The 134,471-nt window shown below is 35.0% G+C and overlaps 19 protein-coding genes and 2 pseudogenes across 28 annotated transcripts; 11 read left to right on the top strand and 10 right to left on the bottom strand.

The window, feature by feature from the left end:
* The first annotated feature begins 19,499 nt into the window (after nt 1–19,499).
* On the top strand, nt 19,500–20,948 carry LOC125215593 (profilin-4). Its single transcript, XM_048117052.2, has 3 exons — nt 19,500–19,670; nt 20,351–20,488; nt 20,707–20,948. The coding sequence occupies exons 1-3, from the start codon at nt 19,548–19,550 to the stop codon at nt 20,839–20,841; spliced, it is 396 nt and encodes a 131-aa protein (XP_047973009.1). The 5' UTR covers nt 19,500–19,547; the 3' UTR covers nt 20,842–20,948.
* A 1,217-nt stretch (nt 20,949–22,165) lies between these two features.
* Nucleotides 22,166–27,414, top strand: LOC125214784 (uncharacterized). Of its 4 annotated transcripts, none has more exons than XM_089068166.1 (10): nt 22,166–22,237; nt 22,990–23,126; nt 23,698–23,829; nt 23,922–23,972; nt 24,314–24,410; nt 24,926–24,972; nt 25,691–25,907; nt 26,661–26,790; nt 26,999–27,041; nt 27,188–27,414. In XM_089068166.1, the coding sequence occupies exons 1-10, from the start codon at nt 22,195–22,197 to the stop codon at nt 27,269–27,271; spliced, it is 981 nt and encodes a 326-aa protein (XP_088924292.1). In that variant the 5' UTR covers nt 22,166–22,194; the 3' UTR covers nt 27,272–27,414. The 4 variants fall into 4 exon arrangements, with proteins under 4 accessions (XP_088924292.1, XP_088924290.1, XP_088924289.1 ...); XM_089068164.1 differs by having other exon boundaries at nt 22,190–22,237; nt 22,927–23,126; XM_089068163.1 differs by having other exon boundaries at nt 22,194–22,237; nt 22,924–23,126.
* Nucleotides 27,415–27,511: 97 nt separating this feature from the next.
* Nucleotides 27,512–32,694, bottom strand: LOC125209072 (clathrin interactor EPSIN 1-like). Of its 2 annotated transcripts, none has more exons than XM_089068161.1 (11): nt 32,480–32,694; nt 32,328–32,379; nt 31,336–31,415; nt 31,141–31,219; nt 30,911–30,994; nt 30,632–30,777; nt 30,327–30,527; nt 29,737–29,852; nt 28,737–28,930; nt 28,184–28,568; nt 27,512–27,957 (listed from the first exon to the last, which is right to left on the bottom strand). In XM_089068161.1, exons 1-11 carry the CDS (start codon nt 32,518–32,520, stop codon nt 27,737–27,739), a joined length of 1,599 nt encoding a protein of 532 aa, XP_088924287.1. In that variant the 5' UTR covers nt 32,521–32,694; the 3' UTR covers nt 27,512–27,736. The 2 variants fall into 2 exon arrangements, with proteins under 2 accessions (XP_088924287.1, XP_088924288.1); XM_089068162.1 differs by having other exon boundaries at nt 28,737–28,927; nt 32,480–32,693.
* Nucleotides 32,695–33,671: 977 nt separating this feature from the next.
* LOC125215690 (vacuolar protein sorting-associated protein 32 homolog 1-like) lies at nt 33,672–36,786 on the top strand. The gene is made up of 8 exons (XM_089067049.1): nt 33,672–33,818; nt 33,929–34,056; nt 34,702–34,801; nt 35,136–35,221; nt 35,311–35,402; nt 35,911–36,025; nt 36,093–36,276; nt 36,574–36,786. The coding sequence occupies exons 2-7, from the start codon at nt 33,985–33,987 to the stop codon at nt 36,270–36,272; spliced, it is 645 nt and encodes a 214-aa protein (XP_088923175.1). The 5' UTR covers nt 33,672–33,818; nt 33,929–33,984; the 3' UTR covers nt 36,273–36,276; nt 36,574–36,786.
* Nucleotides 36,787–40,770: 3,984 nt separating this feature from the next.
* LOC125214782 (zinc finger CCCH domain-containing protein 20 pseudogene) lies at nt 40,771–42,273 on the bottom strand (annotated as a pseudogene).
* Nucleotides 42,274–49,582: 7,309 nt separating this feature from the next.
* Nucleotides 49,583–54,038, bottom strand: LOC125214797 (protein EARLY FLOWERING 3-like). 2 transcript variants are annotated; one of them, XM_048115955.2, is made up of 5 exons: nt 53,865–54,038; nt 53,287–53,611; nt 52,205–52,962; nt 50,747–50,831; nt 49,583–50,655 (listed from the first exon to the last, which is right to left on the bottom strand). In XM_048115955.2, the coding sequence occupies exons 2-5, from the start codon at nt 53,497–53,499 to the stop codon at nt 49,705–49,707; spliced, it is 2,007 nt and encodes a 668-aa protein (XP_047971912.1). In that variant the 5' UTR covers nt 53,500–53,611; nt 53,865–54,038; the 3' UTR covers nt 49,583–49,704. The 2 variants fall into 2 exon arrangements, with proteins under 2 accessions (XP_047971912.1, XP_047971914.1); XM_048115957.2 differs by having other exon boundaries at nt 50,747–50,798; nt 53,865–54,036.
* A 2,023-nt stretch (nt 54,039–56,061) lies between these two features.
* On the top strand, nt 56,062–58,363 carry LOC125214799 (uncharacterized). Its single transcript, XM_048115959.2, has 4 exons — nt 56,062–56,281; nt 56,715–56,822; nt 57,186–57,353; nt 58,019–58,363. The coding sequence occupies exons 1-4, from the start codon at nt 56,180–56,182 to the stop codon at nt 58,139–58,141; spliced, it is 501 nt and encodes a 166-aa protein (XP_047971916.2). The 5' UTR covers nt 56,062–56,179; the 3' UTR covers nt 58,142–58,363.
* A 619-nt stretch (nt 58,364–58,982) lies between these two features.
* On the top strand, nt 58,983–63,034 carry LOC125214798 (glycosyltransferase BC10-like). The gene is made up of 2 exons (XM_048115958.2): nt 58,983–61,328; nt 62,266–63,034. Exons 1-2 carry the CDS (start codon nt 60,825–60,827, stop codon nt 62,905–62,907), a joined length of 1,146 nt encoding a protein of 381 aa, XP_047971915.2. The 5' UTR covers nt 58,983–60,824; the 3' UTR covers nt 62,908–63,034.
* A 3,579-nt stretch (nt 63,035–66,613) lies between these two features.
* LOC125214937 (uncharacterized) lies at nt 66,614–71,227 on the bottom strand. Its single transcript, XM_048116175.2, has 7 exons — nt 71,082–71,227; nt 70,586–70,794; nt 70,414–70,502; nt 69,418–69,768; nt 68,103–68,478; nt 66,905–66,982; nt 66,614–66,821 (listed from the first exon to the last, which is right to left on the bottom strand). The coding sequence occupies exons 4-7, from the start codon at nt 69,747–69,749 to the stop codon at nt 66,771–66,773; spliced, it is 837 nt and encodes a 278-aa protein (XP_047972132.2). The 5' UTR covers nt 69,750–69,768; nt 70,414–70,502; nt 70,586–70,794; nt 71,082–71,227; the 3' UTR covers nt 66,614–66,770.
* A 758-nt stretch (nt 71,228–71,985) lies between these two features.
* On the bottom strand, nt 71,986–75,779 carry LOC125214180 (vacuolar-processing enzyme-like). Its single transcript, XM_048115084.2, has 9 exons — nt 75,507–75,779; nt 74,122–74,286; nt 73,883–74,039; nt 73,654–73,739; nt 73,374–73,573; nt 73,142–73,190; nt 72,853–73,062; nt 72,533–72,739; nt 71,986–72,431 (listed from the first exon to the last, which is right to left on the bottom strand). The coding sequence occupies exons 1-9, from the start codon at nt 75,723–75,725 to the stop codon at nt 72,249–72,251; spliced, it is 1,476 nt and encodes a 491-aa protein (XP_047971041.1). The 5' UTR covers nt 75,726–75,779; the 3' UTR covers nt 71,986–72,248.
* Nucleotides 75,780–79,486: 3,707 nt separating this feature from the next.
* LOC125211372 (phosphorylated adapter RNA export-like protein) lies at nt 79,487–82,931 on the top strand. Of its 2 annotated transcripts, none has more exons than XM_048111125.2 (5): nt 79,487–79,581; nt 80,350–80,616; nt 80,824–80,929; nt 82,082–82,225; nt 82,413–82,931. In XM_048111125.2, the coding sequence occupies exons 2-5, from the start codon at nt 80,354–80,356 to the stop codon at nt 82,686–82,688; spliced, it is 789 nt and encodes a 262-aa protein (XP_047967082.2). In that variant the 5' UTR covers nt 79,487–79,581; nt 80,350–80,353; the 3' UTR covers nt 82,689–82,931. The 2 variants fall into 2 exon arrangements, with proteins under 2 accessions (XP_047967082.2, XP_047967081.2); XM_048111124.2 differs by having other exon boundaries at nt 79,522–79,581; nt 80,347–80,616.
* Nucleotides 82,932–83,184: 253 nt separating this feature from the next.
* LOC125199272 (putative protein phosphatase 2C 72) lies at nt 83,185–85,396 on the bottom strand. The gene is made up of 5 exons (XM_048097345.2): nt 85,223–85,396; nt 84,270–84,533; nt 83,959–84,073; nt 83,616–83,839; nt 83,185–83,513 (listed from the first exon to the last, which is right to left on the bottom strand). The coding sequence occupies exons 1-5, from the start codon at nt 85,394–85,396 to the stop codon at nt 83,334–83,336; spliced, it is 957 nt and encodes a 318-aa protein (XP_047953302.2). The 3' UTR covers nt 83,185–83,333.
* Nucleotides 85,397–87,781: 2,385 nt separating this feature from the next.
* Nucleotides 87,782–90,439, bottom strand: LOC125199280 (uncharacterized; annotated as a pseudogene). The gene is made up of 3 exons (XR_016136905.1): nt 90,123–90,439; nt 89,063–89,221; nt 87,782–88,859 (listed from the first exon to the last, which is right to left on the bottom strand). The product of XR_016136905.1 is annotated as an uncharacterized LOC125199280 (transcript).
* A 1,632-nt stretch (nt 90,440–92,071) lies between these two features.
* On the top strand, nt 92,072–94,677 carry LOC125199266 (PITH domain protein (DUF1000)). Its single transcript, XM_048097339.2, has 9 exons — nt 92,072–92,229; nt 92,481–92,561; nt 92,888–92,937; nt 93,243–93,320; nt 93,501–93,558; nt 93,633–93,682; nt 93,817–93,931; nt 94,008–94,069; nt 94,338–94,677. Exons 1-9 carry the CDS (start codon nt 92,146–92,148, stop codon nt 94,378–94,380), a joined length of 621 nt encoding a protein of 206 aa, XP_047953296.2. The 5' UTR covers nt 92,072–92,145; the 3' UTR covers nt 94,381–94,677.
* An 886-nt stretch (nt 94,678–95,563) lies between these two features.
* LOC125213784 (serine hydroxymethyltransferase 3, chloroplastic-like) lies at nt 95,564–99,312 on the top strand. Its single transcript, XM_048114520.2, has 11 exons — nt 95,564–95,718; nt 96,374–96,631; nt 96,841–97,036; nt 97,129–97,303; nt 97,396–97,626; nt 97,728–97,850; nt 97,999–98,103; nt 98,212–98,298; nt 98,396–98,503; nt 98,682–98,754; nt 98,860–99,312. Exons 2-11 carry the CDS (start codon nt 96,415–96,417, stop codon nt 99,132–99,134), a joined length of 1,590 nt encoding a protein of 529 aa, XP_047970477.1. The 5' UTR covers nt 95,564–95,718; nt 96,374–96,414; the 3' UTR covers nt 99,135–99,312.
* Nucleotides 99,313–99,378: 66 nt separating this feature from the next.
* Nucleotides 99,379–102,438, bottom strand: CHX28 (cation/hydrogen exchanger 28). Its single transcript, XM_048097341.2, has 4 exons — nt 102,111–102,438; nt 100,995–101,990; nt 100,242–100,832; nt 99,379–100,084 (listed from the first exon to the last, which is right to left on the bottom strand). The coding sequence occupies exons 1-4, from the start codon at nt 102,291–102,293 to the stop codon at nt 99,473–99,475; spliced, it is 2,382 nt and encodes a 793-aa protein (XP_047953298.2). The 5' UTR covers nt 102,294–102,438; the 3' UTR covers nt 99,379–99,472.
* Nucleotides 102,439–103,058: 620 nt separating this feature from the next.
* Nucleotides 103,059–106,293, top strand: LOC125199264 (ferrochelatase 1). Its single transcript, XM_048097337.2, has 9 exons — nt 103,059–103,297; nt 103,695–104,004; nt 104,082–104,225; nt 104,330–104,431; nt 104,545–104,648; nt 104,744–104,870; nt 104,978–105,130; nt 105,281–105,381; nt 105,703–106,293. The coding sequence occupies exons 1-9, from the start codon at nt 103,233–103,235 to the stop codon at nt 106,019–106,021; spliced, it is 1,425 nt and encodes a 474-aa protein (XP_047953294.2). The 5' UTR covers nt 103,059–103,232; the 3' UTR covers nt 106,022–106,293.
* Nucleotides 106,294–106,622: 329 nt separating this feature from the next.
* Nucleotides 106,623–110,741, bottom strand: LOC125199268 (uncharacterized). Its single transcript, XM_048097340.2, has 6 exons — nt 110,352–110,741; nt 109,623–109,909; nt 109,328–109,420; nt 109,182–109,253; nt 108,944–109,060; nt 106,623–107,757 (listed from the first exon to the last, which is right to left on the bottom strand). Exons 1-6 carry the CDS (start codon nt 110,638–110,640, stop codon nt 106,831–106,833), a joined length of 1,785 nt encoding a protein of 594 aa, XP_047953297.2. The 5' UTR covers nt 110,641–110,741; the 3' UTR covers nt 106,623–106,830.
* A 2,180-nt stretch (nt 110,742–112,921) lies between these two features.
* LOC125199263 (uncharacterized) lies at nt 112,922–118,547 on the top strand. Of its 2 annotated transcripts, XM_089069460.1 has the most exons (6): nt 113,729–113,856; nt 115,312–116,105; nt 117,008–117,060; nt 117,227–117,390; nt 117,508–117,659; nt 117,923–118,547. In XM_089069460.1, exons 2-6 carry the CDS (start codon nt 115,334–115,336, stop codon nt 118,348–118,350), a joined length of 1,569 nt encoding a protein of 522 aa, XP_088925586.1. In that variant the 5' UTR covers nt 113,729–113,856; nt 115,312–115,333; the 3' UTR covers nt 118,351–118,547. The 2 variants fall into 2 exon arrangements, with proteins under 2 accessions (XP_047953293.2, XP_088925586.1); XM_048097336.2 differs by lacking the exon at nt 115,312–116,105 and having other exon boundaries at nt 112,922–113,856.
* Nucleotides 118,548–123,810: 5,263 nt separating this feature from the next.
* LOC125211535 (protein NDL2-like) lies at nt 123,811–127,331 on the top strand. Of its 2 annotated transcripts, none has more exons than XM_048111371.2 (11): nt 123,811–124,006; nt 124,845–124,944; nt 125,363–125,460; nt 125,574–125,671; nt 125,760–125,820; nt 125,903–125,989; nt 126,108–126,185; nt 126,282–126,338; nt 126,427–126,482; nt 126,564–126,699; nt 126,792–127,331. In XM_048111371.2, exons 1-11 carry the CDS (start codon nt 123,947–123,949, stop codon nt 127,011–127,013), a joined length of 1,053 nt encoding a protein of 350 aa, XP_047967328.1. In that variant the 5' UTR covers nt 123,811–123,946; the 3' UTR covers nt 127,014–127,331. The 2 variants fall into 2 exon arrangements, with proteins under 2 accessions (XP_047967328.1, XP_047967329.1); XM_048111372.2 differs by having other exon boundaries at nt 123,812–124,006; nt 125,583–125,671.
* A 213-nt stretch (nt 127,332–127,544) lies between these two features.
* LOC125213044 (homeobox protein ATH1-like) lies at nt 127,545–130,593 on the bottom strand. The gene is made up of 5 exons (XM_048113394.2): nt 129,860–130,593; nt 128,556–129,347; nt 128,136–128,491; nt 127,998–128,058; nt 127,545–127,910 (listed from the first exon to the last, which is right to left on the bottom strand). The coding sequence occupies exons 2-5, from the start codon at nt 129,324–129,326 to the stop codon at nt 127,746–127,748; spliced, it is 1,353 nt and encodes a 450-aa protein (XP_047969351.2). The 5' UTR covers nt 129,327–129,347; nt 129,860–130,593; the 3' UTR covers nt 127,545–127,745.
* Between the last annotated feature and the right edge of the window lie 3,878 nt (nt 130,594–134,471).

The raw sequence follows: 134,471 nt of genomic DNA, 5'->3' as shown, positions 1-134,471 counted from the left end.
AATTAAAGAGGTGGAGATAAAAGGGGAAATCTATACATATATAAAAGGCGAGTTTTAGTCTTAATACTGAATATTTATTAGTTTTGGGGCATAAATTTAAATATGTATAAGTTTTGGAATTTTGAGTAGTTATTATGATAGGTTTAATGCCTATGATTTTATTCAACAATATAAATGTAGATAGGGGTGTCAAAATGGATATCGAATATCGGGTATCCAAACCTGAAATATCGGGTAATTGAATATCCGATATCCGATTTTTCGGATTTCGGGATCGGGTTCGGGTATAAGATTTTTGGATTATCGGGTTACCCGATATCCGATCGGGTATACCCAAATTACCCCATTTTTTTAAATTTTTTTTATTAATTTAATAAATTAAATATTTATTCTTTTATTTAAAAAAATTAAATAATTAAATATACTCTCAAAATCCTTCACTTTTAAGTCACATTTAGGATTAATGTTTGAATTGTGATGTTTATTATGGATGAATAATGGATATTATAACTTATGAATTTTTAATTTTCTTAAAAAAAATTTAAAAAAATACAAAATCGGGATTGGGTACCTGATTTATCGGGACTGGATACCTGAGTCAGGTATTTGGGTATCCGAAATTATTTTCGGATCGGGTATCGATATTAGATTTTGGGAAATTCGGGATCGGATACCCGAAATTTTATACCCGATTTGACAGGCCTAAATGTAAACGTAGAATTAATATATTCAAATATGGTAGTCATAATTTTGTAACTGCTTTCTACACCCTAATAAATTAAAATTACTGCCAAAACTTTAAGTTATTATAATGATGGTAAGCAAAGTGTCAGTTACTACCCACCCGCGAAAATTGTATAAGCAAATTTCTATGCTATAGTTTTAAACGTACATTACAACTTCTCACAAAATGTCAGTTACAACTTTCTAACATATAAATCTTTAATATTTTTAATGTGGAGCCTTGAAGCCTAAACCCAATCATGCTATAATTTAATCCATTTATAATAGCTTCTTTTTACTTTTTGCTTTAAATAGGTATCATGTGTTACCTTATAATTCACATCCTCACTGCCTCCTCCCATCACATCACGAAATCTCGGCAAAAAAAGTATATTTTCCGATAAGCTATTACTCTTTGCCAATGATAGTGTATTTATTTGAGTATATAGTAAGCGTTCTTTTGGTGTGACTAATATGTTCCTAACATTGTAATCTTACCAGAAAAAAATTGGAGTCATGGAATTCACATTCCTACATGATCTAAAGCATAGCAATAACTAAATCAGTCAACAGAGACCGGTGTGCACGTATTTTCTATGATCGTAAGTTATGTGTTTCGTTACTTATTAAGTTTTTTTTTATTTATCTAAAACCATTAATTTTTACTATATTCTTTTTCTATGCAGACCAATAGGATTCAAGGAACATGTCTCGGCACCTTACCAATTAAGCTTCGTGATCAAATTCGGGAGGGATAATTATTTCTATTTTCAATTTTTTGTGAGAAAAAATAGAGCCATACTCCTATTAACAAAATTATCATACCTCGGCAAGGTAGTTCGATCAGTCTTATACAATGTGCACATGTCAACATATTCTCAACCTTAATTTGTCAAATTTTTTAACATATTCTTTACACACCATGTAGAATCACTCCCTGCAATGGCAATCTACAGTTTCAAATTTGCCAATAATTCAATACGACCATTCCTATGGACACAAACCCAACAAATTTCATTCAAAGAGAAACAATTTTATTCAAAAAGGATGGGCTTTTTTGATTATTGATCACTTAATTGTACTTTTTCCATATAAATTCAAGCCATAGTTTATTAGTATTATTGTTTTGGACTATAATATTAGTATAATTACTTTAATGTATTGATAATAGCTTTTTTTACATATAATTTGTGGAATAATTATTTCATATTGATGTTTAAAACATTATTAATTTGTGGAAAATACTACTGATGAAACTAAAATAAAGTTTACAAATTAAATGTAATATTAATAAGTAAATTTTTATAAAAGTGTGCGTCACTTTGTATTTTTATTTTACAAGTTAAGGGTTTAGGGTTTAGACACTGGCGGACACACATAATGATGGGGGAGGGCTTAAGCCCTTCCCAATTTTTTTTTTTAATTTTTAGTTGTAAAATCTTATAATGTTTTTTAATAATTTGTGTGAATTAATGTGTAAAAGCCCCTATCAAAATAGAAAAGTATAAGAAAATTATTATTCCATACAAAATTTGAATATATAGCCTCTACCCTAACAAATTTCTGCGTCCACCACTGGGTTTAGATGAAACTAAAATAAAGTTTACAAATTAAATTTAATATTAATAAGTAAATTTTTATAAAAATATGCGTCACTATGTATTTTTATTTTACAAGTTAAAATAGTACATCTCTTTGTACATATATCTTCCAAAACTTATAAATGAAGTATTATATATTTTCTTAATTATATGTTGTTGATGTGTGTGTACATTTTTTGTAATAGATGTGTAAAAGATTTTAATTAATATTTATTATGCATAATAATTTGATACTATACTCCCATGTTCCATAAAAGATGTCATATTTATGGGACGGCATGGAATTTTACAGAGTTTTGTTTTGTGTGTGAAATGAAAAAGGAAAATATAATTTTTATTTTAATGTGATAGAAAACTTTTTCTAAAAATAAAATATGACATAAATAGGAAAGGAAGAAAATATAATATGTCGTGCATAGCACGGGGGAGATACTAGTTTTATTAATGGACTACATTTTGACTAAGTGGTGTTTGCAAAAATACAATAAAAGCCATTTATATAGGCTGATAAAAGTAAGAAAATACCTATCTAATTACAAAAAAATTTTCCAATTTCAACACAATCGATACTACTACAGTTTAGTTTATTTTATTGAAGTGTCTTTTTTCAATAAGCAAATTATCACTCATTTTTTGTTTTTAAATTTTTAAAATAAGAATACGATTTAATTTGCTACCCTATATATTAGTCAAATCAAATTTCATTAATAAGAATTGAATAATCGGCTAATCTTGAAAAAATAATGTTATGCAAGGTTAACTCAATTTTTCAATAAGATCTGACCCTTAATAATAGAAATATTTGAAATGACACAAGTTTTGATACAAAATTGGTAATTTAAGAGATAAAAAAACAAGGGTGAAATAAGAAATTTTTAAATTGAAAAAATTATAGATTTGAAAGAAAAATCAACACTACGGTCAATTTTTATTGGAATTCAGCAATAATTCAATTGGAAAATCCTATCTTCATAAAAAATATACGGCATTTTTATGGTCCGTGAAATTTGTCAAACTATTATTTTAGGTCCGCGAACTTTAAAAATATCATTTGATGTCAGTTAACTACGAATTACTGATACTAATTAAAGTAATTTTTTACTATTTCTAAGTTTTTACGAAAGAAAATTGTCCTAAACTTAGCACATGCTCATATCTTTTATAAATATATTTACTACTATATACTTTTTACTAAATTTCTAAATTTAATATGACCTTCAATATCATTTAATTTTGTGATAGGCAAGAAAAGTTCATTCTTCAACTTTTTATAATTAAAGAATTTAAAATATTTTTGAGATTTCAATACTCGTAAAAATTAATGTCACAGTCAATATACACTAGTGATACTTGAATATTAATATATTGTTTTATTATTAAAAAACTATATTAAAAATTTTATTTAATTTTTATTTACAATTTATAATTGACGGAATTACCCTTAAGGCATTGAGGGTATTTTCATCCGAAAAACTTGGGAATAGTAAAAAAGTACCGATTGATATTAACTTGTAGTTGACAGACCTCAAATGATATTTTCAAATTCACAGACCTAAAATATAGTTTGACAAAGTTTGCATACCATAAAAAATGTTCCCTCTAAAAAATCTACGATAATATGATCTAGGAAAGAATTTATATAATATGATCTACGAACTAATCTACATAATTCAATCTATGAAATAAAAGTTCTATATATATAGTTTTTTACTTTAAAATTTGGTCGATATAATATGATCTACAAAATATTTACTTTTAATTATTTGATTTATACTTTATATAATTGTCATTAAATTCATACTTTTGAAATAAGTTATGATCACTTAAATAATTTTTGAAATTGAAATATAAATTCAAATTACTCCGTATATTTTATTTTTCGCAATTGTGTTACATAACACATACTCCTATAGATTACTCTCTTTAATTTTCAAGTACATTCGGATATTTCTAAGATCTGTTTGTTTGTCATGGAAAATAATATTTTAGAGATTATAATGTTATCGGAATATGATTATAGCGAGCATGAATTACCTTAAATTCAACATGAGGTTCTTATACTCGCCTATAAATATTTGAATAAACTCAAAGAAAAATCACAAGCTTATTGAGAATTAATATCAAAGTAAAAATCTAAATTTTTTGCATTGATTTAAGTTGTTTACGAAGCAGAAAATGACGTGGCAGATATATTTAGGCGATTTAATGATTGAATCGGGTGGGAGTAAAATGACATCAGCAGCTATCTTCAACCACGAGGGTGTCATTCGGGCTAAAAGCGCCAATTTCCCCAAGGTTCGACATCTTATCTCTCTAATTCTACTTCATCTTCTTAGTTGTCTGTTGATAGAAAATGAAAAATCATAAGAAGTGGATTTGTTTGATTGATTGACATTTAAGGTTTTATCGGAAAGAGGTCTATATATATAGTATCAGTATTATTTTATTTTATAAGGTAAATTGGCAAAAAAAATTATACATTTTGATCATTCTGATTCACAATTTAAAAATAGTTGGAAGATACATTTTTTAAAGAATTTTCCTATGAATTTAATTTGTCTCGAATTGTATCTAACGTTACATTCAAAGATTCTAAGAGCATCCCCATCCGTGCTCTTAAATAAAAGCATGGAGATGGGCCCGGGCCCACTTTTACTCATTGTCCTTATGTAAGAGCACAACACCCACATCCATGCTCTTCCGCAAGGTCAAGCTCAAGGGTCCAACCATTTTATTATTCAATTTAAATACTTTAATTACTAAAAACATTTCTACAATATAAAAAATATATTAAAATATAAAAAATATATAATTAAATCCTAAAGTATTAAAATTACCTAATTAAAATCCTAAAAAATAAAAATACATAATTAAAATCTAAAAAAAATACATAAAGAAAACGAATATAATTTATTGGGAAGTGGGAAATATTTTTTTTATTTAAAAATGATTTTTTTAATTAATTTTGAATTTAAAAAGAAAAAGAAAAAATCAAATTTGCCAACGGCTATACCTTTGGCCAATCGCAGTCCGCCACGTAAGCCTGCTCAGCGGCACGTTCGTGCTCTTATTTAAGAGAGTGTCGTGCCTCTGGCACGGACGCACAACTTTCAGCTGCGGACACTCTAAAAGGATGAAATTGTCAGTTAATTTTATCATTTGTTCTCAGTACAATTAATAAATAACTCAACTACGCCGTCAATTTTGAAACACATGCACTCCAATCCCCGAATTAATAACATTTACATATAGGATACCATATTTTTAGTTATGGGAATACTGAGAAAGTTATTAAAATTCATTATCTTTACAACTGAAATTTGAAAACCCTAGGATAGACTATGATTTTACTAAATTTCCTGATTTTTCAGGTATTTAAATGACATATTTTTTTGATTCGAATTACTTTGGAAGGTGTGAAATTATGCAATGATTGTCTGTTTGATTTATTGAATTAAATTTATTTTAAAGTTGAATCATGCAACGGTCTTTTGTTTGATTTATGGAATTAAATTCAGTTTAAAGTTAAAGAAATAGTTGAAATCGTGGAAGCATTTGAGTCACCAAGAAAACTTGTTCGAAAAGATCTACGCATTGGTGGCACTAGGTATGAAGTTACACAAGTGGAAGAAGAACATGTAATAAACGGGAAAAAGGTAATACTATTATTTTTTTATATTATTGCAATTTTCCATCAAATACAATTGCATCTCTCGTTCCTTCATAGCTGAGACACTTTTTTTGCATGGAAGTTAAGAAAGAGATATTCAAAATAGTTAATTAGTGGATAAAGTAATTGAAAAAAAAAAAAAGTAGAGAGGATGAGAGAGGAAAGAAAAAGTGAGTTAATCATACCTTATATAAAAATGGCTCAACTATAATGAAACTTCTCAAAATAGAAAAATGACTCAATTATAAAGGAACAGATTGAGCATAATTTTCAATCGTTATGATTTATAGCCATATTGTCCATTCAGCATTCCGGTCAATTTTTATTCTTGTAATAGGAATATGATTTTCTTTTTAAGGGCACCGGTGGAATCGTGGTGAAGAAGACGATTACGGCACTGCTGGTCGGGATATACAACGAGCCGATGACGGGGACGGCATGCAATGGGATAGTTAAGACGGTCGGTGCTTGTCTCATTGCACAAGATCTCTAATTTCTTAATAAACGCTCATTTTTGACAAACCTATATTATTTCTCTTTGTTTTATTGATGTGTGACAAACAATGAAAATTTTATGGAGTATATTATTGTATGTTCGAGGAAGAAACTTAACCACAGTGATCGATACTATACATTTTAGTTTATTTTATTGAAGTGTCTTTTTTCGATTACAAATTATTATTCAGTTCTTTTTAAAAAAAAATTAATATAATAATATGATTTGCTATCCTATTAGTCAAATCAAATTTCATTAATAAGAATTGGAATAAAAAATAATTTTAGAGATTATTTTGTACTATTAAAATAAATCCGAAGAAAATTCTCAAGCTCATTAAGAAAAATCAAAGTAAAAATCTAAATTTTCAGCTTTGATTTAGATTGTTTTCGATGAGGAAAACGTGGATGCAGTCATCTTGAATCCAATGGAGTTCAACTTGCTCTTGGGTTCTTCATCTTGTCTCTGATCTAACTCTATTTCATCTTTGTAGTTTTCTGCCGATCAAAAATGAAAATCATGAGAAATGGCCTTGTTTTTGAATTTTGGTCAAATTCAAATTCATCCCGCAATTTTCCGAATTTTAACATTCGTCAGTTTTTCCACCTAGTATTTATTTTGTGTGAAATTATACTTACTGTCTGTTAATTTATTATTTTTCTTGATATATATATTTAACAAACAACTCAACCGTACCATTAGTTTGAAATATCATTTACCTCAAAAAATCAACAATACAGTATTCCATTATTTATAGGATATTACAATATTTTGTTATGGGAATATTGAGAAAGTTAATAAAGTTCAAGGACATACGATAATTTCACTATTGTTCATGATTTTTTTTCGATAATTTGGCACGTTATTTACAGGTTATCGTGTGATTTAAATAGATTATTTCCATATAGGAGTATCATTTTATTATGTTAATGTGTTCATATTATGTCTTGATTTGAATTACTTTGGAAGGTGTGGAATTATGTTTGTTTGATTTATGGAATTAATTCAGTTTAAAGTTAAAGAAATAGATGAAATCATGGAAAAGTTTAAGAAACTAGCAAAACTTGCTAAAAAAGGCTATATGGTTATACAAGGAGAACAAAGAGATATAATAAGAGGAATGAGGGTAATATTTTTTTTATCCATTTTAATGAAGGCTTTTAATTTCTAATAACGCTCATTTTTACGCACTACATTATTTTTCTTTGTTTGAATGGTGTGTTACAAGTAATTTGAATATTATTTTGATAACGCGATCATGTTAAGTTTCTTGGTCAGTTAAGTTGATAATTTGTTATGCTAGTTTTTTCTCTTTTATCTTTCATTTTTATTGATTCAAGATTAGGTTTTTACAAAAATTTATTAGGTGTTGTTGTTCTTAAAGATTTTATAAATAACGATAAATTTCGGCCGACCCCACTCAACCCCACCTCCCTCCGCCGCAGGTTTAAAGTTAAAGAAATAGTTGAAATCATGAAAGCGTTTGAGAAACCAGAAAAACTTGTTCGAAAAGGCCTACACATTGGTGGCACTAAGTATAAAGTTACACAAGTAGAGCAAGAAGATGTAATAAACGGAGAAAAGGTAATACTATTATTTTTTTATACTATCGCAATTTTTCATTAAATATAATCGCATTTCTCATAAATGTAAAATACATGTAATACTCTCATTTACAGTTGAGAACTTCATTTGCACGTATGTTAAAAAATTATGTTCAACAAAGTTAGTAGAAAAAAAAAAAGTAGAGAGGATGAGGAAGGAAAAAAAGAAATGAGTTAATCATACCTTATATAGATGACTCAGTTATAAGGGAACTTCTTGAAATAAAAAAAAAATGACTCAACTATAAAGAAACAGATAAAGTATAATTTTCCATCATTATGATTTATCCATATTGTCCATTCAGCATTCCGGTCAATTTTTATTTTTGTAATATGATTTTCTTTTAAGTTTAGTATTCTCCAAAGTATTATTCTATTTGTTAGGGCACCGATGGAATCGTAGTGAAGAAGACGAATCAGACGTTGCAGGTCGGGATATACGACGAGCCGATGACGCTGGAACTGTGCAATAACGTTAAGACTGTCGCCTTTTATCTCATTGCACAAAACTACTAATTTCAAAATAAACGCTTTTTGTTTTGTTTTATTGGTGTGTGACAAACAATGATATTGTATGTACGAGGAAGAAACTTAACCAAAGTAAATGATACAAGTAAATTTTAGTTTATTTTATTGAAGCATCTTTTTTCGATAGCAAATTATTTTTCATTTTTTATTTGTAAAATTTTAAAATAAGAATAAGATTTGCAAAACTATTACTCAAATCAAATTTCATTAATAAGAATTGAATAATCGGCTAATCTTGAAAAAATAATTATATGCAAGGTTAACTCAATTTTTCAGTGTCGATCCACAGGGATGTGAAAGATCGTTTACACTTCAAAGGTACAAATTCTCACGTTGGAAAATTCGCATAAAACCTAAAGATCATGATTTTGTTCTAAGGTTGCAATAAATACCAGATTTTTTACACTTTTAAAGGTTGCAACTAATACCAATTTTTTAGCAAAGTTGTTGGTATTTCCCGTTCCAAAAACATGGGAAGAGTAAAAAAGTACTCTCTTCTTTTCATAATAGATGTCACACTTTCTTTTTTAGTTTGTTCCACAAAAGATATTATATTTTCTTTTTTTAGAAAAAGTTCCCTCTTACATTAATATAAATAAAGGGGAGCATTAGGGTCCTATTGCCCCCTTAGTGTCTATTTCCTTCTTAGTATCAACCATTAAATTGATGGAATTGATGGACTAGATTAAAAGGAAATATCTGATCCTGTGTTGCATTATTTGTGCTAATCTGTGCATTATGAGGGTATAAGAGTAAAAGCCTGATGGCTGGAGCGCGTTTCAAAACGGAAGGTCCGATAATTAAGCGGAATTTTCATAAACCTTTCGTCTACTCACTCTCTCTCTCTCTCATTCAATCCAATCCACCCACGATCAACACAATTCTTGACCATTCTCTCTCATTCTAAACCGCCGAAACTCTAGCCGCCGCTCCATTCGTAGAAAAAGCAACGCCAAAAACGATTCACAGCCATGAAGTAGCGATTTTCAGTCGATTCTCAACGCTGCACCAGTTGATTCTGTCCATTATTGCAACAAGGTGGATTTTTGAAATTTCGATTCAGGGTATTTAAAACATCTAAGCTTCGATTTGGTCATTTAGGAGACCACATAGTCTTTGATTCACCGTTTCTAGCTTCGATTGAGTTCGTTGATGCAATAATGCAAAAAAATTTAGGTCAATTTTTCAGGAAAATAAGAAAATTGTAATCAATTGAACTAGGGTTCTGTCCAGTATTGAAGTTTTTTAGTCTATTTGGTACATGTTTGAATTTTACGCTTGAAACCATTAGGATTTTTTAGATGGTACTGGAAATTGACGATTTTGTGTTTAGTTTGTTGTCGATTCTATCCATTATTGATGGTTTGGTTGATTATTTAGTTATTTCTTGGTTTTTGGTCGATTTAGATTAAGGGTTGTAATCTGAAGCGATTGTCTCATTAGAATTGATGCATTATTTATGCTAATCTGTGCATTATGATTGGTTTACTGTCTACAGTAACACCAATATTAATTTCATATTAGGCATTATTAGGTTGATATTATGCATTACACATTAATGCATTATTGGTCTGATTTATTGCATTATATAATGAGAGAGATACATGACTGACTCTATGTTACATTATTGGTCTGATTTATTGCATTATATTAACATCGTTTGTGCATCATTTGTTGTGTACATTTTATGGATTGGTATGCATAACTGTTTGTTGGTGTAGTGGATGTTATATAATGTTCTCCATTATTTGATGGAATGTAAACATTACTGTATGAAGTTTTGTGCATTATGTTGTTAGTGACCTTTGGTTCCTGCATTACACAATACACTACTGATACATCTCTGTTTCCTATTCTGGACAACATCTTAGCAGCGTCAGCTTGATTTTGACGAAGCGGTTGACGATGTTATTCCAAGCGAGTGAAGTTTGCAAGGACTCTGCTCACCTGCACACATAATACCAGAGGGGGTGTCAACCAGACACGTGCGACTAGGCTTTGGAGAGAGAGGCCGAAGAATTTCAACTTTGAACGGTGGGTCTTTTTTTGGGATTGGAACTGGTTTTTTTTTGTTTTGATAACTTAATGTTGAAAGTGAAAATATCAGACTTGTTGGTTAGCTAGTTGTGAACAATTTCAAGTTTTATGAACTTGTGCAAATCCAGCTTCATTTTTCGTATTAGCTGATTATAGAATTATCTTAAACCCTATAATGGATAAAAATTATTGTATAATGTAAAGTCTGACATTAATAATGTAGTATACGAACAAAATAATGTATAAAATTTTATCTAGTATTTAAATTAATCAATATAACTTGACCGACGAATAACCAACATAATTGCTATAAGTTAACTAGTAATGTATAAAATGTAAATAATAATGTGTATAATTTAATGAATAATTCTCATTACAGTATTACTCGCACTTTATCGTATGTAATGGAATCAATAGTGCTCTTAACAGTACTTATCACGTTCACTAAATTATGTGTTTCGTTTAATATGATGTACAATTGTACTAATAATAATGGACAAAATCATATTAATAATGTACTATATGTTAGGAATAATGTAACTGATCTCATAATCGGGTATAGATACTATATTGCGTAAAACAATGTTATTGTAGCAAATAATGCAAAAAAAAAAACAAATAATGCATTGTTATTGTGCGAATAATGTACCAAAATGTACGAATGATGAGAATCAGATAATGGATTAACAAATTCTTGAGAAGGACGACATCAATTTCTACCAAAATTTATACCAAAAATCTTGAGAAGGACGACATCAATTCTTGAGAAGCACGACTAATACAATAACTTTCCACCAAAATTTATCAATAAAAAAAAAAACGACGTCTTCAATTGAAAAATGACAACATCAATTTCTGGAGAAGGTCTTCAATGGAGAAAAAAACGGTGTTCAATTCCCCCAATTTCAACATCTCCATATCCGATCTCAACATCTTCCATTATAGAAGTAATTACGGGTACAGAAGAAATTACCGGTACTCTCGAAAAAAATATAATTTCAACGAGAATTAAAAACAATGCAAATTTCGCAAAATATTTTAGAAGCAGAAATTTCTTCAATGGAGAATGATGGGAGAATAATCATGAAAGAGAAGAAATAATTCTGTAATCTTTTGAATAAAACCGCTGGAATATTTTGTGATGGAGAGAATCATGGACTTTCCATAACCGACGTAAATGTGTATCCCCTAAACGCCCTTTTCTATTTTTTTAATGAATAAAAAGGATTAAATCATGCCCTATTTTCGGCCCTTAGATCTTGAAAATTGATGGTGGTGATTGAGAAGGAAAAAGAACAAAAGATGCAAAAAGGATGTGAATACATCCCTATAAATATATTATTATCTCTTTCCACTTAACATATAAAACAACACCTCCTAAAATCACGTGTCAATCCCCAAGTGTGACATCTACTATGGGACGGAGGGAGTACTTTGATTGATATTAACTCGTAGTTGACGGACTTCAAATTATACTTTTAAAATTTACGAACCTAAAATGATAGGTTGACAAAGTCCGAATACCATAAAATATGTTCCCTCTAAAAAATTTATATAATTTGATCTACGAACTAATCTACGTAATTTAATCTATGAGATAATCTAGGAATAGTTCTATATAGATTTTTTTTTTACTTTATAATTTGGTAGATATAATATGATCTACAAAATACTTACTTTTGATTATTTGATTTACGAAATAATTTATATAATTGTCATTAAATTCATACTTTTGAAATAAGTTATGATCACTTAAATAATGTAGGAAAAATTGAAATATAAATTCATATAATCCGTATATTTTATTTTTCGCAATTGTCTTACAAAAGACATATTTTATATTACTTTCATAATTTTCAAGTACACTCGATATTTTTAAGATATGTTTGTTTGTCACTTAATTTGGTGATAGGCAAGAAAAGTTCATTCTTCAACTTTTTATAATAAAGAATTTAAAATATTTTTGAGATATTGATACTCGTAAAAATTAATGTTACAGTCAATAGACATTAGTTATACTTGAATATTAATATATTATTTTATTATTAAAAAATGTATTAAAATATTTATTTAATTTTTAATTACAGATAGTAATTGATGGAATTGCCCTTAAGGAATTGAGGGTATTTTTGTTCGGAAAACATGGGAATAGTAAAAAAGTACCGATTGATATAACTCATAGCTGACACACCTCAAATGATATTTTTCAAAGTTCAAGAACCTAAAATATAGTTTGACAAAGTTCGCAAACCATAAAAAATATTCCCTCTAAAAAATCTACGATAAAATTTATAATTTGATCTAGGAAAGAATTTATATAGTTTGATCTACGAACTAATCTACATAATTTAATCTATGAAATAAGAGTTCTACACATATAGTTTTTTACTTTATAATTTGGTCGATATAATATGATCTACAAAATATTTACTTTTTATTATTTGATTTATGATATAATTTATATAATTGTCATTAATTTCATACTTTTGAAATAAGGTATGATCACTTAAATAATTTTTGAAATTGAAATCTAAAATCATATTTTTTTTATTTTTGCAATTGTCTTGTATAACACATATTTTAGATCACTTTCATAATTTGATATTTCTAAAATTTGTTTGTCTGTCATAGAAATAATATTTTAGAGATTATAATGTTATCGGAATATGATTATAGCGAACATGAATTGCCTTAAATTCGACATGCATGAGTTTCTTATACTCGCCTATAAATATTTGAATAAACTCAACGGAAAATCACAAGCTTATTGAGAATTAATACCTAAGTAAAAATCTAAATTTTTTGTGTTTGGTTTTTGTATTGTTTTCGAAGCCGAAAATGCCGTGGGAGATATGTGTACACGAATTCTTAATGGCTGAAAAGGATGGGAAAAAAATGACTTCAGCAGCTATCTTCGACCACGAGGGTGTCGTTCTGGCTAAAAGCGCCAATTTCCCCAAAGTTCGACATCTTATCTCTCTAATTCTACTTTATCTTCTTAGTTGCCTGTTGATAGAAAATGAAAAATCGTAAGAAATGGATTTGTTTGATTGATTGACATTTAAGGTTTTATTGGAAAGGGGTCTATAAAGTATTAGTATTATTTTATTTTATAAGGTAAATTGGCTAAAAAAATTTATAAATTTTGATCAAATTCTAATTCACAATTTAAAAATAGTTGGAAGATACATTTTTTTAAAGAATTTTCCTATGAATTTAATTTGTCTCGAATGGTATCTAATGTTACATTCAAAGATTATAAGAGGGTGAAATTGTCAGTTAATTTTATCATTTTTCCCAATATAGTTAACAAATAGCTTAATTACGCCATCAATTTTGAAACACATGCACTCCAATCCCCGAATTAATAACACATAGTATTACACGTAGGATACCATATTTTTTGTTATGGGAATACTGAGAAAGTTATTAAAATTCATCGTCTTTACAGCTGAAATTTGAAAATCCTAGGATAGACTATAATTTTACTAAATTTCTTGATTTTCAAGTTATTTAAATGGCATATTTTCTTTATTTGAATTACTTTGGAAGGAAGGTGTGAAATTATGCAATGATTGTTTGTTTGATTTATTGAATTAAATATATTTTAAAGTTGAATCATGCAACGATCTTTTGTTTGATTTATGTAATTAAATTCAGTATAAAATAAAAGAAATAGTTGATATCATGAATGCGTTTGAGAATCCACAACAACTTGTTCGAAATGACCTACGCATTGGTGACACTAAGTATGAAGTTACACAAGTGGAACAAGAACATGTAATAAACGGAAAAAAGGTAATACTATTATTTTTTTATTATTATCGCAATTTTCCATCAAATACAACCGCATCTCTCTTTCCTTCATAGATGAGATACTTCTTTTTGCATGGAGGTTAAGAAAGGGATTTTCAATAAAGTTAGTAGATAAAGTAACAGGAAAAAAAAGTAGAGAGAATGAGAGAGGAAAGAAAAAGTGAGTTAATAGTACCTTATATAGAAATGACTCAACTATAAAGAAACTTCGCAAAATAAAAAAAAATGATTTAACTATAAAGGAACGGATGAAGTAAAATTTTCCATCGTTATGATTTAGCCATATTGTCCATTCAGCATTCCGGTCAATTTTTATTTTTGTAATAGGAATATGATTTCCATTTTAAGTTTAGTTTTCTCCAATTAAAGTATTTTTCTACTATTTGTTAGGGCACCGGTGGAATTTGTGTGAAGAAGACGATTACGGCACTGCTGGTCGGGATATACAACGAGCCGATGACGGGGACGGCGTGCAATGGGATAGTTAAGAGTGTCGCTGCTTTTCTCATTCCACGGAACCTCTAATTTCTAAATAAACGCTCATTTTCGTCAAACTACATTATTTCTCTTTGTTTTATTGATGTGTGACAAACAATGAAAATTTTATGGAGTGTATTATTGTGTGTTCGAGGAAGGAATTTAACCACAGTGATCGATACTATACATTTTAGTTTATTTTATTGAAGTGTCTTTTTCTATTACAAATTATTATTCATTTTTTATTTGTAAAATTTTTAAATAACAATACGATTTGCTATCCTATTAGTCAAATCAAATTTCATTAATAAGAATTGAATAAAAAACAATTTTAGAGATTATTTTGTACTATTTAAATAAATCCGAAGAAATTTCTCAAGCTCATTGAGAAAAATCAACGTAAAAATCTAAATTTTCAGCTTTGATTTAGATTGTTTTTGACGAGGGAGGTGGATGCAGTCATCTTGAATCCAATGGAGTTCAACTGACTCTTAGGTTCTTCATCATCTTATCACTGATCTAACTCTATTTCATCTTTGTAGTTTTCTGTTGATCGAAAATGATAATCATGAGAAAGGGATTTTGGTCAAATTCCAATTCATCCTGCAATTTTCCGAATTTTAGCATTTCTCAGTTTTTCCACCTAATATTTATTTCTTGTGAAATTGTACTTATTGTCTGTTAATTTTATTATTTGTCTTGATATATATTTTTCTTGAAACAGCATTTACCTCAAAAAGTATTCCATTATTTACAGGATATTAGAACATTTTGTTATGGGAATATTGAGAAAGTTAATAAAATTCATGGTGTTTACTGCTGAATTTTTAAAATTCAAGCAATGTTCATGGTTTTTTTCCGATAATTTGGCACGTTAGTTACAGGTTATCATGTAATTTAAATAGATTATTTCCATATAGGAGTATTATTTTATTCTTAATGTGTTCATATTATGTCTTGATTTGAATTACTTTGGAAGGTGTGGAATTATGCAATGATTGTTTGTTTGAGATACTAGAGAGAACTGCCAATTTACTCATTAATGAAGGCTTTTAATTTCTAATAACGCTCATGTTTTACGCACTACATTATTTTGATAATGCGATCATAATAAGTTTCTTGGTCATTTAAGTTGATAATTTGTCATGCTAGTAGTTTTTCCCCTTTTATCTTTCGTTTTTATTGATTCAAGATTAGGTTTTTACAAAAATTTATTAGGTTTTGTTGTTCTTAAAGATTTTATAAGTAATGATAAACTTATCTATAGGACATCGCACCTTGTTACTAAATTGGATGATTTCGATATAAGACTATTATTTTATTGGGATATTAGTCTCTGAAATAATTAACTTCCAACATATCATGCTATTTCTCACAAATTTTAAAATCATTCTTAAATATGACAATCTTTTTAAACGGTGGCAATTTCCTTGCCAAGTCGATTTCTATACAAAAAAAATTTATGGGAATAATGAGAAAGTTATTAAAATTCATTATCTTTACAATAGAAATTTGAAAATCCTTGGATAGACTATAATTTTAGTAAATTTCCTGATTTTTCAGGTTATTTAAATGGCATATTTTCTTGATTTGAATTATTTTAGAAGGTGGGAAATTATGCTATGATTGTCTGTTTGATTTATTGAACTAAATTTATTTTAAAGTTGAATCATGCATGCAACGATCTTTTGTTTGATTTATGGAATTAAATTCAGTTTAAAGATAAAGAAATAGTTTAAAATCATGAAGGCGTTTGAGAAACCAGAAAAACTTGTTAAAAAAGGCTTGCCTACACATTGGTGGCACTAAGTATGAAGTTACACAAGTGGAAGAAGAACATGTAATAAACGGAAAAAAGGTAATACTATTATTTTTTTTATATTATCGCAATTTTACATCAAATACAATTGCATCTCTCATTCCTAGGGCTGGAGAAAAATATCGAAATACCGGCCTTATCGTACTAAAAAAATACCGAATTTTTGGTATACCGTGACTTTTGGTACGGTATGATACCTTACCGGAATCTTTCGGTAAGGTAACGGTATGAATTTTCAAATACCGCGGTATACCGCTGCATACCGAAATTTGGTATATACCGTAAATTAAGGTATATTCCATAAACTAAGGTATATACCACAAAAATATAAACACAATTATATAGAAAATATATTTTATATATTTTTAAATTATAAAATCTATTGTGAAATATAAATATAATTATGAATAAATTATATTTAATTTATTTTTAAAATTATAAAATATAAATAATATTCTAAATACTCTAATTTTCTATTTTAATTGATGTTGAAAGTCAGGTATACCGCAAAAGTAAGGTATACCGAACTTCGGTACGGTATATACCGAAAATGAGGTATGATATCGGTATGGAAATTCGTCATACCGAAAATAAGGTATACTGAAGTTCGGTATACCAAAAACTTTGGTAAGGTAAAGGTATGACTTTTTCGCATACCGCATTTACGGTAAGGTATACGGTATGATGGTTTCGATAAGATATACCTTAGCTACCCACCCCTACTCATTCCTTCATTGTTGAGACACTTTTTTTGCACGTAGGTTAAGAAATGGATTTTCAATAAAGTTAGTAGATAGTGGAAAATGAAAAAGGTAGAGAGATGAAGAGAGGAAAAAGTAAGAGAGAGTAAAGTAGATGAGGAAAAATGTGTTGACTTTTACTAAAAAATAAAATGACTCTACTACTACGGAATGTATCAAAATGGCAAAATGACTATATTACTATGTAACGGATCGAGGGAGTATTTGTTAGGGCACCGGTGGAATCGTGGTGAAGAAGACGAGTATGACACTGCTGGTCGGGATATACGACGAGCCGATGACTCTAACGTCGTGCAATGAGATAGTTAAGAGGGTCGCCTCTTATATCAACTAGTGCAGAAGACTACTAATTTCTAAATAAATGCTCATTTTTGACAAACTACATTATTTTCTCTGTCTTATTGGTGTGTGACAAACAATGATAAATTTATGGAGTATATTACTTTATGTGCGAGGAAGAAACTTAACCAAAGTGATCGATACTACTACTACATTTTAGTTTATTTTATTGAAGTGTCTTTTTTATCGATAGCGAATTATTACTCATTTTCTATTTGTAAATTTTTAAAATAAGAATACGATTTGCTATCCTATATATTTGTCAAATTAAATTTCATTAATAAGAATTGAATAATGGGCTTGAAATATAATTATATGCAAGGTTAACTCAATTTTTCAATAAGTACTCAATTTTCCCTAAAAATAAAAATATTTGAAACGATACGAATTTTGATACAAAATTGATAAAAGAAGAGAGGTAAATAGAAAAATGTGTTAATAAAAAATGGGTCGCACTCACACCTATTAAAGAGAAATTAAGAAATTTCCTAAAAATAAAAATTTCTACTTTTAGGGGATGAATTTTTTTAGAATATGAAAAATTAAAAATTAAAATTAGGCCACAACTCAAATAATATAGTAGTAATACATTATAAATTCTTTTCAATCCGCTAAAATTATAAATTTAATCTATATAAATACGAAATTTACTACGAAATTTAATCTATATTTTGTATGAAGTCATATAAAATATACTACGAAATTTATAATCTCATCTACCAAATAATTTACATAATTTGATCTACAAAATAATCTATATAACTTGATATGCGAAACACTTTTTATTAACTTCTTATTAGTCTCATATTTTTTCAAAACGAATAAGTTTTAAAATTTTCATTATTGTCGTTAAAAATCAAACTAATAACACAAAATCATGATATCGGATACATCATTTTAATCCATATCCAAAATAGAATGATTATTTTTCCAAAAACAATACTGTCATAGTACTATCTTTTAATTTTACAATTCAATTTTAATAATTATAAAGATTAACACTAAATTAACGAAAAATTGTGATTTAAGTAACAAAATGGGTTCCAATTATTCCCTCCGTCCCCGATTAAGAGTCACACTTTTCCATTTTGGTCTGTCCTCAATTAAGAGTCGCACTTCATTTTTACCATAAATAGTAAGTAGGTCCCACATTTCACTAACTCAATTCACTCACATTTTATTATAAAACCAATATAAAAAAAATGGGTTTCACATTCCACTAACTTTTTCAATCAACTTTTCTTTACATTTCTTAAAATTCGTGCCCGGTCAAAGTGTGACTCTTAATCGGGGACGGAGGGAGTATATTATTCGATAGGAAAATTGCATATAGAATAAATTAAAATAAATAAATACGGAGTATAAGCAAAAGCAAAGTTCTCTCCTCCTAATGATGATGTCAACTTTAAATTTATTTTAGATACCACTTTAATTTTGGAGTATTATCCCATTTAGGAATGTAGTGGGAATAATTTGTAAATGTAAGGCTGTCACGCTATGAAGAAGCAGTATGGCAGCAACCAATTCTAAAAAAGCATCAACAACTGTGGCGCCACGAATCAGCTTAAACTCCACGCGACTTTCCTAAACTCCCTATAAATATTTAAGGAAAATTGCAAGCTCATTACAGCAAGAGCAAAATCAAAATAATTTTTTTTTTTTTTTTCGAAGCAGAGATGTCGTGGCAGAGCTATGTTGACGATCACTTGATGTGTGAGATCGACGGGAATCATCTCACTTCGGCGGCTATCATCGGCCACGACGGCGTCGTTTGGGCTCAAAGCGCCACTTTCCCTCAGGTTTTTTCTAGATTTATTTGATGTTGTTACTTGAAAAATGAAAATAGTGAGAAATGGATTTATTTAATTGATTGACATCTTGACTTGTTGGGAAGTAGTAGTGAGTGTTTGTGGATTGAATAAGTGGTGATTCGAACTCGCGACCTATCAATGAGAAGTCGGGATAGTTATAGCTAGAGTTATAGATCGGTTCTCGATAATTTTGGATTCTTTGTTAACACGTGTATTGATGTAAAATTAGTAAAATAAGATACCGTCACCAAAAAAAAAATTAATCAACACAAATTTATATGTAAATTTTGTAAAATTAAAGATTTGAAGAGAAAAATAGTTATTTTTGTTAGCTTAGAGGGTGAAACTACTAACAACTCTAGGTGAGGACTAATTTTGTAGGCAGATCAAAATAAGAAAAACAATAGTATAAATTGTAATAGGAAAATATATATTTCATTTTATTTTTAGGGGCATTTGTTAGATATGTGTATAATAATGAGAAATGGATGATTTAGAAATGGATGCTGATTTGGTTGATTGAAATTTTGACTTATGTGAAGTAAGGATGTGAGGATTAAAATGGATGATAGAAACCTAACAATCTAAAGTATCAAAATTTCTAAAGAGAAATTGACATAGGAGTATTATTTTATTTAAATTATTTTCTATGATGGAATTAATTGCAGTTTAAAGTAGAAGAAATAGCTGCAATCATGGAAGATTTTGAAGAACCAGGAAAACTTGCTCCAACAGGACTACACATTGGTGGCATTAAATATATGGTTATACAAGGAGAACCAGGAGCTGTAATAAGAGGAAAGAAGGTAATCTTTTTTACTATTGTCAATCAAAATATCACCATCTCTCTTATAAATATAGAATACTCCATGTGTATATAATTAATATATATAGACAACATATGTTACATTAATTAGATGAACACTTTGACAAAAATCTCTCAACAATGATGCACTACTACTTATGATAAATGTATATGTTTTTGGTTTAGTTTTCTTTAAACTACTATATTCCTATTGGTTAGGGTGCTGGTGGAATCACGGTGAAGAAGACGAATCAGGCGTTGCTGATCGGGATATATGACGAGCCGATGACGCCGGGGCAGTGCAATGTGGTGGTTGAGAGGATCGGCGATTATCTCATCGAACAGGGCCTCTAAGTTCTAAATTACTCTGATTTTCGACATGCTACATTATTTTTCTCTGTTTCATTGGTGTGTTACAAGTACTTCGAATATTATTTTATCCCGGGATCCTGTTGAGGATTTGTTGTGTTGGTTTTTCCCTTACATTTATTGGTTCAAAATGATTATACATGTGAAAATATTATAATCCTTGATACTGGACTTATATATGGTATATCACAAAATCTTTCATTTACAAGTCATTCATATTTACCTATGAATCGTAAAATCGAATTATAGATACATACAATTAATAAACAAATTATACTCATTTTAGTGTTAAACACACAAATGACAAAATTTGAAAAAATATTCAAAATCTAAATCACTATTTTCACTAATCACTAAGATCTCATTTGAAATTCAGTGAACTAAATCACATCCATTGCCAACAACAACATCATTGATTAATATTAGAATAGAAAAATAGAATGTAATTACATTTTATTTTCCTATTCTAATAATTCAACTACGACCAGAAATATAAAGTAAAAAATAAATAAACAAATTCATCCCTATTTACTCAAATTTAGAAGTTTCTAGAATCTAGCAACAGGGTTACAGCGTAGAGAAAAAGATTACCGCGGTTTAAAGAGAGACGATTATATTTTCTGTTGCAATATGTTGTTACAGCTGCAGTAAAATAGTAACTTAATAACGGCTTCAGAGAGAGAAACGGTTTTATTACTCGTAAAGAGAGAGATTACCGCGGTTTTACTCTTTCCTCTCTCTGCAGTAATGGGTCAGGCCCATTATGATAAGCCCAAGAATAGTTTTATTATAAGGCCCATTATATTATTATTTTCATTTTACTAATGTATATACAATTGTGCAACCTTATTTAAAATATACAAAAAACTAAAGAAATAATAAAATAAAAGTTAATAAATTATTCATATGAGAACCATTAAGTCAGTGAAAGGGTTTCCCTACTGAAGGAAATAATATAGCAATAATTTTGAAAGTTAGAGCTACCAAACACTAAATAGTAAATGCATCCATTTTAATAATCAGTAGGCTACTTCTAAAGTGAATTAAACTATAAAATGAGCTGAAAAATTATGATATTCAAAAAATAAAATAAATACTACGTCCAATAAAAATATCAGAAATCAGATACGACTCTAATTTTATTTCTTGGGTCATATATTTCTTTGATTGGGTTTTAAAAATATACTTTTTAAATCCATCAAAACAATTTTAATGAACACCATATTATAAAGCGTTATATTATGAACTGTACAGAACCGGACGCAAGGTACCGTAGGCGATATAAAGTGTGTTTATATAAATTGAGCTGAATCCATATGGAATCTCCAAACTACTGACATGGCGTCCCTAGCCAAGACCCACACTCCTCTCCCGGACTCAGGTGAATTTCCTTTTTCCAATTTTTCCAGATAATATTTGTGTTTAATTTGAATTGATCCTCGTAGTTAATTTTTACATGCATTTGCATTGATTTCACCGGTTGTTTATCGCTTGTATGAAATCGGTGATATCTGATTAATGCGCTGAATTTGTGGAGCTAATGGCGAAGTTCAGTTCATTTTTCATTAAAATATTTAGGCGTTTTATTTGATCGGGAGAAGTGATGTTTAGTCGTATTGATTAGAGGTTTTAGTGCGTTTGGATCATTTGAGCTTCTGCTTCTCGTAATCACCATGGATTGTTGTTGACGACCGATGATTTTGTGGAATTTGGATTAGGCGTTGTTAATAGAAGCGGAAGTGTTGCGTGGCTGTTGGAAGGAATTGAAATTATTGAAAATATTACTATTTCATAATATAGAGCGGGTTGCTCATTTATTGGAAGAGTAGAAGCATAAATGTTTGATCCGATATAAAATAATGATGTTGTTGAAGAGCAGAAGCTCGGTTGTATTTTGTGTGGTCTTTTGGATTTATGTTCGATCCATTAATTGCTATCTTAGTTTGAAATAGTAGGAGGTAAGAGTTTGACGAGATAGTGGCTTGTTTTTTGTAAATGCGTAACATGCTGCCAATATGAGCAAGTTATTCCAGCAAAAACTTCTAAATCACCTGATTTTCTTTTTAGAAGTGCCTCCGCTCTCATTTTTAACAGCTGACAAAGTCTTAGACAATGAAGCATGTTTGCCTTCAGTTCCTATCCATATTGTTACCAAGGCATCTCAGCTTCCGGAAGAATTCCTGAACCCTTCACCTGAGAAAGAAGTGGTCATAGGCTTCGATTGTGAGGGGGCAGATCTTTGTCGGCAGGGGACGCTTTGTATCATGCAGGTTCTTGCTTTAATCTTTTAAAAGTGATGTGTTTATAGTTGAAAAAAAAAAAGAATACATCTGACTCTTAATAGGTAATTTCCATAATACTTTGATCCTTTGTCAACTGAACAGTAAATTTATATGCGCGAGTGACATTTCCTGATTTCAACCTAGTTAATACATGTGATCTAGTCATAGAACTAGTTTAATTGATGCATGCTGGTTTTCTTCTCATTTTATTCTGTTAACTAGCTGTAAATACTTTGAAAGGAAAGAAAAGATAAGCAAAACCTTTGACTAAGTGATCATACCACGTCGTTGGTTCATGCTTCTGAAAGCAATGCAAATTTAACACTGGTTTTTAAATGATTACGGCTTGACTATTGGGATCCTTGATCTGCCTTCTAAACAAATAAAGGACTCTAATTTTTTTAAGCTAGTTTCTTATACTGATATAGTAATAATGTCAAGAGGTTTTTCTTGACATCTTAGGAAATGCTGTTGTTAGAGAAACTTTATTCTCTATGCTATTTCGCTGCCAGAGCTTGCAAGTGAGGCTTATGTAATCTAATAGAATTTAATTATGCAGCTCGCTTTTCCAAATGCAATATACCTTGTTGATGCCATTCAGGGTGAAGAGTCACTTGTGCAAGCCTGTAAGCCTGCACTTGAGTCTAGTTACATCACAAAAGTTATCCATGACTGCAAACGAGATAGTGAGGTCTCTTGGTGATTGCATTTGTCACTCCCTTACATCTTCATGTACCCCAAAATATTACATAATTCTTTCATATGTCCTTCCATATGTTGCAGGCTTTATACTTTCAGTTCGGCATTAAGTTGCATAATGTTGTGGACACCCAGGTATGCACTTCCCTTTGTTGTTGATATCAGAAAACTAATTGATATGATGTCGATAATGACGATTATCGCCCTTCTATTTCTTAAGTAGCTATATTGGTTTCATTACATCTCAGCTTCTTGGAGTCAATATCCACTGAAAAATCTTGATGATGTGTGTCTGTTTACATGCTTGCATGGGCAGCATTCTTCTTGCAAGCGAATTGAATTGAAAAGCAGTGTCACGTTATCATAGCAATTGTGCTTTGTTCGCTGCCTTATATAACTTATGTAATTCTGTAGTCCTTCTTTCGATTGCTAGATTTCAATGACCAACCTATTCTTATCCTTTTATTCACAAGCAGATTGCATATTCTTTGATTAAGGAGCAAGAAGGGCAGAAAAGACTGCAAGATGACCACATATCATTTGTTCGCCTGCTTGCTGACCCCCAATATGGAGGTAATTGATTTGTTCTACACTGTTTATCATTTTACACTTTCTGAACTGGAATATATTAGGTGTGAATCACCTGTTGCAAAATTTAGTCAGGTATTTGTTCTGTGAAAATATGTTGTGTAATCATTTTAAAGAAAAACTTTAATACTCCACTTCATTAGTTCATTATCACTATTTATGAATGAGGTGAATAAGATAAGTTATGTGTATATCTTCTAAGAATGCATTCAAAAAAGATAAACTGGATGATATTAGTAATTTATGATGAAACCAGAGTAGCCATTAAATATCAAATCTCCCTTTCCAATTTTGGTTCCTGTTAGTTGGGTTAAATTTTTTCAATCCGATCTGTATAAGCTTCATCTTGTTTTTCTTAATATTCATACAGCATGCCTTTATCTATTTCTTCATGCTATATTTGAGCTGGTTTTAGCTAGCTATTTTTGGACCTTTTATTGAGTGCCATTTATCTTTCTTTTTGTATATTGTTTAATGTTAATGAGACGAATTTGACACAGGCATATCATATGTTGAGAAGGAAGAAGTTCGTGTTTTCTTGAGGCAGGTTCGTTTTTTTTTCATTTTTTCTTCTGGTAGTGCTTGTTTTTTACTCCCTTCGTCCCACTTTAGGAGTCCCATTTGAGTTCAGCACGGGTTTTAAGAAATGTAAAGGAAAGTTGGTGAAAAAAGATAATCGAATGTGGGTCCTACTTTTATACAGTATATTAGTTTTATAATAAAATGTGAGTGGAAAAAGGTTAGGGGAATGTGTGACCTATTACCATTTATGAAATATTCCAACCGGGACTCCTAAAGTGGGACACCTAAAAATGGTCAACCGGGACTGCTAAAGTGGGACGAAGGGAGTAGTATATAGTTGATTAACTTAAAATGGAACTAAAAAATGCTGTTCATGTATCTGCATTACATTTAATTGGCTGAGTTGGTGGTATATCACATGCATCTGAAAATCCTTTGCACTAAAGTATAAAACTACTTTACCAAGCATATATAGAGCTCCACCTAATGCATTTATTTATCTTTTTTTTTTTTGTTTGATGCAGAGTGCCAATGGTGGTTTCTTTTTATTTCCAAAATATGCACTTCATTGCACTACCTGAAAATCTTCAGAACTACAGCTTATAACTTTTGCCTTATAGTCTTTGCATTTACCCAACTTCCGCTGGTTTTACACTTAAATATTTGAAAATTCTCCCTCTGCAGTAGTTCAATGTAAAGCTTTTGTCGGTAGCCAGATTCTTGATAGCTTGTTTTTATTCCAGGATCCCAAGTTCTGGGCGCATCGGCCATTGTCTGAATTAATGGTCCGTGCAGCAGCAGATGATGTTCGCTTTCTTCTGTTTATCTACCATAAGATGGTGGAGAAGTTAACTGAGAGGTCCTTGTGGTTTCTTGCTGTTCGTGGTGCACTTTATTGCCGCTGTTTCTGCATCAACAATAATAATTTTGCAGATTGGCCAGCACTGCCTACTGTTCCAGGTTTATATCATCTGATACCATGGAAGCTTCTTTTTCTTTATCTCAAACAGTTATAGATGGGTTGATAACCTTTATGCTATAACCGATTAACCAAAAACTGTTTGACATAAACCGTATGCTATAGCCATGTTTGTGCTTTCCTAAGGCTCATTGTTAGGAAAAGTATCAATTTTGAAGAATAATAAACGCTGTCACATAGAAAATGCAAATTACAATTTCTGGAGGTTTGAAAATGCAAATTACAATTCACAGAGGTTCTTCAATGAATGTACCTTTTATTATCTCTGGCAATTGAGCACTCATAATACCAGAAGAGATCTTAGTATATACTATTCTCCGATATGAATAATACTAGGTGAACTCAGAACTGGTCGCGTATCACAATACATATCATGGGCCTGTGACATGATCGTGTTGATTATAAGTAAATACTTATCACTTGTCTTTCATACTGCTGGTGTGCCACAATAATTTGTTGCTATAATATTCCAGTGCGATTGGGTTACCTTATGATGGTTGAGTAACAATTTTTTGCTGCATTGCTTTAGGTCTTGAAGTCGAAATGTCATTTTAAGTTGAGTCATAAGTGAGCAGCATGGCGTGTAACTTTAGGTCAAAATTGCTCATGTAGCTGGTGATAGATTTTTGAATTTGTGTTTGTTTGATGATGATCTGGCCAAATAATTATAAAATATGTGTATATATGAGAAGACACTTGTATATGATCTTATACTTGCTTCTTCAATACTGCAGCGACTCTGGTTGCTGGTAACCAAGCTCCAGAAGAAGAAACACTATCTGTTCTTGATGTTCCACCAGGAAAGATGGGATTCGTAATCGGGAGACGAGGAGCTAATATATTGGCAATAAAGGAAGGATGCAGGTATTTCCTTTGAGACAAGTTATAACACTTCCTGTTCTATTTGTGACGGCGTCAAATGCTTAGCACTGGATTGCATATATGCTCGCTTTAATGCTTTTGGAAAACATACTAGTGAAATAAAAAACTCTCCTGTTAACATAAACGCTTACGTCTCTTGTTCTGTTGAAACTTTGGAACATTTTAACCGTTATGATGCACGTATTTGCAGTGCTGAAATCATCTTCGGAAGCGACAAGGGTCCTCCAGACAAGGTTAGTTTTTCACTTACCATAACTGGAAATGCTATCTTGCAACTTGCCAATTAGCTTACACCTCTTTTTTCTCTTTGTTTCTTTACTGAGGAGCAATCTTTTATGTTGTGAGGTCACATGGTGCTCGTTGTTCGGTTTTGGTGCAGATCTTCATAATTGGCCCAGTTAGGCAGGTGAGAAAAGCAGAAGCGATGATAAGGGGTAAACTGCAAACGCACTACTACCACTAGAGCTCAGTACTAATCCATGTAAGGATCATATGCTTGTGAAAAATATTGACATAATGTGAATCTAGTCACATCTACGATGGTTTGTGGTACCTCCCTGTGGTTCTTAACTTCTCAAACTCATACATATTATTCTTCTGCATTAATCCTTCAAGTCATATATGGTAGATAATCATTTCTATCATTGATAGATGCATGCTTTGTAGTTGCCTGGGCAAATTTCAGAAAAGAGAGTGCTAGTGGTTTGAGAGAGAGAAATCTGCTAAATACAGCATGTGTTTTCTCTTAAAATTTTTATAATACAGCATGTAGCAACACACAACAACAATATGGGCAACCAGAACACTAAAAATCGGGCACTATCGCCTCCATGAAGCTTTGCCCTTGCCAAAAAACTTATAGTTGATGAAATTCTTCAAGCGAAAAATGTAGCAAACAGATAGCAGGGAGTTGCGTATGAAAAATAACTCATTTCTGGAAACTTCCGAATTGGCTGTGTTGGCTGCTGCTTAGGCTTGAGAAGAAGTCATCATTTGTGGATGTCGATGTGGGCCCAGATTTACCGAGCATAGGTCCCCCACCCATTGGTCTGCCCATGTAAAATGAAGGCAAACCTCCCATGTCTTTCTCTTGTGATGGATCACTCAACCCACCAACGATGCCGACACCTGCTAGGTTAACCTTTGTAGCTGCAATACAAACAACACCATCAATAACTAATCACATGAATTTCCAAATTCTGCATTTTTCAATTAATTCGGGTCGAGTATACAAAACAAAAAATCAGCTATATGCCTATATATATACAGAATCCAGAAGTCAAGAGTGAAACGGTCATCACTTAGTTCAAGTATATATTATCGGGAGTTTGATATAGAAACTCTAAATTCAATTGTGTCGTAAAGTAGTACTTACGTGCAGTTATATTTAGGTCAATTAATCCACGGCTCAGCGAATCTGCCCATATTCCGGATTTGACTTGAAATTCTTTCTTGGGTGGAGGAGCATAGGTTTCAGGAGAAGCTCCATTCGTGTTTCCATTGCTTCCTTGACTAGAAGAACTCTGGTTAGATACAACTGGTGAAGGATCTGTATGAGAGGAGAATGCACCGAAAGGGTCAGAGCCATCAAAATTGTTCATTGGAACATTAGCGAATGGATCGGAAATGTTGCTCGTTCCATCAGATTTTGAAACTCTGCTGTCAATATGGGAAGCTGGAGCAGGAGCAGCGAAAAAATCCATTGGTGCAGAAATAGCAGGAGTAGGGGCTGGTGGAGAGGCAAATAGATCAACATCAAACTGCAGAAAGGCCCAGAACAAGGTTAATCAGCTTGGTGACGATTTTAGCATTTTCAAGATTAGAAAAATGCAATAAATAGTGTAATCCATGTAAAACTGTGACAAGTGAACCCTGAGCAAAATTACAAAGGCGCATTGCCCTTCGCTGACATGATATGATAGCTTTACCTGAGGGTTTTTCTCTGCAGCTGGTTGAGGAGTGGCTGATACAAAAGCAGCATCAGCAAATAAATCAACCTCCGATGGAACATTGTCTAATGAAGTAGGCTTATCTGTTGAAACAGATACCGGGGCATCCAAGAAGTCACCAATAAGATCTTGCCCGAAAAGATCAACTTGTTGGCTTCCAGAAGACGGTTCTGCTAAACAGCAAACAACACTTATAAATAATAGACTTACGTGTAATACCTGTACTAGAAACATCATAACTTTCTCAAGGCAGGCGAAATAAGTCATGCATAGCCAAAATGAAATTTCAGACAACTCTCATAGAAACTAAGCAGTGAGAGAGGAAACACTCGGGGGTTCAAACTTAAACAACAGTAGCACTGAGAAGTTACAAGTGCCGAAGTGTGAACAGAAATATCTATCCAGCCCATGTATTAAGTCTTCTGCCACGCTTTACCAATTACATTCGGTGCTATTCTGTGATTAATAAAATCATAGTATATTGTTATGCTATTAATTTTATGTCTACTTCATATAATTTAATTAAATTAGATTTATCTTTTTATATTCTGTTAAATCCCTTACAAAAAAGATTTAAATCAGACAACCATCGAGAATTTTATTAAAATTAAAGAAGTGGTAATATTTACACGTAATAAGTTTTATAGTAAGCGACTAAGTTATTTCATCTCACCAAAGAGGTCAGATGAGCTGTCCCACCAAAATGGTGATAAAAAACCGGGCTGACCATTTTATCATGTGCTCTTACCATCTAAAGTTCTGACTAAGTTAGCTTAGTATCTTAGTGATATATTCAATAAATATTTCCAAGTAACTAAGTTTAGTATCAGAACTCTAGAGGCTAGCGAGTGAGCAAACATATAAGTTCAGTTCCATGTTCAAGTCAAAATGGGGCAGAAGTATTATTTCCAAATAAACAGCATCAACCTCCATTATCAAAACTCTCATCCAGAGACGGGCTTAAAGCAATATTACTTACTAGCACCTGCCGTCCCTCGGGGATCAAAATCATCAAAATCTTCATCATATGTGTTTGAAGATGTATTTTGTGAAGAAGCTGAAACATATTCATCTGGCTTGCTGGCTTGAGCCGTGCTGTAAAACATTCAAGCAAAATGAGCAGTGACTAAATTTCAAACTTAAAGCAATCCAAAGTCCAAAACTCAATATACGAAGGAGTTTGTGCCAAAATACCATCTTTGGGTGTATCAATTTTAATATCCTTTAATTGAAGAGGGAAAATGCAAATATAACAATTAATTGAAAAGTTATTGAAAAACCTTGCATTCTCCAGGAATCAGACATTTAAAAAACTATTTTGGCAGAGTTGTAAATTGGCTAAACTGTGCTAAGGGGCAAAAGTACATTCACAAAACAAAAAAGGAAAGTTTCTGTAAGTACATCAGCTAACAATCCATATATTAGGACAAACATAATAAATAATGGCAGAATCATTTGTAGGTTACTTAAAAACAAGAAAAGCTATGATATTGTTTAGATGTTGAAAACCATAAGAAAAAAAGGAGAAGTGTGAGATAACTTGCACAGCTATATATAAACAACACAAACCTGCCATTACGAGATGACTTTTTTTTCGAATTAGTGATTGTTTCATATTTATCTTCACCATATTCGTCCTTATAGCCAACATTAAATGATTCTTTATCTTTTGTGTTACCAAAACCTCCATATCGATCACTATTAGAGCTAGAGCTGAATGACGCTGCACCCGATTTGAATGTTATTCCAGATGACGAAAGTCCAACATACCTAGAAAGCAATGAAAAAGTTCATGCATCACCAAAAAACAGCAGGATTGGGAAAACAATATAGAAGCAATAAAACAAGAAATTAGACCTCAATCATAAACTTACTTATCACGATTTGCAGCAGCTTTATTCCTAACTTCCTGCATTTTGTCCTTATTATTCAGAAGAGCCACAATAGTTTCTGCTTTTTTTCTCACGTTGATCCCGACATCCTTTCCACTTGGCTCCACATACTCAAAACTGGCCAGAGACTGGAACGTAAAACGAAGTGAGGAATAAAAGAATCATATAGAGATACAACTTAAAACATCTATCAGCCAATAGCCTTCTAGATGTTTTGGTATGTGCACAAGAGTTGGTGAATACTGAGCTGAAGATACATACAGATATCTTAAAAGTATGTTCTATTATGTCATCAACAGCACGCTCGGATCCATGTCCCACCAGATACTCTATGACGGTCAACGACTAGCACAGGAAAATTAAGAAGTTAATCCTCAATATATTTCAAAGCAAATAAGTACGAAGTGAAAAGTCCACATAACAAAGTAAAAGAAAAGAGCAAATATAAGATGCTTATTTATTTTGGCCTGGACAGAATTTGATGTTGGTACCTTGTAGACCAAACGCCAATTCTTGCCGGTCTCGGTCAATCTTGTCCATAGGACATTCATTACCATCTGACATTCGGTGCTGCACAACGTGCCAACAGATGAGAGGAATGAAAGCAAATGGGTGAGGAAATTTAAAGCAAAGAATAAAAATAGCCAACTTCTGGAAATTTTGTGAATGAAAATAATAGAAAATACAATTTTTTTGTTGCTTGTGCAATTTCCGCCAACACTGTGCCATGAGGACCCCAAGGTTCATCATCCGTAGCATCCAGAACCTAAAATAAAAGGGCAAGTCAATAAGAATCCATGACTCCTGATTTCAAAAAATCACTAGTGATTGGCAGCAAAAGGATGCAGGTTCAATAGTTATTAATTTTAATATAGTATTAACTTGTCACTACATGTATAAATGATTGTACTGAAATTCAAATTGTAATGATGAATGCCATGTTTCAGGTGAGCAAGGAGTTCTTTAACTGAATGGGAAACTGGTTATTCTAAAGGCACATTTTGCAAGTGAATATCATCTAAAGAAACTCTTAATATCCAAATATATGTGCCACACTAATAATTCAATATACATTCTTAGGCCCCTTAGAATTACAATTTACACATGGTCCAAAAAAATAGCATGAAGTTGTACATTATTTGCTTTCTCAGTATTCAGATCTTGACACCACGTTCACCAAACAATAAAAAAAATACTACTTCGATTTTATAACAAAACAACAGCATCAACCAAGCAACATAAATTCTAAGGGGGAAAAACTGTTAACACTAACAAATCCTGCTTATGATATCATCAGAATAACCTCAATATATCTGAAGAGTGAACTAGTTTTAATATCCAATATGTTTAGTATCAGATGACCAAAAGAGTCCTTGCTTTCTCAGCATTCAACTCGTGACCGCATTTACAAATACAAAACTACTCCTACTAATCTGATCAAGCGAGCAGCACAATTTTTAGGTGATTAACTATGATCCTACAGAAACACCGCTCACTCATTCAGTTTCTAGCAGCTTAAAACATCAATACTCAATTGATCAGCTATTCAATCGACTAAATCAGCTGAATTCACCAATTTAATTAACTGATCCGATACGGATACATCCTAAAACACAATTAACCAACGAAATTGAGCTCAGGAAACGGCGGAAATCACTTGAACAACTATTAGCGTTACCTTTTGCTCCATCTCTGGAACCTTCAACACCTTCAGATTCACCTCCCTCTTTCTGCATTGGAACGCAAACAAATTGACTGATGCATCCTTCTACAGCATAACTTCACTAAATACTTGATTGAATCGTAATATCGAGAAATGAAACCACATACATTTCACGGACAGTTTGATCAAAAACCTTCATGAAATCCATGGCTGGATCTGCTGGAATACGATATGTACAGATCGAATTCTTCAATTCGACGAGATCTGTGTATTGAACAGATCGATTGAACTAATTTGCCAATCGACAAAGTGACAGCACCGGCTCAGTGAAAAAGAAGATGAAGAAATTTGATGAGGTGTGAATTTATACTATATTTTCCGAGTGTTGAATAAACTTTTTGCCGTTTAATGTCGGGAAGATTTTTTTTATGGTTGCATTTAAAAACAATATCTTTTAATATATTTATTTTTCCAAATGGCTCTTTTTTTAAAACATCTAAATATTTAAATTTTTAGATTTTGTGATTTTTTTTCTCCTGCAAACAACGTCGATCAAATTAAAATTGAGAATTTTCTAAGATTTTTTTATTTAATGATTTTTTATATTTTTTTTTCAAACTCTAAAAATACACAAAATTTGAGATTTTTTTTCTTCAATTAAATAGTACTCTTGTTTTATGGATTGGTTTTACTTCTTTTATTTTAAATAGTGTTATTATTGATTTAATTTTTATAGACACATTTTTTGAATCACATGGGACTAAGAATAATATCTAGAATGATTAACCAATATAAGATGTTTGTAAGTTTTATCTCTCAACCTGCATTTGATTACAGTAATGGTTATTTTCTTTTCTATAATGTGAATTACTAATGCTTGATTTGAAATTTGACACGATTATTATTTGTGAAAACTTGTTATCAAATTTCACAAACCTATAGTAATAGTATTACTTAATTTGGAGGTCCAAATTAATAATATCTTGTATAATTAAGAGCATATTAAGTAGTAAGAATTTACAAAAATTTGATTATTTTTAAAAAATACATTCAAATTTCAAACAAAGTGTTGGGCATTAAATGATTTTAAAGAAATATAGTACTATATAATTTGAAAAAAATTACTAGAAAAACTCGAAAGCTCATATACTTGCAAACAAAAATCTTTATTCTATTTAAGACGATATTGTATCTATAATTTTTTTAAAAAAGTCTCTTAATTAATATCGAGAGACCAAATTAAAATATGATTAAACTACAAGGACCAAAACGCAAACGGCCCAAAATATTATCTGGCTCCAAATTCAATTGGTCTGTCACATTCACAAAGTCACAGCCCGTCACATTAGTCCCCGACCTCAATCAGATTGCAAAAGGGGGTGGGGTTTCTTCCAATCAACGATTTCCATCAAATTCCTACAATTTTTTTTCTCGTTTATAAAAAATTGATCTTTTAATTTTCCAAGAAGTAATCCTGGTTGATTTCCACATCGGTTGAATCCGCAGGTCAGTGATGTCTATGATTAAAGATGTTTCACAGGTTAATTCGTTGGATTTTTGAAGCATATGATTAACAATTGCCGATCAAATTGATGGAGCCTTTGATTTTGTTGCAGGGTTTAAAGATTCAATTCTGTTCCATATTTCTCCAGCTGGTATTAAATCGTCGACGATGTTTACTAGAATTTTTGGAAAGCCTAAGCAAGAGACGAATGCTCTGGCAACGTTAGATAAGTTAAATGAGGTGTGTTTATGGTTATGTTGTTTATTTTTCAATTTGGAATTATTGTAGAAACATGATCTGTCTATCTCTGGATTGTATGGGAATTTTTTCTTCTTTTTCTGTTTTCAATTTTATTTGTGTTAGTAAATGTTTAGAATATGACAGCTTTGGCATTTGTATTGAATATCAGAGTATGATTATATTGATTATTTCGCCAATTTTCAGTTTTGATGATATTTAGTTATCTCTAAACTGAATTCAGAATGTGATTCTTGTAGTGAGCATTGTTTATTTTAGATTGGCATGTAAACAGAATACCAGAACAATGAGAACATGCTATGTGAAATTATATTTGAATCGGTATGTATGGCTTTTGGTGATTGCATTATCGCGTGCTTCACACATCTTGATTATGAATATCTTGGAGCTGGATTATTTGGCTTACGACTCCTTTCTTGTTTCATTCTATGTGGTTTAGGTGATGTCGATAAGTGATGACTGAATGGAAGACCTATCTTACGCCTATGTTTCGTATTCTATATTCTTTATTACTACTATTTGTTGTGTATTTATCGGATTATGCTCCGTTAAATCTTTATCAAGACTTGTGTATTCGTATTATCATATTCTGTTCTGTATATTCGTTGAAAGCTGAATTGTGTGCAGACTCTTGAGATGCTGGAGAAAAAAGAGAAAGTTCTCTTGAAGAAGGCTGCCGCTGAAGTTGAAAGGGCCAAGGAATTCACTCGAGCTAAAAATAAAAGGGGTATGGTGTGATAGTAGTAACTTTGGACTCAAATCATTGAGCTCGAGTTTTTTATTGTTTCTTGGAACTTCAGTAGAAAATAATTTCTTTATTTTATCGTTATCGCTCATCATAAATTTCTGAGGAAAAATGTTGAAACCTATATAGATTATGGTCTAATAGAGCGATCGTTTTGTTTTCCTTTCTTCGAACAAGCAATTTACTTTCAGATATTTTTCGTCAAGGAGTATGGTGTGGTTTGTTTGGATCTGTGCTTTTAAACTTGTTAATTAAATTTATTAAACTGAAATAATAATACCTTAATAATGAAGTTCATCTGCCAATCTGTTTGTAGCTGCAATACAATGTTTGAAGAGAAAAAGGCTTTATGAACAACAAATTGAACAGCTCGGAAATTTCCAGTTGCGAATTCATGATCAGGTGATCTTCATGTATCAGTGATGCTGCTTACCTTGAATGATTCTATCTTACGCGGCCTTTCTGAACTTGTACCTGTTTTTTGTTTCTAGATGATAATGCTAGAGGGAGCAAAAGCTACCACAGAAACTGTAGATGCTTTGAGAACAGGAGCAGCTGCAATGAAGGCTATGCAGAAGGCAACGTAAGTTATGCTGATGCATATATTGCTAAAAATATGTAGAATTGATTATGAACTGGCAAATGTAAAGTTTTGAGCGCTTAACAAATTTGGTTACCCCGGTCCACTCAAACTAAAGCCTATACAACACCTAACTTGTAAGAGAGAGGCACCAAGAAAGCACCAAGAAAAAAAAACGAAAAGATAAACTATAGTTTTGATTGGAGATAAAAGAAGGCTTTATGCTGAATGCTTCAGATCATCCAACTTTATGTTATCCTTCTAAATAGTGATTTTGCATTGTCTTTTAGAGGCCAAACTAAACTTTACAATGGACATGTAAAATATTATACTATCTTTCTGTATAACACACGTATATTCATGTTTGGATGAGGAGAAAAAGTGGTTTGTTATGCATGCTGAGGAAACAGATTCCTGCTATATATCATTGCACATTTTCACGTGATGCCTATGTTACATTGAGATGTGGATTATGTTTACTCATATTTTCTACTGAATTCTTCTGGTGTAGCAATATTGATGACGTGGACAAGACAATGGATGAAATCAACGAGCAGACTGAAAACATGAAACAAATTCAAGAAGCTCTGTCAGCGCCTATGGGCGCAGCTGCTGATTTTGATGAGGTACACTGTAGTTTTTGACAATTTGTTTGTTCCAAGTGAGCATTTCTTAACCTTTTCCTTCCACTAGGATGAACTGGAGGCAGAGCTCGAAGAACTCGAAGGAGCTGAGCTGGAAGAACAGCTCTTGCAACCTGCAACAACAGCTCCTGCTGCACCTGTTCGAGTGCCTGCAGGAAGGCAACCGGCGAGGAAGGTTGAAGACGATGATGATGAGCTGGCCGAATTGCAGAGAGAGATGGCCCTTTAAGGAGGTCATTTTTCTAACCTATGCTTACCATTGTCAATTCTATCACTGTGATTAATACTATCTTGTTTATCTGTCAAACTTCACACCCAATCTATATATGCAACAATCTACTTTTGAGCTCCCTCCTTCTACAGACTACAGCTTCTGCTGCCTATCGATCAATATTGATAATGTCGTGTATCTATTAATAATCGATGTCTGAAGTGCTCCTCCTTATCACAAGTTTATGTTGGTTTTTCTGCTTGATTTCTGTTAAATTTTCGTTTCTTGACTATTGTTATTTTGTGGCTGTGGCTTGCAGATTTGAACTCATGAATCCTGAGAAACTGTAATATACTTGCTGTATAATGGAGAGTCGTAGCTTCTTCAGCTGCTGTGTCCATATTTTCAGATCAAATTTCGTTGTGCATTTCTTTATTTGGAAAGAAAACTGTATAGTTTTCTTTATTTATGACACTAGATTTTGTATGGAATGCCTTTTTTTTCCTCCTATTTACTTGACTATTTGAATTCACATCACATTCTCATTTTCTGTCATATATAGTTTACTTATTTTAAATTAAAGATGTTCACACACACATGTAACTCTTAACCCCTTTAATTTATTTCATTTTTTTATGAACTTAACCAATGATTTTATGCTATTGAACAAGTTGAGGATATTATTAACAAATCGTTTTCACAAATAAATTAGGGCTTGTAAACTTAAAATGCATTGGGCCCAATATCAATACTATTTTTCTTGGTGTTCAAAAGGGCCTAGCTAGTGCTGTTATTATTTAATTATTTTCTGATTTTCTAGAAACTTAATCACTCAAGTCAAATAGAAACCTAAATCACTATGGATACAATTATGGAGGCCAAAACATGCTTGGAGACCCCACTTAGTTTTTTGGTGGTGCTGAATTTTCAGTATTAAATTGGTTATCAACTGTGACAATAAATTACTCCACTATTTTGTCATTGACTTTGCGAAAAAGGTAATGTTTTGCAGATCTAAATCCATAATTTTACAAATAAATTCTCAAATTAATCCAAAATTACATATGAATATTATTATTCCCACCATTTGTTGTTATTTTTTGAGATGTCCAAATGTATTATTTTAGTTTTTTGGTAAAAATCAACATTGTTTTCTCTCTGTTACTAAATTTTCTAATTTATTCTCTTTATTTTTGTTATGTTTAACTAATTAAACACTTTTTTTAACTGTGCCGGAAAAAAGTTTCACTAAACAAGACACAAGGGAGTAAAGCTAGGAGAAATAATTTAACTAAATATTGTAATTTAAATAACTAGATTATCTTTTTAATTTATTATTTCATGTTACTTTATTGCTTAAAACAAGGGTCTGTCGTTTATCCAATTGAATACGCTGTGTTGCTAATAATGAAGCTAAATAGCTAGCTAGTTATGTGGTAAACATTAAACAGGAGACGGCGGCTATTGCTATGTGCCTAATTATATTATAACTCTCTTCTTTACTTTATTGGGATTGAGAAAAGATTGAAAATTATAAGAGTCCCTTTTTAAAATTGACAACCATGAAATCGAAATGTGACTTAAAACATTATTCAAGAATCCACTTTCCAAACAAAAATTGATAACATAATGGGTAAATTGCCAACAAAATCTATAAAATTTGGTCAGTTTTGTTTTGCAATTTTAAAAATTAGCAAGAAAATTCATGAAATTTGAACTTATAGTTAATTATCCTATTGCGAAAATTTAGGTGAAATTGAATTTGAGATGAAATTCAAAAGTTTATTTATATAAAATAACATAATTTGGTTGAAAAACATGAACAATACATTATGCATAGATGATCATATTTTTTAATAGATGATCGTGATTTTTCAGATCAAACCTTAAGTTGTGGAGCATACTGGAATTTGACAAAATTTTATTAATTTTCAAATAATTCGTTTATTTCAAAACTCAATATTCAACTGAATGGAAAAGAATAACTATTGAGGTTTAGATATTTTGTCTAGCAGATTTTAAAATCATCATCTGAAATTGTTAGGTCCCAAAGAAATGACATAAAAATAAAATAACAGAAACTAACAAAGAAAATAGGTGGATACTATGCTGTATTTTAGTCACATTTTATTAAAGTCAACAGTATGTGTAACATGATAACACAAAATCTAATCTCGAATTCTATCATTTATTCGCATTTTTGGCATGTAGTTATATTTGTTTGATCAATTGTACCAATTTTTATTGTTTCTATTGATACAATCAAGAATGTCAATTTTGAAGAGAGAAAACCAAGAGGGATAGGACCAGTGGAGGTGACTGCTGTGGGCCCCAATCATGATCTATTAGAAATATCAAATTATGTCAAATTATTTGGCAATTCCTATTTAAATAGTACCATATCTTAACATAAACATAAATACGTTGTTTTTTCATAGTAATATTTTTTTTGTCGCATTTAAAAGTGTGTTTATATTTTGTTTGTGAGCTAGATTTATGTGCATAGGAATTCAATAGTATGGGGTCTGATTGGGAGAAAAAGATTTGTACATTCTTAACTAAAGGTCCATAATTCAAATTATGATTTTGGGTATAAAATAGTTTGAAATTCAGCAGAAGATTGAAACTCCAACCCCAATGGCCCTCCACATCCCCAACCCGATATTACTGCGAGGGGTGTTCAATCATGGTATGCAATGACCCGTTAAGGGGTAGGGTCGTAACTCACTGTCTTGCCAGACGCCCACCTCCCAAGGCCTCGCATTTGTGCCTGAGAGGTGTTGCAACTTTACGGCAGTAGTGATAATAGATCCTTGGCTATTATTACAAATCTATCTCTCAGAACCAACTATGCTCCAACTATACTGTCTTACGAGCTAAAATAGTTTAAAATCTTTAAATAAATTGCTATATTTGTTTGAGATGCATACAAATCATAAAATGAATTAGTAATTTGGATCATTCATCATTGGTGAATACCATAATCTTGAAGCAAAAGAAAATAGACTATATGCTGGTACCATTTTAATTTCGATTTTATATTAAAAAATTGCGTTGTCGAGAAAAATACATCTTTTGTGACATTGATTTATATAGTAAGGTTTATTCTATCACATAAATGTTTCTCATTTTTATTAAGAAAGCAACTTTTCATTTTAGTTATATTGGGGCAGTGAAAGCCCTAAAATAAGGAGTTTTTACACACATTTTCAAAAAAAAAAACAGCCCACTAAATAGATGAGTGTAAAATGTTGCTGCTTTTAAGGTGATTTTCTTGTCACTTACTAGGAGTAAATAGTAACCCCTCATTAAATAGAAAAAACTAGTTTCCTTTTTAAATAGGAGTATTTTTTTAATAGGGTTTCCCCATTTTTAAGGGAAGTTGGTATTCAAAATTCGTCGCCTTTTCGTGAAAAACCAGTGGCGATCACATCTTTTGTTCATTTCTTTTTATATATTATCTTAAGTGGGGCTTAAGATAGACATGAAATTGGCACCAATCAAAATATTTGTCATGGAATTTTAAACATTAATGATAAATTAGTAGTAGTAATTAAAAAACAAGTGTGTGCCCACTAGAATTTTTTCCTTTAAAAATCTAAACATAAAGCTCTAGTAGTAGTAAAATTTGAGATTAAGATCTTTAGCGTTTATATCTTATCTTAATTATATTTTAATTAAAAAGAAAATCAATAAGTTTTTTAATTCTCTATCTACTCCTATAATGCTATAACTAATAACCACTCCTACAATAATTGAAATTATCAATCTATTAATAAGAGGAAAAACGTGTAACCAATTAAGCTTTTTTTCATTTTCTTTTACTTTGCTTATGAATTGATATTTAGCAAACTATAGACTATAACGACATTACACCTATAAAAGAAAAAAGTGAAGCGATAACACCGTAAACCTATAAGCAAGACGTGGATATGGTCACACGATTTAATTAATGGAGTAGTACTTTATAATATCTATATATTTATTGACAATTAAGTACCTTTTCTTTAATTAGGAGTTATTTAGTCAAAGGATAAGATCGTGATTTGATTCCATATATTTATTGGTTCAAGTCCACGTCGTTGTCTATATTACTTAGTCCTGCTTAGATAAGTACTCTTAATAATTATCAATAAGTAGTATTACAACGCCACTATTTTTTTATAGTTATTTGTGGGGTTTGGTTTCGATCCAAATAGAAAATATTTTTTGTATATCATAGCTTTCCATTGCAAGTTGCAACAATGTTAAAAGTTCTAAAAAACTTAGTATTGTGATTCTATAATTCTAAACAGAAAATATTTTCTTCAATTTTTAGTAATTGGATTCAATTAATTGGAAGAAGTATCTCATCTCTATCTTCATAATCTAGAATTATAATTATAATTATTACACAATCCATTTTAAAACTCTCTAAACAAATAAAATTTCATCTATCATTATATTAAGCAATAAAATCTATAATCTAAAATCATTCTACAACAATATCACATACATAATGAATTTTTCAACGATCTAATAAGAAATACTACACCATATTTGAATTTTGAAGCATCCAAAATAATCGGCAGCCTCCATAGAAAACCTCAAATCTGTATATACAAAATTACAAAATTTGCGATTGCAATTTTCCCCATATATCACTTCAGCCCCCTAAAAACCAAATAAATCCAAATTAACCACAAAATAAACATCTTAATCAACACTTAACCTATTCAGTCGACCCGACCCGAAACCCATATTCACATTCAATGAGTCAGAAAAAAGCATATTTACAGCCGGAAAACTTAGACCCATACTACGATAAAGGCTGCACGACCCGAATCATAACCCGACCCGACACCGATGTTCACTTGCACAGCTCCGAAACCCACCCGATATCAGGCACCGAACCCGCCGGATCTCCATCCCCGACCCGATTCAACGAGTTCTCCTTACCCAGCTTCGAATAGATCCTCTCGCGGAGCGCCCGACCCGATTCGACCCGCTCCATCGCCGGCTCCTCCTCGCACGAACTCTCCCACAGATCAAACGCGTTTATCCCGGGTCGGGTCACAGCCCGGATAGGAGTTGCAGGAAGACTCCGGAATCCGGGTCGGATCTTTGGCGACCCGTACCCGCCGCCCCAAGACGGCGGGCTCATGCTCAATCCCATCCCCAAATTCATCCCCATTCCCATCCCGAGCCCTAATTTCATCTTATTATTGATCTGCATACCGCGAATCGACTCGGTGAGCTGACTCAACGGCGACTGCGGCGGCGACGCCGCCACCGGAGACGTCGGCGGCGAGTACCGCGGCGAGGATCCGATCGGCACGGCCCGCGGCGATTCGTCGGCGGCGGCGTACGGCAGGATCCTGAGCTGCTCCGGCATGTGCGCGAAGAAGCAGACGCGGCGGCGGCAGTGCGTCCCGTCCTTGCACGGCTGCGTGCGGTAGCGCGCCGGGTGGAGCCAGCACTCGAACACGCCGTGCGCGTGCTCGCACGCGTCGCCCCGCCTGCACGCGCCGCGGCGGAAGTCGGGGCACGCGCTGCCGGAGTAGTGGTGCAGGCGCGGATCCCGGCGCCGCGCCTTCTCCCCGGGGTGCGCGAACGGGCACTCCGTCCAGTCGTGCGACCGCGCCCTCGCGCACCGCTTCACCTTGAACTCGTACATCCGGAACTCGTCGCACGAGTACGCATCCACCGGAATGTCGAAATCGTCGTCGTCCGCCGCCGCCGCAGCGAAATCCTCCTTGTTGGAAGGGAGGTAGCGCTGCAGCGCGGCTAGAGCGACGTCGTATTGAGAGACGTCGGCGTGGATGGCCGGAGAGTGAATGTGGGGCGTCGGATTCGGATCGTCGAGGTAGGGATCCCAATTAGGGATTTGGACGGTCGGATTTGAGCGCGGTGGATCGCTGATCATCATCATCATCATTCTGTTGAGGGAGGAGTGAAGGAGTAGCTCAGTCTCTGGAGTGGCGCTGTCATGATTTCCATGGATTTGCATGCCAAGATCCTATATATACTGCTTTGTTAACCGTGGTTAGGGCTTGCTTAACCGCGGTTGGGGTTTCTGTTAACTGTGGGTTAAGTTAACTAGTGGAGTACTACTAACAAGTGGATCTCTTTTTTGGGAGTTCAAAGGAAAAAGTATAAAAGAAAATGGAAATATTGATAAATAAGATTACTTAATATTGGATGCTGGTTTTTGACTGGGAGTTTTGGATCTCTGTGGGTCCGTGGGTCCGTGTATTTTTAATAGGACCAACTTAATCCAAACAAGCGATTTTAATAGTTTTCAAATAAATCTTAATGGTGGTTGTTTACTCTCCTCCTATTGTCACTTTTATCGTGGCATAAGTTTTAATAAATGTAAAAAAAAGTGTGGAATGTGAGACTCATCTATAGTGTCCGCGCGTGTTTTGCTAGATTAATCACTTTAATAATTACTCGAATTACTTTCCTATAGTATATAATTCTTCTCGAATTTGCAACATGCGGTTCAGATATCCTTCAATCGGCATCTCTCTCTTTCCTTGAATCTGGTCACCTGCCTAGTTCCTGAACCCCTGGCTCGTGTGGGTCACCGTCAACTTTATTCCAATCGTCTATCGTCTAGTGTTATCCCGCTGTATGTTCTAGATAAATGAGTTTATAATTTTGTATTTTTGGATATTTTTATAGTATAATTTTAATTTTTTGGTGTAGATTGAATTTTTATGATTAACTAGAACTTTTATATTCGATTTTTGTTAAAATTTTGAATTTATTCTATTATTGAAATTCAATTTGTAATACACTAAATACACAATTTCATCCGAGTGTGCCAAGGTCCGAGAGGTAACATTTTCTATCAATTCAGTTCTAATAAATTGTAATATTACTAGTAATGAATAACTAAAATTTTTATATTCGAAAAAGATTATGGCACGAATATGACTGGATCAAATGGAGTTTGATATTAGTGGTCTAAAAGACTAAAACCAAGTGCGTTCTTTCTAGAGGCGTTAATTAATTAATCCACTGCAAATAGATATGAAAAAAATAGGGTTAGGAGTTAGGACAAACTAAAACTAGCTTAAATAATTCAACTTTACTTTTCGAAATCAACCAAACAAATTAATTATTGATCATTGTTATTGGTTGATGCTTTAATGGAATAGGCGTTAAGTTGCAAAACTGAAAAAGATGATTCTTTATCTTATCTCAGGTTGATCGAAACGTTACGATATTTATAAAATTAGTATGCAAGTTAGATTGCGAGAAAAAATAAATCAATAAAAGTATAGATAAAAATATAGATTCGTGTTAAAATGACAACTCCTCTTATAGTGACACCGTGACACTATTTATACAACAATATTATAAACGCTACACAGCAATATTGCTGGCAGTCTTTTTAACTTTTTTTTTGCCACATGGCAGCTTATTATTATTCAACGTGTACAAATGATTGGCTAGGAATGGTGGTATGATATTATTTTAAGAGTTGATGACACCCTAACATGCCCCTAAAAATATATACTACCATAAAATTAAAAATAAATAAATTGGTTGATTTTTTATTATAATTGGACGAGTGGAGTAGTATTTCTGTTTTGTATCCCAAGACTATTCAAAAAATAAAAAGTATTACTCCTCCTCCGTCTCACAATAAGAGTCACTCTTATAGTAAGCATGAATTTGAAGAAAAGAACTAAAGAATAGTGGATTGAAAAAATTAATTGAATACGAGATTTACTTTTTTATATTGATTTTATAATAAAATGTGAGTGAAATGAATTAGTGAAATGTATAATTTAATATTTTATGATAAAAAGTGAAATGTGATTCTTATTGTGGGATTGTAGGGGTATTATTTTGTTTAAAATTAATAATAATATATTATAGGGAAATTGGTCTCTAAAAGCATGAACTTTGCCCAAAATTTGGTATTTCCCATGAACTTTGAAATTGGTATATAATATCACGAACTTTGCATTTTGTTTGGTATTTTCCACGGCATGTTTATTACTATATTTGACTAACTTATGAGGCTTTTATCATACTTGACACAATTAAATCAACGTGGTTTTCAACGTGACTTTTTATGCTACATGCTATGAACTTAAAAAGTGGTTTCAAATATTATAAAACATATCACGATGGTCTATGTTAAATAAGATTTTGATGAAAATATCTTATTTGAGTGAGTTTGGGAAATACCAAATGCAAAGTTCGTGATATTATATACCAATTTCAAAGTTCATGGGAAATACCAAATTTTAGGCAAAGTTCATGATTTTAGAGACCAATTTCCCTATATTATATGCATGTCATCGTAAATTTTTACCATAAAATAACAAAAAACAAATCAAAATTCCCAATTTTTTTACTAATTTTATGAACATATCAACATAAAATACACTGACTATTGATAGTTGAATAAATCTGCGTTTCAATAGTCCATAACGTTTTCCTCAAGTTACTGCGGCTGCAGTGGCACCTGGCCTGCTACGATAATTGCTGGGTCACTGGGTCCCACCTGAACCCTGTTCGTTGGACGGAGACCAATCAGATTTAACTTTGACCTCAATAGTCGTCACAGTCCGTGATATTATCTTTTTTCCCGCCTCAACTCTGATATATTTGGCGTTTTCTAATAGAGAAAAAGTGACTCTCAACACACGTAGGTGTCATCGTCCGCTGCCACGTGGAATTATTTGAATTGAATCTTTGAAATTGATCATGAATTAACTATAGTTAAATGTAAAATTGTTACAAAATGGGCTGCTTGCTAGACTTGGTCTACTGAATCTTTCAAAGGAATAGAAAAAATTAGAAACTATCTTTTCTAAACTGTAATCAAACTAATTTTTTAAAGTATTTTGGATCATGATATTGACTTTTTTTAATCATAACAACTTACTTAATTTTGTTTAATAAATTAAAGATTTTCTAAATGAAAAAAATGGAAATGAATGTAATAAAACTTAAGCCTTTTACTTAAAATATTACTCACCCAATCCTCCAAAAATTAACATCAGTTTTTTTTTTCCAATTAATTTGCATACTTACATTATACTATTTTTTTTATACTTTTCTGATATTTCATTAATTTATTTCATTTATTTTACGCAATATTTTTTAAAATCAGTGCCAATTATCGAGGGATAGGGGAGTATCACTTGACTAACTCTTTAAACACCATTTTCTTAATTTTCATCATTCATGTGCATCATCACATAACTAAAAAAAATTATTTTCTCTGTTTCACTATAGTTGAAGCGGAACTTTTGGGCACGGAATCTAAGAAAGTGATATTGATTGTGTTAGATAAATAGATAAAAAAAACTAAGAGAGAGAAAAGGTAGAGAGAATAAAGTAGAGAGAATAAAATAAGAGAGTGTGAAGTAAGAAAGAGAAAAAAAAAATTACTATATATGAAAATGACTCAACTATGAAAAAACTTTTCAAAATAAAAAAAATATATATATATAGTGAAATGAAGGGAGTACATCTTAATCCAAAGGCAATTGAAAACGCACTGAGAATTAATTGATGCCTTAAATATAGACGTTGGTCACCCCAACTACACACAAAATAAGAATGAATGAACTATACCCTACTAATTTTATGGATCTCAAGTGCAGGTTTTTGTACAAAATTGTACTCCTACTTGCCGACGGTATAATTAACTCAATTGTGATCATTATCATATGTATCTTAGTTCGTGTATAATATTCTCTCTATCCTTAAAAATTTATCACTTATTTCTATTTTCATCCTTCTCTAAAATTTATCACTTTTCATTTTTATTATTTTTGGCAGTGGACTCCACATTCCACTAACTCATTCATACTCACATTTTATTATAAAACTAATATATAAAAGTAGGGCTCATATATAACTAACTTTTTCAACCCACTTTCTATCATTTCATAAAACCCATGCCGAATCAAATAGTGATAAATTATGGGAATGGAGGGAGTACTATATTTATACTATTGTCTTTTTTCATTATAAGATATATGAATGAAATTCTATCCGTTTCATAGTAGATGTTACACTTTTTTTAGTTTGTTCCATTAAAGATATCACATTTTATTTTATTTTTAAATTCTCTCTCACATTAATATAAATATAATATATTTTTTTATATAATACACAAAAAATATTTCTTGAAATATTGTGTCATTATCTAAGTATATCATCTATTATGGAATGAAAGGAATACTAGTAGTAGTACTATATCAACTTTCTTCTACTTGTTCAAAATATCAAAAACTATTGCACCTTCCTTTGTCCTAGAAATAATACTCTCACCGTTCTATAATAAATGTCACATTTTTATGTTTATTTTATCCCATAAAAGATGTCGTATTTTAAAAAAAAAAAAATCTCTCTCATATTAATATAAATATACAATTTTATCTCTCCGCCTAACATACAAATTGACATCTTTTAAAATTCCGTGTCATTTTCTAAGTGTGTCATTTACTATGAGACGAAAGGAGTATAGATTTTTTTCAGTGCCACTATAGTTGATGTAGTTTTTTGTCCATGGGATTTTAGAAAGCTGTGCTATATGATTTAAAGAAATAAAATCGAATATTATATATTTTAAATTAACCGTGTTGTTTTTTATTAAATGAAAATAATATAAGAGATATTGATATTTAATATTATACAAATTTATTTTTTCATATAAATTTTAAATTTGGCATATAATATTACTTCTTTAATAGAGTAGTGGTTAAATCTTTCTATCGGAAATGAAATTCAGAAACATCCAAATGAGATGGATAATCATAACTAGATTGTAGAGATTTTGTAATCACATCACTATATGGTAGCATTATTGTGATCTGAAGGCGTATGAGATATAGTCGGATTTTATTGCCTATGAAAAGTTCAAGAACTATTTAAATTTATAATCCAAAGAACTATTTAAATTTATAATCCAAAGTGAGATAAATAACTAAAAAAGTTTGAACTACATCAGCTTTTGGGTGCCACGTGGATACTTTCCAAAATTTAGATAGCCATGTAAGCAGCCGACGTGGCAATAATTTGGAGCCATGCCGGCGGCACACTAGCAAAATATCAGAATTTATCCAAACGAAAATCCTGTCTGCAAAATCGAGGAGATAATATGTCCGGTCGGAACAAGGGGGCATATGCAAGGCACGTGAGGCGTATCACAGCCAATGCGTGGCGTACACGTGTTGGGTGGCGTGTTGGCAATTGAAAGCGATGAGTGAATGCGTGGCGTTTAGTTTTCGGATATGGATTGATTTTGTCCCTCTCTTTCTCTCTCTTCATTTTGGGTTCGTGATTTTGACTATCCCTCTCTCGCTCTACATTTTTGGGTTGGATTTTTTGCTTAGCGTCTAATTCTTCCACGTATTCAAATCTTATCCAAATTGTACGGAACTCAACTACTTGCACTTGAATCGTGTGGTGCCTATCCATCGCCATGGAGTAGGACATTTTGATAACAGTAAATTTTAAGTTAAATCGCTTTTCTTAGGCACTATATTTATTTTTTTAATAAAATATTTGTAGAATAAATCAATTAATTAGCAATCAAATATTGAATAGGCTGAAAAGTAAAATGCAGAAAATAAAATTGAAGAACTATTGAAGGCTATATTGTGATTAATTTTGAATTGTTGTTTGAGATACATTCCAAATCTCTATTTATAGGACTCTAGATATAAATATACCTAGGAACTATATTCATTGAAACTCTAAATTGTACTCCCTCCGTCTCGACTTTTCTGTCCCCTTTTTATAAAAATGATAAAAAATAGTTAAAGTGGAGAAATGGTAAAATAAGAGAGACAATAATGCAGATAAGACTATTCTCTATATTATTCTTTCTCTTAATTTACCATTTCTCATCTTTAACTATTTTTTATCATTTTTATAAAAAGAGGGCAGAAAAGTCAATGGGACTGCTAAAGCGGGACAGAGAGAGTAAATGTTATTCTCTTTCCAACATACTTGGGACTCACTTGTTTTCTTTCCAACATACCTGAGATATACATATTCACTTTCCGAGAGAATATTCTAAAATGATGGAGTACTAATATAGACGAAAATAGTACTCTCTCCATTCCAATTAAGTTGCGTCATTTCAATTTTTTTAATAGAAAAACGAAATATCCAATTACTCCTACTTTATTTCATTATCTACTTTACTCTATCTTTATTTTTCTACTTTATTCTTCTTTCCTATTTTTTAACACAATTTTTTAATTTCCATACCTAAGGGTTATATTTAACTTAGTTGAGACGAAATGAGTAATATTTAGGGAGTAATATTTTGTTGTTAAATATGGATTGAATCCGTTTGATATTTTATAATTTCATAAACAGTCAAAACTATGCGATTATTCAATATTCAAAATATGAATAATGGTGTGAATTTCTTAAAAAAAATACTAGTGCACCCTTACCCTAGTCCAGAAAGTATAATGTTGACATTGTAGAGTTATTAAATGTGTCTTGACTAAATTTTCAGTTCAGTTACGCTTTTCTTTCATTGAAATACAATAATTTACTTCGAGCTAAGTAATTACAAACTCAATAACAATAATCATACGCTTGATTCACCTTATAGGCTATGTGTGCCTTACAAAATGCATTTAGCATTTCGTTATCAAGAGAATATAACTGAAGAAAAGTCAATTGAAAGAAAAGTACTACGAAAATTTGAAAAACTCTTCATAGATACTATAGTCGAATTAAAAAAAAAAAGTGAAGCTAAAATCATAATCCCTCCGTTCTATAGTAATTGAGTCATTTCGCCATTTTGGTACGTTTCATAGTAATAGAGTTATTTTTCTTTTTCATTTCGCCATTTTGGTACGTTTCATAGTAATAGAGTTATTTTTCTTTTTAGTAAAACTCAGTACATTTTTCCACACCTAGTATCGCTTACTTACTTTTTTCTCTTTGTATCTTTCTACCTATTTCATTTTCCACTTTATTCTCCTTTAATTAACTCACCTAACACATTTTTTCTTAATCTCTATGCCAAAAAAAAACATCTTCATTAATATGGAACGGAGGAGGTAAATACTCCTATACCTTTCTATTTGATTCGTGCTACTGAACCATGTAATCTTTTGTTTCACTGGTACTCTCAATAGAATATAATTAATTAAAAATTAGCAGCCAAACTTGAAATTATCTAATTAGAGGGTAAATACCTTTTGTATGAGAAATATTAATAAAATTAAACTGTTTTTTACATTCTTTTATTAAGTTAATCTTATCCAAAATCCGTAGGACATTTGATGCAATGAATTTTGGTCACGAGTTAAAAGAAGAAATCAAAGGCTAGAGCACAAATAAAATGGTAGTAGCATAATACTTCTATATACACACACATAGGCAGATGTATATATTTTCAACAATTTGCGGATATTAACCGTTATGAAATAAAGTTACAAAAAGATTGCTATTTGCTAAGCAAATTTCACACTGAATCATACTGCATTCTTTCTTCTTGAATGGACCGGAAAATTCTTGCAGCAGATTCAGAAGCCGATATACCATTGCGTGGCACAACCTTGATCACCCGGGGCGCGCGAACCCGAGGGGTCGGCTTAGCCAGAGACGACTTAGGGAGGACTGGAAGGATGTTTGTTCCACCCACACTGCTATTCACCTTATTACTACTCGGCCGTCTCTCACTCGGGCTGCTTGAACTGCTCCCTTGCACTTCAAGCCCCTCAGCTGCACGTCGGTCCAGCCCGTTTGGAACGGGTCCTCCCTGAGTCTGAGTTGGCATGGTGGAGGCAGATTCCCGGGACGAGAAATGACCGGGCACAGAATGGGGATTCACTTGCTCCATGGATGAAACAGGGAAGGTTGGCGCGCTCATCATTGGCATGCCATAAGGGAAGTAGCCATGAGGTGCATATGCAGGGAATGGAGGAAACGGGTATTGCGACATTGGTGTGGGGACTCCAAATATCGGAGCTAAGAAGTTGGTTGTTGCCGGATTTGGCATAGGAGGGCCGGGGCCCCCACAGCCTTGGCCAGGAAATCCAGGTGCTGGATACGGCTTGTATACCAGTCCTTCTGAAGGAGACATCACAGGAATCAACCACTGGTGCCCCTCCGGATGATTAAAAGCAGGCGTTCGAGCATTGCTATGGTCATTGGTTGTGATGGCTGGAGGTGATGGAGGGATGTTAGCAGACGGCCCGCAGCTGGAATTTGGTCTCTCAAGAGTGTTTTCAGCAGAGCGTTCATTCTTGTGACTTGGATTATCTGAGTTGCCTTTTTCGTCTGAAGCATTTGAAACCGCATTCATGGTAGAATCCAGAGGCCGTTTCTTGCCTAGTATCGGTTTTATAGGTTTGTCGAAGATAACCGAGTCCTCGACCAAAAGATTTGGCAATGCAGCAATCATTTTCTGAACCTGATTTAGGATAGTGTAAAGCCATTCTTAGATACTAAAGCACTCATAGAATGTAAACATTTCAAACTGCTTGATTCAAACATAGTCTTACCTTTATCAATCTATGCAACTCAAATAATTGAACTGCAAAAACTCTTTGCTGACTGAAAATAGGATAGATATTAGTCAGAAATATCCTGCGAAAAGGTAACAAAGTAACGAAGCTTAGCATAAGTAGTACTCCTTATCACATTGCTAAGTTCATTCAAGTCCCAACTTGTCTCACCTCTTAAAATCGTGAAAGTTGATCAACGACGAGAAAAATACAACAAAAGTAGCACCGGGATGTAATGTAAGTACTCACAGAAAACCCATGAAAGTAAATATAGAACCAAATGTGATGCGAAACACTATATGTGGTGATGCATAGGGACACGATCTTACCTTAAGTTTTTGAACTTTTATACATGAGATATTCTAATAGTATTCAGTAAGTGAATGTCACAAAGCCATGGCCCAGAATTTCTCGATGGAATTGAGAGAAGAGTAGCAATTTTTCAACAGTAACTCATGCAATAGAAAAAATTCGAACACTTGTTATTCTGATGACAAAAGACCAAGATTAATCCAGAAGTGTTTCCAGTCTTGATGTCAAACCAGCAAGGCATCTGCAGTTAGTCATCTAAGCTCCTCCAGCAATATTTAGAATAATAACAGAAACCAGAACAGACAAGAAGGAATGGACCATGGCTGATGGACTCACCTCAAATCAAATGATATATATGCACCCACCATGCCTATGCAAAATGTCATGCGCTCTCTGAATACATCAAAGGTGGCTGAAGAACTAAATTTCCTCATTATAAGGTATTAATGTTCTGCACCAAAGCCACCCACCATTTAACCATGCATACAAAACAACTACTAGAAAAAAACATCCTCGGTGCTACACAATACTCTTAACAATTAATTAATACATAAACCAACATTGATTAAAGCAGGAGAGCTTCGACCCACAGGGCATCCCACATTGTAGAATTCTCCATTGACGCTATGCATCCTTTCAGAATTCGCATAATGCTGGAGCAAATCTCAAAGGATGTTCACATTTTAATACATACCATTCCTCTGAGCCATTTATAGAACCATAAATGAAACAAAATGACTCAACTACATCAAAAACTTCACAACTAGACACTGGATAATCATCACAAAATCATGGAAACCTTTGAAAAAATTGTATATACAGCAATCAAACACAAGTTCATATGGATCTTTGCTGGTCACTGAAAAATCATGGGATAAATCATGCAGATGCATCTGAATAATTTTAAAATGCTTATGGAATGCTAAAGTCTCCTATTGATCATTGGCTAGGATTTGAGAATAACCAATAACTAGGAGTAGTTATTATAAAACTAACATGGCTGAGTTTATTAAATTCAGCTGCTTAATAGCTTCACCGTGATTAACTTTCTGATAGATCTCGTAACCTCATACTCCAATATTTCCAGCTAACATAAAATTGCCAATCAAAAGCGAAAGTAACACAGTCAGCATGATAACTTACTTCATGATAGCTCTTCTTGCTTTCCAGAAATGTTTCTGGCCTAATTTACCTACAGCATCCTCAGGTGTTATATCCAGAGCAGATTCTGTATCCAAAATGGATGATTCCGAAAGACTGTCACCCCTCTCCAAGCTCCCAGTTTGTGGAGGCCTACAAGACTCATCTTCATGAGACCCCGTGTCATCACTAAGATCACAGATGATATTATCATCTCCTAACAGTGAAGCTTCCTCGAAATCAGATGAATTTGTTTTTGCTGCCTCTGCCGCATTAGCACCCATAGCATCAGTGTTCTGACTAGCACTGTAAAGTTGTGACTCAGCACAAAGCTCTTGCTGTCCACTATCATCAATCCTTAATCTAGTTCCTGGTTCATGACTAATAGACGAGACAGTTTGCTTCTGGCCAGCCACAGACTCATTTGAATTGTCTCCCTTCTTGCTTCCCTCTTCTTGTCCAGCACTATGCTCAAACATGCCTGTTCCTTTGGTCTTTTGGAACTTCAAAGCAGTATGCAAATAAGGAGGATTGGAGGGTGAAAACTTCTCCGGGCATATGTCATTGCTATACTTATCATATGCTGCAGGTACGGGCTGGATGAAAACAGGGACCACATAGTCATCTTCGTCAATTTTCTTTCTTTGCTCCACTTGTACCAATGGAGTGCTTAATTCAGAATGCTGGCTGTATTGCATCTGAGATGGGTGTACAGGTTGTAGCTGCCGAGCAAAAAACATACCCCTCTCATTTCGACCACCCTGCGTGCAAAAAGTGATAGAAGCAATCAGAGCCAAAACTTTCGACAGTAGTTTAGCAAAGCATAAAATGCATCATTGACACCCTCCAAGGCTACAAACATCAAAATATAGTTCTCTGAGATCTGAGAACTCTTGAATACTTACATATACCTTTTCCAAAGTAACTAACACTTGAGAGCTTAAACCATGCTAATGAACTAGCAACATATTCAAAATCAACTAAATGTTGAAAAAGTTACAACATCTCTAGATTAGATCTTATCAGGTGAAACTAATTCGACAAACGGAGCACGTTAGCAGAACATTTAGTTTCTCAAAAGTCACCTGGCTCGGCGGAGACACCAAACTGGCTGTGTTATCACTTGGGTTACGGGTCAGCACGTTATGGCGGAATCTCTGTGAAGGGATGCTAAGTTGCTCATACAAGGCCATCTTATTCCTCGGTGGTGCTCGTGGCCCTCCCTTCTCAGTATCATTTACATGAAGCCTAGGAAACATAGGCCCCATAACCTTCTCCCCATCATTCCCTCTCTTCATCCTCTCTCAGTACAAATATAGATATGTATCTAGCTTCTTCTCCTTGTAATTCCGAAACAGCAAAGGCCTAACTATCCAACTTCTCAAATCAAAACAGTTCCACACAAATCACCTGAAATCCATAACTCCAAGTCAACGAAATACTATCAATTCAATCTCTATGTAAAAATCCAAATTAAAACTTTCTCAACACCATTTCACACAAAGCACAGCACCAACAATCAAGTAACAACCGTGCTCATATCATTAACACCGCAAATTTTGCAATCAACCAAATTATTCTTCCACATCGAACAATCAAGCAGAACAACAAACGGAAAAGTCAATGCAAAACTCATAAAAATAAATCCGAGAAAGAAGATTACCTCTGCAGCAGCTGAACTCAATGAACGATGTGGCGAAGAGCAGAAAAAATTAAGGAAAAATTAGGGAAAAATAGCAAATCTAAGACGATTTGGGGGAAGAAGTGTGGAGAGAGAGAGAAAAAGTGCAAAAGTGCAGCTTATGTGGACCCAATTTCGGATTGGACCAGAAAAGCACCTAGAACCATCCAAACAAGGTGTGATTATTTAAATCCCTAATTAATCGCATTTAACAAGATTATTGTCTAAAGAGGAAGACCTTTGGATTGAGTGGAATATTAACCATAAATCCATAATTTGGAATCGAATAATCTCTACTCCCAGCAAAACATTTCTTTTTTTTTACGACTGAATGTTTATTTAGTAGTACTATATAAATGCAGGGATATATAATAAGAGAAAGTAATTTAAGTATAAAAAGTCATGTTTCTATTTTTTATAATATATAGTGGAGTATTATTTAATTTTCATATTATATGAGTCATTTCTTTTGATAATAAGATTTTAAAATTATGGTTAAGTATAAAAAGAATATAAGTGAAAGAGAGAAAAAAAAATATTATTTTAAATATTTAGTTTAAATAAAATGAAATACGTCTAAAATAACATAGAAAGGAATAATGGAATATCATTTAAATAAAACAACTAAAAAGAAAAAAAAAATGTTTTACTTCTGATTGTTAAAGAATATAGTAGTGTCTTTATTGGATTTAGCAATCATATTTTTTGGGAGTTTCATTTTTGGCTGTTTAACTTTTGGGGTTGCAGTAAAAAAATATTTTTTTTCTTGATTGAATTGATCAGATTAAGTGTGGCTATAAATAAATAAAGCAATTTTTAAAATACAATTATTATGATAATGACATGATTAAGAAAACTTTGTGGCAATGAACAAAGAGTGCGTGACGTGGAGCTTGACAAACATCTGTTTTTTGATTGGTTGTCTGTGATGTGGGTAAATCTCGAATAGTGGGGCAGATCTTCTAAGATAAGGGGATAATGTATCATGACCACATACATCATGCTTATGCATGTAATTGTGTATGTGTGTATAGCTTTATGAGCCCAACCCAACTTGCAAATGGGCCATGTAATGGCATCTACCTAATTCGACCATTTTCATTAAATTCATTAACATCTGTTAACAATAAATATAGCTGTATAAAATAATCCTATTTGGAATTTTTTTTATGAATGTATACCTTATCTTTTTGGTTAATTAAGATGAGATTATATGATGTTGATACAATACGATTGAGAATTCAATCCCACTTGCTCTCATAACATATTGATTGAATATTTTTTTATTGTTGTGAGTGATGGTAACTAAAATTAAAAAGTAAAAATACAACTAGCTCACGCGAGTCACACCGGTTTAAATAGATTTTTATATAAATCTGATGAATTATACACTACTATCAATTGGATTTAGGATGAAACCCATTAATTTCTATCATGGTATAAGAGTTGATCGCTTAGTATATGCTAAAATTAACTGATTCGGCAGTATAAATGAATCGAAACCACAAAATGATTGTTCCAATAGTATAATAAACTTTAAATTATTGTTTTTGTCAAGATGATGCTGCAAAGATAACTCGTGAAAGGCCTTTTGAATTTCACAATTACTAGCATATTTATAAACCTTAAGAAACCTTATATGGATCATTTTACTTCGCTATGTAATATAGGCTCACTTCTATCTCACAAAATAATGGGTGGGAAAGGCCTTCATAGATTTCAGATTTTGTGTTTAGTACAAAGAGTTCGATAAGTAAAATGTTGTGCACGGTGACAAGAAGGTCGCAAAGATTGAGACAAACCAACAACGGCCAATACCTAAAAATAAGTCATATTTTCTTTTTTTTTCCATTTCATATAAATTGTCAATATCTAGACATGCCCAAACCAAATCAAACCGCCGGTTACCATGGGACGGTTCAGGTTCAATGAAATGCAATTACTCTACAAATTTTGAAACTTTTTTATCTCATACTTTACCAATTACGCATTAAAACTGCGTCAGCCCAAATAACTTATTTCTATAGAATTAGAGTAGGAGTAGTATTTTATTCAGTCAAGTTTTCCCCCAAAAATGACTATAATTATCAAACAAAGGTTTTTTCATTTTCCAACCCCAAATTTTCAAGTAAAAACGGGGAAATAAGATAAAGTCGCACGAACGACTTTGCCCGCATAACAAAGCTAAGCAACACCTCGCATAGACAGTAGTAGCTCACTCGGGCAAAGAAGAACGTACAAACCACGCCGTGATTGTAAGAAAAACCGTGGATTCCGGCTGATCGAAGGTAGAAAAAATGGTGAATCACTTGTTGATGATCAGTGCCGATCTCGAGAATCTCGCCGATCTCCAGCCTCAAGGCGGCTGCGACGACCCTAACTTCACATACCTTTTCAAGGTATCGAAATTTCCCCCTATTTTTCATTTCATTTTACTCAATGTCTTTTTTTGTTATTTCGGAGCTGGATTTCGCTTGAATACCTATGTGTATGATAGTGTATTTTGGTATATTGGCTGTGGATTTGGTTAGCCGATATAGTGATCGAATTTTGGTTTTATTTGCTTAAATTTGTGTGTGTTTCAATATTCAACATATCTTGGTTGATTACTGCTCATTTTTTGAAATTATTGCTCATTTTCTAGTGGCAATTACACATTGATTTTGGATATGAAGTTTATTTTAGGAAATGGCTGGTGTTCAGAATTTGTATTGAGTTTGAAAATGTAATCAGGCGAATTGAGTTCAATTAGGGTTACTAGCTTAATTGTTGTGTGTAATTTTGGCTGTTAAGGATTTCTGTTCCCACCCGTTTGATTGCGTTCTTGTTTAGCTGAGATGCGGCAATTGTGGAGAGGTGACTCAGAAAGAGACATGCCTCAGCTTGAACGAGACAACTCCTTCCGCGAAAGGCAAGACTGATGTTCATCTTTCTCAGAAGGTTGGATTTCATCTTCTCATCTTGATTATGTACTTATCAATTTGCTGCCCCTCGTAGAATTTTATATTCGAGCTTATGGCGATGTAATGAGGATGGCCGTGCTTTTATCGTATTCTTGTCTGAATTTGCAACCTAAACAGATATTGATAAATTTCTGAAAGTAATATGGACTGCACAATATTCATTAGACTAAGTTTATCTTGCCATATGAATATGTATTTTTCTTAAAAGACCATCCCGTTTTAGCAGCATAATTAAGTTGTATTAATCGATCACGCTGTTGCTCAGCTACTATCAAGCTATATGCTATAATGCAGTCCCTGCTGATAGATATTTTGCTCTCATTATCCTCTCTACTTACAGTGCAAGTTTTGCTCGAGGGATGGAACTATAAGTATGATTACTGGCCGAGGCCGACCTTTTACTCAGACAGACGCTGAGACTGGGACTTATGCTCCTCTAATGTTGTTTGACTGCCGGGGTTATGAGCCTGTGGAATTTGTATTTGCAGATGGGTGGAAAGCTGAATCCGTAAGTCATATTACTTTCCTTTATCTGGATTGAACTATTGATAGTGTTTTTCCACCCACAAAAATGGTAAATTACTCGAATTTGATGTTTTGGGGACTGGGGGCTTTTCGCTGATATTTGTGGCTAATATGTTTCTTTGTCTTATACTCCTATTTTTTTTATTTTCTTTGTGAACCAGTTGTGTTTGATAATCTATCTGTGAGCTTTGATAGTCTTCTGTATGTACAGAAGTGATATAATTTGGAAAATATGTTACACCCTGCTTACCATTTTACCTTTTTCCCTCGGTGATTTAAGCCTCGTTCTGTAACAACTAAAATATACAGACCTAACAATAATCATTAGCCTCACTAACATAAAAGGCTAAATGAAGGGGAAAAAGGACCGATGAAGGTAAACCTATATCCTACACACATCTCAACTTGACTCGTAGATGCTAGACCTCAACAATATGCTTGTCATCAGGTTGTGATTCAACTTACTAATTGACGTAAAATTAAGAACAATGCTATGAAAAACATATACATGTATCTGTGACAAATTAATTTGGTTTTCCTTGGCTATTTCGCTCTAGTTCCCCCAATATATGGAGCAGTCTTTTGGCACCAATACTGTTATAGTATAGAAATCACTCTATCTCATGTACTTCCTTTGTCTTTTTGTAGCTTGAAGGAACTAAATTTACTGACATTGATCTGTCGGGAGGAGACTACGCTGATTATGACGAGAAGGGAGAATGTCCTGTCATGATCTCAAACGTCCGTGCTAAGTTTGACGTGGTCAAGTAGGCCTCAAATATTAGTTTCTCTTACATAAGGAAAAGAGGGTGCCACAGATAAGTGCTTCTCTTCTCACTTTGATGTAAATCATCTTTTGCAAAACTGCTGTTATCACTTTCTGGTCGGTCTTACCTGAAACATCCAACCATTTCACTCTAGTTCAAATTGATGACGTTTTGTCTATATTTTGTCGCGTCAATGCGAATGAAACCCGATGATCTAGGTTTTTTATTTATATGTGCTACAGATGATCAATTACATAGAGTAGAAAACAAGATGCGTCTTAGTAACTACTAGTACTACAATACTATATAGTACTCCCTTCGTTCCATAGTAATAGGGGCGTTTTTCCATTTCCGTCCGTTCCATAGTAATAGAGTCATTTCCATTTTTAGTAAAAGTCAACACATTTTTCCACACCTACTTTACTCTCTCTTACTTTCCACTTCATTCTCTCTTTACTTAATTCACCTAACATCATTTTTCTTAATCTCCGTGCCGAAAAATTTTGCCTCCATTACTATGGAACAGAGGGAGTATATCCTTGTGAAAAGACTCTGCATATTTAGGTTTGTGTATACGAAGCTATTAATCTAAAAAAATTTACTAGTGGAGTAGTATTTTTTTTATGATTTTGAAGAATTTTAGACAATGTATGATTCTCACTTCATCTCAAAATAAATATATCATTAAGTTGTTCTAAATTAAAATTAGTACTAAACGGTTATTGTATTTGTAGGTATGCATTAAAATTTATTATGAATACACATGTTATTTTTTTTTTTTTTATCAATATTAGATCTATGCTATCATACATATTAAAATCGAGTCATTGTTTTTGGTGTAGCAAGATATGTATAGCACATGGAATATATATAATTTTCATTTGAACAGACTAAAATATAACGACTCGATTAAATTATTGAAGAAAATCGCCTATATATATTCGTATTTCGAATATTTAAAAGTGAAATTCTGGCTTGAATGATATTGCGCCAGCTCATGGAGTTGTAGTGGACCACGAACTTTAGAATCTCCAAATTCTAGTAATATTAAATTATTGGTCGTGACCGAGCTGTATAGACATGTGTGATGGACTCGTGTCTCATAATATATTATTTAAATACAACCTATGCTCTGTAATTCGTAAGCATAATTTAAAATATGATAATTTTATGTATATTCCCAAGCAAGATTCAAGTCGTGTGGTGACGTGGTGGAAAAACATGATAAATTCATGTTAATGAATTCCGTTTCAAATGAGGATTTTATACGCTAACATTATTGTTAAACAACTGGAATACTGGTGGTATACAACAACAATTTCAACCAAAACCTTTGGTTTAAAAATTTAGGTATTATTATTATAAGCACTTCTTTTTTTCTTTCACTTGTAAGACTTTTAACACCCTGCAAAATTAAATTAAATTTTTATTAATGGGCATTAAAATATTGGCATAGTAAACGTTTCCTTTTTCACCCACACTCTTTGGTCATTCTCCAAAATGAAATTAAAGTCACTACATTAATGGGCATTCAAATCTTGTTAGCACTTCATTTTCACTGAATAGGATAACGCAGACTTCTAAAATTGACCCCTTTTAGTCAAGATAATTAAATTCTACAGACCCTATTCTATTCCAAGAAAAATACAATACATACATGGAGTGTCAAAAATCAATAATAATCATATCAATAACAACATCAAATAAATCCAATGCATAATTACTCGTGATTTCCAATGTGAATTTGTCGATTCCAAAATAAATTAAATCTCACATTCTTGATTTGTTCTCTACAATCTTGTGTGAGGATAGCCTGTCCATTTGCACACCAATATTTATTCCCAATCATCAACAATAAAATCACCAAACCAAACAGCCTCTTAACTTCCACCCCAATTTTTGCCTTTTCCCATTTAAAAAAAAATCAATATTTGGCCCTTTTTCTAAGCATGTGATTGAGATTTAGATTTACAGACATTCTTGAATGTTAAAAGAGAGAGTAGAAAATTCAACACATGACGCTCTCAATTGCATCACTTTTCCCTTTGTTCCCATTAGATTTCACCACACCATTCTTGTGAATCTCTCTCTCTCATCATTTTTAAATTTTAATCCATTTTCACTGTATAATTTTGGAGGAGTTGTTTGCTTTCTTAAATCTCTGGAATTCCATTTCCGGTATTTTCGGTTGGGTTTGTTTTCAGTTGCCTTTTTCTTCTTCTTAATTTTTCAAACAGAAATCATCATTTTACACGGCTTGATTTTATGCAAGCAAGAATCAATCGAGCTCTTTGATCTTAGCTGTGAAAACCCTTGTTATTAGCTTTTTCCTTTTTACATTCCTGCAAAAAATAGTTAATTCCATGATCCCTCTCTCTCATCAAAGAATCAATCTGTAGTGGGAGTCTTGACGGTTTCTACTGAAATCAATGCTCAATCCAATCTGCTAGAACTTTCTATTTTTAGCTATTTTGATTCAAAATCTCTAATTTTAGCCCCTTTTTCTCTCCATTCATTAGCTGTGAATACAAAATTAATGATAGGGTTTGGTATTTCTTCTTCCATTCACCAATTCGAGAGATGGGGTTTGGATTTGGATTTTGATTTAGGGAAAAGATTGGATTTTTAGTGCGATTTTAGGAGGGAAAATAATATTTGAGGTTGGATTGCATTAGAAGGTTGTACATATGGAAGAAGGCAAAGATCCCACTGCAGGGGGCAGGGTGGGTCAGCCTAGGGTTTTGCCACAGAGGGTGCTTCAGCTGCTTGTACTCTTTCTGGTTCTGTGCTTAACTTTCTCTATCGTTAGCATCTACATGATTAGATACTTTGGAATCAATAGTAGTGTAGTGACATCCATGAAGCCTATATTAGTGCCCTGCAATCACGAGTCGGCGGTGGGTTTGGATCGATGGATCGAGCCCCCCTCTAATTTGATACACAGGATGAGTGATGAGGAGTTGTTTTGGAGGGCCACATTAGTGCCCCGTGTGAGCAAGTATCCGTTTGAGAGGGTTCCGAAAGTTGCGTTTATGTTCTTGACTAAGGGGCCGTTGCCGTTGGCGCCTCTCTGGGAGAGGTTTTTTAAGGGGCATGAAGGGAAGTATTCGATTTACATTCATTCGTTGCCTAGTTATGAGGCTGATTTCCCATCAGGATCTGTGTTTTACAAGAGACAGATACCGAGCCAGGTGTGTATTGAGCCACGTTTTCCTGATTAGTTTGAAATTGTGCTAAGTTCTCTGCGATATGTTTGTTGCCGTTGATTTGATTTTCCTTGTTGTAATATAGCGAGTTACATGATTATTACCTGAAATTCATGTCAAGAAAGATATTTGTTTGGCCTTGTGATATGCTTTGTTCTTCTTCGTTGCAGCTAGTTTATTTTGATGTCGTCTCTCTGTAAAGTTGGATGGAATTTGATATATGAAAAATATATAGATGCTTCGTTTGCTGTCTAGGAAAGTTGAACCTGCATAATTTGGCCTTTTCTACTTATTAGTCTTTAATGTTTGCTCTGTTTGAAATCATGGTGTGTAAATGGGAGTTTGAGAATGGCGTATTGAGTGGTTTTTCGACTGTTAAAGAAGTTCTTTTAAGTATCCTTGTCGGACTTAAGTTAAGTTTACACACAATTTGTAGTCAGTTGAAGTCATTGTTGCGTTTCACTATCTGATTTGGAGAGTTAAGGGACATGTTCCACTGTAAAGACTCGTACCCGAAACTTAATTTGCGTGTGGTTAACGTGTGTGGCTGTCTGAAGATAGTAAATGAGGTTTATCACAATGATAAATGATGGCCCTCGCTTTCTGTGTTTCGAATTAGTTATCGAGTGAGTGCATTAAGCAGGGACAATAGTAGAAGATCGATTAGCTTGGTTCAGGATAGCCATTCTAACTAGAGTTTATTGCCTTGGTGTCATCTTAGATTGAATTGTTCGATAAAAGTATGTTCGACTGCAACATCAGCAGCTCCAGAGCATAAACAAACGACATAAACGAAGTCGTTTCTTAATGATTAAGAGCTCATTCTCTTGTCTATACCTTTCCTCATTTCCTGTTTGCTTTGTGTGATCTTATAGCCCCTGTTTTGGTGTTGTTTGTTGCTAATATGTATTCATTTTGATAGGTTTCCGAATGGGGAAGGATGAGCATGTGCGACGCGGAGAGGAGGCTCTTGGCGAACGCCCTCCTCGACTTCTCCAACGAGCGCTTCGTCCTCCTTTCCGAGTCCTGCATCCCCCTCTTCAACTTCACCACAATCTACAACTACATGATGGGCTCCAAGTACAGCTTCATGGGCGCGTTCGACGACCCGGGCCCGTACGGGCGTGGCCGCTACAACGAGAACATGCTCCCGGAGGTCAACATATCCGACTGGCGCAAGGGGTCCCAGTGGTTCGAGGTGAACAGGAAGCTCGCAGTCTACGTCGTCCAAGACACAAAATTCTACCCGAAATTCCTCGACTTCTGCCGGCCGGCGTGCTACGTGGACGAGCACTACTTCCCGACCATGCTGACCATAGAGGCGGGCGGGCTCCTGGCCAACCGCAGCCTGACGTGGGTCGACTGGTCTCGAGGCGGGGCCCACCCGGCCACGTTCGGGGCGGCCGACGTGACGGATGAGTTCTTCATGAGGAGGATATATGAGGGGCAGAGGTGCTTGTATAATGGGCAGAATTCATCTGTTTGTTTTCTGTTTGCAAGAAAGTTCTCTCCAAGTGCTTTGCAAGCTTTGTTTCTATTAGCTCCTAAGTTCTTAGGTTTTTAGTGGAAAAATAAATGATTGGAAATGAAGAAATTGTGATATGTGTAGAGAAAGGCAGGTGGAGAATTCTTCTTTTTGTTAGAATAAAAAATTGATAGTGTGATGATATATAGCACAAGTTTTGATCCAAGATTTTTGATTGACTATATATATAGAATTTGAGTGTTTGAGGCAAAATTGTTTGATTTATTGATTGTGTACATGGTACGTTAGTGTGTGGATTTGTCAGTTCTAGCATTTGCAGAAAAATATGTTGATAGTACAAATTATTTTATGTCTCTAATTAATGTCAATAAATGCATTTATGCTAAATAAAAAGATAGTCTCCGAATTGAGTTTTTGTGACTGGTTTAATGTTTTTGTTGTGTTACATAATTACATTCTATATTACTTAAATGCATTAATATTTTTTTGAAGAGGGTATTAAATTGACAAAAAAAAATGAATAAATTAAATATAATAATTTAAAATACTATGTGCTCCATCAGTCAACAAAATTTTAATGCTTTAGACATTTCTTTTTAAAATAACTAGGAAAAAAATAGTATTAATACAAAATATACCATTGTCCTTTAGAGCTACTTGATTTTTCTGAAACCCAACTATTTTGGAGTTGAACTCAACAATTATTGGACATAGGAGTTGGAGACTGAAGAATGTTCTAGAAAATCGGGAATGGAATCGCCGTGATTTCGCCGTGACGGCATTACCAGTACAAATGTCCATTTCGCCGTCCAAACTAACGGAAACTTGCCCCATTTCCAATCGCCGTTATTTTGGTTGCCACATCTATTCATCTTCAATTTATATTTCCTTTTTTGAATGATTGATTATTGACTAGTAGGATTATAATTTAAATTTCAAAATCTATTCGAGTTCATACATTAGGAATTGAAGTTACCTTCAGAATATGTGCATTAGGTAGGTGCCGTATAATGTACTACTACTAACAAAATATCTAGAGTAAATATGCTTTGATAATTAAATTCAATTCGTTTGATTCACTAATTTTGGATTGGGTAATTATTTTGAAATAGAATTCCATTATTTGTGCTAAGAAATTCATGATAAATTAACTAAATCTTTTTTACACAATAATTTAAAAAATGTGTTTAGTGGGTTAGATAAGGATATAGTAATAAAGATAGAGAAAACAATAGCTGAAAATGAAGAAAATATAATAAGTTGGAGAATAAGACTTATTTTTCGCTAAGAGCAAAATGAGATATTTTAACTTGAGAGTATTTTTCAAAAATGTTAGACAATGACTCTCATAGTTAAATATTCAAATTCAAAATTGAATTTTAAATTTATATATCATCATAGGGGTAGTTAAAAAAAATACTCACCCCCCAATCCCAGATTAAGAGTCACTTTTAAAATTTTCCATATTTGGTCATACAATTTTACCCTATTATTCATCAAAAGTACATAAAAATGTCATTATCTACATTAAAATAAATCAAAACAAAAATCAAAAGTCAAAAGGGACCCACCTTCAACCAACTCCACCATCTCACTTCATTTATTACACATTCTACCATCTCACTTCATTTATTACACACTTCAACTCTTTCTTAAAATCCGAGCCATAACAATAAGTGAGTTCAAATATGGGACGGAGGGGGTAGTACGTACCTCATTGTATGATCAAGATATATGAAGATTTAGTTGACGTGAGAAATTACTAATTCATCAAGAAAATTACTACTCCCTCCGTTCCACATAATTTAACACACTTTGAGCCGGCATAAATTTTAAGAAATGTAATGGAAAGTGAGTTGAAATAGTTGGTGGGATGTGGGTCCTACTTTTAAAATTAGTTTTATAATAAAATGTGATAAGAATGAGTTAGTGGAATATGTGGTCCACTACTAAAAATGGTAAAAGTGAAATTAATAAAATCAGATGGGACGGTCCAAAATGGAATACTTGATAAAATTATGTGGGACGGATGGAGTCCGTCCCGCTTAAGATGACACGTTTTCTTTTTTAGTTTGTCCCAACTAAGATGACACATTTCCTTTTTTGATAACTTGCTCTCTCCAATTAATGCACTCTACCACTTTTTCTCACTCCTATTAAAATATACATTTTTCTTTATCTCTCTACTTTAATACTTACACCCACCTTCTCTCTCTCCAATTAAACACTTTAACCAATACATCCTAAAATCCCGTGCCGGCTAAGTAATGTGTCGTCTTAGCCGGGACGGAGTAAGTAGTTTAGATAATTCCAACTCTTCTAATAATCCAACACACTAATTTTCAATTTAAAATATTGGAAATGAGTAAAATAAGTAGTTAGATGAATGATTAGTAGTGGGCATGTTAAGTACGCCGTCGTATCAAATAGCTGTCTCTCCATTTGCCAGTCTGTAAATTCGGGCAGCTGCCCGTCCAACCTAGCCCCCTGCCCGCACCCCCCACACCGACCTTCTCCTCTCTCCCTATAAATCCCTTCACACATCTCCCTCTCTCAAATCTCATCTCCGCCACTCACGTCAAAACATTCCTCTTCTCCTCTCTCTCTCTCTCACACACACAAACGCGCAATGGCGGTGTCGCAGAAGAGAGTTTTGGTGGCGACAATGGCGATTGCCGCAACCGTCTTCGCACTCGTCGGCACCTCAGCCGCGCAGGAAGGTCCCGCACCGGCGCCGGCGTCTTCAGCCGGCGTTGCGCTCCCCTCGCTCGCCGTCGCCGTGGCTTCGTTCGTCGTCGGCGCGGCGCTCCGGATCTGAGTTTTTTTCAATTTTCCTTTCTAGGCTATGGCGGAGTGTGTATGTAATGTATATTGATTTGCGGTGTTTGGGGGTTTGGATCAGTTGATTTGCGGTGTTTGGGGATTTTCAAATTCTTTTTCGTTTTTGTAATATTCATTCGACATTTTTATGTGTGATTTCTTATGAATATCATTTTTTCATTTCCTTTATTACATTACTATTATGATTCATATTAGATTTATGTAGTTTCAAATTAAAGGCTTCAATAAATTTCCCAGCAACTATACCTAAATTTGAAAACATGTTGCAATTTTGGTACATTCAAATTATGCTTCAATAATTTCCGTAGCAAAATAATTTTTAATTAATTTTTAGTGTGAAAGAATTACTCCTACTTTTCATGTGAAAAACGAGTGCTACGAATTAGTTTTCGTGGACTATATTAGTATGTCCAAAAAGATGAAGTTAAAAAGCCCAATATCTAAACCCAATTTTGATTCATACTGCTAATCTAGTTTTTCAATGGTAACGATAAATTCGAGACATAACTATTCTAGGAATAAGATACATAGGCCAATTAATCAAGTTGCTACAAAAATTAAATGTGCCGGTTCTTTTCCATGTTTTAATAGTAGTAATTTTTATTCTCCGTTGTTATTAGCCACACATTTGCTGAGTGCCAAGAAGTATTTCATAAATATACTACTAGAACTACATAATAACATTTCCGAAATCAATGTGTAAATTTAATAAAATTTTAAAAATCAGTATTATTATAGCAATTTTATACTTATTAATTTTTCAACCAAGAGAATACTAATATAGATATAAAAATGAATTAGGCATAAGCTTTAAATTCCAACAAGAACATGTTCTTTTAGATCAATCAATATATTTTCTTTGATCTGTATGTGATTAAATGGAAAAAAAATACTCCGTAGTAATTAAGAAAACATGATGTACAACATGAAGGATGGATGTTCATTGAACAACAAGGATATATATATAATTATAATTATATTGAACCCCAAGAATTTCATCTTGAAGACCACAATTTTGGGAAATATTTTCACAAATCTGAACTCTCTCAAACCTCTCAACAACTTCTCAGAAACTCCTCATCCAAATCTCCCCTTCTACTCTACTCTGAATCCGATTCCACGCTTCCCATCGCCTTCAACCCTCTAGGCCTCTGAATAATCCAAATAACAAATTAATAAACTCTATACATAAAGAGAAATTAATCAACTAGAGAGAGAAAGAGCATTGCATTACCTTCTTGGAAACCTTCTTCTCTCTCACCTCATACCTTTCCAAAGTCAGATCACATAACCATGTACCTGGACTAACCAACTGCAAATGCACAAGAATATAATCAGTCCATAATTTTTATTTTTTATGTTTGTATGAAGAATAATTTCTAAGTGGAGATATAGTTATTTGATGCATTATTGGGATACATGTATAATCATACATGTTCGTGAACTGTGACACAAACAATCCAAAAAAGAATGCGCTGTCGACTATATAAAAGAATGAACAAGAAAACAAAGACCCCACCAAAACCAATTATTGCATCAGCTGTCCACAATATTTAATCATAAAGTTGCAGAAGAAAATATCTAGTATTTGTGGTGGTGGTGCGTGGCTACTATCATCAACAGTAATGACTAATGACTAAATATTTAATCATCTCTATATTGAATTTTTCTTACAGTAGAAGTAACAAATACTACAAGTTGCACTACTCATACAATTTTGTTATGCACTTCCCCAAATTCCAGATAATTGAATAATAGTAAGTGATGATCAAAGTTGAATTTGTGAAAAGCCACCTATGCCCTTCATGTGAATTTTGAAGTAAAAGATGAGAGCAAGAGTCTCCGTTCATTTACGACCATAAGTGGATGGGCAAAAAGGGCCATGTACATTGCACTTGGCCTACCTTGCTGCAACGTTTCAATGATACTTTTTGCAAAAGATATTTTCCACAAGAATGTACTACTGTACTAGTATGATACATTGAACAAAATAATGGATTTGAATTAATATTTGTTCAAGCTATGTATTTACTCACGCTAATATTTAATGCCCTTCATTTATTTTGACCAAACTTATCCACGTGCAAAACCGGTGAAAAGATTTAATGCAGCTGGATCATAAGAGTTGCAGTATTTTTTAATACTTAACTACAGATAGAAAATGGAAAAAAAAATTCAAACTAAGCTAAGGATAAAGTCCACTGTTTTTCCTATGCTTGGTATTTTTTGTCATTGTAAGCCACAAAATATAATCCATGACAAGAAATCAAGATCCATCTTTTAACTTCAGGTTATAACACTAACGGATGGAATAATTCCTTACCTAACACAAGAGACAAATAGTTCTAAAAATATGAATTTTCATGCTTTGATAACACAAAACAAAGATTCAAGTATTCAACAAGAAGGGATCTGATCAATAAAGGACTTACGTTGAGTGTGCGCTGGATAAGCTTGGCTCGTTTCTTGGGTCGCTGAGGAAGCTTTGAGCCTTTAATCGCCATGAAATCCTCTTCCTTCTCCTTGTTCGTCAAGGCAATCACGAACTTGGGAGGCCACACCGCCACGATGGTGGTGTCGGATGAGGCGCCCTTTTTCTCATCGTGGCCTGTCCCGGATGACCCGGAGCCACCACCTCCGCCGCCATGTTGGTAGTGGTTGTCGTTGTGATGGCTAGATTTATTGTTCTTGGTACAACTGTGGAGGTGGGTACTATTATTATTGCCGGTGGTACCACCCCTCTCTGGGGATGTCAATCCCCTTACTACGTTGCTATGTCCTCTCATACCAAGCGAAGTCTCTGAATTCCTAAAGATTGGATAAAGCGAAAACAAATCACATTACAATTCAGAACATATGCAAAACTAAAATACTAGTAGTACAAACTTCAACTACTTCTATGACTATTGATTAAATTGACAACAGGAATTTGTTATATTAGTGGAAAGTAATAAAAACAGTAAAAAAATGTAAAGTTTTAAAAAAGGGTGGGAGGAAAATTACAGAAATAGCCCTGTGGGGTAGTGCTTTTTGGATCAGAGATATTGAGGGGAATTGTTTTAATAGAGGATAGTGTTTCTGATATGGGTCACAGCCTTTTATTTAATACAAAGAGACGTAATTTTTTAGGGCGGTGTGTGCAAATACAGAGAGAGATACCAAAAATGGAGAGAAAATGAATAAACAGAAAAGGTTATGACTTGTGAGGTGGTCTTTGGAAGAATCTGGACCGTTGGATTGAATTGCTACCTTAATCTTTGAGTTGATGATTTACGTGTCATAATCAAAATATTATACGAATGGGGCGTGGATCTGGAAAATAACAGTTCAATGCCAAAGAGGAGTGGAAAATGAGGATAAATAGTGGCCCACTTTCCGAAGCCAAGCAATTAGCAGCTTCCAAGAAATGAAGAGAAAATTTTCATTCAATCTTTTATTAATATAAGCCAAAAATACTTTTCATAGTTGCTTTGAGGAAACCAAATACAAGTATCAACGCACATTTAAAAACTATTTTTGCACACAAATTATTGCATGAAAAAAGGAAAAGAATTGGGTGAAGAATTGGGGTTATTTTAACTTTATATAGACCCACACCAATAATGAATTCAAGAATAATTGGTTCCTCTCCACAAATTCAAGATAAAAGAAAAAAAGGATAAAATCATAATCCACCAAAACCAGTAATAAGTCAACAAAATGGAATCGTATTTTTCGGGAAAATAAAATTTAAGATTAGCAAAATACCTCAAAATTCGATGAGCCGGAGAGGCCGCCCGCTGGCGGAGGTTCAAATAACCGTTGCCGCCGCCGTTGCTCTTACCAGTGAGCAGCTGATTCGAATTCGGATCTTCTCTCTTGCTGAGATCCGACCTGACGACCCGCCGATCGATCCGGGTCGTGGGCCGCTGAACCGGGCCCGAACCGCTGTGGTCCTTGGTCTGGAACTTCATACAGCGTAGCCTTTTTCTGTTGCCCCACTGCAATACGAAGTCGGACGACGTCGTAGCGTCTGACTTGGATTCGGATCTCAGCAATAAGCTGTCTTTATTGGTGGAGTGGGTAATGTTCCTCTCCATCGCCCCCTTTAGGTCACGTCTGCACGCCGTCAAGTAACATGATTCTCGTTATTAACGGAAGTTGAGGCTCTGTTAACTAAATTACTGTGGATTTTTGTGCTTTTAATGGTGTAGAGAAAAGGCAGATACGAATTTAAAATGAAATGAAAATCACTGAGTTTTCAAATTGGCAGAGTTTTTGGCCAATTGCGAGATCTAGTGCAACATCGCGAAATCTTCGTTGCAAGAGTTTTTGGGGAGAAATAGTCATAATGGAGTGAAAAAATCAGGAAATTTTTGTATTTTGGGAGGAAACAAGTAGAGGTAAATGCGTGGTTATACATTTAATTGAATGAAGAGATTTGAATCATTTGATATGACGAAGAAAATTGAGAAATTCAGCTCTTGATTTTTTAGGTCAGCTGGAATGGTGAATGATGCTTTAAATTCTCTTCAGCTCAAGCACTTTCAAGCAGATGAATATTTTCCGAGAAAATGCTGGAGATTCACAAAATTGGAACCGTCGAGAGGAAGAGATTTGGGCAAAAACAGAGCGCTTGAATTAAACAACAAGAAACTCTGGTGATAGATTGGTAAAAGATGAAAGCTGAAACGGTTTGAAAATCACGTTCCTCGGAGAGAGAGAGAGGAGGAGGAGAAACAGAGGAAGAAAATTCACCATTACCTGCAAAATACCTGCTATCCTCAACTACAACCTAAAATCTCTGCCGATAAAATCTGAAAAAAAATCAGTGAAGCCGGAGTCCTCCAAATCTGCGGCAACGAAATAAAATTCGTCATCGTAACACACAATGCAAATTATACACCAATTTTCTGATCTTAACCAAACAAATTACCTTTGTCTCCCAATCTGGATGCTAGCAGACTGAAACTCTAGAGAAACTTTAGAAGGAATGAATTGAAGTCACATACGCCTAAAAAATCAAGCAGAATCCAGTGCTGAAAATAGCGCTTCCAGCAGACAAACAGAAGAATTCCGAGGTTTCTTAAATCGATTGCGATCTTCAAATCCACGATACCGATCTCAAATCTCTCAAAAATTCCCCTGTTTGAACAAAAATCAACAAAGTATTAGTATTAAAAACAACCGAATGAACACAAACAGAACGCGAAACAAATATCCTTCCGAAAATCAAATCGGACTGAATCAAAATTTTCGCCACAATCGAACTCGAATATCTTCTAAAAACATAATCCGATAATGCGCGTGCGGTTCATATACGGTCAACGAAGATCCAGAATTCAATTATACATCGATTAAACTCTCAGAAACTGAGAATTTCTCACTACTAAATTGTTTGATCATTAAACATTCACTGCATTACCACTCACCAGATTACACAGCTCCGTGAGCTCACAATTTCCAATCAATTACTCCAAACCTATGAGTTTCGAGAGAGAAACCAGAGAGAGAGGGAAGGTTTTCTCCTCGTGTGAAGAAACAACACAGAAATACGAATGAACTCTGCCTTCCTTGATAGCCTCCTGTTTTATACCGTCCCGTCCTCAACTTTCAATCATGACCGTTGAATTATCATCATCGGTATCGATCTGTCGCCGTTTGCACTGTTAGATGACGGCGTTACTATTCCCCTGCAAGAGCTGAAAGGAAGACTCGCGACGTTGAATGATCTAACGGAATATTTTAAACGTCGTTTGTTGGAGTAATTTTTTATTGCAATTGTTATCGTGGAGCCTTCTCGCTAACCGCTACCATGGTTAACTTAAACTAATATGATCAGGTTTATTTATCTTTTTGCTTTGATTTTTAAGACAATCTCGAATTTGAATTTGGAGAAGCCAATAATTCGTGTTATAGTTTGAAATTTATCAGCAATTTTTAAATGGACCACCCACATTTAGTAAGTAGATGCTTTTAATAATTTGAATTTTTGAAATTGTGTCTCACTAACTATAGTATGTGTGATATTAATTAATTTATTTATTTCAATGATTATGCATACATTTCAATCTAAATAGAGAAAGAAAAGCTAATCTAAAAGTCAAAAAAAAGCTAGTGCCTTGATAATGTAATTTGCCTCTCTTTTCTTCAATATGTCATCATTTGGTTCCTTACACAATAAGGTAGTATGGAGTATTAAAGATATATTGGGTTGAATTGTTAATAGATACTAATAATCATCCCTCATTTATAATCATATATTGCAAAATAAAGATTCACTTCTTAATGTTTATCAAATATATGGCGATTCATAAATTACTACACAGCCAATAATTTCATCAAAGCCTGCTTTTTTCTATACATAAATACTTAAATTGCTGCCCACAATTTCTGATTAATTTGATTATATGAACAAGAATAACAAGAGGGCCTAGTGTTCCTTGGCACTATGTACAAAAAAGCCACCAACAGCATCAACATATATATAAGCATCATCAATATATATATGATCAAGACCATCTTCATATATACAAGCTGAGATCCAGCACCACTGCTTCTGCACATAGCCAGGCTGCACGACTGACGGCAGCGGCGAATCAAGCGCTGAAGCCCCTATTGAGAGAGCTCCAAGAGTTGGAAGGGAAGGTGGTGCAGGCTTGTGCAGAAGCCTCGGCCATCGCCTCACTATTCACTCCCGCGTTGCAGATGTTGGCAAAAGCCCGCATGTGCTTCATCCCGTACTGGGACAGTGCCCCACAGCGCGCCTCAAATGTCCTAACCTGTGGTTGGAGATACGAATGAATGTGTTCTTGATTGAAACGAGGGAATGGAATGAAGATGCTATGAATGTTTTTTGGGATGTGTTAGTGTTTGTTTTTACCATAGTTTTCATGCAGCTCCAGTCTTCGACAAGAGGCTTGCCTGTAGGTTGGACGTAGTTCATGACTTCGTGGCTCTTCTCCATTCCGAAGAGGAGTTTTCCGATCAGTTTGATGGTGCTGTCAATGTGTGCGCGGTGTGCCATAGCTTCCGCAAGCTGGCTCTGAGCTTCAGCCTTGCGATCAGATCCCTCAGCAGCCTTCCTGAACTGCAAGTGGGAATCAAAATATGAAGCACAAATCGAGGAAATGTGACATTGATTCTGATTTGATCTTTTTATCCTATGATTAATTTGATCAAACTCGAGTTTGTTACACATACCTTATGCCAGAAATGCAGAAGATCGGCGTCACGCTGGTTGACTGCTTGTGAAGATGGCGACAGAGAATTCTCCTCTGCGAAAGTGGAGTTATCATTAGCAGGATCTGTGCCCATATACAGATAAAGAGCCTCCACGCTCAGCTTCACGTCGCCAAATTGCATGACGTGAGAGCCATAGTAACCATTGTCATTTGCTGTTCGCTTCTTGACCTGAAAATGCAAGAAAGGTCATATTTGTTCAATAATACCCCTTTAAGCAGAGGAAATATTTAGTTTCGCGAGATCTTACCAGCTCGTACTGCTGCTTCAAAGTTTCAGTCTGGAGATTGTGCCTGTCACTGTTTGATAAACACCACAAAGTCAATATTGATCAGGAAAATATAGTAGTTTCAGAACTAGCTAGACGACCTTCCGATGACTCTTACAAGAGGAATCATCCCCGTTCGAGAAAACTTAACTTTCTTATTTGCATACACGAAGATCAAATGAAGTAAGAAAAGTTGAAGAATACATGATATTACCTATCTTCCATCCAGGCAACACTATAGAGGTCGCCCAAGCAGGTGTCGTATTCACGGGGAGGAGCCGGGTACTCTCCTGGGCAGTAGGTTCCCCAACTACTCTCTATAGAGTTTGATGCAGTTGTTGCATATATGTTCAAGCCTTCAGGAAGAAGACCTTCAAATATGCTTCCGGCTTCACATGCTTCCAAATAAAATACCTATGGCATATTATGTAGGTATTTAGTGTTTTTATTGCTTCAGATATGTTTCACAAAAATGAAGTATGTACTCATCTTACCAGGCTCTTATATGTCCCAGCAGCATGCTTCTGTTTCAAGACAGCATTTAGGTCATCCGCGTATATGTATGGTCCGGCAGGCGTCCCTGAGCATACATAACTCATCAAGAATAATCAGTCCAACGCACAAAAAAAACACTGGTAAAGAGAATGTGTAGGATGGCATAATCTATCATCAGCATACTGAAATAATGAATGAAGAAATTTTACAATAAAAGAGTTTACTAACCGAGAATTCCAGGACCACCATGATCTGTGTAATATATGAAGATGTGATCATTCGGACCACTGTCCACGACCTTTCCACTGCCTCCTTTCACTGCAGATTTGTTACCAAGAATCGCAGCGTAAAAGTTTTCAGCATTTACTGCGCTTCCAACATAATCCTGCCAAAATTAACTCTGTTATGAAAAATTGAGCTTCTTCTACAGGTGACAAGAAACGAGGATACTTGAAACAAACACGAACCTTTGGAACTCCCTTGTACACGTCCGCACCATGCGGGTTGTTGATGATGACACCAGGGTGAGGGTTTTCTCTGTTATTGGCAATATCATCATACATGAAAACTACAATGTTTTCATCCTTCAGACCACCTCTCTTTAAGATTTGATATGCGTGGCACACGTCCGCCTAGCACAAAACAGAAAAAAACACGCATCAGCTCCACTTATCCGACACAAAGGAGAGAATCATGGAGATCTCATCATTTACACATAAACCAAGCCATGAATAGCTAACTGCACCATTAGAAGAAAACAACATACATCTTGCTTGCTTACACGTTCCCTTTTGCAACTTCACTTTTGTTATTCAATCATAACTTTATATTTTCCCTTATAATTACTTGCCCTGATGTTCATGCCAAGTATACTAGTAAAAAAATTATTGGTTCCATAAAGAGATGGTGGAAGATCAATATTCTGAATGTTTCCTGCAACTCACTCATTAATCTCAACTTCAATTCATTTCAAGGTCAAACTCAATATTGCAAGGAAAATCAAGGGCAGAAGGATAAAGAATTAAAGATGCATATCAAGAAAAGAAGAATATGTGAATTTTCAACTAGACAATCATCAGCAACTTTAGTAATTTGACTCTCACGACAAAAAAGATATCATGTTTATGATTTATAATCTCTGTGGTCCCTACTATGACTCTGCCTTGTTCATTACTATAGCACGCAACAGACAACTACTGGCTAAAATATATTAATAATATATTATCTGTCATGACTTGCTTTCAATAATTTCTCTTCAGCCAAAGTAAAGGTTTGTAGCTGAGATTCTTATCTATGCCATATTTCGCTTTAAATGAATTGCAGCCACAACTTTTAAGAAATGAAACGCAGGCAGATAAAGGATATTTTGATTTTGAGAAAGCTAAATTAGATATAAAATCTCGGATAAGGATTAATATGCTGAATACAAAACTTATAGTTTAAGCAAACAAAAAGCCAAAACTAGATGAGAGTACTGTAATCGCAATTCACGAAAAAAAAATTCCAAATTACCGTAATAAACTATGACGAAAATGACCGAAGAGTTTAAACTAAGTCTATGATGATTCAGTGACCATGAGCTGATAAACACACACACAGCAGTAAAATTAAGATCTAAATCGAAAAAAAATGTAACGAAAGAAAAACAGTAAAAAAGAAGCAACTAAAAAAAACACACAAAACAGCGCTCTTCTGCAAAATTAGCTTCCAAATCAAAAAATAAAAATAAAAATATTTCGTCGCCTGACTACCTGCGGATTTTCAGTAAGCATCAACGGAGATATGTAAACAATAAATCAGCACAGAAATAAAATATCCTACAAAAAATTAAGAGAAATTTGATCGCGATCACCTGGTGCCTGTAATTCCAGTAGCCGGAGGATCCTGCGAAGAGGACGGCCCATCTAGTCCCCACAGAGTCGTCGTCTGCTCCGGCGTCGCTGTCCGCGGCCGCGCCGCCGAAGAAGCGGCGAGCTTCGGTCGGCAGCCTGAGGAAATCGTGGCGGGCGTGAGCAACGGTGAGGATCGAGAGTGCAAGGACGAAGAGTGCACCGGCGGCGTAGCGTATCATTTTCCCCGGTGTTGAAGGAATATAGAAAGGGAATTCGGGAGGAGTGAGGAGTGGTTGAAGAATCTAAACTGTGCGATTATATAGCCAAAGAAAATTTTTGGTTGCTACTTACGTGTGACTTGAGCACAAATTATTAAATAAAAGTAGTATGATAAATTACTCACTAATTATTTAATTAGTAAGATTTTATTTTAAAAGCATAAGCATAGTTGAAATTATGTGTGATCAGTGGTGATCTTGAGGTCTCGGGTTCAAACTTCACCACACTGGTAGACTTTCAGCCTTAGTTTGCAAATCTGGTCGAGCAGGATTAGTCGGATTTTGCCGAAGGCGGGTTTGATACATACGTGGTCAAACCAAAAAAAAGTAATTCAAAACTTCAAAATTATACTGTATTCGATTAAATCACTTACTTGACTAAATAAGAAATTCGTAAATCTAGGTGTACTATGTATTTATGTATTAAATATAATTATAAATTTCGTTTACACTTTAAGGCATTTGTGAGTACATACTTTTGGCGTAGGAAATGAATTATTTGAAGTGTTATTAAAATCACAAATTTGAAATTATGAATGCTCAAAGGTCAAGACTTGTTTGTTAGTATGATTTTATTTAGTAGAGTAACATAATTTATTCAAAAGGGTTAACAACTACTACTATTATCCAATTCCACTAAATGGGTTGGTATTACTTAGATAAATATTTTATCTACATATATTTGTGTGTGTATTTTTTGAGGAAGACAAATTTATTGTATGCACAAACATTTTGTCACACTGAAAATGCTACTGTCACAATTCTAAATTTTCTACTAAAGTGGAGTAGTTTGTTGTATGTCGTTAAAATCCAGGGAAAGTCCATGATTTTTTATGTATACTATTGTGATTGGACAATTTTTCGCTTCTACGGGCCAATGGGCTTTAGATAAATATTTTATTTGAATTACACTACATTTCATTAATCCATAACTCTTTAAATTGAATTCAAGTAGTATTCACTAATAAATAAAAAAAAAGTAGTATACACTAATATGTTTAATCCATAGTTTAAAATATTTACAGATCGATACATTATTTTTGTGGATATAACTAAGGGGGCATGCTAGGGTGCCAACACCTCTTAAAATAACATCATACCACCATTTCTAGCCAATCATATGTACACATGGACGAATAATAAGTTGTCATGTGGCAAAAAATAAAAAATTGAAAAAGACGGCCAACAATTTGTTGCTCTTTATCCAGCAATTTTTCTTGTCCAACAATATCCGACACACTATACATCAATCTATAGATTGTTGTGTAGTGTTTGTAATATTATTGTGTAGCGTTTATAATATTATTGTATAAATGGTGTCACGATGTCATTTAAGAGAGGTTGTCATTTTAACATAAACCTATATGTAAGCTTACATCGATTGTTAATTATTTCGTTTTCTACTTCTAATTAATCATTATGTTATTTTGATGTATTTTCTATCAAAAAATACTTTTAATTGAAAAGATAAGATTAGAATATTCAGTGGGTACCACCATAAAAGAATAACCACTCGTATTAGCCTTCTAGTGGTCCCTATAATTGAAATTGTCGCAAAATGTATTCAATGTGACAACGGCGTATTAAATTGATAAGTATTATGCAAACTATATTTACTTTATAGCTAAGTTTTATAGTAATTATTACAATCGGATTAAAGGGTCAATGTTATTTCGTTTAAGCTATAGAAGAGTTGATGGCGTGTTTAAAATTTAAATGATAAAGTTTATCTTTCTTTATAGTGTAACATATTGAGATTTTCATATTTTAAAAGTTTGTATGGTCGAAATTACAAATCTTGCGTATTATCCACTTTACAAATAACATATTCTAAACCATATTTGAAATTTTAATCATGCAAAAAGTCAACATTTACAACTACTTTATAAGAACATTTGTTCATAAATTTTGATATTTAAGTATGTGGTTGAGTGACAAGATGTGAAATCAAGGGTAGATTCATCAATATAAAATGAATCTTCAAATATAGATAGAATCTTATGCACTCCTGCCCACTCTAACTCAGGGACAAATGGTTGATATAATATGATTGAATAAGAATTAATCACATGATCACGTCACTTTCTATAATTATTTATACACAACAAATTGCTAGATGCAAGCATCCACTTGGTTGATAAAATTGTCATGATTTGGATATTTTTTGTTATTAAATCTCTTGTGAATAATTTTATTTTAGTGTGACAATATTTATGTGTGTATTTTTTCAGGAAGAAACAATTGTGAATTTATGCTCTAGCATGCAATGTTTATCTACATATGGTCATATGGATATGACTAGTTCCATATGAATGAACAATAATCATATGTCTATCTCAATAATATCCACACTATTACCCCATCGGACGATAACATTATCGTAATATGTGTTAAATAAATAGAGATAATAATATTATTTTTTTTTTATTTTAAAAAATTGTGTCATACTTGTTCATAGATTAAAAAGTACTACTATGTCATATTCGTTGAAAAAAATGGAGAATACTATTTTTCTAAGGCATTTCATTTTTCCACAATAGCATCGTATTTTATGGATGAGTTACATCTAAACCTAGCTTATGCATAATTAACATATCATATACGCATGCATATGTTGATTTAATGGTATAATTGGTAATATTTGAAATTAAATCATTCGAATTTGTCATGATATGATCTTTAAAATTTATTTATTAATAAAATATACCTATAATAAATACAAATACGTTAGGCGATGCATAAATATCATGAGTGGTGCTTTCCATCTATAGGAGCTAGGAGAAAGCAAAATATCTAGATCAAATTATCAATTAATGGAGGGTCCATATCAATTGCACCACCATCCTATCATTTGTTGGTTTCTATAATATATTTGTGAACATTGGTGATAATTAGTTTATTCACTTATACTTATAATTTAAAGTATATTGTTAGTTTACATGCCTTAGCGACATCTACTTATTTTAGTTCGGGAAATTGGTCTTTAAAATCATAAACTTTGCCTAAAATTTGGTATTTCCCATGAACTTTGAAATTGGAATATAATATCACGAACTTTGCATTTTGTTGGTATTTCCCACGGCATGTCTATTTTACTATATTTGACTAACTTACAGGACTTTTTTATCATACTTCACACAATTAAATCAATGTGATTTTCAACGTAACTTTTTATCATTCATGTTATGAACTTAAAAAGTGGTTCAAAATATTATAAAACATATCACGGCTGCCTACGTTAAATAAGATTTTGATGAATATATTTTATTCGAGTGAGTTTGGGAAATACCAAACAAAATGCAAAGTTCGTGATATTATATACAAATTTCAAAGTTCATGGGAAATACCAAATTTTAGGCAAAGTTCATGATTTTAGAGATCAATTTCCCTTTTAGTTCCTTATCAGCCTGAGTTATAATTTTCGGACAGTTTGAAAGAGTTTTCATTAGTTTTTCATCATTAAAAAAAGATTTTTTATAAACATATCATTGGTTTTAATGTATGTTGCTTGAAAACGAATATTCATAATATTACATATTTTACGAAAAAAATATTATAAAATCAAAATTTAAGCTATAATTTTATTGAAGAATAGTCCTTTTTTGTTACATGTAAGAGATAAGGCCCATTAGATATACTAGCCCAATAATAGAAGGCCCTTTAGATATTAGGCCTAATAGTTTTGATTCATATTACGTTACAAACAAATATATAAATAAATAAATAAATTTGATTGTCCGCATTTCGGCAGTTTTGTGTTTAAGCTCTCTGCTACTTTGAAGTCGCGAGCTGCAACAGTTTCAGTAATCGAAGCTAGGTTATTCTTCTTCTCATTTTCTAAATTTGATGTGCTTGTGAATCGGTTTAAATTTGATTGTATTGCCAATGTTTCCGCCAATTTTTATGTGATGGCTAGGATTTTTTTTTGTTTTTGTTAATTATGAATATTCGTTAGGGTTTATGGTGATTTCTAGGTGTAGGAGTGGTCTATGAGCTTCACTTATTGTGTAAAAGTCGTTTTGAAAATCAGAGCAGTTGGTTGTTTCTTGGTTGTCTGTGTTTGAAATGGTTTTGTTATTTTTCAGCTGTGTTTGTGTGTTGGAAGCTGAATCATTTAGCGTATGATACCGTGTAGAAGCCTTTGACTGTCTCTTTGTGTATCCCTGATTTGATTGTATTGTTTATCTGGTGGCATTTTTGTATTGGAATATGTGGAAACATATTTGTGAGGAGAGTTTGCGGAATTTTATGACATCTCTTAAAGATCCTGTTGATTAGAGAAGGTATTCTTAATATTTTGTTAAAATAGTCCGTAAGAGAGTTAATAGTTTCCAAATAGGTATAATCTGTGAGTTTCCATATGCTATGAAAATGTTAATGCCTAATTTAATTTCCATATTTTTAGATATTATAATCTTGTAGATTTCATTTGGTGGAGTGGTTTGAGGAAACTTTATTGCATATCAACTACAAGCTTAATTTATTCCCAGCTAGTTGGTCCTATAAGATATTATACTTGTTTAGTGTAAGTCTTGCTTATGTTTGTTTGAACAAGAATATTTGACCTGGACGCTTACTGCAGTAGTTACATGGAAGGACAAGAAAACTTGCTTGACACACTTTTTGACGAGGATAACTTTGAGGCTGGGCAAGATGTTGAGATGCTTGATGTAGAAGAGGGTGAGTTTGTTGAACCAATTCAAAGGACTAGAGCAGGAGAAAGTTCTAATGTTCATGATATTCAAGAAAATCAAGAATCTAACAGGCCAAGTTCAAAACAGAAGAAGAAGAAAAAGAAAAACAAGAGGAGGAAAGGTGGCAGTGTAGGTCCAAATGTAACCGATGTTAACAGGTCTGTATATTTTATGAGTCTTGTTCTCGATCATTCAAAATATATATACTCTGTTATCTGGGATGTTTCCTGGTTATTATCTAATTATCTGCTACAGTTTCATATTTTTTGCTGTTGGTTTTATAAAACGTCTAGTTTTTCTTTGATTTTATAAGCATCTATTTCATAATTTTGGTGAATGACTTCTTTCTATGACCCCTTCCTTAGGTTTGTTATCGATGCATGCAAGCGTTTGAGAGAGCCAAAATCTTATCTTATGTACACTGCTGTTGGTTGTCTTGGAGTGGCAGCTTTGAGTGATCTTATCAAAGAGGTAAACTGCCTTTCTAGTTTCTGTATACAGGCATCATTGCTAGAGATAGCTGTTCAACTTTTTGCTATTTCAATACTGGTGACTGTTTTAATACTACAAACTGTTACTATTTGGATATAATTTTGTCGTTTCAATGGGAAGGTCTGAGCTTTACTATGGTATTACATATGTGCTGCGTGTGCATTTGTCTTGAACTTTTTAAAAAATTTCTTCAAGTTTTGTTAGGTCATGTTGACGTAGTCAAATAGGTAGTGGATTTTATGAAGAGTATGTAACATGAGGGATTTGCACCTCCAGTCCCTCATCCAAGGCTTTCAGTATACATGTTGGAAGAAATAGGTAGGATTGTGATCCCCTCAATTATTTGTCGCTTGTGGATTTCTCATATTGCAATACGATTTTCTTCATATTTAATCATTCTGTGATATTTCAATCCAGTGTAGTGCTTCAAAATTTCCAGAGCGAGATGATGGTCATAGATGAATCTGATTTCTTCAAATATCCTCACTATTTGGATGATTTATGTTGGTATGTGTTTGATGTAGTTGGGAATAAACGCCTTCTACATTTTCGTAGAATCATTCTTTTATTCTGACATCACACTCCTAGTATCCTTTTCACTGCACCAGGATTTTTTGTTTAAATTGTTGAATAATCCTAACATTATCCTGGTGAACCTCATGCGTTGAGACAACAATGAAAACTCATGTATTACTTGAAAATGAGAGTTTTGTAAAGTATCAATCCATATGGTTAGGTGAACCTGGAAATATTGATGTGGTAATTCAAGGTGAGACTCTGGTCGACTGTCCTACTCTACGTTCATGAGGACAGCCTTATCTGATCCTCGTTGTAGTCATCACTAATTCAGTAGGTTCGGATAGTCTCTTCCTATCTGTTAGACTTTTAACCGATGCCCCATGGCTAATGATCATTAGAACTTATGTAAATTCAGTCTGCTAAACGAGAAAGCCCAGGCCAGGAGTAAATATTGATGTGTGGGTGAAAAGATGTATGAGATCCTGTAGTTAGTTTGTCCTTCAGCTAGAATTTTAAAAACTCTTTTGGAAATGATGTATAGCAAAACTTGTGAGTTTCATTTTTGTACAGATTCGATCTTAGGCCAATTTAACATGAAAAACGAACGTGTAGGTTGATGCAATCCAAGCTTGTGGAGGTCAGAAGACCTCAGATGGCAGCCGATTCCGTAGAGGTGGTGGTGTATTATGGAATATTATCAAAGTAAGCGATCCAAATGCCTACAAAGAGATAATGAGACAAGGAAGAGAGTTTGAGGTATGTTTGGCTGTAGGTGTACATGCATGTTTACTTAGATAATAACTTTTCTAAATTTGCTTTAGTTTCATAGTCACGTCACTAGCCATCGTGTGTAAGCAGTTGCACCTCCGTAGTCGTTTTGGTGTAGCTGTCCGTGTTTTGCTAGAATCAAACTATTAAATTATTCTCATTCACAACATTGCAGAAACAATTCAAGCAGCAGAAGCAAGAACCACCCGTGCAACACCGAGATGCTCCCTCAAAAAACCCACCTCTTGCTGGCAATCAGATCGAGGGTAATCCATCGGATAATATGGATCTCGCACCTCACGATCAAAGCCAGCTCGAAACCGGACCAAAACGTACATCTGCTCATGAACGGATACGAATGCCAGTTATATACGATGATTTTCTGGTCGGTGGAGAGAATTCCAAGGATAAATTAGCTGATGAGGAAGCTGCTGCTGTTCCTGCAATGTAAGAGAACCATTATTTTATGCCTTTTGATCCGTTGCCTTCTTTTGCTACACATGTTCTTCCGTATCTTCGGTGGGCAATTTTTATCGATAAACTCTGAGGCCACTTCTCTTTCCCCTTTTCACCGTGTACAAAAACTTGCTACTTACTGAAACATTACTATGAATACTCTTATCTGAGAAGATGGATTTCCATCCTTATTATCAATCATTAGGTAACCATTTATAAAATTGCTTATGTTTGCAAATATTTAGAGGGTTGATTTAATTCTGTTTTGTGTTTTCCAACTTTATATTCTGACATAAAAATGTCTCCAATTTATGTGTTTTTTTTTAAATCTTGAATTTTTTTTTTAATTTATGTCTTAATTGATATAATTTGGTAACAGAATTTTGAGTCAGCTCCTTGGGTTCTTGAAGCTGTAGGGTTTTTAAGAGACCATAAGTTAGGAGATATATTTCTAAAAAGACATTAGTACACAAACTAGGATCAAAATCATATTCACACAAAACATTTCCTACTTTCACTCAATATCTTAGCATTCAAATATCATGGTTTATACATCATATCATGTATGTGGCTATGATATTGAAGTGGGCTAAACCCCAGTAGACTTCAAGACTATATGTATATATATCAAGATATAAATCTACAGTGATTTAGATTGCAAAAATAGACAAATAACAGTGCAATCATCCCTTTTTGAGTTGGGAAACTTGTGTTTCCACATTGCAATTGCTGCATCAACCACTGCCTTTGCTGCTACCTCTTCATTATCTGCAGCCGCTACCATCGACACTACTTCCTCATTGCTCAGCACATCCCACACCTTCAATCAAAAGAATTAGATATTTAGAAAAATTGAACCAATCCTTTCTAAAATTCATAATTAATTCTAATGCGATTTCTTTCTCTTCAAAAGTTTGCTCACCCCGTCTGTCGCCACGACAAGAAACTCGTCCTGGGGAGTGATCCGGTGGTGGGAGACCTCCGGGATGCAAATAATACCGTTGTTTTTTAGCACGAAATCCCCAAAAGCTCGAGACATAGCGAGTCCGGGCGAGTCATCATAAGGCAGCCAGACTCTCTGTATATGTGGCTCTTCTTTTAGTGCAAACACTCTCCCTTTACACTTTGTTATTCTCTCTGATTCACCTGCAAAAGTATAAAAAACACATTTTCAAAACATCATCACCTACTATTTCATGCATATATAGTGTGTGTAGTGCGTGTAAACAGTTTTATTGAAAAAGTGTGGTTTCTTCTCTTCTTACATGGCACCCCAGGCTTGAGATCATTAGTCAACTGAACGGCCACGATCCCATTCTCGCTCCTTGTCCCTAGAACTGCTCTCGAATCTCCAAGATTTGCAAGCGTCAGATCTTCAGCCTATCATCATCACCACCACACTTCGTAAATAAAAATCAAACACACTTTCTTTTACTCTAGAAAATGTCCTCAACTTACATTTACTTTATAAACAATCTATGAAGTCGGGATTCTCGACTTTCGGGGCAAAATTGCAATTTCGACAAAGTTCGAGTTATAAATTTCGACAAAGTTCGAGTATGATTAATCAATTTACCTGTCTGATTACGACAGTAGCAGTTGTTCCACTACAAGAGCAATCCAAGGTTTCAAGAAATTGAATCTCTCTGTCTACAGCTTTGAATGAAGTGATGCAAGCTTCTTTCCATCTTTGGAAATTCTTGCTTTGATCACTCCCCATTTTTCTGTGGTTGAGAAGGAGAGAAGGCAGCCTGTTCCTCACAATCTTGCTCACTGTGTGCCCATTCTTGCCATGCCCATCAAACACTGCACAAATGGCCCCTTCTTCGACTCCATAGCCCTGCAAAACAACCCCGCAAAAGTTATGTGGCTGCTCTTGGTTTAGTCAGTGTTTTTGGATAGTACATCCGACACACATGCAGAGACGGATACGTGATTTTTTTTCGACGAGGGCTGTGTTTTCTATATTTCTTATTCGAAATGTTGAAAGGAGAATTTCCCAATGATTGTTTTGATAACCGGAATTTTACACAATAATTCACACAAAATAGTATTACGGGCTTAAAGCCCCTTGAGCTTTTCACTCAGTGCACACATATTAAATACTGTCAATAAATTTGGGCTAAGCTTTTTTTGAAAAGATACAAATTAATATCTATATGTAATAGTAAATCACTAGATTATTCTTGGAATTTCAAAATCAAAATATGTAAAGATGTCACTACAAGATATCAAAATATGTAAGAAACTAAGAATACACAATTTTATTAAAGTATTAATAGATTTATGTTCTCACTTTTTTGTTGCATTTTCATAATCCTTCAATGCAAATACAATACCTGACTATGAAATCATGTGTATTTTGATGGATGAATTTAGGAGAAATTTTGTTGATGATCATAACTTTTTATGACAGTTCTGATGGGACATACATTTAGGATTCAAACTCACTATTTTCCCTTCTCATCTTTTTTTTATATAAAGAACATTATATAACACAAAAAAGTAGGAAATATGTTAGAGACATACCTGAAAAAGAAGAGCACAATCTTGGTTCAATCCTTTGCTTCCTGTATGAGAATAAACTGAGCCAATTTTCTGTGATGATTCATTGCTACTTATTCCTGTATAATACACAGCACTTTCTTGGCCATATGAATCATCATGTATCACTGGAGATGAAATGGAAGCACAAATTCCCATCTTCTCTCTCTTGCTTCTCTTTCTCTCCCTCTAGAGTGTGTCTTGTTGTATATACTTGGAATCCAAATGGGAGAAATATAGTCCCCATATATAGGGAGTTGGGGACCATGGAATATGTAAAATTTTATATTTTCTTGAAAGAGATGGAGAGTTGAAGAACAACTAGATTCAATAATTGAGTTGTTTTTTATTTGTTGGACTATTATTATAGGCTACCCCAAGATTCAATTCAAAGGGCATCTTATGTGTATTTGTGTAGGATTGAATTGGTATGCAGAAATCAGTTTGCAGCTATTTGGGTGTTGACTTATCAATATTTTACACATTTAATTTGTAATATTTGTGTTTTTTTAAAGAATTGGGTTTGAAATTTGGGTAGTTTTGGTTTGGTTACTTGTTGGTATTGATGTCACAAGAGTATATACTAGTGGTTAAATATATATTGCATGGTATATAATATTCTCATTAGCAGTACATTTTTGAATAATTGTATTGCATGGTATATTTTTCAAATATGTATTTTTGTAATATTTTGAAATATTTCAAAAATATTTTTGAAATATTGTGAAATATTTTGAAATATTTTTGAAATATGTATTGCACATGGTAATATTGCACATAATATTTTCAGCCGGAAATAGCGATTTGTTAGATATAATTCGTTACTTATAAGAGAAAAGTGAGAATTCATTTTTGTGAAGTAAGTCCCCTTATCCAAACATATTCAAGTGTCTAAAAAGCATATTTATCGAAACAAATATGATAAGTTCTAAGACCTTACTACTAGTAATTTTCATGTTATACTTGTTCCAATTCACAAGGCTAACCGCCCAATTCCATTTGGATAAATTTATTGTGTATTTTATTTGTTTGTTTTTTTATTAAATGTGTATTCCAGTATATCAGAAGATGGAATTGGACTTATCCTGCATAAACGCGTACTTGATAGAGAGTTTTCTATAATATGTATTAATTTATCAAATCGTATTTGTTAGAAAAATAACTATTACTCCTAGTATTTTATTAGCAATGAAGTTGAACAACATACTTGGTTCCTGTAATATAAAGTCTAAATTAAAACTAAATAAATTCGATAAAATGATAATTATTGATCTATGTGTATGACTTTACTTAGCAGATAATCCACACGGTTACCAATAAGAATGATAACATTATTTATTATAAATATTCTACACGATTCAGGGCACCTCAACCTTTGGAAGAAACAGATCATTATTTTCAAATATTATAAGTTGATGACTAATAGATGATTTAATTTTCTTATGTAAAGGAGTAGTAATTATTTAAGATTGTATACAGCTATATTCAAATTAGACGTACAACCTGAACTCTCTCTCTCTCTCTCTTTGGACTTTTATACTACTCCCTATATAGCATAGCATGATAAATCAATTTATATTATCTATTATATATTTAAATAGTAGTAGTATTCTTTTGTAGGGCTTTGAATATTGACATCTAACTATTGGTGGTAATTAAATTTCAGTACCCTAGCAAGGCCATCAAGAAAAAAGCAATACATGCCTAAAATAAATAATAAATAAACAGAGACAATAGAAAATGACAGCCTCAGTGGAAATTAAGTAACCTTTTAGTCAGGTAGTTATTAGCCAATAACAATAATAACAAAATATTTATAACGACTATACTTTATTTATTTATTTTAAGTTGTAGACTTTACATTATTATGAAAGGCCAATCATGCTGACATCAATATTTATTTTATATTCTTATGAAGACACCAATGAGTTTTAATAGCTTTGTTATGCATATTTATTTAGTTAGTAACTACTCACATAGGCATTCAAAAATCAATAATCTAATTAGAAAATTCATACATACTACTACCATTTCTTCTACAAATAGGCTTTTACACTTTGAAGTTCAAGTTGGATCAAGTAAGTCAAATTCACTAGTTTACATTTTCATGGCCAATAAATTTTACCTACAACAGGTGACACTTCTAAATCATATGAATAGTTGACTATAAACATTTTAATAAAATGACTAATGAAATTAATAACACAATTACACAACCAAAACCGTTGACCTGAATTATAGCACTCCTATTTGATAATTGGAGTTATCTTCACAAACACAACCACAAGTATATGATAAGATAAGTGGTTATGACAATCTGGTACGTACATGTATTTTCAAACTTCGATTATACTAATAACTATCATAATAATTTCATCTCATTTTGTGGATCAGATCATCTATTCATCAACACAAACCAAAAAAAAATTAAAAAAAAAAAAAAAAAATCCATTATTGAGAATGTTTTAAATGCTTATCATGTCTGACTTGGGCAAAAGAACAGCTAAGGCCTAAGAACAAGGAAGATTCTGTTCTACATTATACGTATACTACTACCTCCGTCCTTGAAAAATAAATTTTTTTAGTACGGCACAGATTTTAATACACAATTGGTAAAGTAAGCAAAATTAATTGGTAAAGTAAGAGAATGGAAAAGGAAAAAAGATAAAGTAAGAGAGAGAAAGAGAAAAGGTAGTGGAAGTAGTCTTAGTATATTGTGGAGTTCAAGTCCTAAAATAAAAGGTTTTAAGTTTATATTTTTAAGGGACGACCCAAAATAGAAATAAGTTCTATTTTTAAGGGACAAAGGTAGTACAATTCTACTCTAATAGTCTCGGCGGTGGTCGAACGAGTTTTAATGCAAAATTAGTAGTAAAATATAGCAATACTCATAGAGAGAATGTGAAGATGAGTCCTGCCTTATTAGAGAGGGAAACTAGCAAAAATAGAAGGTGACTAATTTTTGTGGACGGCCGAAAGTGGATAAAAAAGACTAGGACTATTAGCTGTGGACAGAGGGAGTATTACATAAACTCGATGCATCGGAGGTGTATTAGGCTCATGCTTATCTTAATACACATATCCATGATCGAGGTTATGTAATATCATAATCGACATGATTACGCAATAGAGGATCCGAGCATCTTAAAAGACGAAGAATCTGAATTTAATAAACACTCCATCAAATTTACCGTAATAGAGCTAACAAATTCAGACAGATAAAACAGCATTATGGTGGCTGGAGAGTTACCTTAGATTCTTGATAATTACATTTCAGTCACTTGCTGGAGACGACGACGTTGTCATTCCCTTGCAACGCGTCAGCTGCAGGAAACTTCTTCACCAGAGACTTGGGAAGGTCCAGTTCGTCCTGAATGCAACGCTGCTGAGGATGGCACAACAACTGGCACATGTTTCGGAAAAGGGCACGAGTCAGTCCTTGACCACTCTCGAATATATAGCCTTTGAACTCACTGATTCGTTCGAGGGCGTCAACCAGTGTATCATACACCACTTGTGGACAGTTATGAGGTCCGGGTTTGTCGTCATCCAAGGTGAAGAGCTTCAAAGTTGAAGGCAACTGGGATTGTGGCGGCATGGATGACCTACAGTAGATCAAAATCTGAAACAAGAGAAAGCCAAGAGATTAAGCATAGGCATAGGAAGGCATAAAACAAAGAAAGGTAAGAATATGGAGATGATTTTTTGGTTTTTACAGATCCTAAATGTAACCAAATTTAATTTACTACTATTTTTGTTGATGATAATTGATAATGTAATAAACATATGATATGAGGATGATGTGAGTTCATGATGGTCACTGACCACGCGGAATATACGATTTTGAGCACAGGATTTCTTTGCTTCATGAGTTGCTACTTTGAAAAGCTGAGTGAGATCTGCCTGACTAGCGGATGAATCCACTGAGAGACCTCGTAGAGCAGAAAGTGATGCATCAACTTCACTGCTGAACTCTTTCCGGAGCTGTACAATGAAGCAATAGGACAAAATCAGGTGAATAAGATCAAATAGACTAAGAGTAGCATCAATAACAACTGACTGAGAGGAACAGGAGACAAACTGTGTCTAAGAGCAAAGAGCATAGCATTCATGCCAATATTTCAGCAACCCAATGTCGAAGATGTCTACTTAAATTATCATATCTAAGTCAACCTAAGACATGATCCTGTCCTTTTAGCATCTTGCAGCAAAATTTATCATCCATCAAAACAAAAGAAGTTACTAGCAAAGTAAAATGAGCCCAGATCTTTCAACTTTTCTAAATATGATAACAGGTAGATTTCTAACATACATGGGTCACAACCAACACAAAAAAGAGGCGTGATTCTAATCAACGTGACAACCATGCCACTCAAACAGAAAAACACATACACCATATCACAAAATTATGCAGAGCTCTATAGCAGTGAGTTAGAATGCATAATGTTGATTAAACAAAAGCATTACGAACATGTTCAGCACGAGGTACCAACATATAAAGCTCCGCAGCACGCTTTCATTGCAAATGCATATTGTTATCTTATATAGGCATGCTGCACCCAGTAACAACTAACAAGCCAAAACCAGATAAATCCAAATAGCAAATATTTTCAATCTTGAAACCTCCTAGCTCAACATTGAATTATTTCACTTCTCTTCTGCAATCCCCAATAATGCCTCTCATTCTTAACATAACAAAAGTATTATCCACTGACCACTGAATCAAGTGATACACATGCGAACTCTCACCAGCTAATCTAAGGAGTTAAAGCTGCAGTGCAGCTTCCGAATTCCATCTCACTCTCTCAACCAATCAATTCAACCCTAAAATCCAAACAACACAGTAATTAACTGATCACAAGTGAATAGGGCACAGAAATGGTACCCAATAGGTGGATTTGGAGAGGGCGGAGAACGCGAAACGGTGATCGGGATTGATGCTGAGCTTGGAGTGCACGAATAGCATAATCGCCTGCTTTATTGAATCCAATCGGGTGTAGGGCCGACCGTTGGGCCCGTTCACCTTCATCTCCGCCAACGTTTCCGGCCGACATCAATGCAGAATAGTATGTCCTCGTTCGCGAACCGGACTGCCGGGAGAGTGTATCCGCCGCCGCCGCCGTGAACCGCTTTTGAGCTCCTGACCTCTGCGGAGTCCATTTTCCTCGCTGCCTTTTCCGGTTGATTTCTGATTTTGTTACGATGAATTTGGAGGGTGATTTTGAAATTTCAGTATTCTTAAATTTGAAATTTCACAGTATTCTAAATGGATATCGACGTCTAATATCACAAACTTTAAAATTGTCAAATAATATCACGAACTTTATTCTGGATTTATTTTTTCCCACGAATGAAAAAATTCTTCAAATAAACGGATTTTTTTTCATAATTTCTCAACAACAATTTTGAGAGCTTCAAGTTTTTCAATTTTTGAAGATAGTTTTTCTTGAAACACACCCTCCAAAATTATTCTTCAATCTATTAAAATAACATTAATTTTTTCATTCGTGGGAAAAAACAAACAAGGGGTAAAGTTTGTGATATTATTTGTCAAATTTAAAGTTTGTGGGAAAAACCTAACTTTTTTGAAAATTTCGTGATATTAGATGTCAAGGGATGTAATCAATTGTTAACTAATTATCAATCCCAAATTGAGACCAATTTTCAACCATTAGATTATAAGATCTTGTGGTTAATATAATGCCAAGTGTAATATATTTTAAATTTAAATAATTATTAATTAAATTAAAAGGGTATTAATGTCAAATCCTATATGTAGTAATTATAACTAACTACTTTCTCTCTTCTCAAAATCATCTCAAATCTTTAAATTTACGTAACTCTCTCAATTTAAATTATTTTTTCACAAAAAATATATCAAATTAAAGATAGTTTAATAAGGATTCCAACGAGATCTCAATTACATATGTTCCGACGATGTTCGGGTGATGAAATTTGATAAATTATATTTCAATTTTCGTACATGTTGATAAGCAGCTTTTATCAACAAATACAACAAAAAATCTCAATATATTGTAGGCAAAATCTCAATATTATGCATGTTCAATCTCAATAAAAATGTGTTGATATTTTATTGTCCTTGTATTGATATTCTAATGTCATATTGTTGATATTTGTAATACACAATGTTGATATATAAAAACATCCACGGAAATTATCATATGATAACATAATGACGATATTACCCTTTTGTTAATATTTTGTCTACTATTTATTGAGAATTGTGAGCTTTAATCTCATCCACTCATTTTAAAATCCAAGAGTGAAAATTTAGTCTAGATTTTGGATTAGGGTGCTATAAGCATGAGAATAGGACCCCAGATGCCAATATCCCTAAATTTTGATAAATTTGCAAATTTTGGAGTAGCAAATTTCCCATAAATTTGGTCCACATCGATATTCCGATTTGCAGAATAATATTAAATACGGGTAAAACTCAAATTTGAAAAAAATTAATGTAGCACAATTAAATTCAGGTATTTTTCCTTTCAAATTTCATAAAAAAAATGTAAATGCACCTAAAGTTAGTGTATTTATATGTCAATAAACGATGATATCTTTCAAAATTAAAAACAAAACTATTTTTACTAATAACTTGAATTAGTGTGAAATTCCGAAACAAATTAAAAAAAATTAATCAAGTCCAAAAATCGCAGAGAAAATCAAAATATGTTATATTTACCAATTATTTCAAAAATAATAATATTAGAATTTTGTTAATTTTTTTTAGACAAAAGATACTTTGCGTAACCCATTTTATTTTAGTTTTTTATACTCAGAAGCTCTTTTTAATCTATAGTAGGTGTTCATATATCGGCGCAAATATCTACTTTTTCACGCACAAAAAACACACAACACGCACTCAGATAGCAACCGAGCTGAAAAACATGTCGTGTTTGCACGATCACAGCTGCGAAGAGCACGATTGCTCCACCGATTGGTCTCTCTACAAACACATCGATCTATCCAAGGTTCCGCTCTCTTTCTCTCTCTGCATTAGGTTTACTTGAAAATTCTAATTTTCTGTACATGTGATGATGTGAGGCTCTGTTGCTTATGCGGAGAAATTCGTTGTTTAGAAGAAGAATTAGTGTATTATTTGTGAGTTTTTTTGTTCAGTGATCTGCGAGAATCAACTATCTCGAATTTGTTGAGTCGATTTTCTACAATTTTTTTGTAATCTGAATGTACATAGATCAGCATTTTATCTGTGTTTCTGAAGGTTTCTGCGCTGAATGAGGCTGTTTCTGGAAGTGTGAAGTCGGTGTTCAAAGATTGGGAGCAGCGGCTGAACTCTTCAGAGGTACTCCCTAATCTGTTGAGTTTTGGTTACCGATAGGTTTTCCATAAATTGATGTTTTGAGTTATTGTTTCAGTGGTGAAGTCTGATTGCTATATTTGTCAGTGGATTAGTATCACGTTGTATTGGATTAAAAAAGTTTTTAGTTGCTATTGAATTGCTTTGTTTCTTATCTTCAATAGATGTTGTATTTTAGTATTAAGTCATGTATATGCTAGCATGAGGTATGGTGGAGGGGACATTTATATGTCTTCTTTTCTCTTATTGATTGTGTGTGTTGTGTTTGATAGCTATAAATTACTTCATCGATTTTGTTTTGAATGCCACAGGGTTACTTGGAAAGCAACGAAGATGATCCTGAGTTGATAGTCTTTATTCCGTGAGTATCAAACTTTCTCTGTTCGATGGATTGAGTGGCGAGTGTCCTGTTATTTTTTTCATGAAAGAAATAGTTGATAAGAATTAAGGAATGACTTGTATGTTCATCGTGGAAGCCTCAACTGGTAGCAAACTGCATACTCTGCAGCTAAAAATCCATTTAACTATGTGATAGCTCAAAGCTTAGCTTATTGTATTTTTTATGGAATTGTTGATGTTCTCAATTGGATGATCTACTACCTGATTGATTTTCATTTAGCCGGTTAATTTTATTGAAATGTGCTTATATGTTTGCTTAATGTATAGATTTACATCAGATGTTAAGCTAAAGAGCATTTCAATCGTTGGTGGTGCTGATGGGACGAGTCCTGCGAAGATGAGAGCGTGAGTTCTAATAACTTTTTGCTTTTTCATTTTAATATGATATAGTTAAGTGTGCTCTTTTCCCCTATAATTTACTAGAATTGTATTAGTGTATTACATTGCCGAATTTTGTCAATTTATCCTTATCACCATATCTTGCTACCTATTATTTTTGTTGCCTGAATGAGCTGCTTAACCCAGATTCATCAACCGAGAGGGTATTGACTTTTCAGATGCTCAGAATATGCAAGCCGTGCAGGTATGCTGTTACGTAAGCTATTTGGTCAGATTGTACTCGTAATTCTAGTATTGACTTTTTTTAAATCATCTTAGGAGTGGGATTTGGCAGAAAATTTACAAGGAGTTTTGGAGTACCAGACAAGGTGAGGTTTAAATTATACTTTTAGCACCGTGTGCATTTTGTATCGGTATCCGACTGCAATCTTTTCTTGAAAAAATTTCCGTAGATCTCTTCACCAATCTTGAATTTCTGACTCTCTTAATAATGTATCAACAGGTATTCGAGATTTCAGAGTGTTGGGAACCTCACGTTGCATTTCCCAGTTAATTTTGGTGGCAATGCAAGTACAACTCAAATACATTACATTGGGTTGAAAGGAGAAGCTACTCAGGTATTGTGGTAGCGAAATTTGATTTGAATATGTTCTTTGCTGCTCTTTTACGTGATCTAATATCAACCTCATGCAGCTGAAAAGAGATGTCGTTGCGACAATAGTCTATGAAATCACACCAAATCCTTCAGACCACAAGTGAGTTCTCATAAACTCATTCTACCCCCACCCAGAAAGAAGCCTGAGTATTTGTCATTTGCACATAAAAAGCTTGAGTTTGATATATAGTATAGTAAGTTTGATAGTACTACTTTTTTGTAAGTTGCATACGAAAACATAATTTCTTAATAGTAGTAGTTAGTAGCATCTTATGGTATACCCATGTACTAACAAGTCGACATATACAAACTTAGACTTCAAATACCATTTCTCGAATCCATTACTTAAATTTTGATATGTTGTGCAGAACACGAGCTGAGACTGGCGGCGGCCTTTCACACGTGGAGTGAGCTCCCCTCATTGGCATGACTAAAACTTCTGATATCAATGGCTTTTGGTCATGAGATATAAGATCAATCTAACTCGAAAGTGGCTAGTTTGTTTCACAGAGAAGTTCACCTTTTTCTGCCATAGAAATGCTGCATTTCTTGAAAGTTTGAGAGGTTGTGAACTTCCCCACGCATCTCTCAATACTGAACTTTCTGAATGTCAAACAATTTAGGTTCATTTTCTTTTTTGGCAGCGATGGGAATGTGTTGTTTCTTACATATGTTTTCAATTTCAAAGTATGTCGTCTTATACGTCGAGTCTGGTTGTTTATCTTTGTTCGTGGTTTTTGCTCCATATAGTGTCGGATGCCTATCCCGCTTGCATCCCGTATCAGGTTGGCACGGTTGGTTGTGCCCATGCCTGCCAAGCTGTTGCTTTAAATGATGCACCCAAAGAATGACGAAAAGCAAAAAAAACTCATGAAATTTGGATACTAAATTCATCTCAACAAAACTTAAGAGAGCTGATTCAATAAAATAACAGTAAATGCCCTTTGAATGAAAGATGCATCGTCCAATATAACGTGGCTAGTTCACATCCAATACCGTAGGGTAGTTGTCTCAGATTTTCTTTAGAAATGTAGTTGTCCAAGATTTTCTAAAGCAATATTCTAAAATATCTGACTTGGTTTGCTATCATATTAAACCCCAACCCTTATTACTATTACTGATTTTTTTTTTAACAATTCTATATTATATACTCCCTCTATCCCCTATTAAGAGTCACACTTTTCCATTTCGGTTCGTCCCCAATTAAGAGTCACGCTTTATTTTTTACCATAAATGGTAAGTAGGTCTCACATTCCACTAACTCAATTCACTCACATTTTATTATAAAACTAATATAAAAAAATGAGTCTCACATTCCACTAACTTTTTCAACCAACTTTTCTTTACATTTCTTAAAACCCGTGCCCGGTAAAAATGTCTCCTAATGGGGGACGGAGGGAGTAATATAATGTACGTAGTCGTGACTATTATTATTACAAAATAAAATAACATCATATAAGTCGATCGACTATTTTTTTTTGAATAATCTCATACTTTAATGAAACGAATTATTTAATTAAAATGCAAAATAAAATATGTTAATTGATAATGGTATTTGTTCGTAGTCGCATACAAATGGAGCGAGTATAATAAGATTGAGCGGCGCGCGCTTTTCCTTGAGCCACCTAGGTTTTATTTTCTCCACTGCTCACTCCCATTTTTGCATAATCAACACCCAATTTTTTTACATTTGACGAAAATCTCTGGCAAATTGCTTCTCTTTCTTTACAAGGAGGAGAAGGTCTTGAGGTATTGTATTGTTGCGTAGCTGAAGAATCCAGTTATTTTTGCTCTGTTTGCGTGGTTATTTGTTTTCATCGGGTTACCGTTGCTGTTTTTTGACGCTGTTAGATTCGAAAGTTGAACGTTGAGTTGTTGTGCAAAGTTTTCTGCTGATTTCGAGCTCGTTGATAGCTTATTTTCGAGATAAAAAGAGTAGTTTTTTCTCTCGTTAGAAGTATTTGTGCCTCTCTAACTTCTTTGAAATGAATTTGCTGATTGTCGTTGTGATGAGTTGGATTGAGATGTTAATTCAAAGTATCAAAAATCAAACTCTATTGTTATTGAGCAAGGAACAATTTTTTTTCTTAGATAGTTGAAGTACTCCTAGTTTATATTCAATTGTTTTTTCATTTCTTATTTTTTTAATCTTGAGAGACTCATAATTGTTTTTGATTTAATCTGCTTCGTGTGGCAATATGGTTTTAGATGAATCGTTATCAGAATACACTGCTTTTTAATTACTAGAATTAGATTTTTGTTGCAGTGTTTTATTTATTTCAGAAAAATTATCTGGGATGCATACCGTTGTGTTAATCTAAAATAACTGCAAACGTAAATGTTAGGCAGCTGAGACTTTTGTTTCGGTATTTGAAGTAATTGTGTTCTTAATGGTGTATTTCAGTTTAATTATAAAAAACATCTCTGCTTCCCGAGAGAGCTAGCATGCAGGCTTGTGGTGGATCTGCAATCATGAATTCCATTCAGCAACCAGTTGGGATTAAGACATCAGTATTTCCTTCAAACTGGATGGGTGCGATTGGAAGCCCGAGTCATGTTAAAATGAGTTCGTTCAAGCCTTGTAGATCATCTCAACTTGAAGGGAGCTTAGTCACTGGGAAGCCGCCTTCTTCTGCGCCTATTCCCGTACCTGAAGTTGGAGGTATTGTTCATAACTGGCTGCTTCTGTATGACATGATACTATGGATTATTTCCCTTTTTCTTCCATTCTCTTAGTATTTGCATTTGTTGTTGTGATGGTGTGCATATCAATTGTTCTGCTCTTAAAGTAATTGAACAGGCAAAATTCTCTCCCTTGTTGAATTGGTTGGAGTTACAAATTGTTTTGTTGTTGTTAATTAAAATGACTAGGAACTGGGAGTAGCTTTGTGGATTTTGGCTTGAAAGAAGTTGATCCAGAGGTTCGCAGCATTATTGACAAGGAGAAAAATCGTCAATTCAGAAGCTTGGAACTTATTGCTTCAGAGAATTTCACTTCTCGAGCTGTGATGGAAGCAGTTGGCTCTTGCCTCACGAACAAGTACTCCGAGGGATTACCTGGCAAAAGGTATGTTAGAATTTAGAAGGGGAGTTAATGATACATTTTGGCATTATTTTGTTTAATCTGTATTCAACTCACGAGAACATTTTTTGCCTCAGATATTATGGTGGCAATGAGTTCATTGATGAACTTGAGATTCTTTGTCAAGAGAGGGCTCTTGCAGCTTTTAATTTGGATGGAAGTAAATGGGGTGTGAATGTCCAGCCGTTGTCTGGTTCACCCGCTAATTTTGAGGTCTACACAGCGGTTCTTAACCCACATGACCGTATAATGGTATATGAGATTCTTTCTTTTAAGCTCTTTGCATCAATGTTTTGATGCATTTACAGCTAATAAATACTCGGGTGATTTTGAATCGACATTAGGGACTGGATTTACCACACGGTGGGCACTTGTCGCACGGTTTCATGACTGCTAAGCGACGGGTTTCGGGAACCTCTATATATTTTGAATCGATGCCTTATCGATTGGATGAGACTACAGGCCTTGTTGACTATGATATGCTTGAGAAAACAGCTGCCCTCTTCCGTCCCAAACTTATCATTGCAGGCGCTAGTGCTTATCCTCGAGATTTTGACTATCCTCGCATGAGAAAGGTACAATATCCCATGTAATGATTCATAAATTTATTATATTACCTCTTCGTGCCTGCTCAATTTCATTCACATCTAAATATGTTTCTTGATGCTCCTTGTAGATTGCAGATGCTGCGGGTGCTTTTCTTATGATGGATATGGCTCATATTAGTGGGCTTGTTTCTGCATCTGTTGTTGCTAATCCTTTTGAGTTCTGTGACATTGTAACCACAACAACACATAAGGTTAATGTTGATTCTTATTTTTTCAATTCTTACAAGCTCGACACCCGGGCAATATGCATGTTGTCTAAAACACTTTCACAGAGCTTTATGAGTTGCTGCTTTTACTCAAGTAGGCTGCCGTTTAAATGTATATTTCATGTTTCTGTAGTCTCTCCGGGGTCCTCGAGGTGGCATGATCTTTTTCAAGAAGGAACCTGTTTTGGGAGTTGATCTGGAAACTGCAATTAACAATGCCGTTTTTCCAGGATTGCAGGTCTGAGAATATAGTCTGCTTTGCTCACCATTATGGTGCCAAATATCAATCTTTCTTGATAGATGTATTTGTTTTTTGGTCTCTCAATCCACTTGTAAATTTGAACAGGGAGGCCCACATAATCACACCATTGGAGGGCTTGCTGTTTCTCTTAAGCATGCAAAATCTCCAGAATTCAAGGCTTACCAAAGCAAGGTAGTATCCAGAGTTACTCTCATGATAATAAATCAATAACCATCTTGAATTGTCAGTGAAATGCTTGCCCATTTTGACAATAATTTCCCCTGCACAGGTGGTCTCGAATTGTAGAGCTCTAGCTTCACGATTGATGGAGTTGGGATACAAACTCGTTTCCGGTGGGAGTGATAACCATCTGGTTCTTGTGGATCTCCGTCCCTTGGTAAACATCATACTTTCATATTTCCCCTTAGCTATTTATTCCCTTTTATCTGCAACTTGAGTTTTACTACTCCAATCAATCACATGAGAAGCACTTGACCAAGTTTTTAAAATTTTCACTTTAGTTCAATCAATAAGGCATTGATATTGAATTATTAATGCATATGATGTTTGAATAGAGCATTGATGGCGCGAGAGTGGAGAAAATTCTCGACATGGCATCTATAACCCTCAACAAAAACTCTGTACCTGGTGAGTGTATACAGTTTCAACTTCTTGAATCCAGATACTGTATCTGTTCCTTTGCTTCTTTTCTTTTTTTTTTTGGCCCCTTACTCCCGTGTTTTCGCCATATAGGTGACAAAAGTGCACTAGTGCCCGGTGGCATACGTATAGGTTCGCCTGCCATGACTACCCGAGGCTTTAGTGAAAAAGAGTTTGTTGCGGTTGCAGACTTCATCCACGAAGGTGTGCAAATCACCCAGGAAGCAAAGAAAGCTGCTTCAGGCCCCAAGCTCCAAGATTTCATGAAATTTGTGACATCCCCGAGCTTCCCATTGGCCGACCGGGTGTCGGATCTGCAAAGAAGAGTTGAGGCGCTGACAACTCAATTCCCCATTCCTGGCTTGTGAGTAAAATAGCAAGCACTCGAGTAACAATCCTCACTTTGCCATTGCTAAATTAAGTCCTTTTTTTTGGATTTTCATTTGATCAGACAATAAAACCACTCCACGTTTTTGTTGTTTGGAATGTTGTAATACTTGATGATACATTGTGTTCTTGATCCTTATCCAAAATTTTGTAATAGCATACACTCTCTCTTTCTCTCTCTCTCTCTCTCTCTCATTCACACACAGACTGGTTCGGTGCAATACAATTTGGGTTGATTAAAAAACATTGAGACACAATACTTACAAGTGACAGCATTTGAAAATTGAAATCAAATGCTGTATATCTGTACAAAATCACTCTACATGATTGAGAATTCCTCTTGGAGACCATCTAGTTCCCCCTTGAGGCTGTGCTGTTGTATTACCATAACAGAGGCCGTTGCGGAGAAATCTGAAGCGGAGAGGATGTCCCCGATGGGGCCGAGCTCTGGGCACTCCTCCCAGTCATTCATCCCCACCGTGAGGAGCGAGTTCACCCTCCCGCCCCGCCCCACGATGAACAGACCATACTGTGCCTCGAGCGACCTCAACGTCGAGAAGGCCTGCCCCGAGTTACTCAGGTACTTCTCCATGTAGGCCACATGCCCTCCGGCTACATGCCTGTCGTAGAAGTCTGCAAAGCACTCATCATCAACTTTCATCTCCTCTTGATGCTCCGCGGTGTTGGCCCTCGCCATGGTCACGATCGAAGACACGCTGTCCCCGGCAGCCTCTAGCAGGAACCGTATGACCGTCAACTTCACACCCGAGTGACAGGCCACCCTACCGGCAAAGGCTAGTGCCTCCCGGTCATCCTTCCCACCTATGAAAATCACTGCTGCATAGAGGGATATGGCCGATCTTGACAGCGCCGTCGCCCCGAGGCCCCGGTCGACTAGAATCCCGACCGAGCACGGCGCGTGGCGAAGGATCTGTCAAATCAAAGGAGTTATCCTTGTTAGCTCTACAACAAGGTAAGTCTAGTTGATTCTTTTTTCTTTGCGAACTCACACACACCAGCGACGTCTTACCAACTGAATTGTACTCCGTTGCTAATATATTTGAACTTTGGTTTAACACATCACATACCTTGCGATTGACATGCCTAAAGCCAGCATGGCCAAGATCAAGCCTTCCACTAGGCTCTTGTTGCTTGTGAAAAGGCAAAACTATGAGTGAAATTGATAGATCCTCTGCTAAGATGCAGACATCTTGGTGCATGTTGTTGAGTGTGGAGAGCGCCAGCATCCGGTGCGTCGTGATCCCGTCTCCGTCTTCGTCCAGATACGCATTCACGCCTGTGGTGATCTGCTCCCTCATCTCCACCACCGTCGGGTCCGTCACCGTCACCGCATCCATGCTCTGATTGTGCGCCAGCGTCGCCGCAATCCTGTCGGTCAGCTCCACCATGTCCGTCAGATGAACCAGGATACCCGGGTCCAACGGCCCCCGCGAGATCGCCATGAGGTTCGCCGCCCCGCCCACGTGCTGTGTGCCCCGGACGCACATCAGCACTCGCAGCTCGCTAGAGGGGTTCAGCCACTGGAGCGCCATCCTCTGCGTCGGGGCGTGCCGCCTCGCCCGCCTGATGATGCTCGACACCACCAGTGGGGTGTAGACCACCGTCAGCAGCGTCGTGAACACGAGGGCGAGGCTCGTCGAGATGCTTGTGTAGTTCATCTGCACCATCATCAGAAATTTGAAATCAGACTAGTGATGCAGACAGTTCAAAAACCGCCGGTTCCGGTTCAGATTTTGCTTAAACCGCCGTTGGAACCAATAGGCCGGTTCCGGTCCGGTTAAAAACGCACACCACTGAATCAGACTAACAAAATGACTCACATTTGTGGCCATGATGGCTAAGTAGACATGGAAATGGCCCTTGATGTTGAGCAGCAGACCCGTGGCGACAGAGTCCTGCCAGTGCAAGCCGAGCATCACACCCGACAGCCCCGCCCCGATAACCTTCCCGAGGGTGGCGATCAAGAAGACGAAGGCGATCCTCGCCCACGTCTGCAGCTTCCCGGCTTGGAACTGTTTGAATTGGGCCTCTGTCCCAACCCAGAAGAAGAAGAGTGGGTAAAAAATTGCATTGAAGAAATAGTTCACTTGAATGATCATCATCTTAGCTATCCTCCCATCTCTAGGCATGAAAACTCCGGCGAGAAACGAGCTCAGAATCTTGTTATACTTGACGCACAGCGGCGAGAAGCTGCAGAGCATGACCACATAGGCCACCGCGAGAACCAGGTGGGAGCACTTCATGGGCTTCCCCTCCGGGTTCTCGCGGTTGACCCAGTTCATGATCAGCGGCGTCACCTTCGCCGCCACAACCACCTCCACGGCCACGAGGGACACCATGGAGACGACGGTCCTGACGCTCCGGTAGTAGAACCCGTCGAGGGGGTCGAAGATGATGAAGCCGATGCAGATGAGGAGGGTGGCGACGAGGTCGGTGTGGATGCCCGCGGAGACGACGAAGCGGCCGATGTCGGACTTGCCTATCTTGAGGTCGGTGATGAGGCGGGTGAGGAGGGGGCTGGCGGTGCCGGAGATGATGACGGAGAGGCAGAGGTTGAAGGGGACGCTGGAGGTCTCCGGGATGTCGAGGAAGGGGGTGAGGAACGAGGCCATGACGAAGGTGGTCAAGATGGCCGAGTAGGCCACCTTGGCCTCGGGGAGGTGGATCTCGAGGAAGATGTTGGGGTCTACCTCGAGACCCACCACGAACATGTGGAGGACCATCGCGACCTCCACAATGTACTCGATTGTGTTGCGGATGCCCTCCCCCTTCGTGTGCTTGCGTATCATCGGGAGATTGCTCAGGAATAGCCCCACCTGAGACGGGAAGCAATTAATTAATTTATTAAAAAAGTAAAAGAAAACGGGATAAATGAGGAACCATTATTGATTTTTTAAATTAAAAAAAAAAAAGGAAAAAAGGGGGAGGAGAGAGACTATGCATTCGGAGAAGATCCGGGGCTGGGAGAGGCGGCGGAGGAAGATGTGGAGGAAGTTGCAGAGGAAGACGATGAAGAAGAATCCGAGCATGTAGACGGCCACGGTTGCGAGCCGGAAAGTCATGCTGCCGTTTGTGCATAGGGCAGCATTTGTCATGTTCTTCAAATTTCCGATATCCATTTTTTCTTTTTTTTCTTCTTTAAGATTTGTGATGATTTTGTATTTTTTTTTAATTGGAAACTGTGGTTGAATATGTATAATTCAATAATCTATGAGTTCTTTCTATCTAGTCTGAGGGATTATTGTTATTTTTGTTGAAAAAAAGAAGAAAAAAAATCTGAGTTTTGTGAGGAGAGAGAGCTTTATAACTAGCTATTCGTAGAATGTGGTGTTCCTGTGGTGAACAAACACACCATGCATGCAGGCAGATTTTGCTCAAACAAAACATACAAAAAATAATAAATCAAGAAATTGCTATATATGGATTATGGATTAGTGTATAAATAACGTTAATGTCGAGTTTTGGGAACAAAACTGTTAAATAAACAAAATAATGACATTTTCTCACAAAAATTACTGAAATACTAGATTCAAATTTCAGTAGAATTAATATGGTTAAGTTTGAACAAACAAATATTGAAATATTCGCACAATCCTTATCTTTTTGGTAGTCGTTCACTTTAGTTCTTTTTCATTTATTCATTTGTTCAGTTTTAATATTTGTATTTGAATTCTCTAAACTAAATCATTTTGTTATACGATTGTAATTTCTTAAACTTCATAATTAGTTACTACTAAAAATTAATTGTTTTATGAAATTAGGAAAGTTTGTAATAATGAGAAGACTTTTAAGTTTTAAGTTAGCTGGAAACGAACTTAAGGCGGCGTTTGGTTTGTTTTAAATAATCCAGAATTAGTAGGTGAAAATTGAACACGTAGTTAATTTCACCCAATTTTTCTATATTAAGTCAAGAATTAGAGAAATTTTCACCTTTTCTACCTAATCAAATTGAAGAATCTCGCAAAAACCCTTTCAACTTTTAATTTGCTTATATATATATACAACTTGTTTCTCAACGGATTAAGAGTTTGGAGTGGAGTTGTTGTGAATCGTTGAAAATGGAAGCTGTTGCTGTAGGCTCTCGGATCCTTCCCCAAATCAGTCTTAATCAGAATTCTGAATCGTGAGCATTTTTTTTCAAAATTGTGATTTACTGATTTATTATATGTGATTGATTGTTCGTGTTTTCTGGATTTTGTTGTGATGACGATTGGATCACGTGATTACTTTCATTATGTGTTGGAGCTGAATGCTGGTGATCTTGCTCTGTGAATAGGTTTTGGAGATTTCGTGTTGTTTTAATTTTAGCTTTTTGTTTGAGGCAAAGGTCTTGTCTATTTCATTGAGGGAAAATATGTGTGCAAATGAGGGTTGATTGTATTGGAAATGTTAAAATTTTAAACTGAATATAGTGGTGAACATGATCTGAAGTAATGATGTATAGATCATATATATCGATTTGGGATATGTTGATGGAATGTAGAGATACACAAGTTTTGAATTACTTTGTTCATTTCCAGGTTGCACCATCATGTTAAATCGAATCCGTCTTTCGTTAACACATCCAAACTTTCTGTGGATCGGTGTTCTAGTTCCAGCAACACAAAAAACTCTGTTTCCGGAGGTTTGTCTTTGAGACTTCCGGTGCAGAGGAAGATCATTGTTGGAAGAACACATTGTTCGACTGGGGTATGCACATATCCTGTGGGCGCTTTTGAGTCGCATTCTATCACTGACGAAGAAAAGATTGGAGTTCTGCTTCTGAATCTTGGAGGCCCCGACACCCTAAATGATGTTCAACCTTTCCTGTTCAATTTGTTTGCAGACCCAGTATGGTTCATGTCGAAACTACATAGGTTTACCATTTGGTTTGATAGTTTTCATATGGGTGATTCTCCATGTTGCAGGATATTATTCGTCTTCCCAGGTTGTTCCGATTCCTTCAACGCCCTTTGGCACAACTGATTTCAGTGTTGAGAGCTCCTAAGAGCAAAGAAGGTTATGCTTCCATTGGTGGAGGTTCGCCTTTGCGCAAGATAACAGACGAGCAGGTATCAAGTGCCACAAACAAAGTTTCTTCTTGCCTTCATTGATTTGGATTTTGGTGTTTTTGAGGTGGCAGCATCTAATGAATTCTTTCACTCCTCTTGTCTAGGCAAATGCGTTGAAAACTGCTCTTGAAGCTAAGGAGGTTTCTGCTGATGTCTATGTAGCAATGCGATACTGGCACCCGTTTACGGAGGAAGCTGTTCGTCAGGCAAGTCACCCAAATTAAACCAAATAGAAATCTTTTCATATGTTTGCCTAAGGAGTTTGAAACGCAAATTATTTTGAACTTTTCTTGTGGTTGCTCGTTTTGTTTTCTCACAGATTAAGAGAGATAGGATTACAAGGCTTGTCGTGTTGCCACTGTATCCCCAATACTCTATTTCAACAACTGGCTCAAGCGTCCGCATTCTTCAAGAAATGTTTAGGTAATATGCAGGCTCACTTCATTTATATTATTGAAAAGGAAAGCATTCCCAATTTCATTTCCTCCTCTTTTGACATATTCCACAAAACCTATCAGGAATGATGCACATCTGTCGAGATTACCTGTTGCTGTCATACAGTCATGGTATCAGCGGCAAGGTTATATCAGGTCTATGGCTGACTTGATCGAGGGGGAGCTACAGAATTTCTCAAACCCTGAAGAGGTGGATGATATATCTTTGCTGTAAATATTGATAGAGCATCAAATTTCAGTAATGTGGTTCTATCAAGATATACTAGATAATATTTAAAAAAAATGTCGAAATTGTAGGTGATGATATTTTTCAGCGCCCACGGAGTTCCTGTCAGCTATGTTGAGAATGCTGGTGATCCGTACCGAGACCAGATGGAAGAGTGCATCTTCCTAATAATGCAAGAGCTCAAGTCGAGAGGAATCGGAAATGATCATACTCTGGCTTACCAGGTTCGTTGCAAATTTCTAATTCTTTTGTGTTTAGCAGCCTGAGGCGAGAATTTCCTTAATTGGATTACATTACTTCATACAATATACACCAAATTGGTTGAGCAATCTGTGCAATAGAAGTCTGCATAACTTCTCAGCATTTTGTTCCAGAGCCGTGTGGGACCTGTGCAGTGGTTAAAGCCATACACTGATGAAGTTCTTGTTGATCTCGGCAAACAAGGTGTCAAGTCCCTCCTCGCAGTTCCTGTGAGGTATGCCTCTCTCTCTCTCACTCACATTGTTTAAAAAGATAAAACAAAGTTTTGCTGGTAGATACTTCTGTGACATAACACATGCACAATATAACTCAAAAATCTACACGTCTTCGTCATGGGGACAGGAGGGGTTGGGTCTGTTGAGATTTATGAAACGATAGGAGTATTATATGTCATTACATCATTATACCTTCAAATGCTACCTTAAAACAAAAGAAAACTAAGACATGTATATTTGTTAGTTGGGCTCCTGAAAGATATTCCTCCTCACTCCATCACTGCTTCATCTCATCTAATTGCCAAGCTGTCTACTTTCAGTTTTGTCAGTGAGCACATAGAAACTCTCGAAGAAATTGACATGGAGTACAGAGAATTGGCTCTTGAATCAGGCATTGTGAACTGGGGTCGTGTCCCTGCTCTCAACTGTACGCCATCGTTCATCACTGATCTGGCTGATGCAGTAATCGAAGCACTACCTTCTGCTATGGCTATATCCAACTCCAATACCACCACCTCAGACAATGCTGAAAATGGTTTTGTGGCATATGCTGTCAAAATGATCTTTGGTTCAATCTTCGCGTTCCTTCTGCTATTATCACCTAAACTGATGTCTGCGTTCAAGAGTCGCGTTCTGTAGACGACTTCGATTAACTAAACAAGCGAGGAAGGGATCCTTCTAAGATGCGTTAGCAGGTTACCCTTTGAAAGACCCTATGGATACTCTTAACCAGATAGCATAGAATAGGTTATAGTGCCTTCTCATCACTTTGAAAGGTTCTTATTTTGTTACCCTTTTTCTTGTGGAAATCATAAAGGAGAGAGAGATGCTCTGATCGACTGTTGTTTTTGTTTATTGAAGGCTACGAGAATATTAATTTAGTTGAGTTCAATACAATTTAGTTGGATTCTTGTGCTTGTCTTTGTTAGATCAGAGTATCCATGTTTAAGCTTTATTTGTGCTTCTGCAGCATACAAAGATGAAGAAGAAATTGTTGATTAGTGAATATAATTGTTCTAATTAATTTCCATGACACCATTTCACAGTGCACCCAAATACTTTATCTACAAGGATTGTTGATAATGGACAATATGAATTTTAAAATAAAATTGGTAAAAAAAAATGGACAAATTAGCTAATTATAAACAATTAAGTGATGAAATTTGGCAAAAAAAAGTTATAGGAGTATCACAAAAAATAATAGTACTCCATTCGAAAATAAGTGTTGTAGACAGAAAAATATTCGAAAATAAAATGCCACGAGAAATTTGAATCCACTGAATACAATTTCCAGTCGTTGCAAGTCAGTAGCAAAAACAAGAAACCATTCAAGTCTGTAACAAAAACATGAAACCATCGAGTTGTCTTACACTAGAAACCTAGTTAGAACAATCATACGAGCATGACAAACAACAGTAATACGAACACCACGGTTTCTACTCGACTCATCAGCTGGGGGGCGATGCTTTGGCAGCCCCAGTGGATTGGGCTGCCGCTTGAGGTGAGGTGGCACCATAGGCACCACCACTGTATTGTGGGGGCTGCTGTTGGCCGTAGCCAGGTTGGGCGGCTGCTGCTGGGTAACCGGACGATGGAGGTCTCTGAGCACCGGAATCAGCATGAGCATAGCTACCCTGGGCAGGTGGGGGCTGAGAATGGGGATAGCCAGGCTGAGTATACGCACCACCTTGCGCACTAGGTGATTGCTGAGGCTGTGCATAGGCGGCAGCAGGCTGACTTCCTGGTTTTTGAGACTGAGGCGTCGCGTAATTTCCATAGGGTGGTTGGGTTCCGTATCCGCCCTGTGCCTCGTAGCCAGGCTGGCTGGTAGCTTGACTGTACGACTGCGCAGATGCAGGCGCTTGGTTGGGGTCTCCTTGTGATCCATATGCAGGAGTGTGACCATCGGGTGCTGGATAGGCAGAGTTGTAGCCTTGCTGCTGTTGATCATACCCAGCACTAGGATTCTGTTGTTGCTGGCCGTAACCGGATTGAGCGTGATAATAACCATCTTGGCCGTAGCCGCCTTGCCCTTGGCTGTAGGCGGCCTGACTGTAACCGTAGCCCGAAGCATCAGTCGGAGCAGCAGGGGGAGCTTGTTGCTGGTTGTAATAATCATAGCCACCTTGATTTTGAGCAGTTGATGATTGATCCCAGCCGGCTCTGTACCCACCAGATGCAGGTTGAGGAGGATAACCGGAGTAGGCAGGTTGAGTCATGCCGTATTGTGGTGGACCAGGGTATGCACCGGGTTGGACATAGCCATAACCGGGTTGTTGACCTGGTGGGCCCGGCTGTGCCCAGTTAGTAGGTGGCCTAGCTTGATAACCTTGCTGAGAATATCCTCCAGACATCGACTGGCCTCTCATGCGGTTCTGCACAAAATTGTTATGCCAAATGAACCTAGAACAGATTGTTGCATCGAGACTAGCAAGAATATATAGGATAAGAAAGAACGTATAACACAAAAAGCTAAGCAGAGGCACCAAGTAATGTATCAACTTTATATACGATCCAACAAGTAACATATATAACTCCTACACTCATAGAGAATTGCACGAAGACAAAGATTAGACACCTGCATACCGTACTTGTTGAGTCGTGTTATTGGAAAACTCCTGCAGAAGCCCATCCTCTCCCTATTCGAAGTGAATGGGTACAACAAAAATAGCAAATACTATGCATCTATAGCAGAAGAGGACTACAGGTGCATAGGAAAATCCAGTATATACAAGGAAAACTTTATCTAAATAACATGGGATAATCCATGTTATTAAATATTCAGTACAGAAATACAGATATTCATAAAGCTAAGAATATTGTTTTATTCAATATAAATGCCTCGACTCAAAGGTTTTAATCAAAAACTTATATAGAACCAAGATAGGAGAACTAGCAAGATATGTGGTAACACCATTTCAACATTACCTCATTAACTACGTCCCACACTATAACAAAAATATGGAACATGTACCACGGAGTTCTTCCTTGCGGAATGAAGAGCAGCAAAAGCTGAATTCCGCAATCCAAGATTCATTTTGACATGGCCAAAAGGATCTGCAAGTCTCTATATCCAAAATTGGCAAAATAGGGAGGCAGACAGAAGATATTGCAATTTATCTCAAATATATTCAGCTAGAGATATGACCAGGAATATAAGCGGAGGCTGGAGAGAATTACAGGACTAGTCACTACTGCTTACAAGTCGGATAGTCGGATACATTTCAAAAACATTTTATCGATAATGAAATTAATAGCAGGGTAACAGTACCTTCATTAGGAACACAATGACAAAGAAATAAATATAAGAGATCAATAATTGAGAATTGACAACATGGTTTAACTCAACGATATAACCAAGAAAATTAAATCTCAACAAACACAAGAAGAAAACAATCACACGCAAACATCAACATGGTATGATATTAAACATGATGAGTGTGGGTGAGAATCGTGAGATGTTAATGCATAAGCATAAACCAAAGATCTGTGGCATATGGACATATAAAAAGATCTTTTCCATACATTAAAGCACATATAAATGGCAACCATTGAACAAACCTCACTGGTGACTTCTTCAACCATCTGTTTTGCAGCTTCAATTTGTTCACTAGTTCCATCAATCTGCACAGTCCTCTCCTTGGACATATCGCCGGGGGGCAGATGCAAAGGTATAACCTGTAGCATATGATTAAGTATCTTTCAATTATAATGAATTTAACAGAAAGCCGCAGTTTTCATTAAAACCAAGAGAAATTATCAACATAATGCATTTGTTAAATAGTTCAGGCTATCCTACCTGGATACGAGCCCCAGTCGTTGCTTGCATACTTTTTATAGTTTCACCTCCTTTACCGATAACAAGTCCCACCTGAAAATATATCCATTGTTAAGGAAACTATGAGGTAAATAACCATATAACCCAATAGGTAGCAACTAGCATACTTTATTATTAGCGATCATCATAACAAATCGCTCAGCCCCAGATTGTGGCCCAGTCAACCGCCGGGAAACTATGCCAGAACCACCTGCATCCGCCTGTTCCAGAGAAAAGCAAACTGTTAATACAAAGAATTGACAAATAAATCATTGATGAAGGGCACTCAGCTTTCTCAAACTTTCACAACCACAGAGCTGACTATTGGAACAAATTTAAAATCAACATGTGGGAGTCCAAATATTCATCCTTACGTACAGAAGGGAAAAAACACATTGAAAGGCTTTCTAACATGCAGTATACCTCAGAAAGAACATCATTGATCAATTGCTCTGCTTTGGCTATCTGATCCGGAGTTCCCATGAGCTCAACTGCTCTTGAGGTAGAGTTAGGGTCTGCATCCATGTCTCTGGTGATCTGAATCTTAGCTCCTGACTGTTGTTGGAGGTACTTGATAGTCTCACCACCTTTGCCAATTATCACACCAACCCTTCCATTTGGAATATCAATTTTCTTGCTCGGACCTGGGTGACCATAAGCACTTTGTGCTGGGCCACCAAGACCTAAACCAGGGTGCTTGTGGCTAACACCTAAAACCAAAGAATATAACAAATTTGGTCCATCATCCATCCATTCAGAAAATCTCAATCAACAACAACTACACATTTGTGATATTTTGCAAGGATACATGTTGAAGACAAGTAAAGATATAAAATCACGAGTAAAACGCCCATGAATTACCACAAACATATACAAGTAAAAGAGGACGACTAATATCACTGCTATAAACTCAACAAATGTTGCACCGATGCCAACATATATTTCGGAACTCGGTAATTAACATACATAACTATAATTTTCTGGCACTGTAAGCTCGATCAAACTGAGTGATCATCAGCATTTCGTACACTACCACCACCAAATACACACACACACACACTTTACGAGAGCAAATAGAGCTGAATTGAACAGAATGTGAGAGACACAAACACAAAACACGATGTCTAAGCTTAATCCAAGAGAAATCCAAACCTGTATCAACAGCGTCATATCCACCACCGGCGCCAGCTCCGTTCTCAACTCTCAGTCTCTTCGAAGGATCGGCGTTGTTCAAAAGCCTCGCAGCAATCTCCTGCACCTTCTGTTTAGCCAGCTCGATCTCGTTCAGTGGCGGCGGAACGTTGTTGTACGAAGGCGGAGGAGCGGCGGAATCGGGCGGCGACGAGAACCCGGTCGACCTGCGCCCCACAGGTGGCGGCGAATCCTCATACTTGCGCTTGTTCGTTTCGCCTCCTGCAGCGTAGACCGCCTCGTCTGCCATTTCTGCCGGGAAATTCTGGAGATTGGGGCGCGGGTTAGAGAGAAGAGGGGGGAAATTGAGAGATGTAAAAACCCTAGATTGGGTGGGTGAGAGAGAATTATGAATTACGTGGAGTAATTTATTTATAGTGTATGATAAATTAAATTCGCAAAAATGCGGTCAAAATTTATATGTTCCCCCAAAAAATTTTCTTACTATATTTCCTAATTTTAATTCTCTCCTACTTTGCAAATAAAAGTTTCACTATGATGGGTGTTAAAAAACTGGGTGAAAGAAGTTAAGTAAAATATGAATCTATTATTAAAACTAGTAAAAAAATAAATGAGATAGTTATTTACAAAAGAACAAGAATAGCAAATTATTGAGAAAATTTAACAAAATATCATGTTATCGATGCTAGTCATATTTTTCAACAAGAGTGTTATGATATTAAATTTATAAAAAAACTTATTGAATTTGTAGCTATACAAAAAAAAATTGCTTATATCAAACTTATCGTTTTTATCATGATGAAGTTCATGGGCTTGTAAAATCATGTTAAACTTGTTTTGGTAAACATTATACCATATGCGTGAAAGAAGTTTGAAGCATTACACAAGTGTTAGTCAATCCCAATTGGTTTGAGGTGTTTTTGGACCTAAGATAAATTTATCGCAGCGGACGATCATAACAAGTGGTATTAAAGTCGAGGTAGCTTGGGTCGGGCCTTGGATGACCAAGGGGTCAGGCCCTGGATGAACCATGTTGGAGTTGAGCCCAGGATGACTTTAAGTTCGAGTCGCATCCACAATGTCTCGATATGTCGACTGCGTTTCCATGTGGTATTGGTTTAAGGGGAGGTTTATTGAGTTACAAACCCATCACATATCGAATGAGTGAGGATAGTTGGAATTCAACTATATACTACAAATGTCGTATAGTCCAATTAGTTTGATACATTTTGGCAGTAAGGCATGCTTGACCCAAATCAGACAATATCAAGTTAATGTGCAGTCGTTCCTGTCATTGTATCAGAGCTCGGGTAGCTTTGGTTCAAGCCTGGATTATCTCTGGTGGGAGTCGGATCATGCGAAACTCAGGTTAGAGTCGAACCCAGGATGACCCAGGACCAGGGGCGGAACGACACATGTTCGAGTCGGTCTAGAATGACTTGATGTGTTAACTGCGTTCCAAATGTGTCGACTTGATAGTCAGAAGCATTATATATATGATGTTCAACTCCAATCAAAATGATGCATTTTGGGAGTGACTAAAAAATAAGCCCGTACGGATTGGTTTGATTCAAAGCAGACAATATCGAACTATGTCAGTTAATAGTCCTAACAAAAATCTTTAAAAGTTTTGTTTTTTACTGTACCATACGCGAAACATGATCATTCAATGAAACAAAAGCTCAAAAGGAATTCCCAAAACACACAACCCACTGTTCATGCTCGGACCACTGGTGTGTATGAATCACACGTGGAAATCACCAGTGTGCTACTTTCAAGTGCGATCCAAACCATTCATGGGCTAATGACGATGGGCTATCACAACTTAACCCATAGTGTAATGCAACACATCTCTTGTATCTTGCAGTGCAACCATGATTCGTTGCTCCACATGCCCACAAATACGACTGTGTTTTAGATGACCTTAGAGCATCTCCAAGGGGAAAGGTATATTGAGAAGGTATATTTCTCAGTTACCTCCTCAAAAAGGTTATTATACCTTCTTAAAAGGTAATGGACTCCAAGGAAAGAAGGTAAATTCAAAAAGCAAATAAAATAACTAACTTTATACCTTTTTCTATCAAGAAGAGGTAAAGATACCTCCTCAAAATAAAAGAAGGTATAATACCTCCTCAAATATCCTTTCCCTTGGAGCATGAAATTTTATGAAAAAGAGGTAAAAATGGTAGTTATTTCTATTTACCTCTCCATTTACCCTCTCCCTTGGAGTTGCTCTTAGAGTGTCCACAATAGTGGATAGCCACGCCCCAGCCACAAAAATACTTAGTCGCCTGATCATCACAGTCATGCCTCAGCCACACAAAACTTGTCCAGCCATGTCTCACATTTTTTTTAATTGTTGGACTAGAACAAAATTAATTGGACAAAAATAATTAGAAAAATTTTTGGAGAGTAGATTTGAGATTGGAATGGAATGAAAAAAATGAATTGGGAATAGGTATTATATAGATAAAAATTAAAGAAATTAAAAAAAATGTTTTTATTTATCTTTTAACCTCTGGAACTAATATCCCGTCACATAGAAAACCGTTCAAAACTGTAGTACTGCCCAAACAAATTCAAAAAATTGTTCCGTTGATACGGAAACCCCAAATTCCTTCCCTCCCTCTGTCTAGGGTTTTAAGCATAAACCCCTCCAAAATCATCAATTCCAATTTCATAATTTGAATTCTCACCCGCAATTCCCGGAATTTCACGTTTAATGTGTTCATTGCCCTGCAAATTCCCGCCACTATGAACTCTCAGCAACAAAATCAGGATTCCATGTTGAGAGAATCGATCAAGCACTTCTTAACTTCATACCACACCGGCAGCTCGGATTTCTCCTCTTTCGAGTCCATTTTCTTCCGTTTGATCCAGACAATGCTCGACCCCCCACTCGAAATCACTTGGTTCTACGCCGCAGTCACATTTCACACCGCGAAGCGTAACAGCCCTTCCTCTAGGGTGCTGATAGCTAAGGATTTGTTGAGTTTATTCATTCGGTGCTCTAATTTGAGCAGCGCGTCGAAGAAGATCGCGCTGCTGGCCCCTGTTGTATATGATTTGTACAGTATTGTGTGTGATACTAGGGCGATTGAGCCGCCCGAGAGGATTGAGGTTGGGAAATTGGTGGAGGATATGGTTTCCCACGTGATGGTATCTGCTGGGGTTTACAATTACGGGAGCGAGGATGCCGAGTGTGATAATGCTGTAGTGTGTTTCGAGGATTTGGTCCGCGTTTGGACTACTGATCGAGGTGGGGGGGGTTGCAACTTTGGCGAAGCTTTGAGGATGTTCTTCCCTCTTTTGAGTGACGGAACTTGGAAGAGGATGAATGCTGGTTGTGGGATGCGGGAGCTCGTGGGGATCGTTCTGTTGGAAGTGTTCTTTCTCAGGATTTACATGAGTTTTAGTTCCGGGATGTGTACAGAGGATATCCTGAAGGATACACGAGAGCAAGCGGTTCAAACAATCAAGGGGTTCCGGAACGTCTACTTTTTAGGTGATAATTCCTCTTATTTACCACTATATGCTTACCACTAATGAGCAGCAGATAAAGTTCTCAAGTTATAGTATTAGTCTATTAGATCATAACATGGATATCACTCTTCTTGTAGTATATATATTTAACTCTTTAAGGTGCACTGCTGGTATTGGACAATTTTTATTTTTCTATAAGTGCAACTGCTTCAATATTTAACAAATACTCCATTCATTTTTGGCATCTTGATGATCTGATAAGTAAGCGTTAAGAGGTTTTGGTATAGCAGCCTTTCACCTGGCCAAGCAAGAATAGGAGTTTTTAGTGTTGAGAAGTGCTTATAAGTATTTCCAGTTTTTGTTATAAATGCGTGTTTAGCATCCATTCAAGTAAAGTCCCAAAAAAAGAACTCCAAATTGTCCGAAAGTATAAGACATACTCTTGTGGGCTGAATCTTGATATGTTAAAGCAGCCTTGAAAATTTATTGGAAGAGATTTTGTGTGTGAACCAAGCTAGGAATTCCATGGAAACTCCACATATAATCCTGTTTTTTCATGTGGAAGTTAGGAACAAACCAGGGAATTATGTAAAATAAGGGATGCTATCTCTAATGTTGTGACCTGTAGATAGGAATGGTAACCTACTGCAGTATAAAGAGAAAAAAGTTGCTGATATGCCCTTGATTAGTAAGCCTATGTAGAGCTTATTAAATTTCAGAGCCGGCAGCAAAAAATTTGTAAATAAAACACCCACTTGGCATCATAGAGTAATGATTACAGAGCAAATATAATGCAAAGATAAATGTCAAAATGTTCTGGCTTGTTGGTAACTACTTATAAAGTAAGTGATTCGGACCCCAACTCCCACAATGTTCAATCATACTGTCAAGTATGGGTCGTTGATTAAAGTGCATCTAAATGATGGCATGTTAATCTGTTGAATTTTGTGTCTGTATGTTGACTCTCTATGGAGCTGAATCAATAATTGGTCTAACTAAATCATAGCACTAGAACACAATGAGTAAGAAAGAATAGACTTGTTATGTGTCTAATCAGCTGAAATTATTACTTCCTAACCATGGTGAACATCTATAGAAAACTAGGCAAGTGTAATCATTAACCATTCTTGTAGCAAATAATTTTGCTTACTTATGTTTGACACCGGATGTGCCAGTATTTGTATTTCCAAAACTGCCAATATCTAGTTTTATCATTTGCTTTCTAGACTGCTGCATTTAATGCTACATTCCAATTACTCAATTCTCAGTGGTTTCGGAAATTTAAGTGGGATTCCAGATTATCTTCGTATTAATGGCGTTTTTAAAGATTAAGTGAACTTTAATGAAACCGGCTTCAAGAATCTACTTTGGTATCGCCTACGGGAAAGGTTAGGTCGTCAACAAAAACAAGGCAAACCCTACACGCCGGCTTTCGCACAAATTTTTTTCGAGCAATCGTTCATTCTGATTAGTGCAGGCCTAGAACACCCACACTGAACATGAATGCACCAGTCTTGAATCTGATGGATCAAAGCCGAGGGGCAGCTCATGATGATTTACTCAGACGTTCAATTCAAAATTTCTTAGCTGGGCGTCCCAAAAGTGCATCAAAACTCTCCGATTTGGTTTCACTGTATCATGGGTTGATTGAGAAGTTAAAAGATCCGCCTCTTGATATTGTGTTGTTTTATGGTGCTATTGTATTTCACGCCTATAAATCAAGCAGTCTGCCGCCCCCAGGGATATTATCGGTTGCTGTGGACTTGCTTGAATTAGTAAATGAATCCTCAAGTTTGTTCAACGCATTAAGGAAGGTTGCTGTGATTGTTCCTGTTGTTTATCTTCTGTATCACCTAGAACTTAATTTCTCAGCCAGGGATCCATCCCTCAGAGAAGAGATTGGGATTACTGTAGAGGGAATGGTAAATTACATTAGCATTTGTTGTTCTCAGTATACAGAAGGAGGAGGTCAGGAGTCAGAACATTTAGGGGGTTATATAATGGATTTAATAAGGATTTGGATGGTGGATCCAGCCAGGGATTGTGACAAAATCAAGAGTTGGGAATCTTTCTTTCCTACTTTGGATAATGATTCTCAACCGGAAGTCACTGTCTACTTGGGTTACCTTGCTGGGGTTGTCATGAATGAGACTCTATTGTTGAGGTTGCTTCTGAAAATCTCTCCTGCAATTGATAGAGAAGACTTGCAGAAAAATATGCTGAATGTGGCTATTCAGACAATAAAGGGATTTCAGAATTTCTATTTTCTAGGTGAGACTTGAGAGCGTCTCAGCGTACTTCATTTTGCTTTTTTATAGAATTTTTGGAGTCAAAGCTTAGATGCCTTTAGTTTCAGTTTGTTTAGATGGTAACCCTTTCCTTTCCTGCTCAGTTCATGTCCCTTGCACAGTTGCACTTTTCTTGAATTTCACAGGACACACATTTTGCGTGTTTGTAGATATTTAAGCTGGTTTTTAGTGATTGGATGTGCATCATTGTCATGATATTATGTTGCATAACTTTTGCAGATTCTTACCATATCTTCAGATTTAGTGTCTGGAAATGGAAATATTTGGATCGAGATGGAGTATCATTTAAGATCTGGAGATTTACTATGTTTCTGGTCCTGGGTGCACTTATTTTTTACTTCTTGATAACAAGTCTCAATGCAATAGCTTGACCTATTTATCATTTTAGATCTGGAGATTTACTATGTTTTAGTATCAATGCAATAACTTGACCTATAAATTACACTCTCTCTGCTTCTTTCATAATGAAGATTTTCATAAAGACTTAAACCATAAAGTGATAGCTTAATTTAGAAAATCAATCTTAATGATGCTTGAAGATAGTGTCCGGAGTCATATAGACATGATTCATTTGCTAGCATATTATTTGTACATTACTTTATGCTTCTGGACAAAACAAAAAATGAGTGCTTCAGTGTGGTAGCTTCCAGTTCTGTTAATACTCTTCTGCATCAGCAGGCAACCCAAACACGATGCTAATTCTCTTGATTATTTTGAAGGATCGGGTTTCTAAACATGCTTGCAAAATGTCAAATTACACATTCATATAAATCTGTCAATATTCCTGTCATAACAGCAGTCCTTGTCATGTTTGGACAAATTTACTCTGATTTGCTATCTAACAAGAGTGTTGCTCCTCACCAGATATGCTCCTCAAGATGCTGTCAGGACCCACCTTGCCTATTGTAGCCTCAATGGTACTTCTATGCATTCTTTCAACTATTAGAACTTGTATCAACTGTACATGTACAATCATTCAAGAGAAATAGCCTCTTTGATTTTGTTTCAGGATAAATAGCTAGGCAGTAAAGAACTAGCATAAAATATCTCTATTCGGTGAAACTAATTCTATAATTGCTGCAGAGCCATGTAGATGGAGTTCTTCTACGTAAAGTGTTATATGATGCTGTTATTTTGGTCGCCTATCCATTTCATTCCGGGAGGTGGGTCCAGTCATCTGTCAGTCAATTGAAGAAGTTGGCTCTGGCATGGGTGTTGGCGGTTGACCGCGCCATTGAGTTTGCTAGGTACTGACTAGTGCTTTTGTCCAATACTCATCATAGTATCTTACCACACTCAGTAATAGTATCTTATTGCTGATAAATGATATCTGAAAATGAATATGCGAATTTTGCTGAGGACAGGGCTGCAACAGATCAACCTCGGGCCATTTCTTACCTTAATGCTTTCAGAGAATGTCAATTGGTGGCTGAGTTAATAAAGTGGGTCTGTAATCAAGCTAGAATTTTTGACTTTAATACCATACCCGCCGTCACCAATCCCAGAGCTCTAATCCGTGAGTCATCTCATCTCTTATACTCCTTGTTGTACTTTAGCTTTCCAAGGTTTTTTCGTTGGTAATTTTAACATTTGGAGCTCACTATCGAGTACAAAGTGAAAATTTCAGTTTCACTTAGAATAATCCCTGTTGGGGAATCTCTTTGGTCTGTTATACTGCAAAAAAATTGAAGCTACCAGCATAATCTTTTTAGTTCTAGGCAGTTCTTGCAATATTTCAACTATTATATTTGATGTATAACAGAAAGTTACTATATGCAGACTGGCTATTTGTCCTTAATGGTCAGGGGATTGATATATTCGATCATTGCATGGCAAAGCTCTATGCAAAGGCAGTGGAGAGTGGGCCACCTGAACTCACACTCCGTACAGGTAATCTGAATGTGCTTATCATTGATCTCACCACGAGTGATGAAAGCGAGGACAGAGAAATGGGCAATGAGCCTGACAACGGTGCTCTAGGGGGCCTTTGCCCGGCAACTGCAAGCGCGAAAAATGGCAGTGGCAGAAAGCGCAAAGAGGCTCTGAGTGGTTCACGCAAACAACAGGTGAAGCAGGTCAAGCTCGATCATCTTGGAAGTGCTGTTAGGAACAATTTCTTATCTTTATCCAGTGGCGGTGGACCAGATAGCGACACCGTCTTGGTTGAGAACATTTCCTCCGATGATGACATGGACCTCGCAGGATGAGTGTCCGTGCAGGATGGTGGATTTGGCCTTGTTCGTTGCAATCCAAGTGACGGCCTCTTCTTTCACAGCTGATGTGAAAATACAGTCATTGCAATGACAAGGACCATAACTATGTTACTTTGTGTTCTTCAATAAAAAACATGAAACTTGACATGATGCTATGCCATTTGAAACATGCTTAATTTTTTTCTCTTGCATTTGTGGGATTTCATGTTTTGCTCTATCTATATTGAGTTTTATCATCTTTATTTTCTACTTTGTTTTGCTTTATTATTGTGATTATGTGTGAGAGTTGCTTAGGTTTCTGTTTGATGATCAATTTCTGTGCTTCTACTTCTTTCTCATTTTCAATGTTTTATTGTTTGTGGGTAAACTCTACTCTTACTTACTGGTGAATGAATGGTGTCTTTTGAAAACAGCACACACATTTATTTGTGTATGTGTGTGTTATTAAAAGCATGAGAGTGAGATAGAGAGATGTGGCCTTGGATCGTGAAATCACACCCACCTCTGTTTTTGTGTGCACTCATTCAATATTAATTAATATTCATTCAATCTTTATAATTCGCATTTAAATTACTAAACTATTTATATGTTTTCATTTTGCTATTCTAGATTTTGGTTTATATTAGGTCAGTTGATTGATGTCCAATAGAGTTGCGCAATTAAATCATCAAGTTATATAGCGAAATCTTGATTGGTTGTAAAATCAGAACAAATCAATAGCTTAGGAGATTGTAGATATATTTTTAAATTGGTATGGAAAATTTGGTTTTGTAAAAGTTTATAAATTTAGGTACAGACTACCTTTCTTGTATTACTACACCATTCTAGCTCTTTGCATCATACTTTAACTCAAAGCTTGAGAAATTTAGAGGATTTGGTTTTGAAGTTTGATTCCTAGAAACATGATGAAATTTAAATACAATGATGTTTTCGATTATGTACCTACAATTATGTACGATTATCACTGCTCGTAAGCTAAATTGAGTTGGTTGTATGTGGATATTTGTTTGTGTGCTATTGTATGAAGTTGATTTTTAGTACTAAGTATTTATGTGAAAATGGCCGTGTACGTCTTTTTCACTTTGATTCTTTTTTGCACCTCTAAAATAAAAAATTAAAGCATTTGTTATGAAAAATGGTACCTGCATCATATACAATTTACAAATATATAAATATAGCGAAATAAATACTGGAGTATATTAATTAGTCAGCATCAGTTAATAATATATGCAGTACTCCTATCTGTCAAAATTAATGGCGAGTTATGTGAAATCAGTTTAAATACACTACATTGATAAATAAATTAATAATGAGATATGAATTAAATAAAATACTTCAACGAGATTAGGACGAAATACAAAATTTGTATGATGTAACACTAAAACGAAAATTTGTATGAAATCATTTCAATATTTTTCTAGTATTTCAAATAATATTTCTTTACTAGACCAAGAATAAGTTTAATTACGTCATTATTCCAGATTTTAATAATTCAATAGTTTAAGAAAAAATAATGTAATAATAGTCCTGAGAATAGATCTACCGACACCCACCCAAAATCTGCATTTATATTGATTATCATTATATACTATTTAAATAGTCAAATCTGAAATCTAGCTATACATTATTTGTCCCATCACATGATAAAAGTGATGAAGGAAAAAAATTATAAGAACTCATTACTTTGTAGAAGTTGAATATCAGATAAAATAAAATAAAAATACTTGTAAGTAGAAATAATAGTTTCGTTCACGAGTCTTAATTATTTCGTGGAATTTATATCCATTTCCATTAAGAATTTGTCACTTCATATCAACTAAGTTATCAAATACTAAGCTAATCATTAATATTACTATTTAATTAGTACTATTATAATTATCAGTATTATATAATCATCAGATAACGGAAAATACACACTAATAAGTCGTGATTAATGAATGATCTCGTAAGTATTTTATAATACGAAATTATTAGAACTATTTAGTCCTAATTAATATTAGTGCTCAACCAAAAAGTCTTTGGTTGGTAATGTGGTTGTTTCAGTATAAAAAGGCTAAAAAGTTGAATGAAAATGATTTATGCTCTTCCCTTGCACGCCATTGTATAATATATTTATTGCTATTTTATTTTGGTGGGGGGAAGACATAAATTCATTTTTATTGGAAAATACATATATTTCTTTGAATTAAATGGCCTGAATTCTTACGGATATAGAACTATAATACTAACATTTAGTTAATACTAGTATTTATTTATTTGAAATCTTTAATCATTTTTTGATGCTCATTATATGTGGTTCATAAATTCATAAAGATTACAATCTATTTATAGCGTATTAAAATTTCAATTTAATTTATTAAACATGAGGCGATGTATATTTTAACCTTAATTATATATTTATTTGATTAATTCTCCAAATTTGACCCACACACCTTCAAGAAAATAAATTATTGACCTCACGCATATAGGGGTTCTTGAAACTTGAGATTGAAAATAAAAAATAAAACCAATACAATGCTGAATATTTTTCGAATTTTAAAAATATAATTGCAGCTGGATCCAAAAATGACAATCTCCCACGTAAAATGGATACGCGTATACCTCGAAAGTCAATATTTAATGAGATCAGATATTAGTACTATTTATAATCAAATTTAATTTATAAACTATAGTAATAAAATATATTTGTAAGTCAGCCCAAGTCATTGGGATGCAATAACATATTGGGGTCCTAAAACATAGATTAAAAATTTGCAAGTGCATCTATACCAATAACTAAATCTCATAAAACTATTAAGCAAATTGACTTTTTGTATTTTGCCATAGTCACAAACTTTACTAGTAAATACTTGAAATATTATTTTGGAATGGTATATTAAATGGCTAAAATGCTTTTGAAGGTAGTAATAGTAAATCAATGCATTAGGTTGGTAGGTTATTGAGAGGACATTGGAACTTATGATGTACACTATAACAACTAAACTATAGTCAAAGATTCTAATCTCTAGAAGCATATGCATATCAACTACATAAATTATTTTGGTTAATGAAAATAGAAAATTACTGTAAAATAACTACAAAGACAATAATCCATGAGAAACTACAACATATATATCAAAGCAAAGGGGGCAGACTTAATCAAAATATCTAAATTAATAAGAAGTTGTTTTGTCCTATTTTAGTTTGTAATTAATAGAGAGCGGACTCCATATTATTAATAGTGCAGTATAATGGTATAAGTTGTAATTAAATAATATGTAAGGATAATATGTTATTTAACTATTCTAAAATTAAAAAATTCATACTTTTAAAGGATAGACTAAGAAAGTAGTTCCTATTTTTAGAGACGGACATAGTAGTTTTTACAGTTGGCATGTAGTGAATAAACTCCATACAAATATAAATTTTGTTGTATAACTATATACTATGTGGTTTTATGCACTCCTAACTTTGTAATTAGGGAAAGAGGAAAATAAAAATGATGGGTTTTTTTTTTTGGATTCTTTTAATTTACAGACCACCAACCATTTGATTTAAACCAAGAATAGTAATATGAAAATGGATTGTGGAATAACCCAAATTGAGGTTAATGTAAGAAAATGACGCACTCATCTCAATTTGAAATGGATGTTTTTTTTCATGCAATTCAACCATTTTTTAGTATAATTATTTTATATTTTGCTAAGAATATTATACCACGCTCTGATTAACCAGTGACAGATTCTATGGGTTCAAATATAATGAAGGTCATAGAAAGGTATAGATGATGCAATGATAGTCACTGACGATGGACAATAGACGTCACCTGAACATCAAAGGATTGGGCCGACACTGTGCATCATGCGATTGATAGTCGCTCCACATACTGAATTTAATTAACGCAAAGGCAACAATAAAACTAATATATATATATAAAAAAAAAATACAAAAACAACGATAAGACTTGTTGCCATGACCTCACTTGAATTTTCCAAATAGTGACTCTTATTTAATGCTCACGTTGTTTTATCATTCAATATGATACATATATCATTGACTCCTTTGTGCTCTTACAATTTACCTACGTAAAAAATAAAACTAATCGAGAGGATAGTTGAAAAACACAAAAGTTGAAGCATATAAATTATATATGTAATGATTACTCCTATTAAACTATCTCATTAGTTCCTCTTCTCCATTATTAGAAGTGTTCCATACAATTTAATTATATTTTCCTAGTTTCGAATAGATTCTAGGCTACAATTTATAAAATAAATAGCAAAATATTGTGACTTTTTTAATGCATAAAATATGACATCTAATTTTCAAATTTAATGTTCATAGTATAATTTAGTAGTACTGTTTATTTTTTGAAAAATAAAAAACTCATTACCTTACCAATAATAATTATTGATATCTAGGCTCTGGATTTTGTGCATGCATGTATTAATTGTTAGTGGATCTCCACCATAAATACATGAATACATAATTTTATTCATTTTCTATTTTAAACAATGGGCAAACGTTATTTATAATTTTTCGATCTATATACTTTTATTATTGCAATCTATAGCTATTATCTAAGAATTTATTACAGTTTCGATTATTTTAATTGTATCTAAATTTTGGTTGATATTGAACAACCATTTATCTACATATTAGTGTTTATTATTAACGGTCTCATTTAAAATCAATACAATTTTTAAGAAATTTGTAAAGAACTGTAGAAAAAAATTAATGGAATATGCATCTCATTTTTCATATTTATTTTAGTAATAAAATATAAATAGAATTAGTTAATAAATTATGACATATATATTTATTAAATAATAAGACTAAAATAAAATACAAAATGTAGTACTCCATTCTTAACGACAAAAGAGGGTACTACTATTCATCTTTGTAAAGTTGTAAAGCACCTAGAATCCTAAAAAGTTGTAAAGCAATTCTATTTTATTTATCATCACATCACACACATATTGAATATTTTCGTTTTTATTCTGATTTTTTTTTGAGATATCTTCTTCAAACTGATACGTTTCCCTAAAATGAAAAAATATTTTTATTTTATTCCTTCCCACTTGATTCATAAAATAAATTATACATAAAATTTGTGCTAAATAGAATATATCTCATATAAATGGGACATTTCTTTCCTAATCACCATAAAATAGAAAAAGAAAAGGAAAAAGAGAAAACGCAAAGAAAAATAAAGGAAAAAGGAGAAAAAAAAAAGAAAGAAATCCAGTGAGGAGTGACGAGGACAATTGAGTCATTTCACAAGCGAAATGTGTCGGCCTCTAACTCTAGTCAAAATCCAGTGTGTCATCGGGCCCGGGCCCACTCTGTTCCGATTCAAAGCCCAAACGCAGAATCGTCGGTGACTCAGTTAAACGTTGGACTCAACTCACCTCTACATACACCTATACATACAAAATTCACACTTACACATTATAATATTATAAACGTGTAGAGAGAGAGAGAGAGAGAGAGAGACGTGGATTGGTATATTTAAGCTGTGGATGATACCAAATCGAACGCGTTTGGAGCTGGAGAGAGGGAGATTAGAATAATTAGAGAGAGAATTTGAAGGAGAGGAAGAGGAAGTGCAATGGCGGACTCCAGCGAATCCGTCTCCATTGATATGGAGTCCATACCATTCGCCGGCAAGGTCAAACTCTAAACCGCCGCTCGCATTATGCTTATACATGTTGTGTGTGTGCATATGCAGCTGAAGTTGTTTGTGCGCGTATTGGTTTTTGTGAGGAAGTTATGCGAATTATTAGCTGAAGTAGTTTGCAGAGCTGCATTTTTGAATAGCAATGCGATTTTCCTGAATTTGGAGGATTTTTGGAAGGAAGTCTATTTTTATGCATTTTATTTTCTTCTAGAAAAAGTGCTTCAATTTCTCATTTACCGATGACTTTTTGAGTGGAGAAAGAGCTTGTTTCGGCAAATTTACCGTAGCATTGATGTGTAGATTGAGTAAGGATCACATTTTGGGAAACATAAGTTCATTTTTGTAGCATAATTTTGTGAAGCAGGTTTTACTTGTTTTGACAAGTGAATTTCACATTTGACGCATTTCCATCGATCTGTTTTTTATTGATTTTAACTCTATTTGTATATCAATCATGATCGTATGTGTGCGAGTGGAATAAGATATGAGGAAAGGAAAAAAAGAATTAAGCTCCTCTGATTCCAACTATACTTACATGCTACAATTTGTGGTTCAGATTCTCAATCTTTACTTAATACAGTAGTAAGTTTCCAATGTAAATATTATGGCATAACTTTCGTATCTACTCACGGAAAGTCGTTAGCTCAAGCTAGCTGGATTATTTTAAGTAAGTTTGGTCTCTAAATAAGCTAGAAAAGCTTCCTGTAAAGCAAGTGGAATCAGAATTTCTTAGATTGAATTAGCTGGTGGAATATTTTGCTCTACTTGATGTATTTTGGAGATTAGGTGCCGATCTTGACAAACTCGGTTCTTTCATGTTGGTTTACAGGAGCATATTATCAAAACGGGTCATGGTTCCGTCTCTGTTGCTGTATTTGGAGACCAGGACAAGCCAGCTCTTATTACTTATCCTGATTTGGCTTTAAACTGTAAGGAAACTGAACTGAATTCTTACCAACTTTATTTGTTGATTTCGACCAATTTTTTGATGTATTGTGAATACTCTTGTCGATGATTTGAAATCTTGCTAATGTATTTCTCCTTAACAGTAATACCAAATAAAAAATTGTGGTGTGATATCTATTCACTAAACCACCTGCTTTTGAGCTGCCATGTTTGCTTCAAATTTTGACATGATATTTCTTCTTTGGAATGTTATTATAGTTGGATTGAAATATTACAAGATGCATTTGGATCATTTTTAGCCTTATATATCATGGTTTTTAAATTACAAAGTAAAACAGTTTCTCTAAGATGCTGGAAGTGCGATTTTAAAGTCTTCAGCACATTATACTTCTAAAATTTGCAGTTGATATATGACTTGTTTGTTTGCATGCCACCAAACAGATATGTCCTGTTTCCAAGGGTTGTTCTTTTGTCCAGAAGCATTTTCTCTCCTTCTCCACAACTTCTGTATTTACCACATCAGTCCTCCAGGTCATGAGGTCAGTCTCGTAATTCCTTGATAATTTATGTAGTTATTTACAAAGTAGTTCACCCTCATTGACACTGTATGCATTCAGTTTTGCTGTCTCTTACCTGGCACTTCTGTCAAGAGTTATTGCAGTTAGGAGCTGCTGTCGCTGGCCCGGATGAACCTTTACTGACTGTTGATGAATTGGCTGATCAGATTGCTGAAATCCTCGACTATTTTGGGTAATTCTAGTGGTTAAGTTGTAACAATTGATAATACGTACGTCAATGCACATGGTTTCGAGCTAACTCACACTCAATCTATCTCCAGGCTTGGTTCGGTTATGTGCCTGGGTGTAACAACTGGAGCTTACATTCTTACCCTTTTTGCTGTAAGTTGTTTTCATTCACCTGTTGCATCCATATATCTGTTGTGTGTCTTCACCAGAAAAATCACATGCCACTTTATTGCAGCTGAAACACTCACGACGTGTCATGGGTCTTATTCTTGTTTCCCCTCTGTGCAAATCACCTTCTTGGACAGAATGGTTATGTAACAAGGTTTGCTACTTTCCTGTTTCTCCTTGTTTCCTCACGTTCTAACTCTGCAGAAATTCGGTATCGGGTTTGGAAAACGTGACAGATTACAAGTTTCACAAGTATGGTGAACTGTTTGCAGGTGATGTCCAATTTGCTTTACATCTGTGGCATGTGTGGCATAGTAAAGGAGCTGTTGCTCATGCGATACTTCAGCAAGGTCTGTCTGGTATTCATTTTGTTTAAAAATGTTAAAAGGAATCATTTCGTTTGAAAAACATGCTAAATTTGGATTTTTTTTTCAATGGTGCAACAGGAAGTTCGTGGTGGTGTTGATGTACCTGAGTCGGATATTGTCCAGTCTTGCAGAAGAGTCAGTTCCTTGCTTCTTTTTCTCAACACATCACGATTTTAGCATTTCCAAGTCTCATATAAGTAATTACATTTTTAAACTTTTGCAGTTGTTGGGCGAGAGACAGAGTCCTAACGTGCTGCGCTTCCTTGAAGCTATTAACGAGTAAACCTCCTTGACACTATAGAAGGTCAAGGCTTCGAAACCCAAAATAGAGTTTAACCATTATCATCTGCTGCCTTGCAGGAGGCCAGACCTCAGCAATAGCTTGAGGAAATTGAAGTGTCGATCCTTAATTTTTGTTGGCGAAAACTCTCCTTTCCACGACGAAGCTCTTCACATGACTTCAAAGCTAGACAGAAGATTCAGTGCCTTGGTTGAGGTAAGCTAACCTAACCTAAAGTAAACTATCCACGGAACTACTCTCATACGAAGCATACCCTCACGTTCACCACATACTCGGATTTGTTGCAGGTTCAAGCATGTGGCTCGATGGTCACAGAAGAGCAGCCCGATGCCATGCTGATCCCACTGGAATACTTTCTCATGGGCTATGGCCTCTTTAGACCCTCCCGCTTGAGCGTAAGCCCAAGAAGTCCGTTGAGCCCGACCAGCATTTCACCCGAGCTCTTCTCACCCGAGAGCATGGGGCTGAAGTTGAAGCCAATAAAGACAAGAATCCCGGGACAAGTGTGAAGAGGATGAAGAGGATGAACAATCCCGCAGAATGGCCAAAATTTTTGTGTACTACGGAGCTAGAGCATGCTCGAAAGAACCATAGCAGGGGATGAAGCCATATAGGAGGCTTTGTAGATAGAAAGAATGTCAGCAGAGAAATAGGTAAAGGGAAAGAATATATATACACGAGAGAAAGGGGTAAATTATTTTCTTTTAATTTTTTGGTTTTTTTCTCCCACTTGTAACTTGTAAGTCTAGAGAAGAGCTATTTCTATTTCCAATAATAAATTATATTTTCGCAGGGAATATAAAATAAAAGGAGGGCGTTGTATTTCATTTTGTAATCTTTATATTTATTCTTGGCATATTCATCAAATTGAGTTTATTTATTCTTGGCATATTCTCTCTTCCCAATTGGATCATAACACCCCCCCCAACCATTCATGCATTTTATGTTGAGGGTCCGACTCATGATACCATACTGAACTACCATCTTGTCTACAAATCGCAAATTGGTCCGGTTCTGATATCATATTGAATTACACCATCTTGTCAAGAAATGAATATTACTCCAGTATTCAAGATTCCACAACATAGTTCTTACATACCAAGAAAATGGATCCCAATGCTCAAAGCTTGAACATATACAATTTGGATGTAAAATGGCTTAAAATCTTGATGGCATTTGTAGTATTGGCATACCTATCTTCTTCATCTTCATCTTCATCTTCATCATCGTCATAGACATCATCAATCCACTGTGAATCTTCTGCTCTCGAATCGCAGAAGATTCCTATGGATCCCATTGGAATCTTCTTGGTTTCTTGGAGATTTCCTTTTGTTCATCTCTGCATACATTTCCTCTATCATCGGCTTCCAGAGTCGAACGCGTGCATTTATAAACCAATTCGAGACCTGTCACATACATATATATCATCAATAAACTATAATCAAGATTCAATCAAAGCAACATTGCAAAAAAAATTTATCATTTCTATACACCTGGCTCCTAGTAAGCCCACTGTTCAATGCTAGCAAGTGCTTCTCTGCATCTTTCGGATACCTGAAAATTTTTGAAGCGTTTTTAGAAGGATGTCTGATTATGTAGCGTGGGAGACGAAAAGGGGTCGGGCGCCTTACGGGTGTAGAAAGTTCTGGAACATCCATGCCCTGAGCACGGATACGGATCTCTCGGGGAGGCCTCTCTGAGGCCTCCAAAGCTGGTGATCCCTCTTCTTGATCTGCTGGATTGCCCACTGCTTCTCTACGAAGGATGTCTCGAACGACCTGTCCTCTCTCGTCTCTCCCTCGTCGTGCCGTGCTGCTCCCATTGCCAAGATGTGGCTGCTGATCCTCCCCCGGAGGTCTCTGTACATGGCAGAGACCGTGGGGAGGGCAAACCGGGCGTGTAGGTTCGGGTCCAGCTCGGTCACAGCACGAAATGCAGAGACGACGGTGTGGATTTCGTCTAGGCATTGGCTGTATTGATTGTCCACCTATGTGTAAAATGGTAAGAATCAAGAATTAATGGATTGATTATGGAATTTAGTTTTTTTTTACCAGTTGTAGTAATGACATGAGATGCTTTTTCTTGGACTCGTTGTTGCTGTTGGTACTGCTTGAGACGGAGAGCTCCGTCTCAAGCCCACCCGAGCAGCCAGGGAACGTCGCTCCCTGGCTGTTCTCGAGGGCGTAGCAGGCGAACTCAGCAAGTATCTCCTGCAGTGCCAGGAAGAAACTGGATCCGTTCAACGCGAGGCTGCTGCTGCTGCTGCACGACGCGTTGTCTGATCCAACGCGCCTCCTGTCCAACGACGTGTAGCTGCTCACGCCCGATGAGCTTAGCTCAGAACCCCCTCCTACACGACGTGTAGCAATGCTCAACGACAGCTCCTTGTTGGGGTCCATCGTGCTCAACCTCTCGTGCTCCTTCAGCATCCACTCGTTCATCATGACCGAGCTTTCTTGAAGCTCGGGGCTATCCACGCCTCCATTGAAGCCCCATCTCGTGCTAGCATCATACGGAAGGCCTCCAAATCCGGGCTCAAACATCGAGTTCACACAAGCACTGGGATTGCTACTACTGATCCCCTCAATGTACTTCCCGGGAGTCCAAAACTCGTCTCCAACGTGACCGCTCGCCACCATTTGGCCGCGGCCTAATGCGATCGGTTCCTCCCCAAAGACCGGGGGCAGGGGAATTCCCGCCATGATATGGTTTTGAATATGCCGGTCCACTAAATCCGTGTAACTAAGGGAGATCATGCCCGAGGCCAACGAGCTCCCGTCTGCAATGGGTCCATGTGGCCCCGTTGCAGCGTTAGATTGCATATTGAAACCCAACCCTTAACCCTGAAAGATGCAAAAACACGGTACATTAATGAGGAGTCTCATATTTCATTTCATTCTCACTTGCAAGAGTTAGATATATGTCACTCAAGTATATAAATATGCAAACACTACACAAAATAGACCAAGTTTTTCATTGTGTTGCTCAATTATATATATGTATACATGAATTTTTTTTACAAAACATCATCATCTAAACACAATAAAAAACTTAAAATTTCTTGTGAAAGAGATAGGATCATAGAGTTGGAAAAATCTTTATATGAGTAATTGAGTATCATAAAACCAGAGCCACACTAAAACAAAACACAAAAAAAGAGCAAGTTTTTCATTTGTTTTGCTCAATCATATTAAAAAAATTCTTACAAAACATCACCATTTAGAAAAAAACTTGAACTTTATTGTGAAAGAGATCCTCATAGTCTTAAATGAGTGTCATAAAAGTAGAACTATTTAACTAAAAAGCAAAGACAGATTTAATAAAAATAGGAAAATGGAGTAATAAACACACAAACCTTATTATCCTCAAACAAGTAGTGTTTTGCAATGAAGAAAAGATCTCAGGTGAAATGCAGTTTCCCCTTCAGTGGATTGATTGATTGCAAGCAAAAAACAATAATGCAAGAAACTAAAAATTACTTTTAGAGGGAAGCAAATGATAAACAGCCTAAAATAAAGTAAAGGTTTGATCTTTACTGATCACAACAACCATATGTAGGAAATCATTGGTTACCCTTTCTTCCTGAACAGTTTATAATAATCAGAAAAACCAACAAAAACACTATTTCTCTCTCTCTAAAAATTCTACTAATTCTTGCAAGAATTTCTTACTAAAACCCCACCACCATTCTGTAAAAACAAGACAACAAGGAATAAAAGGCCAAAAACCAACTGCAAAAGTGAGCTGTTTTTTAGTTTATTTATTTTTTCTGAGAAAAAAAGAAAAGTGGGATTTCTTTTCATCCAAGAAAAATTGCAAAGCCCAAGAAACTGAGGGATTGCAGAGATTGGGTCAGAAAGAAATCAAGAATCGTTCACAACAGATCTCCTCTCTTTCTTAAAAGAACTCTTCTTTTAACACAAAATAGATAGATTCGTACTTAGATTGAGAGAGAGGGAGTTATTAACCAATGGTTTGTTTGATTTGGGACTGAATTTTTAAAAGTGCATGGCAATATAAAGGCTTCATCAAAAGCAAGCTAAATAATGGCCTGTTTGAGATAGAGAGGGAGAGGTTAGTAGTAGGGTGGATTACATGACAATAAATGGACCTATTTATCTCTACTATTATTGGGTTAATTGTACATTTTTGTCAAGTTATGGTACAGGGTGATTTCAATTTTTAATTTTTAATAGAGGGAACATCTTTTTTAGTCCACGAACTTTGCTAAAGTATCATTTTAGGTCCGTGAACTTTGAAAATATCATTTCAGGTCCATCAACTATGGGTTGATATCATTTGAAGTACTTTTTTACTATTTCTAAGTTTTTCTGGACGAAAATACCCTCGATACCTTAAATGATATATATTTTTAATAAACTTATCATATACTCATATTTTTTATAAATATCTTTACAATATATTTTTGACGAATTTTCTAAATATAATTTGACCTTCAATATTATCACTTAATTATGTGACAAGTAAAATTACTTCTTCAATTTTTATATTAAAGAATTTTAAAATTGAATAAAAAACTTTTCTTTAATAATAAAAAATTTAATAAGGATCTTTTCTTGCATGTCACTTAATTAATAAGTGATAATATTGAAGGTCAAATTATATTTAGAGCATTCCCAATGGAGGTGGCGAATTCTCGGCGATAAATCGCCGGTTATCGCCGAATTATCGCCGGCCATTGTGGCGAAGTCGGCGATAATTCGGCGATAATGTTGCCGTTGCTTCGCCGAGTGGCGTTCTAACGCCGGATTATCGCCGAGCGATCGCCGGCCACTGTGGCGACGCTCGGCGATAATCGGCGATAATTAAAATTTTTTTTTTTTTTTTTTGAACCCAACGGCTATTTTACATTCCACCCCTATAAATATTTCCTCCACTTCCTCCATTCATCACCCACAATCTTCATTCTCTCCATTTTCAATCTCTTCTCCCAATCTTCAATTTTCATCAAAATTATGAGCTTTTGGAAGAAAAGTTCCCGATCGGGTAAGGATAAGGGTAAGGGGAAAGAGTCGAGTTCACAAATTCCCAACACGGATGAAGCAAACGAGCAGTGGATGCAGTCGTTGTTGGCGATGGGTTCTCCTCCCGGCCAACTTCCATACGGGGGTCCGTCTCCTTTGCAGACTCCTCCGGCGCGGAGACTTTCTCCGTACTTCAACTCTGCCGGCAGAATGCCCTTTCCAGCCGACGATGTGTATCGGCCCCAGTTCGACACCCCCGGATCAACCCCAGGCGACCAAGAATCTCAGGCCGCGACACTGAGCGCGGAGGACTTCGAGGTGGAAGAAACGCCCACCGAGCCGCCTTCTAGGAGCGGGAGGGGGAAGGCGCCGGCGTCGTCGGCTGCGACTGATACGGGTTCCGATGAGAGGCCGAAGCGGGTAAGGACTACTTACACTCTGCAAGAGTCCGAGCTGATAGCCGACTGCTGGGCGGACACGTCACAGGACGCGGAGCGCAGCAACTACCAGACTGAGATCATATTCTGGGAGCGGATTGCCGCGAAGTACAGGAGCCACAAGACTGCCTCAATGAAGGACCATGGCAGCGAGGCGATCCGTCGGCATTGGGAGCGCCTCATGAGGGACTGCGGGCACTTCAACGGTATTTATTCTAACTTGATGACTCACATGACGAGTGGCCAGAACGAGCACATGGTCCGAGATGAGGCCATCCGGATGTATAGTAGCCAGTACTTGTCGACGAAGGGCTTCAAGTATTGGAACATCTACGATAAGCTGAAGGATCTCCCCAAATTCCGGACGGGAATGCACGACGCGCTGCACGGGAAATCGGTGCGCTCGCGACTTAGCGTTTCGGAGAGCGAGGGGAGCGCGGCCCACATCGACTTGAGTGGGGATGGTCCGCACGAGCGCCCGGAGGGAGTGAAGAAGGCGAAGGGGAGGCGGAAGGGGAAGGGCGCAACGTCGGAAGTCGCGTCGGAATCCGTCATCGACTTAGAAAAAGCCACTTATTCGAGCAATGTCGCCAATCTGACCCAGATGTACACGCTGTACTTCACCGGCGGCGGGACCCCTGAAGAAAAGGCGGCCCTCTGGAAATGCATCCAACACCTGCAGAGTACGCTGGGGCTCGATCCCGACGCCCCTCCGGCCCCTCCGTCTTAGATTTTTTTTTTTTAAATCTTTGTTTATTTGCGTTTTTTATTTGTAGTTTTTTTTTTCTCGTTGTATTATATTTTCCAATGATTAATACAACGATGAATTGTTCATTATTAGTCTATTTATTAAATACATTTGTAGGGAAAATTAAATAATATAAAAAATAATGATGTAAAAATGAAATGTTGAGTTAGGGAGAAATAAGGGAGAAATAAGGGAGAAACCAATGTAGCACTTGGCTAAAAACTGGGGATAAATTTTGGTGCTGATGTGGCGCTGATGTGGCAGGAGTTAGGGAGAAATAAGGGAGTTTTTAGGGAACTCCATTGGGAGTGCTCTTAGAAAATTCGTCAAAAATATATTGTAAAGGTATTTATAAAAAATATGAGTATATGATAAGTTTATTAAAAATATATACCCTTTAAGGTATCAAGGGTATTTTTGTCCAAAAAAACTTAGAAATAGTAAAAAAGTACTTTAAATGATATTAACTCATAGTTGATGGACCTGAAATGATATTTTCAAAGTTTACGGACTTAAAATGATACTTTGGCAAAGTTCGTGGACCAAAAAAGATGTTCCCTCTTTTTAATAACGGTATCATGATATTTCAAAAATTTGGAATTGTTGATTCTTTTTAACCAATGTATTGTTAAGTTGGTGCACACATCACAATTTTGGTGACATAAATGAATAATGATGGAGGCGGGTATCAATATATTGACATTGACGATTAAACGACGTCATTTTATATCGCAATAGAAAATATTACATCAACACACACTCCTCTCTCTCTCTTTGTGTGTGAAAAGATGAGGAATTTAGTACACTAAATTGAAATGGATAAAATGAAAAAAAAAAAAAATAACCTTTTTGATGCCCAAATGTAACTAGTTAGGTTAAGCCGTAAAGCAAATAGGGAGGAAGACTAAGAGTGTCCACAGTGGGAGGGCCGCGGCCCTTGGCCCGGAGTTGGCCAAGGCGTGGCCCCCGACTACCGAGGCGCAGGGTGGACGAGGTCCAGGGGGGTGGATGAGAGAGAGCCGAGCTCTCGGCCAGGCCGAGGCTCTTGGGCGCCTGCCGCGGCGCGCCACTGCACGGGCCGAGAACCGCGGCCCTGCCCTTTCCGATTTTTTTTTTAAATTTCAAAAATTGATTTATAAATATTACTTCCTCCCATTTTTTTTTTATCATTTCCATTCTAAACCCTAATTTCGAAAATTGATTTATAAATTTGGTTTCAATTTTTTTTAGTAATTTTTAAAGTATGCATTTTTTTTAAAAGTATGCATTTTTTAATTACTGTAGGCATATAATTTTTATTCTAGTAATATTAAAATATAACAAAAATGTATGAAAATCATTTTAATTGTTGAAATATAACAAAAAATGGTGGCTCTCCGGGCCACCATTGTAGTGGCCAACAATTCATGGGCAGGGCCAAGTTTGTTGGGCATGCCCAAGAGGGCCACCATTGTGGTCACTCTAATGATACTATTGACAATGAAATGCAGTTCAATTGGTAAAACGATGATCTTTGTCTAAAAGTTCGGAGAACTAAAATTTTCATGTGATGATACTTTAAAAAAAATAAAATTAACTCCTATATGAAGAGGAGAAAATTACAACTGATATTAAAAAAGTTCAAACTCAGCACCTTATACAATAATTCTAAGCTTCTTGCCACTAGAACAAAGACTCTAGACGCGCTTGCACAATTATTTTTCATGTGATGATACTATTGACTAATGAATTGGGTAAATGGACAACCATTATTAATAATATGAGGAAGCGATAGATACTATTGTAGCATTGAGTCTA

The sequence above is a fragment of the Salvia hispanica genome, chromosome 3, assembly GCF_029641045.1.
Source record: "Salvia hispanica isolate PSC_SH4W2 chromosome 3, Shi_PSC_v1, whole genome shotgun sequence".
In the NCBI taxonomy this organism is placed as follows: Eukaryota; Viridiplantae; Streptophyta; class Magnoliopsida; order Lamiales; family Lamiaceae; genus Salvia; species Salvia hispanica.
This window is presented reverse-complemented; position numbering and strand designations above follow the sequence as displayed.

What these genes read in the sequence shown, in the direction of transcription:
- LOC125215593 (XM_048117052.2), top strand. Translation starts at nt 19,548, where the DNA reads ATGTCGTGGCAGAGCTATGTTGACGATCACTTGATGTGTGAGATCGAC. An exon ending in AAAGCGCCACTTTCCCTCAG is followed by an intron (nt 19,671 to 20,350) that starts GTTTTTTCTAGA and finishes AATTAATTGCAG; the next exon opens with TTTAAAGTAGAAGAAATAGC. An exon ending in CTGTAATAAGAGGAAAGAAG is followed by an intron (nt 20,489 to 20,706) that starts GTAATCTTTTTT and finishes CCTATTGGTTAG; the next exon opens with GGTGCTGGTGGAATCACGGT.
- LOC125214784 (XM_089068163.1), top strand. Translation starts at nt 22,195, where the DNA reads ATGGCGTCCCTAGCCAAGACCCACACTCCTCTCCCGGACTCAG. An exon ending in TGCTGACCCCCAATATGGAG is followed by an intron (nt 24,411 to 24,925) that starts GTAATTGATTTG and finishes AATTTGACACAG; the next exon opens with GCATATCATATGTTGAGAAG. An exon ending in ACAAGGGTCCTCCAGACAAG is followed by an intron (nt 27,042 to 27,187) that starts GTTAGTTTTTCA and finishes GTTTTGGTGCAG; the next exon opens with ATCTTCATAATTGGCCCAGT.
- LOC125209072 (XM_089068161.1), bottom strand. Translation starts at nt 32,520, where the DNA reads ATGGATTTCATGAAGGTTTTTGATCAAACTGTCCGTGAAAT. An exon ending in TTCCAGAGATGGAGCAAAAG is followed by an intron (nt 31,416 to 32,327) that starts GTAACGCTAATA and finishes CTTTTATTTTAG; the next exon opens with GTTCTGGATGCTACGGATGA. An exon ending in TGACCTAAATATAACTGCAC is followed by an intron (nt 27,958 to 28,183) that starts GTAAGTACTACT and finishes TTTGTATTGCAG; the next exon opens with CTACAAAGGTTAACCTAGCA.
- LOC125215690 (XM_089067049.1), top strand. Translation starts at nt 33,985, where the DNA reads ATGTTTACTAGAATTTTTGGAAAGCCTAAGCAAGAGACGAATGCTCTG. An exon ending in AGTTGCGAATTCATGATCAG is followed by an intron (nt 35,222 to 35,310) that starts GTGATCTTCATG and finishes TTTTGTTTCTAG; the next exon opens with ATGATAATGCTAGAGGGAGC. An exon ending in AAGGCTATGCAGAAGGCAAC is followed by an intron (nt 35,403 to 35,910) that starts GTAAGTTATGCT and finishes CTTCTGGTGTAG; the next exon opens with CAATATTGATGACGTGGACA.
- LOC125214797 (XM_048115955.2), bottom strand. Translation starts at nt 53,499, where the DNA reads ATGAAGAGAGGGAATGATGGGGAGAAGGTTATGGGGCCTATGTTTCCT. An exon ending in GCAAGAAGAGCTATCATGAA is followed by an intron (nt 50,832 to 52,204) that starts GTAAGTTATCAT and finishes ACCTTTTCGCAG; the next exon opens with GATATTTCTGACTAATATCT. An exon ending in AGTTGCATAGATTGATAAAG is followed by an intron (nt 50,656 to 50,746) that starts GTAAGACTATGT and finishes ATCCTAAATCAG; the next exon opens with GTTCAGAAAATGATTGCTGC.
- LOC125214799 (XM_048115959.2), top strand. Translation starts at nt 56,180, where the DNA reads ATGGTGAATCACTTGTTGATGATCAGTGCCGATCTCGAGAATCTCGCC. An exon ending in ACTTCACATACCTTTTCAAG is followed by an intron (nt 56,282 to 56,714) that starts GTATCGAAATTT and finishes GTTCTTGTTTAG; the next exon opens with CTGAGATGCGGCAATTGTGG. An exon ending in ATGGGTGGAAAGCTGAATCC is followed by an intron (nt 57,354 to 58,018) that starts GTAAGTCATATT and finishes GTCTTTTTGTAG; the next exon opens with CTTGAAGGAACTAAATTTAC.
- LOC125214798 (XM_048115958.2), top strand. Translation starts at nt 60,825, where the DNA reads ATGGAAGAAGGCAAAGATCCCACTGCAGGGGGCAGGGTGGGTCAGCCT. An exon ending in AGAGACAGATACCGAGCCAG is followed by an intron (nt 61,329 to 62,265) that starts GTGTGTATTGAG and finishes TCATTTTGATAG; the next exon opens with GTTTCCGAATGGGGAAGGAT.
- LOC125214937 (XM_048116175.2), bottom strand. Translation starts at nt 69,749, where the DNA reads ATGGAGAGGAACATTACCCACTCCACCAATAAAGACAGCTTATTGCTG. An exon ending in CCGGCTCATCGAATTTTGAG is followed by an intron (nt 68,479 to 69,417) that starts GTATTTTGCTAA and finishes TCCAATCTTTAG; the next exon opens with GAATTCAGAGACTTCGCTTG. An exon ending in AGAAGAAGGTTTCCAAGAAG is followed by an intron (nt 66,822 to 66,904) that starts GTAATGCAATGC and finishes TGGATTATTCAG; the next exon opens with AGGCCTAGAGGGTTGAAGGC.
- LOC125214180 (XM_048115084.2), bottom strand. Translation starts at nt 75,725, where the DNA reads ATGATACGCTACGCCGCCGGTGCACTCTTCGTCCTTGCACTCTCGATC. An exon ending in ACTGGAATTACAGGCACCAG is followed by an intron (nt 74,287 to 75,506) that starts GTGATCGCGATC and finishes GTTTTGTGCTAG; the next exon opens with GCGGACGTGTGCCACGCATA. An exon ending in GTTGCCTGGATGGAAGATAG is followed by an intron (nt 73,191 to 73,373) that starts GTAATATCATGT and finishes TTTATCAAACAG; the next exon opens with TGACAGGCACAATCTCCAGA.
- LOC125211372 (XM_048111125.2), top strand. Translation starts at nt 80,354, where the DNA reads ATGGAAGGACAAGAAAACTTGCTTGACACACTTTTTGACGAGGATAAC. An exon ending in AATGTAACCGATGTTAACAG is followed by an intron (nt 80,617 to 80,823) that starts GTCTGTATATTT and finishes CCCCTTCCTTAG; the next exon opens with GTTTGTTATCGATGCATGCA. An exon ending in TGAGTGATCTTATCAAAGAG is followed by an intron (nt 80,930 to 82,081) that starts GTAAACTGCCTT and finishes ACGAACGTGTAG; the next exon opens with GTTGATGCAATCCAAGCTTG.
- LOC125199272 (XM_048097345.2), bottom strand. Translation starts at nt 85,396, where the DNA reads ATGGGAATTTGTGCTTCCATTTCATCTCCAGTGATACATGATGATTCA. An exon ending in ATTGTGCTCTTCTTTTTCAG is followed by an intron (nt 84,534 to 85,222) that starts GTATGTCTCTAA and finishes GTTGTTTTGCAG; the next exon opens with GGCTATGGAGTCGAAGAAGG. An exon ending in TTGTCGTGGCGACAGACGGG is followed by an intron (nt 83,514 to 83,615) that starts GTGAGCAAACTT and finishes TTTTGATTGAAG; the next exon opens with GTGTGGGATGTGCTGAGCAA.
- LOC125199266 (XM_048097339.2), top strand. Translation starts at nt 92,146, where the DNA reads ATGTCGTGTTTGCACGATCACAGCTGCGAAGAGCACGATTGCTCCACC. An exon ending in AGTCCTGCGAAGATGAGAGC is followed by an intron (nt 93,321 to 93,500) that starts GTGAGTTCTAAT and finishes TGCTTAACCCAG; the next exon opens with ATTCATCAACCGAGAGGGTA. An exon ending in GTTTTGGAGTACCAGACAAG is followed by an intron (nt 93,683 to 93,816) that starts GTGAGGTTTAAA and finishes ATGTATCAACAG; the next exon opens with GTATTCGAGATTTCAGAGTG.
- LOC125213784 (XM_048114520.2), top strand. Translation starts at nt 96,415, where the DNA reads ATGCAGGCTTGTGGTGGATCTGCAATCATGAATTCCATTCAGCAACCA. An exon ending in ACCCACATGACCGTATAATG is followed by an intron (nt 97,304 to 97,395) that starts GTATATGAGATT and finishes AATCGACATTAG; the next exon opens with GGACTGGATTTACCACACGG. An exon ending in ACTATCCTCGCATGAGAAAG is followed by an intron (nt 97,627 to 97,727) that starts GTACAATATCCC and finishes TGCTCCTTGTAG; the next exon opens with ATTGCAGATGCTGCGGGTGC.
- CHX28 (XM_048097341.2), bottom strand. Translation starts at nt 102,293, where the DNA reads ATGGATATCGGAAATTTGAAGAACATGACAAATGCTGCCCTATGCACA. An exon ending in GGATCTTCTCCGAATGCATA is followed by an intron (nt 101,991 to 102,110) that starts GTCTCTCTCCTC and finishes TTCCCGTCTCAG; the next exon opens with GTGGGGCTATTCCTGAGCAA. An exon ending in TAGCCATCATGGCCACAAAT is followed by an intron (nt 100,833 to 100,994) that starts GTGAGTCATTTT and finishes ATGATGGTGCAG; the next exon opens with ATGAACTACACAAGCATCTC.
- LOC125199264 (XM_048097337.2), top strand. Translation starts at nt 103,233, where the DNA reads ATGGAAGCTGTTGCTGTAGGCTCTCGGATCCTTCCCCAAATCAGTCTT. An exon ending in ATTCTTCAAGAAATGTTTAG is followed by an intron (nt 104,649 to 104,743) that starts GTAATATGCAGG and finishes AAAACCTATCAG; the next exon opens with GAATGATGCACATCTGTCGA. An exon ending in CTCCTCGCAGTTCCTGTGAG is followed by an intron (nt 105,382 to 105,702) that starts GTATGCCTCTCT and finishes GTCTACTTTCAG; the next exon opens with TTTTGTCAGTGAGCACATAG.
- LOC125199268 (XM_048097340.2), bottom strand. Translation starts at nt 110,640, where the DNA reads ATGGCAGACGAGGCGGTCTACGCTGCAGGAGGCGAAACGAACAAGCGC. An exon ending in ATATGACGCTGTTGATACAG is followed by an intron (nt 109,910 to 110,351) that starts GTTTGGATTTCT and finishes CTTTGGTTTTAG; the next exon opens with GTGTTAGCCACAAGCACCCT. An exon ending in TCAATGATGTTCTTTCTGAG is followed by an intron (nt 109,421 to 109,622) that starts GTATACTGCATG and finishes TCTCTGGAACAG; the next exon opens with GCGGATGCAGGTGGTTCTGG.
- LOC125199263 (XM_089069460.1), top strand. Translation starts at nt 115,334, where the DNA reads ATGAATGCACCAGTCTTGAATCTGATGGATCAAAGCCGAGGGGCAGCT. An exon ending in TCAGAATTTCTATTTTCTAG is followed by an intron (nt 116,106 to 117,007) that starts GTGAGACTTGAG and finishes GCTCCTCACCAG; the next exon opens with ATATGCTCCTCAAGATGCTG. An exon ending in CAATCCCAGAGCTCTAATCC is followed by an intron (nt 117,660 to 117,922) that starts GTGAGTCATCTC and finishes TACTATATGCAG; the next exon opens with ACTGGCTATTTGTCCTTAAT.
- LOC125211535 (XM_048111371.2), top strand. Translation starts at nt 123,947, where the DNA reads ATGGCGGACTCCAGCGAATCCGTCTCCATTGATATGGAGTCCATACCA. An exon ending in TCCTGATTTGGCTTTAAACT is followed by an intron (nt 124,945 to 125,362) that starts GTAAGGAAACTG and finishes GCCACCAAACAG; the next exon opens with ATATGTCCTGTTTCCAAGGG. An exon ending in TCATGCGATACTTCAGCAAG is followed by an intron (nt 126,186 to 126,281) that starts GTCTGTCTGGTA and finishes ATGGTGCAACAG; the next exon opens with GAAGTTCGTGGTGGTGTTGA.
- LOC125213044 (XM_048113394.2), bottom strand. Translation starts at nt 129,326, where the DNA reads ATGCAATCTAACGCTGCAACGGGGCCACATGGACCCATTGCAGACGGG. An exon ending in TCATGTCATTACTACAACTG is followed by an intron (nt 128,492 to 128,555) that starts GTAAAAAAAAAC and finishes TTTTACACATAG; the next exon opens with GTGGACAATCAATACAGCCA. An exon ending in GTGGGCTTACTAGGAGCCAG is followed by an intron (nt 127,911 to 127,997) that starts GTGTATAGAAAT and finishes TGTATGTGACAG; the next exon opens with GTCTCGAATTGGTTTATAAA.